The sequence below is a fragment of the Tamandua tetradactyla genome, chromosome 5 (genome assembly GCF_023851605.1).
Source record: "Tamandua tetradactyla isolate mTamTet1 chromosome 5, mTamTet1.pri, whole genome shotgun sequence".
Taxonomy (NCBI): Eukaryota; Metazoa; Chordata; class Mammalia; order Pilosa; family Myrmecophagidae; genus Tamandua; species Tamandua tetradactyla.
Window position 1 is genome coordinate 109,074,103 of NC_135331.1, and position 114,916 is coordinate 109,189,018.

The 114,916-nt window shown below is 38.3% G+C and overlaps 2 protein-coding genes across 5 annotated transcripts; one reads left to right on the plus strand and one right to left on the minus strand.

Annotated features, from left to right (window-relative positions):
- Window positions 1–18,132: 18,132 nt before the first annotated feature.
- On the minus strand, window positions 18,133–25,483 carry LOC143682681 (uncharacterized). 4 transcript variants are annotated; one of them, XR_013175227.1, is made up of 3 exons: window positions 24,737–24,829; window positions 24,449–24,554; window positions 18,133–18,595 (listed from the first exon to the last, which is right to left on the minus strand). XR_013175227.1 is itself a non-coding variant. In XM_077159229.1 (3 exons), exons 1-3 carry the CDS (start codon window positions 25,217–25,219, stop codon window positions 21,428–21,430), a joined length of 405 nt encoding a protein of 134 aa, XP_077015344.1. In that variant the 5' UTR covers window positions 25,220–25,483; the 3' UTR covers window positions 21,299–21,427. The 4 variants fall into 4 exon arrangements, 1 of the variants encoding a protein (XP_077015344.1); XR_013175228.1 differs by having other exon boundaries at window positions 24,684–24,791; XR_013175226.1 differs by having other exon boundaries at window positions 18,137–18,595; window positions 24,824–24,932.
- Window positions 25,484–31,630: 6,147 nt separating this feature from the next.
- TFAP2D (transcription factor AP-2 delta) lies at window positions 31,631–83,488 on the plus strand. The gene is made up of 8 exons (XM_077159230.1): window positions 31,631–31,669; window positions 32,732–33,229; window positions 36,701–36,761; window positions 46,006–46,171; window positions 46,349–46,467; window positions 61,550–61,691; window positions 67,657–67,770; window positions 83,161–83,488. Exons 1-8 carry the CDS (start codon window positions 31,631–31,633, stop codon window positions 83,378–83,380), a joined length of 1,359 nt encoding a protein of 452 aa, XP_077015345.1. The 3' UTR covers window positions 83,381–83,488.
- The last annotated feature ends 31,428 nt before the right edge of the window (window positions 83,489–114,916 follow it).

Sequence of the window (114,916 nt, forward strand, 5' to 3'; positions counted from 1 at the left end):
CAAATGGAAATTTTACAGAATTCAATAATTATTCAACTTTGCTACAGATAAGTTAGAATTCACTCTTTGTCTAAGAAGACATAGGTAAAGAATAAGCCCTACAAATTTAATTTTAATGTGATCTTCACTACCTAAAGAACAGAAAATTTGAACACACCAAAACGTACAGCAACTATTTACTGCATTCACAGTAAGGACCTAGTAAATGGACATTCCATTCTAGTATAATGTAATGATAATTTTGCAAAGTCTTTTTATAATTTACTATTTAAGCCACTTGTCATTTAATTCTTCTAAGCAAATTAAAATTCCCAACTATATAGCTTTCTGCCTGGAAAGTCAAATACAATTTAAGATTTTTTGAACTTGTTTTCCTGTTTTTCAAAGATTTGTTACCTTAACATTGCCTTCATGAATTATCTTATGTAATTACTATTGCACATGTTTAACATTTAAAATAGAGGGGACTGAAAAATAAATGTCATTAACAAAATAATAGTGAGTTCAAATTGCAAACTGTACCCTGGATATTAAGGCATAAGAGAGATCAGTTGTTTCTCATCATATATTGTAAGCAAATGTTCAATAAAAGGAAATGCAACTATTATTTTTTGAAGGAAGATGTTTGGCCATCTTCTGATGATTTCTTAGCCTGGAGGGAAGCTTCTGAATATAAGCTGCTGGAATGACAGTGGAGAACTGAAGTTCAGCAAAGTCTGGAGAGGTTTAGGAAAAAAAGAAGAGGGTTAAAAAAAAAAAAAAAAAACCAAGTGTGTAATTAGTTCCTAATCCAGAGGGCCAAGCTCTCCTGGTTTCAAGTGAGTCCTTGAACTACAGTCAAGCTGTTCAAAATAGAGGTTGCTGATTGAAATTTTGGGGAAGCAGAAAGTGGCTTGCTAGTCTGTTTATTTTAGTGATTTACTCTTCTTCCTGACATTATATTACTTTTATTCAAAGATGCTGCTGAATCTATTGTTTTGTAGACCAATTTCATCCACCCATCAAAGCATCTTCCCTCCTTTTCAGGGTATTGTCCAGGGGTGCAGACAGGAAGATAAAAGGAAAGGTATGAAGTCAATGGTCACAGGCAGAAATTAGCTACAGTTAAAATAAAAATTAGTAGATATCCAGTGATTTTGACTTTCTACTCTTTGAAAATCTCCCTGGAGAGAAGGGAAAGGAAGAAGAATGTCCCTCTAGTTCCTTCAGAGTTTTCCTCTTTGGTTATTCATAAACTTGACTGACAGAAAAAAGGTGATTCAAGACCACTACTGCCCCTGGTAAAAGAGATCAGTATAAGAGTTCTTACATCACCTTACACAAAAAGTGTATATAAACTCTAGGTCCACCCAAAACCCTCAGCTAAAGTGACAAGAGTACTGTACTAAAAATCATACTAGCCATCATTTCTCTAGGCTCTGCTGTCCTCCCCTTTCAGGAAAGAAAGAATATAACTCCCCCCCCTCCAACTTCTTTCTTTAAGATATATCCCTGTACATTTTTATTGGTGTATGTGGAAAAAGCTTTGAACTGGTGTATAGCCATCCATGATAAGCTACCATTTAATGCCTGTCGCATCTCCTGTATTTTCATATAAGGTTATGAGTCTGCTAAGAATATAAATATATTGGCCATTAAGTTACATGACTACTTGCATTTCTGGCCTAATAAGTGTGAAAAACCAAGAAAAGGATGAAAATAAGATCTCTCTAGAGTAATGATATTATAACTTCACTGACCTGAAGCCTTGAGGCCCCAAATCATTGCACTGTGAAAGCGCGGCCCAAAGGAATATACATCTACAGGAATAGTTCAGTTGACAGAGGACATTGCAAGTGTACATATGTGTGTGGGTGTGAATGTGTCTATACCTGCCTTGCTACTTTCTTCTCATACACTTTGTAAGGCCTACTTCATCGCTGAGTAAACTATCCAGGACATTACACTAAGGCAATGGGAAATAAGGCAAATCATAACTAAACGTTCTTATCCTGAACCAATCTCGATCCCAACCAATTTATTTGCTAGAATTTTTCTATCTCAGATTATATATAGTTGGTTTTTATTGGACTGAATAAACATTAATCACACCTGGCTCTTTCCATTGAGACTATTTGTCCTCTTTTATTTATGTCTTGGTTAAAAGAAGATTGTAGTTAAGGCAGAAACACAAAATGCATCCCATTTCATTCTGCCAATCATATGCTCTGGCAAGGATATGCTTACGATCCCCTTATTGGTGACATTGTTAGCAGAGTTTAAAAAAGTGCTATAATATATATGAATGATTCTTCAATATTTGCATCATCAACCAGCTCAATCTTATTGCAGTCCAGGCATCCTTATCAGAAAGACAAACTCAAAACTGACTGTATAAAATCTGATATAAAACTCATTTCAGGAAAATCAAGCCATCATTGGTGAAAAGTGACCTAAGTGCTGGAGTCTATTTTACCAAGCGATCTGAAGTTCCTACAGATGTATCTACCATGAAATGGTAAGTCAATGATTTCATAATCTGCATGATCAATTATTGTTACAATAAGGTTGCATAGCAAATAACCCCATTATCTTACATCAACAAATAGTTACTTTTCTTACTCATGGAGATTGGTTCGTATTTGGTTGATCTCAGCAAGACTCTAGGCTGAGTCTTGGCTCTAGTTCACAAGATGGGTTTCATCTGTTCCATGGGTCTCAGGGGTCTCATTCTGGGGATCAGGATAAAGGGACAGTAGCAACTACAGACATATACCCATGGTAATGGCAGAAGTGCAAAAGCAAAGCAAAACTATGAAAACATATACAGGCTTCTAGTACATTCCATGAGCCAAAGCAAGTCAATATACTTCTAGTAAAGTATACTCCACCCTTAGTACAGGTATGGGGGAAAGAATATTTGTTAAATAATAATCCTAACCCATCACACCATCTGATAACAGAAGTGAGAAAAAATTTTTTATAAAAGAAGTATGGACAAGGACTGTCATTGTAAAAAAGAAAGCCAGAAATCATGCCTAGTTTTCACTTTAAAATGAAAAATATAGAGTTAAAATATAATGGGAACATCAGGCTATTGTCAAAGATAGCTAAAGACCCAGCATCTAGAGCTTCCAGAAAGAGAGTGGCATGATCTCAAAAGTGAACACTGCATTGAAAATGCAAAAATACCAACATGGTTATTCCCTCAAAGCACATACCGCACCCAACAATGTGCTTATTTCCTTAAGTTTAAAATGATTAAAGCAAAAATCTATGCTGTTTGAATAAATGTAACAGACCCCGTAGAACCAAGACGTGGCCTGATTTGTTTCAGCAATAAAATACAATTCTAGAGTTTGCATGTTTTGCAACACAAAACAACAAACTCTCTTTAATCCCCTCTCATGGAATGTAATTGTAAAGAAGCAAAATCATAAAGGGGATTCAAAGATACAGGGATTGTATGTCCAGAATCAAATGTATCATCAGCGCCTGGTCAATGACATCAGTTAATTTGTGAACTGGAATTCCCAATTCTCTTTAGCTTAAAAATCTGATTATCCTACAGCTTGTAAGAAACAAGCTTTAATCCTCTTTTAAATGCCATTCAACAGGTTTTTTGCTCTACATGGAATGCAAATGAATTTTCCTTATCAAATCCTTTCTAATTCATTTTTCTTCCACAGGACTTTCTTAGAAATAATTTATGACTGGACTTTGAAAATTGTTCTAATCTTCAATAACATGTGTTTAAAGCATATTGTCTCCCTAATCAGAAAATCACTTATGAATCACTATTCAAAAGCAGGGATCCTTGTTATTCCACATAAAAATTAAACCTGGACTTATTCTGACATATATATTATGACCACATCTTAGATGTTCTGTATATATTTCATTGTCGGCTCAAAATGATTTTTTTAAAATCTCAACCTGTCCACTCTATTCAAGAAAAGCCAGATTTTCTTATTACTATGTGACCATGGCCAAGGTTGCAAAGGGTCAAGGGATATAACTTAAGTTTCCCCTTCTTCAGAAAGAAGAGAGTACTTAGATTCACTCCTCAAGCAACTCAAAAGGAAAATGAATGTTGAAATGGAGACCAAATCCTGGTTTCAGACTTAAACTTGTTAGACTATATGGGAAAAGCTACATCTTCATAAATTATTTTGAATTGAAAAACAAATACAATTTTTTATGTATTCATACTTAAATCCTTTTAAGAAGCATAGTTTTTTAAATGTGCCATTAACAGTGTGAAATATATAATGTGAATTATTTAGAACTGAACATATACAGAGGGTTGAATCAATGCTCTGGACATTTAAGATGATATTTATGAAACTTTATTAACCATGTGCAAATTTTCCAAGAAAAGTCTCAGGATGCCAGGATTTCTGTTTCTCTCTTCTTTGGTGTAGACTTTCATATAAGTGTTAAACGACTTCCACTTACTCTACACCAATATTGCTTTGTTGGTCTTTTGAAGAAGTTATTTTTCAATATTTCATTGACAGATTAATATGTTTAGAACTAGAAGAACATCAGTCAGTAACTATTATTTGTTCCCCATAACATACAGTTCTTTATATCATCTGGACACATTAAATTTATAAATATATCTAGGATATAGATGCAAAATAGGATACTGTTTTAGTTTTCTTGGTTGGTAAGCAAAAACAGGAAATTGGGTGACTAAACAATGAGAAATTAATGGCTCATGGTTTTGAGGCCAGGAGAAGTCCAAATCTGTTCTTTATCAGAGTGATGCTTTCTTCCCTAAAACTGGGGTTCTGGGGCTGAATGCCAATGATCCTCGGTCTTGGCCTCCTCTGTCACATAACAATGCTCATGGCAGCCGTGGGAACCCCCCTGGCCTCTCCCTTCTCTACTGGGTTCTGTTGACCCTCAGCTTCTTGCCTCCTATGGTTTTCTCTCAGTGTCCAAGTTTCATATGCTTACAAAGGACTCCAGGAATAGGGTTAAGCTCATCCTGATCGAGTTGGGCCATACCTTTACTGACGTAACCTCATCATTGTACCAGCAATGGGTTTACATTCACAGGAATGGATCAAGTTTGAGAACATGCTTTTAGAGGCACATAACTCCAAACCACCACAGGTACCCATGTGCAATTTTAATCCTAATATTTTAATTTTAAAAAATTTAAAATTTTAAAATAAAAATTCCTCACTTTGTGAGTCTTGGTGGGAGACAAAAAATGAAAAAAGGATAGTTCTGTGGTAGAATTCTTGCCTGCCATGCAAAGAGATCCAAGTTTGATTCTCGGCTCATGCACTTCCCAAAAAACAACCCAACAAAAACAAACAAGCAAAAAATTCAACAAATGGTGCAAATGCAATAACAGGATACTCACACGGAAAAAGAAGAAATGTGACCCCCGTCATACAGCATACACAAAAAAAGCTAAAAATGCCAGATACTTGCATTGTTGGCCTTCTACACAGCTAAGCATGGCCATAATCTAGGCTTGACCAACAAGATACAGCTGTCCAGGTTTGATTTCCAGAACTAGTAGAAAAAAAAAATGGGAGTGATGCAGGGTCCATGTTGGAGGCAGTGGCAGTATTTCTGGGTAGCGCCCAATGTTCAACAAGCAGTGGCAGTCTTGCCCTGACTACAGGGTTCTGAGATACAATTTATGTCTGAGTTTCACACTGATTGGTTCTTTACCTTGCTTTTCTAAACCAAATTCTTCAGCCTCCTGGCAGTCCAGTGATCCACTCAAAATCATTTTAATTTCTCTTGCCGTGTAATCAACCAAAACCAATTTCAGTTGCTTTTAACAAGTACTCTTGACTAATATACCATGCTGTGGATTGATTGAAACCTGGGTCTTTGAAGGAGAGGTACTGAGGTATGAAATATGCTAGTTGTGGTGAGGGAACCATGGCATACAATCTACTAGTCAGGATTACCTTAAGAAATTAGTAATGATATAAACAAGTTTTTACATGTAGGAGCATATATGAATGTCAACATTGTAAGATGTTAAAAATGAGATTGTAGATGGAAAAAATACAATCAATGAAAACGAGGGTCTATAGTTAACAATAACATTGTAATATGCTCCCATTAATAGTAATAAAGGCAAATATCAAAGCTAAATGTCAATAAGAGGGTGATATAAGGGAGAGTGGCATGGGATTCTTGGTGTTCTTGTAGTTGTTTCTCCTTTTAATTTTGCTTATCCTTCTTTTTTTTCCTCTTCTTTTTCCAGAAAAATGGAAATATTCTCGTACAGATTGTGGTAGAAAACACATAAATATGTGATTATAACAAGAGCCATCTATCATTTACTTAGGATGGATTGTATGGTGTGTGAATAAAACTGTTTAAAAAATGAACAGAAAGAGAAAATGTTGAGAGAAAGACATACCTATTCACTGTTGGTAAGGAAGTAGAATGGTGCAGCCCCTCTGGAAGGCAGTGTGGTTTTCCACAGGAGGCTAAATATAGGGTTGCCATATGGTCCTGCAACCCTGTTATTAGTTGTACACTTGGAATAAGCAAAGCAAGGACAAGAATGGACATTTGCACACTGGTTTATGGCGGCAGTATTCAAGATTTGCAATGGATGGAGGTAGTCTAAAGGTACTTCAACTGATAATGGAAGGACAAACTGTAGTGTATACATACAATGGACTAGTGAGTGGCTGCAAGAAGGAATGAAGTTATGAGGGATGTAATAGGTGAATAAACCTTGAGGACTTTATGCTGAGTGAAATAAACCAGAAATGAAAAGACAAAAATTGTAAGCCTTCACTAATAGAAACTAATGATAATAAGCGAACCCTGAGAATTGAAGTCAGGTGCATAGGTTTTTGGGGGATAGAATCTAGGAAGAGATTGGGCAATTGACAATTAAGGAGATCAAAATGTTAAACAAGGCTTATTGTAAAGATTCCTAAATTGTAAGCTTTTACAGCAGTCACATCTATTCTTGAGCTATAACTGTTATTTCTAAATTCTGAGCTCTTTGTGTATAATCTGATCATTCCTTGGAATTGTGGGTATCTGTGTGAACCCTGAAACTCGGAGTTAGAGTTGTACAGCTATGAAAGGCAGCATTACCCCATACAGCAACTATTAAAGAAGCTGAAAAAGAGATCAGACTTCAACTAGACATATGAATGAAGCTGATCTGGTTAAGATTAAGATAAACCAGAATATAGTAACAGGACGATATTGACTTTATTTTACAACTTCACCTTCTGTGGGAGATCAAAGGAAGAGGTGTTTATTAGGTACAATATTTATATTTTCTGTAGCACACTATCTAATTTAACCTGTATAGTCAGATTATTCAAACATAATTACACGGAACCTTGGTTAGGGAATGAGATCTTGTTATTTTGTACAGGTTAATGTAAAACCCCCAATACATTCCAGAGTAATTTGGGCAGAAAATTAAAAAGCTATTTGCAAATTCCCCCTAATGGACAGAGGGAAAATGTGGAAATATTAAATTTACCCACCTGGGGAATTCCTGATATTCTCACAAGCACTAGGGACTAACAATTTAATAAGCCAAGTCCTCCATTTGGGTCTTGCCCTTATGAAACTTATTCTTGCAAAAGAGATATAAGCCTAAATTTCTGCCTAAGTGTCACCCCCAGAGAACCTCTTTTGCTGCTCAGATGTGGCCCCTCTCATAAGTGAACTCTACAAATAAACTTATTGTCCTCCCCCATATATGAGACATTACTCCCAGGGGTGTGACACTCCCCTGCAACATGGGACATGACTCCCAGGGATGAGCCTGGCCCTGGCATCATGGAATTGAGAAAGCCTTCTTGTCCAAAAGGAGGAAGAGAAATGAAACAAAATAAAGTTTCAGTGGCTGAGACATTTCAAATAGAGTCGAGCAATCATTCTGGAGGTTACTCTTATACATTAAATAGATATTTCTTCATAGTCTCTAGTGTATTAGAATAGCTAGGAGGAAATATCTGAATCTGTTGAACTGTAATCCAGTAGCCTGATTCTTGAAGATGATTGTACAACTATATAGCTTTTGTGGTGTGACCATGTGATTGACAAAACCTTGTGACTGACATTCCCTTTATCCTTTATATGGGTGGATGAGTAAGAAAATAAAGACAAAAAAAATAAAATAATAGGGGGCAAAGAAGTGTGGGATATTCTGGGTGTTCTTTTTTTATTTTTTATTTTTTGAGTATTGAAAATGTTCAAGAATTGATTGTGGTGATGAATGATCAACTATATGATGATACTGTGAGCCACTGATGAGTATATTGGTATATTTCAAATTGCTTAAAAAAAGAAATTAGTAATAGCTTGTCTCTCTAAAATGGAAGTAAGAATTAAGTAGGATATTGAGAATTAGGTAGGAAAAGGAACAGCTTGACTTTGATACTCTCATGCTTCTACCACAATGGACTCAAAATTCTATAAGCAACCTGAATCTGGCTTACTTCTTGCCTTCAGTAATGACTATATTTTCTATGCAAAGTAAACAGACTTAAAATACAGTCCTTAAGTTGTATTTTGTCTACCCTCACACATGGTCTCCACCCCACCCCTACCTGTCAAATAAGTTATAAGTATCTTGTTCTAGTTATTCTCAATTAGCTATCTCTGGGGTAGGAAACCATTCTCCACCCACCTGTGCCCCAGGAGACTGACCCTGTCGAATACTTCATTTGGACTCCCTGGTCATTTATCTTTCCTTCTGGATTGATCAATGGGTGGCAACAACTTGAGAGAGAGGCCTCCTCCTTGCTTTGCACCATGTCTTTGGCAGTGGTTGTGTCTTGCTTTGCCCATAGCTCCTAGTAAAAGACCCCTTCTCCCTGGCTTGCCCAGCTCTCATCAAGTTCTAATAACACTGTTTCCTTGATTTGCCCCTTCTGTCCTAGCAATGATAAAGGCCTCCTTAGTGTTGCTAGTCTCTGGGTAACTCAACATCCTTGGCTCCCTTAAAACTTCCTACACCCTGTAAATGGTCCCTTTACAAAATCTCATCGTTTTAATCATCTTAGCTGAATTCTGCTTCCTGCCATAACCGTCTAATATGGAAACCCAGAGACAGAAACTGGATCTTACTCATTTTATAATCCTTGATATTTGCAAAATGCCTAGCACTCAGAAAGTTCTCAATAAATGTTGATTGGTCTTAACTGAGTATAAAAGGAAATGTCCCATAAAGCTTTAAAACTTGTATCATAGATGTGCGCTTTTCAATGAAGTCCCCAAATCAATTTCACTGCAGCTCCTAGGAGCCTCCCCCATAGTCTGTGAAACAAGTGTGATGCAGTGGAATAAGTATGAGATTTGAAGACTTGCAGACCTATGTAATCTTGGGCCAACCATTTAACCTCTTTGAGTTTTTTTTTCTCAGTTATAAAACTGACCTCGAAGATCTGACCTTTATTTAACCTTCAAGGCTAAACTTTGGTACCAAAGAAATTTAAAACTGCAATGGCTCAATGAGAGAATAGTTTATTTCTCTTAAACATAATAATCCAGACATAAGTGGCTCAGACTAGGGGGCAAGTCTATTCAATATGGTCATTCTGAACCCCAGTTTCCTGCCATCTTACTGCTCTCCCATTCTCTAGGTGCCATCTTCATCTTCTTGGTTGAAGCTAGGAAATGACCACCACAAGAGCAAGGAATCAAATACATGGAAAGCAAGTAATTTCTTTTTAAATGAATAACCTGAAAGTTAAACACATCAATTCTGTTCACATCCAATCAGAAAAAACTCAATCTTATGGCCTCACCTAGTTCCCAGGGAGGCTGGATAATAAAGTGGCCAGCTCTATAGTTCTCTGTCTCATAACTATGAGAATATATAGGCTGGAACAACATCCACCTGCTCTAAAAGTTGTCATGATGATTTTATAACACATGAAGAGTGCCGATCCTTAATGAACATCACATCAAAGTGGGTTTTCCTGCTTCTCCTCATCTTTCTATCTAACAGACTAGAGAGCATTTCCTGCCATGGAAAATTATCACTAAGAGTGCTCTCTATTTTGAACAAAATCCCTGTTATCAGTGCTTAATTGAGTTTATATGTGTCACTAAACTGATTAAAAAAAAATCTGATCTATTACCACGTCTCACATCTGCCCTTTTTTCATATGTTAGTAACAAGAAAGTGGGGCGAGTTTATTTCTTATCTTTATTATGTTTGGAACTAATTTTCATAAACTTAGTAGAAAAATAGAAGAAGAGTGTTGTTTTAGTTTGCCTGGCTCCTGTGACAAATATACACAATGTGGTGGCTTAAACAAAAAGCATTTAGTAGTGCATGATTTCAGAGACTGGAAGTCCAAAAATGGTAAGAACATTCTTTCTTTCTGAAATCTGCAGTGTTCTTGTATTCACTTGTCACAATCCATGGGATTCCTTAGCTTGCATCTCTGCTTCCCATCACATGGCAATCTTTCTCTCCTTCTGTCTGCTCTTCCGATTTCCACTGACTTCCAGCATATACCTGTGTTCTTCTCTGATTCATTGTGTCCACATTTCTTCTGCTCATAAATAACTACAGTAAAACTGTTTAAGACCCACACCAATTCAGTTGGACCACATCTTAACTAAAAACGTCTTCAGAAGGTCCTATTTATAAAATGAACAAATGTTCTTCAAGATAGCCATAATAAACTACTCTGTTTCCTAAAAAGCACCGTTTTCCATCTCCTCTGAGCCTTTTCCCATGTTCTCTTTTTTAGCCTAGAATTCATCCTTTTTAAATTTCACATCTCCCTTTGTAATCCTTAAATGCTTAATTCAATTGTCACCTCATTTAATTTCAATTAGTGTACAAATCCTTGTTCTGCTCCAATTTTCAGTCTGGATGTCTGGCAACCACTAAACAAAGATCAACCATGGCCAAGACTGCTAGGTATCCCTCCAGCATCCACTCTCCCCTTCCCTAGAAAATAGAAATTTAGCTGGCTCTATGGCCTTCCAGAAAAGACTACATTTTCCAACCTACCTTGAAGCTACGTGTAACCAAGTGACCATGTTCTGGCCAATGGAATATAGACAGGAATCCTGGTGAAGTTTTCAGATAGTGCTCTTAAAAGGAGGAATATTCTCATGTCTTATTCTTTTCTTTCTCCATCAGCTGAAATTCAGGTGCATTCTGAGGATGGAAGACCAACAAGATATTAAGAATTGAACTCCCAATACTCAATACTGGACAGTTGACTAGAATTACCAGCTAAGAGAGAAACAAACCCTGATCTTTTTAAAGACATTGTAAAAATTGCCTTTGTTAGACCAGCTAAACCATTTCCCTAACTAATACTCCATTTTTAGCATTATTCATACTTATAAAATTAAGTGATCTTTTCTGTGAAAATACCATGCCTTACATTCAAAATGAAATATATATCTGATTTTGAGGAAATGCTACACAGAGCATATCTTACATTTTACATCAAGTTGGTTTCATTTTGATTATGACGGTGTATGACTTCCTTGCAAGGCTAGGTCCAAGTAAAAAGTCACCCAATTCTAGAGGCATCACAAGTTGCTTTTTCAATCCTCTCAAAAATACAATTCACGCTTGTTACTCAGTAATCATTTGAAATTCCTAATCACTGCCACCTATGACCAAAGTAATGAGAGGTTCCTATGAAATTGAAACTATTTTGAGGGGTCTTTGTGTGAGAAAAAGGGTTCCTAGATGACCATGTTCCTTAACAAAACTCTGAGGGAACAAAACAGAAAATCTCTAACTCTACAGTTAGGTAGAGTTGAGTTTGAATCCTTGTTCCTGCCCTTACTTTAGAAGTTACCTTGGGTAGCTGACTTAGCCTCCCTAAGCCTATTTCCTCGTCTATAAATCATGGAAAACAATACTGAGTACCTCGTAGACTTTTTGGAATAAATATATAAGCAGTAAGTTAGCACAGTGCCTTGCACATATATTTGTCAAGTCAACAATTGTTAATAAATATGTTTTTGTGAGGATTGAGTAAAGCAAAGCTAGTGCTACTGATTTCTAATAAAGGCAAGTTACCATGGGACACCATGGTAGGTGCCACAGTGGTCAGCTATTTGACGAAGCAGAAAAAATAATTTAAACCTTGTGAATATATTTAAATAAGTAGATTGCCATATTAATTTGTTCATCATCATCTAAACTGAGGATGAAATAAGGATCTTACTATTTCTAGTGGAAGGCATCAAAAGAAACACAGAGACACAAACTTATATAAGTAAGACATACAAAATATAAGAATATAAGAATAAACATACAAAAATAAGAATGAACAGAAGAGAAAGACCCATATTGAATGACATTAAATTTTTGCCTGGTGAATATTACTGAACTCTAGCAATCACTCATTGTTTCTTCCAATGTAACATGTTTTGGAATACTACAGGAAGTTTTGGGTTGAACAAAAAAAAAATTGTCAAGTATCTTGGTATCTAAACAGAGATCTAATAGTTGAGTTTAGATGAGAAGTAAACATGAACATAGGTAAGGAGTCTTAATATATGTACACCCTTTGACACAGCAATTACACGTCTACAAGTCCATCCTAAGGACACAAATCGGCTAGTGTCCAAAGATGTAGCTACAGGAATCTTCATCACACTGAGGTATAAACATTAGAAGCAAACTAATATCCATCAATAGGGGATTGGTTAAATAAATTGTGCCAGATGTAGAATTTGAAGCAACTAAAATGACTTTTATTTATTGACATGTAAAGACATTTATTACATAGTATAGAGAAAGAAAAGAATGCTTCAGTATGTAAAAAGAATGCATGCGTGAGTAAAAATTGACACAAATTAATATGTTAATAATGGTAATCTCTACAATGAAAATTACTGAAAGACTTTACTTTCTCTTTTATGTATAATTTATATTTTTAGAGAGAGCATATGTTAAACCAAATCTTTACTATTTTAACCTGTGCATTATTTCCAAGCATACCTTAACACTGAAAGACATGGTCTGTTTATTTTCTGTGTATGTGGAAAATGTATCTTGTAACTACAAGAAATAAAATTCCTTGACTGTTGCTTTCCAATTAGTACCCCAAATGTATTGACATAAAGCAACACTCATTTCATTTTGCTTGTGAATTCTATTGAACAAGAATTTGGAAAGGGCATAGTGGTGATAGCTTCTTACTGCTCCTTGATGTCTGTTTTGGTTTGTTAAAGCTGCCAGAATGCAATATACCAGAAATGGAATGGCTTTAAAAAAGGAAATTTATTAAGTTACAAGTTTACAGTTCTAAGGCTGTGAAAACATCCAAACTAAGGCATCAAGGAAAGATATCTTAACTCAAGAAAGGTTGATGGGTCCAGAAAACTTCTGTCAGCTGGGAAGTCATGTGGCTGGCATCTGCTGGTCCTTTGGTTTCTGGCTTCAAACATCTTTCATGGGGACGTATTCCTTCTGCATCTTCAAACATTTCTTGTAGGCTCTGTGGTTTCTGTTCTCCAACATCTGAGCTTCCACCAAAACGTTTCCTCTTTTAAAGGACTCCAGTAAGCTAATCAAGACCCACCTTGAAGGGGCAGTCTCATATCTAATCAAAAGGTGACGCCCTTAAGTAGGTGTTTCTCATCTCCATGGAAGTGATCCAAAGTTTCCACCCCACAATATTGAATCAGGATTAAAAGAAACGTGACTGCCCCCACTGGACCATTCAAGAGAAAGAACGTGGCTTTTTCCTGATCATAACTGCTTCAAACTGGCTTCAAACAGGCACCATGTTTCAGACCTCAGCTGGGAAGACTTCAATTCTGGGGATTACTCAATGTCTGAGGGCTGGAATCATCTGAAGGGTCTGAGAGGCCAAGAGGACATGAAGTTTGGACTGGTTAGTTGATGCACCTACACAGGGCCTCTCCATGTGACCCGGACCTCAGCAAAATGGAAGCCTCAGTGTAGTCTAACCACTTACCGCCAAACAGTCCATGGCCTCCAAAAGCAAGTGTCCCAGCCCACAAGGTGGAAACCTTCAAAGCTTCAGAAGTCACACAGCATCACTTCTACTGCACTCTATTTATTAAAAGCTCAGACAGATTCAAGGCTGGGGAACACAGCGGCCCCACCACCACTACCACATCTCCCCACCTCCCAATACACACACTTCTTGAGGGAATGAGTGTAAAAGATTTTGAGGATACATTTTAAAACCACCACATGATATGTTATTACATTTTTGGAGTCAGAGTATAAATTTTTGTATGGATATACTGGGTCTGGAATTCTGAACATACCGTATATTTTTAAATCTAAGACTATAGTTCAAATATTATTTAAATAAAAGCTATTGCATAGCCTGGTATATATATTTTAATTATAACAGCATTCTTTGCCCTAAATTCTGTTTTCAGAGTTTGCAAATATGTTTCAAATGTAACAGACAGAATATATTAGCAAAATAGTGTTTGTCATAGCAGGAACTTTCTCAAAATAATTGTTAAAAATACAAATTAGATGTAAATGCATGTATTTTTGTAGACAACAGATGATATTAAAGAGTCTGGTAGATAAGTTTCCCCAAAACTTTCCTCTCCACAATTACCAGTGCATTAGAAATGATGCATTTGTTTAAAAACAACATCCCTAGTCTAAAAGTTTCTATAATCAACACTATGGCTTGCATAGTTAAATTGTTATTTTAAATGAGGAGTTATTCAACCCATTTTATTCCAGATCAAGTCTAAATTTTGAGCCTGCAGAACTCTGCTTGTAGCTGACTGTTTTAAGAGAAACTCAATTTACTGTTCAGTGAAAGCAAAATTATCCTTAATTGAAATAGTCTTTAAATTGTGGGGCTAGCCTGAAAATTATTATATACAAACAAAATTCACCAAACTTGACTCTTGACTTATGCTTTTCATTTGATATTGCAATGACTAGCATTTCTGCCCTAATGTAGCTCTCTTATACTTTCATCATCCAAGCAGTCCCATGGGAAGTTCAGATTAATGCTTTGAAGTTGAGTATCATTTCCTTCCTTAAAGCAAAGAAGGCATGAGAGCTTCCTGGGAGGAAAAGAGCTTTAAATAAAGGGCAAGGTGATAGCCATGTTCCAATATAAAAGTAAGAGAAAAACTTATTCTGTATAAGAAAAGTTTGGTGTTGAAAGGGTGAATAAATTGCTGTAATTCTATAGCTTCGTTTTTTCATACCACATGTCAAGATCTAGGCTATGCCCATGTTGTTTTAAAATGTCCCCTCCATGTCCCATGAAATGTCCCCTCCATGTCCCATGTCCCAGAAAACTCGGACCTACACCACAGTCTCCTCCACTTCTTGGCAACAGATTTTGTTACCACATTCTTGCCACCCATTAGGATTGGTTTTGTATCCTTCACTAACTTTTTTTCTTATATGCAATTGCTTTTCCTCCGGTAGATTCTAAGTTCCCTGAATACCTAAAATGTTTTGTATACTTTTATAATGCTTTCCTCACTGTTTAATAGAATACTGATATAAAGAAAGTGTCTGTTAATTACTTGTTTTTATTTGAATGTATTAAATTTACATCTAAAGAAGGGTAAACAAGAGTCATCATTGTGTATTGGTAACAGTTTAATTTTGTATAATTAGTCTTTTCAAATTAAAACAAATCTTTGATGATAAACAAATCAAGTCATGACCCAGACTGTCTATTGAGAAAGTAATAATAATCACTTATGTTTAGACAAGTAATTATTCATTCAGCAATAGTATAAGATAAATGAATTTGATAGGAGAAAAAATAAATGAACTCTAAATTGTCAGAGAAAATGAGTAAAAGCTGAAATGATTGTGATTTCAGATTCACTTGACAAAAAGTCCTACGTTATTTATTCTATATAGACACAAACTCAAAATGACTTAATGAAGTCAACTTTTAACTTATATAAGAATGGCATAGTAAGGACTTGGAATGAAAAATCCAGGAGTTGAAAATTTTGTTAGAATCATAGAAGGTCAGAGTACGAAGAAATCTTGAAGATACATCTGATTAATGTGAGAGATGTAGCATCTGAAACCAAAAGAGCTTTTGAGATTTGCCATGGTTATGAAAATTGGTGGCTAAACTAGGGAAAAAATCTCTTTGTCAGCACCCTTTTTACCATCATAAACAGACTTAATCCACACTCCTCTTACATGAATAATCATGCATACTGGCTCATTTGTAAATGATATTATTTTGAATCCAAAGAGAATCTTCTCTTCCAAGAAATGCTCAAAATATCTACTTACAATCTTTGTTTACTACCTTCACAATGTATCAATGGATATTACTTGTTAACTGCCCAGGTGGGAGAGGAAATCTAACCAGTTATGCCACACAATACATCTTGGGCAAAGGAATAACGTGGATTGGCATGAACTCTTTACCAGCCCAAGACTACTTTTCAACAATAGATAATGTTTGGGCAATCAGGTTTTGATTTCATGCTCAAATACCTCATTGGATTCTTTTTTTTATTATTAATTAACAGAAAAAAAAGAAATTAACCCAACATTTAGAAATCATACCATTCTACATATGCAATCAGTAATTCTTAACATCATCACATAGATGCATGATCATCGTTTCTTAGTACATTTGCATCAGTTTAGAGAAACTAGCAACACAACAGAAAAAGATATAGAATATTAATATAGAGAAAAGAAATAAAAGTAATAATAATAGTAAAAAAAACCCATAGCTCAGATGCAGCTTCATTCAGTGTTTTAACATGATTACTTAACACTTAGGTATTATTGTGCTGTCCATTTTTGAGTTTTTGTATCTAGTCCTGTTGCACAGTCTGTATCCTTTCAGCTCCAATTACCCATTATCTTACCCTGTTTCTAACTCCTGCTGGACTCTGTTACCAATGACATATTCCAAGTTTATTCTAGAATGTCCGTTCACATCAGTGGAACCATACAGTATTTGTCCTTTAGTTTTTGGCTGGACTCACTCAGCATAATGTTCTCTAGGTCCATCCATGTTATTACATGCTTCATAAATTTATCTTGTCTTAAAGCTGCATAATATTCCATCGTATGTATATACCACAGTTTGTTTAGCCATTCTGCCAATTGCACTAAGTTTAATGCAAATATTGAATTTTTAAAAACAGTGCCCTTTGTAAATAGATTGGCTTGTATTCCATAAGAGTTCTGACAAAGGAAGGTTAGCTAGAAGAAATCAAAATAGAGGGCTTATTTCATTAATTTAAGATGTAGACAAAAATATGTATTCAACAGTTTCCGAAAATACACTCTGAGTAAAAGTCAGCGGATTTCCCAGACACTGAGGGCAGTTGGCCAGTTGGCCAGTTGGCCAAGGATGAGGGGTAGTTCCTTAAGATTGTAATGCCCTTCCTTTATTGATGTTAAGTTTTGCATCATGATTTCTATGTTGTCCCCGAGTGTTAGAATTTTAATATATTCATTTTTGCGTGTGTCTGTGCCAGGAAACCCAGGTGCTGGGCCTGCCCTGTCACCTCTCCTCTTGTGTTCTTGCCCAGGAGGTCTTATCAGCCTGTGTGTTTGTGGAAACACCTTGTATCTGAGCTTACAGGTAGCAGAAAAGGGGCTCTATTTTTAAAAAAAAAAAAAATCAGCAGACTATTCACAGGTAGAAAATCAATAAATATGTATTTAATGGATAAAATCATTTTTCTCTAGATAGTGTCTGGGTTTTGATCTCTATTTTCCTGTGGACTTCCCATCCAGTAAATTATATAAGCTGCACACATGTACACAGATATGAAGGAGAACCTATAATTGCAGGACCAGGTACAGAAGTATAAATACAGATCATAAATGTTCCAGTAGTTTTTAAGAAGGAGAAATACTAGAGGATATGGGGATGTGAGGGGTTGTGGCTCATATGACTGGATTGGATGCTCTTGTTGCAAAAGAAAATAGGAATTACTCTGCATTCAAACTGTTTGAAAGCTTGTTTCACTGTTTTCATATAGCCAGCTTTTGAATGAGGTAATGTAGGGCAGTAGTGATGTTCACTTCCAAGTGAAGTGTAAAAATCATTTTCAAAAAAAGCATTATCTTATTACCTTAGGATCAAATAATAAATAATAATAGTCAATGCAGGTTGAGGAGGAAAAACCACGCTCCAATTTATTCTTTTTTTTGTTTTTAACTTAAAAGACATTTTGATATTTTTACACATCAGTCAGCATCCCGCTCATTTCTGTGCTGGTGTGTTAACCTCCTCCCTCTGGACACTTGGGATATTAATATTATCCTCTGTAACAATCAGCAGAAGAAATAAAGCATTTACGCAAATACTGCAAATTAGATTAAACTGCAGTTCTGATGTAACCCTATGACATACAGTTTCTTGCGAATTAAGCCAAATGTACAAGCATTCAATGACTAATCCTTTTAGGTATTTTAATGCCCACATGAAGATTTATTGAGGAGAAAGGGAAAGCATATGCAGTTTTCCGTTAGAGCCTGCCTGCGGGCGGAGGATTGAGCAGATTGGCTTTTTTTAATTAATATTTCAGTTCTTTGTGTTTTGGCGAGCAGGTTGCACGTGGCTCTGGTACTGAACGGACAGCTCCTTTCTCTTAGGTTGATGCGCTGGGGGCTAGCAGTTTATAAGGGCAGCTGCAAACCCTGGAGAGAGGGAAGGAAAGAAGGAGGGGGTGAGAGAGTGAGATCAAGTGCTCCCTTCTTTCTTCTACCCCACACAGCCATGGGCTTAGCTCCTCCAGAAATTAACCTACTGATCTATATTGGTAGAATTAGTAATACTAGAAGCCTTCTCAGTTCAGCCACAAAAGGGGAGGAGAAAGCTTGTCAGACCCTCCTCCTTCCCAAGGGCTTACTACAAACAACTTTTCTAATGCTAGAAGGAGACCTTTGAAGATGAGAAAGGCAAGTTTGCTTGCATTTTAGGAATCCTTCCTGCAAATGGGTGGGTTCTACACTAATGAAATCTCTAGGACCACACTTAGCTTTTAATGTAACAAAACCTCATTGAATAAAGTATTACATGCATGTATGTGTGTCTATTTTGCATAAATGTGTGCATAATGTAAGTGCATGTGTATATAGAGAAATAGATTTGGAGATGGAGATGGAGATATAGACCTAGATATATAGATATAGATACAGATATAATGCCTTATCAACCAACTTAAAAAATCAATGATTTTGAAATGTTTCTTTTCTTCTTAATCCAATTACATACAGCTCTCCAAGATTTAGAGTTTTGTTTTAAAATTCATGGTGGTATGAGAAAAAGATGTAAAGAATCATGAGTCTGGTACCTATGCACTGCATCTAAGTGGCTGGAAACCTGAGAATGCTATCATGGAAATGTTAACTAGAAAATGTAAGCATATTCTTTATTGTAGCTTCAGCAACAATACTGATGTCCCCTGATCCCAGGTCTTCTAACAAAATACCTTAGGCATATATAAAAAGTGTCACACATTTTGTTAAACTAGAGGACTAGAATATGTTTCTATCTGCATTTTTCTCCTTATGGTAGCTATTATTATTTTTCCCAATTTTCAGTTCTTCCTTTCCTTTGGACATAAGAGAAGATTACACTCTCCCACCTTCCAATAGTTAAGGAAGGCCACAAAATTAGATTTGGCCAATGAATTTCTCTATAAGTACCTGTGTAAGACCCTCCAGCACTGGCACCCCCCTGCCTCACTCCACCAAGCCCTGCCTTATGATAATTTAGGATAAAAGCCTCACTAGATCTCTGAGCCACCAAAAAGATGGAGAGTTGTCTGGTGAGGTGTCCAAATCCACAATGGATTGTGTGTTTAACGGAAATAAACTTTTGTTTAGTTAAGCTACAGATAATTAGGAGTTATTTGTTATCACAGTACAGCTGCTGCTAATTTAACAAACTTCTTTAAAAGAAAAAAAATAGTAAGTTGTACATCGTCAGAATTGTCAATAATTGACCTTTCCAAGATACTGCAAATCAATCATCTTCAATAGAAAAATAATGAAAGCAATATATATAATTTTAAATTTTACAGTGGCCACATTTTAAAAATGAAAATTAAACAGGTAAGTTTAACGCTAAAGATATATCTTATTTATCCCAATATATTCTAAATATCATCACTATAATCAATATAAAATTATGACATGTTTTACTTGCTTTTTCCATACTAAGTATTGGAAAATCAAGTATGATTTTTACACTTAACAACGCATCTCAGTTTGCACTAGCTTCAAGTTTTCAATGTCTTCCAATGAAATACTACCAAAATACAGCTACAGTTGAATGAGTTGGTTTTATAACTTGTTGCAATAAGGGAGAATACAATCATGGGGAAACACTGAACAGCTCAATAACAGGGTGTTAGAAAGGACATGTTTTAGGATTTCATCTTTGCTAGGTTGTTCCAGGGATGATCCAAAGAAGTGGATTTTCACACTAGATTGAGTGATATCAGAAAGCAGGGAGAATTCTATGATTACGTATCTTAACAAACATATTTCTAGGGAGAGAAGACTAGACAGAGACTAAGGTTGTTATTGACAAAGAAACAGCAATCACTCATTGTTATGTTTTGAGTTGCATCCTCTAAAAGTTATATTCAAGTCCTAATTCCCAATCCCATGAATATGACCTTATTTGGAAGGGTTTTTGAAAATGTAATTATTTAAGATGAAATCAAACTGGGTTAGGCTGGGCCTTGACCAACTGTGACTGGTGTCCTTACAAGAAGAAGGAAATTTGGACACAAAGACAGGCAGGCATAGGAGAGAAGGTGACCATGTGGTGACAGAGGCAGAGATTGAAGTGCTGGAGCTACAAACAAAGAATACCAAGGATTGCCTGCAAACCACCAGAAGGGGCAAGGAAAGATTCTTTCCTAGAGCCATAGGAGAAAGCATGGCCCTGGTGACACACTTATTTTGAAATTCTAGCCCCCAGAACTGTTCCTATTGTTTGAAGTGGCCCAGTTTGTGATAATTTACAATAGCAGCCCTAGGAACTAAGACATTCATATCAGGGGCATATTTGGTACTTTGTGGCTTGGACAATGTCCATGTTTTGTGTCTGTTTGGTCATGATTACAGCATCATCTTGTTTTTGTCTAGATCCATTATGGTCACTGAGTGACATTGTCTGATGTTGATGTTCTGGGAGATGGTTTGCATTCAACAGGAGAGTATTAAAACCTAGCTATGAGTACCAGCTCAGTTTGTAGCAACACCAAGGCCTGACTGATATAGTACCAGACCAACTCCTGAATGTCAGGGGCTGGTTTATTGTTGTTTTGCTGTGTTTTTACAAAAGTGCTCAATGTCACTTGTGGCAAGTACTTACTGTATAGGGTAGTACAGTTATAGAAAATCTGAAATTGTGTCTATTCCTAGAGATTCATAGTGGTTGGAGAAATTCCTTAGTGGAATCACTACTGATGATGGAGCTCTGGTTTTACTGATGATGTTTGCGCTCTCTTTTCATTATCTTCTTTTCCTGTAACACAATGCACTGACCTCATGGTGAAGAGTTCTGTGAATAGATATTAAGATGGCCCAATTTGCTACATCAGGATGGAATGGCATGATCAGTTAAATGAAGAGGTTAAAACATCTCCTTACCCTTTAATATTTCCTAATGTCTAGTCAATGAACTAGTTCTTAAGAGTAGACTTTATGGTATCATAAAAACCATAACTCCAAGGACTCTGTTGACATTCTTCCCCACCTCATGAAAGTCATAGCACAGCCTCTGTCTCGACGTTAGATACACCATCTTGGGAAGGGACAAGATGATTTTCTATACTTCTTGGATAGTAGGCCAATAGCTTTATTTATCTATGGAAGTAGGAGTGGACTCATGTTCTCTGGAAAAACAAAGACTTTCAAATTATCTATCCTTTGCTGACAGTGAAAAGGAAGAAAAAAATTCTTAGAGTAAACAATATGAAATCCCAGTCCGCCTTAAATCTTGAATGATTTTGGCCACCTTAAATCTGTATTATGATAGCAAAAAACTATATTGTAAAGATAGACGATTTCCACCTCTCAAGGATGTAGAATTTGCTGTCAAATATAGCTGACACACTTGACCTTGTCAATGAAAAGCACATTAAATAACAACTCTCCAACATTCTACATTACTCCCTCCTCTCCACAGCCAGAATCCAGATAATTAATGGAAGAGCTTCCCCTTCTAAGTCAAAATTGGATGTACCAAGAAAGAGCACCTACATATGCTTAGTTTTTTCACCATCTAAATCTTAGCATTCAGATTGAAACTCTCCTAAAAGACATATGCTGGTTCAATGTATTTAACTAAGGAAAGAAACTTGTTCTCTTTAAATGCTGGCATATAAATATATGAAAAGTAGATAGTGTTCAATCATACAAAGAAGCTTACTCTGTATTATTTATAAGAATGTCTGCATTTATTAAAGATATTTCTAATATAGAGTACATATTTAATACATCACAGTCTACACATGTTTCTAGCTTCTGATACCAGAGGAAAGTCTCAGTGCTAGATTTGGTCTCATATTGCTCCAAAAGGGAAGGCTGGAAAAGTGAGATTTGTACATCTGAAGTTAGCAAACCACTTCACTAAATTTTAAGTGACCTGTGACATGATCTATGCTCAGCCAGATTGTCAAGATGCCCCTAAGAAGAAGAGACTCCAAAAATCACTACAGTGGGTTGTCTTCTAGATTAAAATAATTTTTTCCTCCAAAAAACTCTCTGTTTAAATAGACAAAGAGAGAGAAAGAATGGTAGGAGAAATTTATCAAGAGAGGATTAACAAAGGGCAGTAGTCAGGATAGATCTGTTTCTGGGATTGCCACCAGCCCCTCCCCACACACTGAGAGACAGGGAAGCTTAAGAAAGGAGGCTTTTCATGACACCAAAATGGAGAAAGTCCTGAGCAAGAGGTATCCCCTTCTGATTCCAGAATTTTGGAACACTGTCATCTGGCATGAAAATCAAGAGAAAGTCCATGATGAAGAGAACAGACTAGAAAAAAGTATTGGAAAATCTAGGATATGCAACAGAGGCAATACTCTTCATCTCTGTTATAGTCAATAGTAACCCAATGAGAAGGCTTGGTCTACCAGAAGGAAGGCGAATTGCAGAAAGAAATAATTCCTAAGAATTTTAAAACAAGTTATAAATTACATGCTTTTCATAAATTAAGTTTTTTTCATCTGTTTTATCCCTAGTTAATAAACCTGGCTGTGAGAACAGAGGGGTAAGTTACTGTCTAAAGTCACAGACCAATCAGTGTATCCTTCACCATCCTCCACTTGCTCAAAAGGAAATAAAAGCAAAATAATTGATCCTAGCAAGAATCTAGTGCTCATATGATGCCTGCAACCAGAACTGACTTGGGAAGAAGGGGCATATCACAGGCTATCAAAAATGGCAAAGCCAAAGTAGGGAAACATTTTTTAAGCGGTATATCCTGTTAGGTAAGCTGTGTATTAAAGTAGAACTGATATGAATTTCTTAGCATTATCCATGGGCATTCTGAGCAGCAGAAAGAGTCATAGATAACAAAGGAATAAGGTAAATATGGACCAAAAAGTTTCAAAACAAAACTATTCAAGGGTAAGTAAAAGACAGATGTGAGGTCTAAACAGCACGCACAGAGCGTGGAGATTCGGCAAGATTACATAATGAAGTCAAGAAAGTGTAAAGGCAAACACTAGCACAGCCAACTTGAAGAATAAAAGGGCGATTGCACCAGAGATTAAGATAAATAAAATAATAAGGCATTGTTCCAGTACACAAGGAAGAAAAGGTCAATGGAAAATAAGCAGGCCTCTGAGAGGCTGCCGGGGTAATTGACAGAAGAGGCAGGCAAAGCTTTTAGGAAAAAGAAAAAAAAAAAGTAACTGGAGGCCTTGTTGCTTCAGAACTCCCCAAGGCTACTAGGAGGGAAAGAAGCCATGGGTTTGGGGGCCAACATCCAGACATATCCATGGGGGTTAGTTAGAAGATAGGACACACTATGTGTACTAGGGTGACCAGAACTTGAAGTATTGCAAATGGAGAAGTACCCCCTCCCCTTGCCGCTGAGAAGATTCTCAGGATATTGAGGCAGAGTGGAAACAGAAATAGTTTGGAGATTAGGAAGGCATAACTGAGTAAGAGCAGAATTGCCGAAAAGCACAGTGGAACCCTGGAGTACATTAACTGGGAATGTAAACGAAGGACAAGCTGAGGGCAAACGTGGATGGACGTAAGGAAGGGGGAAGGGAGAAAGGGGGAAGAGAGAAGAAAGAAGAAAAGAGAATATATCATTTTTTTAAAACTTAAAAGACAAAATGTTAACTAAACCATTTAACATGTCGATTAACCCTCAAAGAAAAAGAAGGGAATGAAGAGACAGGGAGAAGGGAGTGGTACTGAGCTGTCCATTCCCTGTAATCTGACTTTGAACTGTGTGGGTGCTAGCATCTGAGTTCTAGCCCAGGCCCTGTTTGGCGTGACCATGTGACCTTTTACCTCTGAGTGCTTCTGTGTTCCAGCAGAGGGTAGAATCTGAAGTCCCCTGACATCTCCTTCAGCTGGGTTTTCTTTGGTGCTGTGTCCAAAGGTTGTGAAACTGACCCTAGGGAACCAAAGATGTCCAACTATTAGTATTTCCCTTCAGTTGCCTCCTTACCAAGTCTCCTTCTCACAAATAATATGTATTAATAATGCATATAACTTATTGACAATGATCATTATAATTAATTACTAAGAACATAAATGCCTCCAACGATTCAGGAAGAGATACATATTCACTTAAACCTGACAATAGTGGGATGAAATTAGTGTTTGTATTATCCTCATTTTACAAGTGAAAGACTGATGCTAAGCAAAGGTTAAGTAACTCGCCTAAAGTGACCACTCAAAAAGAGAATCTGCATTAGAACTAAAGCCCTGTAACTCCAGAACTCTCGTGTCTCTTGCGGCTCTATTGGCAAAACTCGGTTTCCAGGGCATCGTCAAGGCCAGCGCCGCATCCACAAAGCCGCAGTTACCTAGGGAATCGCCAGCGCGTGCGGGAGACTGGCCGGTGGCCGGACCTCGCTCTGCGGCCTGGCTCCCAGTAAGCGCCTCAGCCTCAGATGCTTGTAGAGCCGGAGCCCAGCCACAAACTCCTGGGGACAGAGCCGGGAGGCGACCGGCCAAGAGAGGGAACAGGTCCTGGTAGTCCCACGCGACAGGGAAAGAGGAGGGCAAGATCCCGGAGGCTGGATTAGAAGCCGCGTGAATCCAGGTGACTTCCATTCAAATATCTCCAGATGACACACCACTTGCTGCAAAAGAAACCTGGACTATGCCCCGGTGTGGGGGGTTTCTTTTATTGGTCTGTAAAGGAATGGAGAAGGAGGACCATAGGGAGAGAGTAAAAATACATTGAGGAGTTTAGATGCAGCAGAGATTCAAAGATGTAATAGGAAAAAAATGGTTTTGGGAGACAAAATCACTGAGTTCAAAGCCCCACGTGACCTTGGCAATAACTCACACCTCTGAGCAAAACCTCCCTACCTGCTAAGGTGGTGAGGTGTGAGCTCTAAGCAACCTCACAGTGCTGCAGGCAGGCTTACCTCACAGGGTTGTTAAAGGGCCTTGCAATGGGGCCGGACTCATATAGTAAGTGCTCAATAAACGTTAGCTACTCACATTATTTTGTTGTTGTTCTTTCCTCTGTTAAAATGAGGACGATATTATACACACCGTGCCTACCTTAGTTGTGGAGAAGGTGAGTATTCCAGTCACCAAATGAGTCAATACTTGTAAAAGCACTTGGTAAAATAAGGGTCTATATACAACCCAAAGTTATATGGAGAGCGGACGGACTTTCAAAATTCCCTGGAGCATCAGGTCAAACAAACAACTGTAAGAGGAGAGTGGACAGCCTCTTTCCCAACTCAAGCATTTCTTGGCTGAAAGGGGGGCAAATTTCCTTTGGGAGAACAAAAGCTGTAGCCGGTGAGCTGGCTTCCAGCCGAAGAGTGCAGCCCCAAGGCGGCGCGGTCTTCCCAACCCCCACCCCGAGGTCTCCCGCTCTGCTGCCGGGTGTGGAGCTCCCTGCGACCGGCCCGGGCTGGCGAGGTAGGTCTGCGCCCCTGACTGCGCGGAGAGCTTGGGCCAGGCGGCGCCCTGCCTAGGCCCAACTTAGTAGCTGTGGCAGAATGGCAGGAGTCTGCTGTCTTAAATGAGGGCTTCAGCTCCAAGTTTCACTGTTATCAAAGAGAAGACTTCAGTCGAGAGAGTTCTTCCATTTAATTTTCGACTAATACGTTCCTAAGGCGTTTTAATTGCTTGCAAATACATTTTCTCTGTACGATTATGGAATCCGTGTTGCCTGTCGGCTGCAAGTCTAAGGCAGAATACAGATCTGATTTAGACTTTGGGCAGGCAGCCGAGAAGGCGGGGAAGGGTCGAGCAGGAGGAGGTTAAAAAAAGAGAGAGAGAAAGAAAAAGGAATTTTAAAAATCAATGGTAATCCTTAAACTGTAATGACTAGAGAGTCTGTCAGAAATGTTAATTTCCCTTAAATATCTCAAAGCTCTTTTTAGGGAAAAAAAAAAAAAGTCTGTCTTTTCTCGTTTGCAATTAGGTAACGCTTTACGCAAGGTGGCCCTATTGCTGTTGAAGGTGGAATGGGGGTCAGGGGGGTGTTATAAAATTCTACTCGAAAGAGAATGGGGGAGACCTTTTGAAGGGGACCCACAGTCAGCATCAGTTCAGGTTAATAAGAGAGTCAAGCAATTCATTCTTGGCGAGGGATCGGATCTCGTTCGCCGGCGCTTGAATGAGCACATGCCATGCCCTTTCTCTCCAAATTATCTTGGTCCATGAAATCGGGTCAAGTTTTAGATTCCTGATTCCAGCTCAAATTAGCCCCGGTGTTTGAAGCCTATCCTTGCCTGATGAGAAAAGACTAATGGACCAGGGCTTGGAATAGTGCGCCGTGAGCCCGAAGTTTGCCTTCCCACCACGGGAAGAATTGTCCGCCCCACCCCCACCGCATCAGTAACTGGGAGTGGTTAATAGAATCACCACAATGCGTCCTTGGGCCAAAAGACCTTATAAGTGACTTTGAAATTGGGAGAGCCCTGAAAGCTTCCTCTGGAGTTGGCTCTTGGAGACCAGGCTGAGCGACTCTTGGAAGCCTACCCTAAGGTGGAAGCGCTTGGAAGACAAGGTGTTCACAAAGTGATGGAAGGATACTGAAAGAAAATGTAGGCCTCAGGACATGTGGTCCAAAAACGGCTGAGGAGGGCACAGGAGAAGCCATTGGCTTGTTCTGATTCTTTAAAGGCACTTCATTTATCTTCTCTTTATATGCATCCAGAGAAAAGGGAAGAGGCTGGAAGCAGTAAGAGGAGGTGGGAATATTCACATCTACATATTTTGTTTTGCCTTGTGGAAGGAAGATTTCTCTCTCTACTATACTGGATTTTCAGCAGTCATTGTCCTCCGGAATAAGGTCTCTTCCAGAGCCCAGGTCTTTGTGGCCATGGAAATTGTCTTCTATTGTTCAAACTCATGTCTGGGTTATGGAGGAAACTCCCCTCTTCCCCTCCCCCCCAAAAAGAAGCAGAACACACTAAATTTCACTCAAACAATGTAACACATGCTCCGTTCAGGGATAGTTTAATGGATTCAATCCTTTTTCTACTTTCCTCAAAAAAATGAAAGAAAGAAGAATGGAATGTAGGCAGGAAGAGTAGATGGGAAAAATTAAGGTAAGAGCATATTCTGGTTGACTCATGTGTCCAAGATAATATTTTGGGTAGAATTTGTTCAAATAATTACAATAATTAGCTATTCCACTTCACTTAACATATATAAGAGGATTTTGTGGGAGAAGCCTATTCAAGCAAAAGAAAACAAATGAAATCAATTTGGAGACAGGAAGGAAACCCCAATTACCCGGAAGAACAGAAGAAATACATGTTTAATAAAGCTAGGGGGATCACGCATTCATTTAATCGTCTACCAGTCTCACACATGCAGAGGATGGGGCATGCTTTCAGAGGACGTTTGAGATGGGATGAAAGTTGAGGTAATTTGGATGAGACTGGCCTAGAAGGTCAGGAAGAGACCTGTAACCCAAAAAACTCCCTTCCAGCACAAGATCCTAACTCAAAGGATAATGATATATATAAAGATTATCCTTCAGATTCCTAAAGCGAATGCTGTAAAACAGTCCCTTCTAGACTGTGGGATGTGGACCCATCAGGAGATGCGCTCAGTGATAGGAGAGACACACCCACCCTCTAGGGTATGGGGCTGGCAGTGTTTCTCTTGCGCTTTTGGCGTTGCTATCTTGATGAGCAGGCGTCTGCTTGGCCTCGGGCTCAAACTGGTATGCACACCACCAGTTCCCAGGGTGGGAGTTGGGGGAGGATGCCCCAAGCTATTGTCACCCTGTCTCTAAAGTGCTTTGGCCAGTTAATTTAATTATGCTTTCCCCCTGGATAATGTGTGGCCAATCGCTCTCGGGAAAGGGGGCAAAAGGGAGAAAGAAGAATTAACTTTGCTGAAAAGCCCAGCCCTTGAGTCAAGCAGGATGGTACTTATTAATTGCTCAAGACTATTAATTGGATGGTGAGGCGGAGGGGGTTGGGGTGATTTCCGACAAAAACAAATCCCTCGCACGTGCACATCTCACACACTCACACACACACACACAGACACCAAACACCCCACACACCTGCCTTGATGTGTTTCTTTAGAAAAGGGGCGCATTGAACAACCCGACAGCAGATGGAAGGGAGCGCTGACCGGTATGTACATATGGCATGGATGATTTCCTCAACTTTTATTTCAGGGAGAGGCAGCTTTTTTCCTTTCTTTTCTTTTTTTTTTTTTTAATATAAGTTGGGATGAGGCAGGAAGGAGCAGTTGGGCAAATGGAGTTTCCCTACAGTTCAGATGCTGGTTTGGGAAGCTGGTACATGGGGGTGAGAACTGGGTTTTCCAAAGGAATTGCACCTCTTGAGTCAGATTCCCTCAGCTAAGAAAGATGCACTTTATCTTCGGGCTTTGTCTCCCTAAAATACGAAGACAAGTTTTTCTCATTTTCGGTTATCTTTAGTTTCCTCTAACTCAATGGGTGTTCAAGATGCACTGTAAATGAAGCCCTAGATGCCCTTTGTCTAGGTACCTAAAATTCACCAGGGAAAGGGGGGTAAGAATAGGGGATGGAATGAGGAGGTTTGGTTCCCATTTCTTGAGAGATGTCTTGAAGTATCTAGATGGGAGAGGCAACTGGAAGTCATTCCATAGGATGGTTGGACTCAACTAGAGGCCAGAGTTCATTATTGAAAGTGTCACAAGGCTACATCTTCCCAGTAAGGGAACTGAAAGTGGCCCTTCTTCTAGACGGGCCACACACATGTGTCAAACGCCCTGAGACAGCAAGCAAAGCAAGCAAGCAGCCGCTCTGAGCCTCCTGGCTGTTCCCAGGGAAAGAGGCTTTTGCACCTGCTGCTTGGACCTAAGCCTCTGAGAGAAGGTCTATTCATCTTCAGAGAAGATGTGTCTGATATTATGACGGCGGGGGAGGGAGGCTTGGGAGGGTGGGAGGGTAATGTTTCTGAGGAGAGGTCATCTTTTCCAACTGGGCTCAGACTAACCAGAGACCCAATATCACCCACTAGAAGTAGGGCATCTGACCATTCCCAAGATAACTTGCTGGCCCTACGCACTCTTCTAGAAGGTGGTTTGAAATTAGATGGAGGCAATGTTCCTAGGGTAAGGTGTCATGACAGCCCCAGCTCCCTCGGATTTATTTATTTCTTCCCTGGAAAGTTGTAGAGACACTGCTCAGGCGTGGCAAACAAAGACTCCATTGTAGACATTTTGGGATCCAGCCAACAGTACCCCTTCTATTTAAAGATCAGGTTGGAAATTCTTCCTTTTCATCTTCATGGGGCTCTCAGTCTCCTGACTTCATTGGACCAAAATATGGAATTTCAAGAAGTGGGGTGAGGAGAGGGGGATAGCGCACCTTGAAAAGGGGAGTAAGTATTGGTTGCTGGCCCCTACATAGGGCTGGAGCATCATGCATCTCCATTTCAGACAATGCATTTCAATTCTGGTCGTGTGCCTTTGTCCATTTGTTTAAAGCAAAGAGCGCTGAGTGACAGCACCAGTTAGCCTGCTGGAGCAGATCCTATTAAACCCTCCCAAACCCCAACCTAAAGAAGAAGAAGAAAAAAAAAGCCACATGCCTGTTTGCCTGGGGCTTATTATTAAGACACCTTCTCAGCTTAAACACTTAAAAGCTAACCAAATGAAATGGCAATTAAGACTGAATTACCCCTTCCATCTCTGAGATGAGTCTGTGGGGCTAGCCAATTCTTACAAGATAGACAAGGTTGGAAAGCCGACCTTACACTGCCTCAGTACTGCGGACAGGAAGCTACCGCCACCCCCTCAGGCGCTAGACGGCTTGGTGGGGGAAGCCGAATTTCCAACGAAGTAAAGCTCAAAAACTGTTTGAAAGTCAAGAAATCTAACGAAGAGACAGAGATGGGCATGCCCTCTCTTTGTAAAATGCAACATCCAAGCACCTAAGGGTTATTTGGGGGGTAATAGTCTTCAAATACCTGGTGTTACTGCTAAATGGTCTACACAAACACCCCTCTCCATCCAGTACTGTTTTTGAAAGGAAAGGGGGAAAACACAAAAGAGGGGGGAAATGGGTTGGGTCAGGGAGTGGAAGACAACGTTTTACCTAAATGTAGAATCTAGTCATACATCTTTATTTTCTTGTATTTTTTAAAAATATATATATATATGTGTATGTATTTATATATACTGCCAGCTGCACTATACCTTTATGATGGAAACTTGGGAGTATCCATCACGGTTTTGTTTCTTTTTAAAGCTGCGGAGAAGTGTAAACCGCCCGTTGTTGCTTTTCCAAAAGGGAAAAAGAACTCAAATTCGATGTAAATATGGAAAGAGCAGCATTGTTTCCACTTGGGTGAAAGCAGACACCCCAATCTGGGTGAAATTGATTTGGGTGCTTGTTGGAAAAAATAGCTTTCAGCATCCAAGGAGTGGAACCAATAGGAATGAACACTTACCCATGTAAAAGGAAGCTTTAATTAATGTATATTTCTTTCTCTAATATACACATATCAGAGCTAGATCTCTATCATCACCAGAAAATGTGTGCAAATTCTCTCTGCAGAGATGAGTCCCCACCTCAGTCGGTATAGAAAAACATGGTAAAGGTTGGAAAAAATGGATAAAAATGTTGAAAGAACCTCCAGTTCCTTATTAGGCGAAGATACAATATTTATTCCTTGTCTCCTGGGATAAATCTCTTCTGCCTATTGTCCTCCCAGTTCTCAGTGCTGATGCTTAATTTTCAAAACTTCTATATTACCAAGGGACCTACGACATCAGCCAAAGAAATACTCAGCAAGTACAAAATCTGTTCCAGGGAGCTGCTTTTGTGCAGAGGGAAAATTTTGTTCCTACAGGTTTTTAAGTGGGTACGAGGCAAGGAGCTATCTGATTCAGGCAAAGCCATTACAATTTAGATCTCTATCTATAGAACATTTTTTTCCTTGAAAAAAATTGGAAAATACAAGAAGTTTGGATTTTTTTTTTTTCCGATTCTTTTTTTGGAGGGGGAAATTGCATCGTAAGCTTTCGGAGCAACCCAACATGTCAACTACCTTTCCGGGACTAGTCCACGATGCCGAGGTATTATTACTTTTTTTTTTTTTTTTTTTTTTTTTTTGAGCGCGCGTGTGTGTGGCGGCGGCGGCGGTGGCAGCTTCCCCTGTCTCTTATCTATATTGGACCGTTACGTTTAATTATAATCTGGCTTTCGGGGGGAAGTTAAGAAGGGAAAGGGGAGAAAGTTCGTTATCACATCTGTCGCCAGGAAGGGCAACTCTCTGCCACGTTAAGAAACATTTGCCATAATGAGGGAAAAACATAATCCTAATAATAAAGAAAGGGAGGAGGGGGTGAGGAGAAAGATAGAAATGGAAAAATGATACTGAGAAAGGCAAAGTAAAGGGATTTATGGGGGGGAGCGGTAGGTGGACAAGGGGGGTGGGGAACAAAGCACCCCTTTTGGAACGGGCTTATTCAAGGAAGGGGAAGCAGAAAGGGGCGACTGCTTTCCCTCCCTCAAATCGCTAAATAAATGAGCAAGTTGCGAGATTTGCATAGACTAGAATATATATGTACATATACACACACACACACACACACACACATATATATATGGATGATTTTGAACAGCTTTGGATCAACACCTCGCATAGGCAGGCACGGAATCTAGGTGTGGGCTCTGGGAGAAGTGGCGAAGCGGCGGCCGGCGCTGGGTGCGTGTGGACGCTCTGGTTCTGCTCCCCGCGGCCCCGGAGTCAGTTTGCAAACCTGGCTCCCTGCGCGTGTTGGGCAGGGGCTCTATGTCTGTATGTGTGCATGCGTGTGTGTGTGTGTGTGTGTGCGCGTGTGTGTGTGTGTGTGTGTGTGTGTGCGGTGTCACCCGCACCTATATAAGAGGGGGGGGGATTTTTTTTTTTTTTCGCTCTCTCGACTGTGAGGACGAGGCCGCCCACCCCTAGTTCGCCTGCTCGCAAGGGCTCTCTGGCAGAGGCGCTGCGCCCGGGCTGCGGCTCGGCCGGAGCCCTGGCTCGGTCCTCCTTGGAGAGCTAGAGAAAGCTCCTAGCTTGGGGAGAGCGGCGCCTTGGTTGCAAAATGACAAACCTCAAGTTTTTCTGCTCTCCCTTTTCCCCCTCTTCCTTCCAGATACGTCACGACGGATCAAACAGCTACCGTTTGATGCAGCTTGGCTGTCTGGAGTCCGTAGCCAATTCCACTGTCGCCTATTCCTCCTCCTCTCCTTTAACTTACTCCACCACCGGCACCGAGTTTGCGTCCCCCTACTTCTCCACTAACCACCAGTACACCCCGCTCCACCATCAGTCCTTTCATTATGAGTTTCAGCACAGCCACCCGGCCGTCACCCCCGACGCCTACTCTCTGAACTCGCTACACCACTCGCAGCAGTACTACCAGCAGATCCACCACGGGGAACCCACCGACTTTATTAACCTGCACAATGCGCGGGCGCTCAAGTCGTCCTGCTTGGACGAGCAGAGGCGAGAGCTGGGCTGCCTCGATGCCTACCGCCGCCACGACCTGTCCCTCATGAGCCATGGCTCTCAGTATGGAATGCACCCAGATCAAAGACTCCTGCCAGGGCCCAGCCTGGGGCTGGCCGCCGCGGGAGCAGACGACTTGCAGGTAAATAAGCATGCAGCGAATTTGTGTGAGCCCTCCCCTCTTCTCTCTCCCCCTCCCTCTCCGTTAATGCTCTGACTATAAACCGTCTCTCCCTCTGTCCCTCTGTCTCTCTCTCTCTCATACATACACACACACACACTCAAACACACACACACTCCTCACTTATAGTTCGCGAAAAAAAAATTAGAGAAGGTGTGAGCCCATTCTATCTCTCTCATTGGATCGAGGTATTTCACCTGGATGAGCCGGGATGCGGCTATCTGCGGCCTCCCACCTTCAGTCTGTCTGCCCAGAAGTCTTTTGTGAATCCACATTTCTGTCCCTGAGGGGGTGGGATGGGAGAGATCAGAGGCTGGGTTTGAGCCAACTGGACCCAGAGTTAGACCCGATAAGTTGATGACCAATCGCGCGTCGCTTTACTGGTACTATTGGTGCGTTCCAAGCATTTGCACCAAACTGAGCTTATAGGGGTCTTACTATTAATTGGGGGAACTGTTTTATTCTCAGAAAAGCATGGGTCAGAAAATTGAGACCCTGAGCTCAAGCTCACCAAATGTACTAAATTGTACAAACTAAAGGATCGCAAATGAAAACCTCAAAAATTAACCCCAGAGAAAGGATCTGTGCAATGACTTCGCCAGGGTGTGAGATTGAGCCTAATTTTATCTCTGGGGTTTGACGTGCTGAAACCTATCTAATTCGATGGTTCACAACTTAGTTTTCCTCAAGCCATTGCGTTTTACATGAGTTGAAACTCCTTAAAAGGAAGAACACGAAGAAAGAAAGGAAGAGAGTGGGCTGGAGAGGAAGGAAAGAGTAAATGAGGAAAGGAAAGAAATAAAAAAAGGGGAAGGGGAAGGAAGGCAAAGGAAAGAAGGAAGGAAGGAAGGAAGGAAGGAAGGAAGGAAGGAAGGAAGGAAGGAAGGAAGGAAGGAAGGAAGGAACTCAGAGTTATGGAGGCCATCACTCACTCATATGATCTCTCCTACTCTCTTCCTTAACGCATTTTTGTACATTCGTTGTCAACGATAGAATTCACAAGTATGCAACTATATTATTGTAGTCATATTTCAAACAAATAAGCCCATACATGTCCATAAAAGTCCTGAAGTCAAACTTCTTTGGGCTCAAAATGCAGCTGTTGTGTGAGTCCCTACTTTTTCAGTTAGTACAAAGCTGAGCACCTTCTCCACTTTCTCTCAAGGAAAGGGGAGCTATTCCAAGAGCCTAAGTTGGAGACATTGAGATCCCTTGTTGCGCACAGAAAATCTTTTCCCCTCATTTACCTCCGAGCAAGAGATTATTTTAAAATTAAAGTGAAAGCCCTTACAGTCCCAACAAAGAGCTATAGCCACAAGATCGGCACAGAAGAAAAAAAATTTGGCTCCATAAACCTTGACTTTCTACATTTATATTCACGAAATAATTTTATACGCTCTGGACATTTTTACATTTTTCACAAGGATCTCCTTATGTCTCAAAGGGAAAAAAATCTGCCATTCAATGCTTAGCTCAACTAAAACCTATTTACTTCTTTTTATAGCCACGTCTGCTGCTGATTTTTTTGTATCTGTACAAATTTTTTTTCTGTGCTAGGCACAAAGCCGGGCATTTTTCAAAAGAGGGGATTAGAACATTTGCAAGCACCAGACAAAGAACAAATCCTGTGCAAAAGGACACCGTAGTTTATCCAATTTTCGACTTAGTGCCATTCAACTGATCATTTATGCAATGTCATCCGACCAAACAACATGTTTTACTTATGAGAGGGAAAACTTTGTTAAGTGAAGAGAACCAAATTCGTTTCTCTTAAGAAATAAATATCTTAACGGTGCGCCAGAGAGTGGGAGGGGCAGCAGTTCTCTTCCTTGGAGAGCTCCGCGGCCTTTTACATTGTAAATTTCAGTTATTTTAAACCTTTCCTACAGTTTATATATATATCTTTAACTCTATTTCCCCATTTATTACTCATGCTGACAGAAATACCCCAAGATATTAGATGAAATAATACAGTGTACGATTTTATATAGATAGATAAAGATAGATATCTATCTGTGGATAGATAGAGAAATTCATCTCCATCTCTATCTATCTATATATCAAATTTGTGAATTTGGAAAGTTATTTTCTTCCACTCTTCCTGGAATTAGCTGGCAGAGTGAAAAAGAAAGAGAGAAAGAGTCATAGCTACTTTTAAAGAGAGAAATGGGGAGGGGTGTGTGGGAGAAACCCGTCTCTCTCCTTTTATTTCTTCCTTTTTAAAACATTCATCAGCATATGCCTCATTTCAAATGCAACAAATGTAAATATACTTTTCCCTGCACAGAATTTTAAGTGAAAGTCCAATGGTTTGGAGGGCGGTCTAAGTCTGCCTAACAGATGCAAACAGTCTTGTGGCTTCAGTTCCATCTTTGAGTCCCCTAAAAAGATTTGCTATGGCCAACAAAGAAAACTGTCACACCTTTTCCCATCACCGCTTTAATTTATGCTCAGTCTCCAAGTTTTTTTTTTTTCATATTGATTTGATAATCACTTTAAGGCAGAACATTTAAAATAAGAAAGAGCTCGTGAGTAGGTTGAAAAGGGGGGTCTTGCAGGCCTGCCTCAATATGGTGAAAATGGGGAGGGGAAAAGGGAGCCAGGGCTGTAAAGGTTGTTTTGTAAAGTGGGTTTTTATTATGCACCGACTCTCTCCGCATTTACTTAACTCTTCACGGGCTGTTGGGTAGGTTAACACCCTTCAAGGCCTCTTTCATGTCCAATACCTCGTTTGTTTGTAAAGGAAAATGAGCCTTTAACACATTTCCATTCAGCAAAAGAGAGAAAGAGAGAGAGAGAAATTTTTATTTTTCTAAATAAAAAAATCAGCAAACCCCTTTTTTCTTCCCAATTCAAATTATTCTTCAATCCATTAGAAGCATGAAGATCCACAGAAAGTGAACCTAAGTATGTTACCTCCATAAGATCCATTTGGGTAGCATTATAGGGTAATCCTACATCTGGGGTGAAATAAGACCCCTATAAGATATCTTGAATCCTACACATGAAATGGCTCTTCTGAACCCCCAAGGAGCCCACAGTCCCAGAACCTGGCATTCCAGCTATAATGTGCTCCACACAGAAAGAACCAAGTAAATGCTGTCTATGTATATGCTATGGGTCTTGATGGAGACTCAAAGGGTTTCTCCTTCTGTGTGCCAAGATGAAAGGCACTCAGGCACTTTGAAGTGTAATATTGTATGGTCCTGTAAAATGCACGCCTTAGGATTTATACAACTTTTAGATTGTGGTTTTTCTTACAGGTTTTTTTTCCTCTTGAAATCTCATGTTTGCTACCGACCTTTCTCCTGCTCAATGATTGCTTTTAAATGCCCACTGAGAAGGGCCTTGGGGATGGGGCAGTTTGAAAGACCTTACCTAAGTGCCAAACCTATTCATTTGCATTTCATTTATTTTATTTCTTTTTTTAAGGGCTCCGTGGAAGCCCAATGTGGGCTAGTTCTCAATGGCCAAGGTGGTGTGATAAGAAGAGGTAAGTAACAATGTGTTAACTGTAAACATTCTTCTCTCATCTGTTGCTTTGTTTTGAAGATCCATTGGTAAACATCAGATATCATGTCTGATGATTAAGAAAATAATTGCTCTTGGTCTGGGACATTTTTATCCTACACAGAAATACCACATTAAAAAGCCTCCCTTCCTCTGATGAGATTCAAACAGAGCCCATGCCAAAAAGGCCTGTGAGAAGAAAGATTTGCTGCCCTGCACAGCACAGCGACAAACCCAAAGTTAGAGATGAAAAACAACAGCAACAACAAAACTTCTAACTCTTTTCACTCTCCCTTCCCCCATTACCACATCCTGGAGCAGAACTTGGGGTCTCATTTAGCCCTAAATGTGCCAGCCACAGCCTGGGTGTTTGAGGTGATGGTGTCAGCTTGAGGCTTTGAGGGATGCTGTGAAAGGCTGGATCTATTGAAGCTTCAGGGGAAGTTAATGAAACACCGATATTGTAGCTGCCCTTATTTTTCTAAGTGTCCAGAACATTTCTTTCTTTAAGAGAGGGTGGGAGGAGGAGGTGGTGTTAACTGTACCGGATAAAGCTTTCTTGTTCCCATCTGTTGAGGAAAACATCTGAATCCAGAGTTACCCATGGAATTGGATGGTTGGGGGAGGCAAGAAGAGAGAAGAGAGCTGTCGATTTTAGCTGGCTCTCGGACACTGAAAGTGGCTGCATTTTCAGATTTCCATTTGACAAAGGTTCTGAACTACAACATTTCCAGGGCCTCAAAGCAATAATATTTCACTGGTTTCCCCACCTAAGTGTACCCAGAGCCTCTGAAGCTTATTTTCCTAGCAAGCTGAGTAACCAGAGGAGCATACAAGCCAAGGGGACCAGCTGTTATCCCAACTTCATACGAATTAATAAGACATGACCTATTCACCAAGACTAATTCCAGCTCCAGGGTCACAGTTGTCTTTAGTGACCAAACCACTGGAAACTGAGTCACTTCTGATGACACCAAATAAATGTTCTTCTGTCTCTCTCCAGTACTTTCAAAGGGTCTTGAAAGATTCCAGTGCTTAAGTATTGGTAGGAAGTAGTGGAGTTTGTCATATTTAAACTGCATATTGACCTGATGTCCAATGTCAAACTCCATTTCAGTTGAAGGGAAAGGAAAACAAGGAATGCTTTCCTTTTTTAATTTGGCAATTGTCATTGTGGATACCTGTACCTTCTGCTTGATTTAAAATAGCTCTTCAGTTCCGTTGTTTTGCCTCTAGGAAATCTGAAAACTATTGGGAAAATAAAACTACTAGTATTGTTCCATAACGATAGAAATTGAGCAATTTTAATCTTGTCACTCAGGCCGATACTCAGCCATATTTAAATTACACAAAACAAGCCTAAGGCTGATGAAAATAGAAATAAAGTACGTACAGTTTCCACGGGGGGGGGGTAAAAACAATAAAAGAAGGTAACACTAAAGGTAAGACCTAGCACTCAGCGTGCACAGAGCAGACGCCGGTGGTGCTGAAGGACAGCGCCACTGATTAGCGTCGGACGCAGGAGCTGCACCGAACACTGCTCACGCTACTGCGGTTTTTCTGCTCACTTCTTCACTTGATCCAGGACCACATTCTCAAAATGCTTGGAAATAGCATCATATCTCACAATCGCTAAGAGTGGGTGGCGATTATTCGGGGTCAAGGGAAAGCAGTTGTGGAATCCATTGAATATCCGGAGAGAGGTTTGGGGGCAACCCCTGTCCCTCAATAACCCCTCAGAGATAGGCTAGCGCTCTTGAGTATCCACAAGGTGGAGGCTGCAGACCTACCCCATCAGAGCCACAGAAATGGTCTTAGTTGATATTTTGTTTATTTTTATAATTCGTTACCTCTTCGTTTCACCTAAAAAGCAGTGCTGAATCTGCTATTTTCAACCAAATAGTGATCTTTTAGGAGAACAGAGTGGCTTCAAAGAGAAAGGAGTGCAACTTGGGGTATATGTCTACTTTGTTTGGCTAGACACTAAACCTCACATTGAGAAAGAATTCGGACTTTAGCTACTCAGAATTCATTTTCATGTGTCTTAGAGATAGGCCAATTAACCTGTTTGAACCCCGGAGACCAGGGAGCACGGCTGTGCTTGTATTTCCTCTAAAGACTTTCAATGTTGGTAATAATTTACAAAAGAATAGCAAAGATTGCAAGGAAATAGCGCATTAATACAGGGCGTATGTCCTCCCAGAGCTTGCCCGGCCCTCTCGTCTCTGCACTGGTGTTTCTTGAAGAAACACTAACGAAGCCCCTTCTTTCTGTGATCACGGTAAGATGAAGAACCCGTAATATCAATAACTCATGTCACCTTTAGTCATCAAAAAATCGGATGAGAACATTCAGACACTCTGCCATGCCGCTATCCCTCACAAACTCAATATTGTGTAATAGCTTAGATGGGAATATCTGTTTCTGTTAAAATCCTTGCTTTACAGGTGACTGCAGATGAAATACGATTTCTTAAAAAGCGCAACTTTTTATTCAATTTCTCTCACCTTTCAACCTCCCGGATAAACTTACATTTCTAATAATTTCCGGAAATTACCGTGGAGGGTGATTGTGGTATTAAATTTCACTTCCCAAGACCCTTGAATGTCTTTTCTGAAGAAACACAAAGCACTGAGTGGTTACATGAGTTCGCCAAGGCTGTTCTTGATTTACAGTGTATGGGGGTAAGGGGGAGGCATTCTTTAAATTTGGCCACTTCTACTTTCAAAGAACAAAACATTATTTTCCGGATTCACTTTGGTAAGTGACAATTACATTGTTTTTGCCTCTAATGAAGGTGGGTTAGCCAAAGAATGCGCGACGCAGGCGGCAGCGGCGGGGTAATTACCATCTAGATAAAATATTTGCCACAGCCTCGGTGGCGCAGCTCCCGGCGCGCTCACTCTCGGTTAATGGTGTGCGCGATTTCGCCAGCAGCTCCGCCACTCCAACCATCAGAACCAATAATCTTTACTTTACCCAGTGCTCGCGTATCGATAGCTTCTCTTGCCTAGGGCGTCGGCTTTGATATGTTAATATTTCTGAGTAGCAAATTCTGCAGAGATCATATTAATGTTGTACGTACAGAGTGGAGCTTTGCTTTCGTTGAATATTCAGATCTCGGGTTTCAAAAGGCCTCTCTTGAAGAAATGAGACTTCTATTTACAGGAGTCGTCTGTGTTTTTAATCATTAAAAAAAAAAAAAGAGAAAGGAAAACCCACTCTTCTTTTCCCCATGAATCTTCTGAAGCTCCCTCCTGGCCCCCTCCCATTTGTCAGACGCTAATCCCTTTCATTTCTCGCTCTGAGTATTTAATATTAGGAAAACGATGATGATGGTGGTGGCGGTGGTGGTGGTGGTGGTGATGAAGCTAATAATGAATGGAGGGGTAGAAGATCAATTGTGTAGAGAGCTGTGGCCTTCACAGGAAGACGGCGATGAGATGACAAGACCCAGCGTTTCTACATTTGGGTGAAAAGTGATGTTTTGGCCCGGGTCTTTTTTGTGAAATCGAGATAGCAAACTCAAAAAAAAAAAAAAAAAAAAAAAAAAAAAAGGAATAAAACGAAGAAAGAAAAAAATGAAAAAAATTAATAGGGGGAAGTGCCCTTGTTTCTCTTTGTGATCACTATCCCTTGCAGCCCCAGGCAAATTTCAGAAGCTTAAATACCTCCATAGCCTCTGGGCCAAGCGAAGAGGGAACGGACCCGGCCACCGGCAGGCAGAAGCTCTTTCTCGATTGCCCGTGGCTACACAAAATACAAACTACTTTGAATCAAAACATTTTGGGGGAATTAATATGATTTGAACTCTGCACGTTTTAAGAGAACAGGAGTTTGTCAGAATGCTTAGAGGCACGCCAAGGAGGAGGCTGAAACGCTGCGGTACAAACACTGTCAGATCTGATTTAATTTTTTTTTAAAGTGCTTTCAGTTTAGCATCAGTCGCCCCAAATCTGCCAATAACAGGGTGGATGGCCTGGTTGCTTTACCTTTCTGGGGCCCTGATGATGACCAGCGGGCTGCTAGGTTCAGGGGTTGCGCCTCCCTCACCTTCGCGTTTCCTGAGATCCTTTGAAGCGGTGGAATCCGGGTTAGAGAGAGCCTTTTGCTCTTTCAGCCGCTCTTGGAAGGAGTGAGATTAGGGAAGGATGAAAAGCCTCCTTCTTCCTTTGTCGGGGCTCGGAATGAAAGACAGACTACCCAGAACCTCTAACTCTAACTTTCCAAAATTCATTTCTATGGCACATCCATTGTGGGTGAAACAGAACCAGATATTACACCTGGAGGCTTCAGGTGCCGATTACTGTAGATTAGAAATTCAATCTCCTTTATATGAAGCCTAAAACTCATATGCCAAGGGATCTAGAATCATGGTTTGTTGGAAATATTTTTTGAGGGGGTGAGGCGCTTTTCCATGGCCTACTGCCTTGTCTCTTTCTTTACTAATTTAAAATATCACCAAGGCCGAAGTGTTCTCTGCAATGGGCTGGGGGGATTTATTCCCGCCCCCGCCCCCGCCCCCCCATTATACATCCACCCCCTCATTAAACCAGCCCGTCTCCCATTGTTGACCTCCCTTTCTTTTGTTCTGCCCGAAATCTGTGCCGGGAGGAGAGCTTTCAGTTCTGGTAAGCCAGTCATACCTGTAATGGTATATCCTTCTCCAAACAGCGCAATTCACTGCTGACACATCGTCAGAGGCCTACTTAATTTCAATTAAGCCCGTACGTTCTTTGCTGTTTCATTACAATTAATATCTGCTGCCTACGTGATGGGAGTGTGGGGGAGGGGAGAAGAGAACGAGGCTAGAGGGAAACCAGCCAAGTATGATACTACCCCTCCCAACTCACACACGCACCTCGAAGAAATGCAACCGCAGAACAAACAGGGACAGGAAGCTCTCGTAATAGCTTACACATTTTAAATGTGTCAGAAAAAAAAACGAGCGATCACTGGAGATGAAGAAGGGGAGAAAAAATCCCTGCCGTTTGTATTTCTTTCATTTGAATTGTAAACATCTGTTTGGCTGTAAGGCGAACAGAACATTTATTTTGCTCTCAAGATTTGGTCTAATTATGTCAACACCGACGCTGCGGCGAGGGGGGCGGTGCCGCGGCTTTGGAGAGGATGCGCGCAGTGGGCCCGCGCCGGGAAGGCCGCCAGAAAGTATTGATCGCGCCTGGAGAGAAAGCCCAGAGCCTCCTGCTAGGTCTCAGCCTGTTCTTAAAGGGGGGTGGAGGGAGGGAGGTGTGGAGAGGGGCGGGTGGCTCTAAGGTAGCTTTAGGGGCGCTGGGTGAGCAGTCGCTCCTCCGAGACAGCCACGGTTGTTTCCTCTGCCCTAATTGCTGGGGAAGAGGAGTGAACACGCGCGCAGACGTCCGCGCTGGGCTTTACCATCCTGTTGCCGCGCAAACTGTGGAAGGAAGTCTTGTTGCGCCCCACAACTCGTATCCCTTGTTGTGGTGGTTGCTCTCATAGTGGCGGGGTCGGGTGGCCTTTTCCAGATTGTAGAGCCCACGGGCGTCCATTTTCCCGTGGCGCTCCCCTTAATGTGAGGAGATAAGGTTTGAGCATCACCATTTTTCAGATGGACAAACTGAGACCCAGAGAAATGAAATGAGTCACCCAAGGTTGCATGGGTCTCTAGTTGGTCAGGTCCTTACTTGTGGCCCAGTGCCCTTTCCACTATCCCACACGGTGCGGGCAGACACAAGGCCAGACATTTCCAGCTGGGGGAAGAAGAGCAGAGCCCCAATTCCTGCTTCTAATGGCTACGTGTGACCTAACAAGGTCTGGCAGCTGGAGAATGTGATTTATGCATTGTGTGCCTAATTGTGTCACACTCACCCTAAATAGTTGGCTGACTTCTTCCTGCAGCCATGGCAAAGTTAACTCTTTTATGATAGCCCTCTCCTAGAGAAGTGACCTTGAGTAGATAGTCCCTAATTTTTTTTTCTTTTACCATAGCTACACATCTGAGTTTGCAGTATCACTGGAAATAGGGGGTCCATCTCCACGTTTCAATTTTAAAAATAGTGACCTCCATGAAAGCATTGCTTCTGCACCCTAAGAGTGGGAAACATGAACTTCTGGAGCAGTTCTCCGTAAGGATTCCAATTGTGCCACCAGAGACACTCCTTGCTGGGTCTAGAATTCATTATCATACCATTTAAATAAGAGCTGACAGGCAGCGTGAGCACCATGAGGAACTTCAACAGGCGACACTGGGGATGAATATTATAAATGTCTTGGCCTCTCTGCTATTTCATAACTTCCTTTCTTTGAGATTTCATTGTTGTCACCTGTAGTCCAGATCCCCTTAAAGAAGTCTTACTCCATCAGGACCTTCATTCCAAATGCAAAACTTTGGTTAAGTTGACCTGTTACTCTTCCCTATCTCCCTAAAATCTGTGGGAAAAAAGATATCAGGTTCCCATGTTGCTGCAAACTCTACAAGTTGCCAAATCTTTAGCCAGGACGAGAGAGTTTCCCAAGGCTGCAGCAATGCCAACTATCAAAGCAACAGAAATTCCCTTTAAAGATGCTGTGACATAAAAAATAAAAGACTCTAGAGTTGATAGCTGAATGCAAAATAAATCCTCCAGGCACTTTGTGCGTGCATAAAGCATACTCTTAATATGCAGCCTGTGTAACTTACCTAATAAATGCTTATTTGAGAATAAGCCAGAAGCCCAGTCTGGATACATGAGAGAAAGGCCGAGGACACAGTGTCTTAGGACATGGCTAAGTAGCAGACCCGGTGGCTTTCCTGGAAACATCTGGCTTTCAGCATATAGGGTTCACTTTGCCAAAACCAGGGCTGTTTTTCAATGGGACAAAGCCTACTTTAACTCCTCATTTTGCAATAATGATTGTTTTCTGCTTTTCCCTAATTATATTTTTTAGCCCATTAAAGGTTAGTAAAGGTAGAAAAGGTCTAAGCTTGAGTCCTTCCCTCCCCTTAGAAGCCAGGAAAACAATACATATACATACTCAAACACTCTCTTCTTTCACTCATAATAAACATGAGCTATGTTGGGTGAGATTCCTTGTGCCCTCAGTTGTGTAGCTGCAAGGTAAGAATGTTTTATGCAAGAATATGAATTTGCTTATGACTCATAGTAATTGTAGATGGGCGATGGGGTTCTATGGTTTTCGGATTTAAAAATCATGACTTTCTTGTTTAATATTCTTGCTTCGAATGGACCTCACAATGACCTAAATTCCAGAATAGTTAAGATCATGATACTCACGTTATCACTCTAAAACTTAGATTTGTTGATACCCAACTTACCTTGCTTTCCTGTTCACCTCAACTTTTGAGAAGTTACAGGAGTTATCTATTTTGCATTTATAGGTACAAAGAGAGCACATTTGTGTTTTTTTTTGGGGGGGGGAGACTGGAGGTATTTTAGAACTCTTTCTGGGAGTGTGAGATGGGGAAACGCTGGTGACTTTTGGTCTCCAGCTCCAGAGGCAGGTGTTTGCATGGATTTCTGTGGTGTTTGGAACAAGTTTGATGCCAAGAAAGGGATTTTCATTTGACAACTTGAAATTATGATCTCTCAGATATCACCTGAGGGCGGATTTCCAGGCACTGCCATTTGAAATTCAGTTGAGTGTACAGGACCAGTTCCCAGTTTGGAGAGAGCTGGCTGCCCTGATGTTTCACTATTGCCTCTCCTATTTGTTGAGGCATTAGGGGGCAATCATGGGCCTCAATACTTAGGGAAAGAGGCCTTAGAACCCAGCACTTTCAGGGGATATGTAAATGATCATAAGACAGCCAGGAGGGATTCTAGAAAGTACAATGGAAGAACCACTTTTAGAATGGGACAAGGTTAGTCTGTTCTCTTCACCTAGGTTCCTAGGACTGCTTTGCCGTTTTAAACATCCCCCATCCTCCCATATTCTTCAGGCTCTGTGCAAAAGAACACACCTAAATCCAAATGCCAGAGACTCCACCAACACACCATTCCCTCTGAATTGTTAGTAAAAGAGAGGAGGAGCTACCTGGGAGGTTAGTGGTGAGCCTTAGACTAAGGCTTCTCAAGCTTTAATGTACATATTTACCAGCTGGGAAGTCTTGTTAAAATGTAGATTTGGACTCTGAAGGTCTGAGTATGGGTTCAGCATTCTTCATTTCTAGCAAGCTCCCAATTGAGGATGCTGCCAGTTGAGGAACACATATTGAACAACAAAAAAATGTTTTAGACAATATTCCCCTGCCCATTTTTCTTCTACCACCTTTATATTTTCTGTTTTCCCTCATACAACTTCACCTTTTAATGGAAGAGGGTCTCAAGTTTGTCCATCAATGATGATTTGTTTTTCCAATTTGCCACTGAACCAAAAAACCCTGCCCTCAGATTGCTCAACGCTTGTAATGAGGCAGTCTTGGACCCCAGGGCTTTATAGTCGTTATGCTAGCAGTATGGACACTGGCATAGGGTTTTGCAGTGGGGAAGGAACTGGGCAGCTAAAAACCCTCTCTGGCCATGATTACCCTTGGATTCTTGAGTCTACTTTGGTCATCAGCTGCTTGAACGTAGGGACGGCACTCTGTTCTTCCTGGAGGAGAGAGTAGCTCAAGGGACTTTCTGGACCTCAGAGACAGAAGGGTTTTTCTCTAGCAGTCTCAGCATGTCACTGTTTGTCTGCACTTCCAGAGGCTTCTGGTAATGGACAAATGATTTTTAGTGGTGCCTGGGTATGACATGACTATAGTATCTTTAGTCAGTATACAGATAAAGGAAAGGAAATGGCAGTTCTCAAACATTTTGGAAACATTTTGGACTTTTATCTATATAGTAAGTCATGGATAAAAAGTTTATATCCATTGCGCATACACATCCACTCTCACACACACAGAGCCATAGATAACTAATAACTACCCTTTGTGGGCTTTATTGGTGGGTATCAGAGTTTTTAATTAATTGAAGTGTTTCTTGGTGTGGATGCTGTCAAAATTAACACAGCTGGTGGGGTTGACAATTTGAGATGAAAATAAGGATGCCAATTTTTTCTGAAATTGCAATTGTACCCTTAACACACATTTTCTGTGTGATATTTGAAAGACAAAACCATGGCTGTTATTTGAAAGTACATCTTCAGAGCAGCTTTCTAGCTGTATTCCCGAAACCAGAGTGGCACCTTAATTTTAACTACCTCTCATGCTTTTATCCTCTCTCGTCACTAATATGTATGTACTTTTCCTTCTCAAGGTGGCACCTGTGTGGTCAATCCTACAGACTTGTTTTGTTCTGTCCCGGGCCGTTTGTCCCTTCTCAGTTCTACTTCCAAATACAAGGTGACCATTGCTGAAGTCAAGAGGCGTCTCTCACCTCCTGAATGCCTCAATGCTTCACTCTTGGGAGGCATTTTAAGACGGTAAGACAAAGTTGTTTTCTGGCACAGGGGATCTCCTGACCATCACTACCACACTCCTTGACAGCCAGCCCTTATATCTTCCCTCTGATGTTGAGTTCCACAGATGGGAAAGTCTTCTCAAATTTTTTCTTCAGAATAGAAACTTTCATAACTCAGTTTTTATTCATTCTTGAATAGAGCAAAATCCAAGAATGGGGGCCGCTGCCTGAGAGAGAAACTGGATAGGCTTGGCTTGAATTTACCAGCAGGAAGACGGAAAGCAGCCAATGTTACTCTCCTCACTTCCTTAGTTGAAGGTAGGACTTTCAGCTCTGCAAAGTAATGGAGAAGGGTTGGCATATCTTCAAAATTCAGGTTTGTTAGATGGTACTGTTTATTTTTGCCTATACTATTAATCAAGACAGTTAACAATCATAGGTGTTTTTCTAGACTAATAATGATTAAATTAGACTTAGTATAGGGCTTAGATAACTCATAAAAAAATCCTTTAATTTACTGACCTTGTAGTGAATAGCAAAAACAAGACAATGAAAGATTTAAGTACTGCAAAGTATTCTCCAAAAAACAACAAAAAGCTAGCTGTTTTATTTTCATTTTTATGATTGTTTAGTTTAGAGTTCAGATAAATCTGGTTTAACTCATTGTAATTCAGTGCAACATGATCTACAGGATAAATAATAAACTTTTATGAAATGTTCACAGGAGTCTAGGCATAGTACCAAGCCTGAAAGCGCATTGTCTTAATCCTAGTAAACATCTCTTAAAATATGGGGAAGTTCAATGGCTTTATAGGTGAATATGCTGAGTCACAGGGAGGTTAAGATTAGGCAGTGGTATAGAGACAGAGGTGGAAATATATTCACAGAAGATAGTTTATTTCGATTTACCTTTTTCCCTTTATTTATTCTATAAGGACTAATTTTACATATTCTCATCCAGCCTTCTTTTAAGAAGTAGTATTATTGGTGCCTTATTTTTTATTTTAACTTTGTTGAGGACTTTTGAATGTCAAAGGAATGTTCTTCAATAATCCAGAATGCTATTGTTTTAAATGTGAAAAGTAGGAGTCTTTTTGCAAAGCCTCACCTGAACACACCTGTGGCATTTTTCTTGCATAGGTGACCTATCTGTCTTGCATGATAGAAGATTATATGTGATGAAATGCATAAACAATTATCTTGCCTTTTCAGATTAATAATCCATAGTACTTACTATGCAACTTGACATGGCCTTGATTAGATTGCTTTGGTGATTTTTGCTTTGTTCCCTAATATTAATGATAATAACAACCATACCAATAAGACCATTAGTTACTAACATTTAATAAGTGTTAGTGTGTTCTATATTGTGTGCTGAGTTTGCCTATGTAGTAGAGGTATTTGATATCATCTCCTATATGGGATGGAGGTACCGGGGGAAGGGCAGAGTAGAAAATATGACTAAGGAATTGGCTCTAAGGAAAATAGATTCCTGCTTAATTTAAGTAAGAATTTTGAAATTACAGCTGTTAAAAACAGAATGAAACACTTGTTTAGTATATAATGGAGGGGATTACTCATATGGGTGATAGGACTTGAGTACTTCTCAAACCCTATTTCATGGAAGAATCCACTAAGGAGAATTAAAAGAAAAAATGCCTGAGGTCCATCCCCAAACCAATTGAAACTCAAGCTCTGAGGGTATGACCCAAGCATTTACATTTTTTTTCAAACTTTCCTCATGATTTTAATCTATTCTGAGGTTTAAGGATCATGAAAATAAATGACCCTTGGGATCATTTCCATTAACCAGGATTGATTGGCTACAAATGCCCATGAAAGTTGTAACTGATGTAAAAATTAAGAGCCCTGAGAAAGACCTTTCTCTACTCTGTCTGTAAATGTACTGGCTGGTACAAACTGAAATATGGAGAGTAATAAAAGAGGACATTTAAAATTCTTACTAGGTTCTACAGTTGTCAAAAAACACTAGAGTATTCTGTATAGAAATCACCAATCTGTGTTACCAGGAAGGGTGCAGGTTAAATATGTGAAATCCTAGCACGATCTCTGTGGCTTTACCATCTTCTCTGTTAGCACACCTCTCCTATCAAACAAGTACCCAACTTCTTTCTCATTCATTTAACTTCTGTTCACAGAGAACTCTCAGTGATGGCTGATGAAACTTAAGAAGTGTCCTTCCCAGGTGGACCTTACTTTAGTTGGGTAATCTCTCAATTCTCCACATATTATGACCCTCAAACACATACACACGCATGTTCGATCTTTGAACATTGCATTACCATGTGCAATGTTCTCTGATATTTTAATATTCTATTCCAAAAATTTTTGTTCTTTTTAAGTGCTGATTATAAACCCACTAAATTTATTTCACGATTTACTATTGAGTCATAACCCTCAGTTTAAAAAATTGTAAGTGATCAAAGGACATGAGGAGCCTAGTATTTGAAGAATAAAAGCATTTCATCCAAATTAAAATAGGCTTTATTTTAGCCTTGGGTTAGGTAGAAGGGCAGCCTCATTGTTGAGAACTCTCTTAAATAATTTTATTTCAACATTTCAGTTGAATTGGTGGTGACAGCTGATGACTCCTTTCGCATTAGGTTCATGGTCTACGGAAGCTTGCAGATGATGCTGGATATCTATGGAAAAATAGTGACTCATATCTGATTTATCAACCTCCTGGGAGATTGAAATAGTGGATATTTCTCTTTGGAACTTTTGAGACCTTGATCCTTTTTAAGCTGACATGGATCTGATTCAGGTCTTTCAAGTTTAGTCTGCTTGCACAATTTTAGGCTGTACAAACGTCACTATATTTACCAGTTGAGGTTCATAAGCCCTTAAATTGACCTTGTCTTTAGGTGATGCTTTACTTCACAATAAACAACTTTGCAACAACCAGTAACTTTTTAGTTTATTATTATAGTTATTATTTTAGAATTCTAAAACTAGATTCCTAGTAATCCAGTGGTACTCATCAGCTTTCTTATAAACCTGTCAGCTCATAGGAAATAATTAATTTCAGCGTTTTTAAGCCAACATGTCCCCTCTACCATGTGGATTTTCTTCGTTAACCTATATGTGCATTTTAAAGGCTAATATATAGTATTTTAGCTTCTCTTAAGTGTCTTTTAAAACTGTTGCTTGAATAGGCTAGATGTTTCTCAAAGATCTTTATGGCTCAATATATTGCTGGGGTTCTGTCACATAACCCCGCACACCCTCACTTTGGTACCATACTTGAGTACAGGAGAGATAACATCTGATTGAATTTTACCCATAGACCATACCTTGTATTAAATCTCATGAAGATCAACCTTCTGTGACTTTACTGTACTCATCTCTGACCCTTTCTAAGTAAGATTTGAATACAGCCTTGCCATTGTTGCTATTTTGGTAGAAATTCCAATGAAGGAGTAGTGCTTGGGGACCATGTCAGGCTCTCTGTGCAAAGATGTTATAAATTAACCTTTGTCAAGATTTAACCAATGAACCAACTATAAGGCACCTCATGATGGGGATTCAAATTAATGAATGAACATTTGTTTTTTCAAAACTATCCTTGACACTTATACAACCACAGTCTTCATTTTTATATGCCTAGAATTCCATCCTGGTCTTGAATTTTCAAACATTTTTTAATCATTTTATAATAATTTTTCTTTTTAAGTGGAGTCATTCTACTAATAGCTTCCTCATAACATTAGTTGAATCATTAATTTTTTTAACTTATGATCATTCCGTTCTTGTTATATAATCAGTAACTCACAATATCATCCCATAGTTGCATATTCATCACCATGATCATTTCTTAGAACATTTGCATCAATTCAGAAAAAGAAATAAAAAGAAAACAGAAAAAAATTCATATGTACCATACCCCTTACCCATCCCTTTCATTGATCACTAGCATTTCAATCTACTAAATTTATTTTAACATTTGTTTCCCTATTATTTATTTTTATGCTGTATGTTTTACTCATCTGTTGATAAGGTAGATAAAAAGAGCATCAGACACAAGGTTTACCCAATCACACAGTCACATTGTGAAGGCTATATCATTATATAATCATCTTCAAGAAACATGGCTACTGGAACACAGCTCTACATTTTCAGGTAGTTCCTTCCAGCCTCTGCATTACATCTTGACTAATAAGGTGATATGTATTTAATGCGTAAGAATAACCTCCAGGATAACCTCTCGACTCTGTTTGGAATCTCTCAGCCATTGATACTTTATTTTGTCTCATTTCACTCCTCCACCTTTTGGTTGAGAAGTTTTCCTCAATCCCTTGATGCTGAGTTCCAGCTCATTCTAGGATTTCTGTCCCACATTGCCAGGAAGGTCCACACCCCTGGGAGTCATGTCCCACATAGAAGAGGGAGGGCAGTGAGTTTGCTTGTTGTGTTGGCTGGAGAGAGAGGCCACATCTGAGTAACAAAAGAGGTTCTCTTGGGGGTGACTCTTAGGCCTAATTTTAAGTAGCCTTGACCTATCCTTTGTGGGGTTAAGTTTCATATGAACAAACCCCAAGATTGGGGTTCAAACTATTGCTTTGGTTGTCCCCACTGCTGGTGAGAGTATTAGGAATCGAATTGTTATTGTAAAGGATTATTTTTAGAATTTATAAGAAAGAGTTTCGTTAATGCAATTTAATAACATATTTCAATAATTGATGGCATCTCTGTTACAGATATCGTATCTGGTAACTGATGGGGTGAAAAACTGGGAAACTGAGTTGCTCTTTTCACTTGATAAAATTGCTTAAAAAGTGAACATTCTAGTCAAGAAGATATTTAGAGTGAGGGCTTCTCTTTCCACATAACATAGATATATTTGACCTAGGGTGATATAAGAATATTTGAATCCAGAGTCCTCAAAATGTAATACCAGGGCAGGTCACGGTGGCTCAGCAGGCAGAGTTCTTGCCTGCCATGTCCAAGACCTGGGTTCGGTTCCCAGTGCCTGCCCATGCAAAAAAAAAAAAAAAAAAATATATATATATATATATATATATATATATATATATATATATAATACCAGATCTTATCCCTCTTTCATCCATATGTCTTCATCTAGTGGATTTTGAATATATAACTAGTGGTTATTTATAATACCCCACTTTATGATAAGCCTGAAGTTCTTTTTATTTTCCCTTGTTAATCATATCCTTATGATTTCTCCTGGAAGATACATTTGCTGGAATTCCTTAACCCAATGCACTGATCTTCAGGAGATTTTGGAATAAGCCCAGGCTCTTAATAATTCTATATATGGAATATATAGAATTACCATATTTCTTATGGTAAAGGGACCCTCAGTAAAGATCAGAACCTGTCCTCTAGCTTTCTTCTACCTAAATAACAATTTGCTTAATAACAAAATCCAAAGAACATGGCCAATATTATTATTATTATCCAGTTCTAATACCCTTGCTACATGTTGATTACTTTTGTTACTACTTTCCCTGTATTTTATTCCAGAACAACCTTTGCAGAGTTAGTGATTGTTAGGACACGTATGAGGAGTCAGTGATCTGGTCAATGCTCTCATCATTCCTGCTCGTCACTCCCTCCTCCCCTGGTTTTCCGAGATGGCTGACATTGCAGAGTGTTGCTAGAGGGAAGTTCTGTTAGCCTGAGTGGGATGTTTTCCTGGGAGAGTTTGACTGTATTTGTGAAAGCTCGTGTAACATTCTCAGGCAACTCCCAGGGTTCCAAAAGCATGGTTTATTTAAGACCTTAAACATAAATGTCGTGGGCTGCAGTTTCTCAGATAGAAGGTCGAATTCTATATATGTATTTTTAAAACAAAAGAATGTAAGGTGGTGAAGAATATAAGTTAGCAAAAGAAAGGGGACTTTTTACAAATATTGCCTATGATCTCCATTCACCCTTTTTAAATTTAAACGCTTTATCATTTTTGCTCCCTTCTTTAGCTTCAAAACATGTAAATACCCAGGCCCTTACACTGCACTTCTTACTTCATGTGAACTGGTTGCACCACTTACTAAATCTATTATCCCTTAGCCAAGTACTAAGCCATTTCTCAAATACTGCCTGACCTTGGTTTGGTTACTTAAGAGCTTGGGTAATGCTAACTAGTTTAATAGTTAATTCCCACACAATCCAATATGGGTGTTCTTTATTGGGGGACTTCCTTCCTGCCTTGGTCTCATTCAGGCAGAGTGAATCTACAGCTCTATCTAAAGCTCTGCCCTCCTCTTAGTTCCTAAGAGTCTTATTCATTCAATCCGTAGATAAGGAAAGACAGTATGGGAAAAGTAGGGAACTTTCCATCCGGTCAGGAAGTGACTCATGTTTCTGCTGTTCACATTCCATAAGAACTAGCCACATGGCCCCACCTTGTTGCGGATGTAGGAGTGGCAGATGCTAGAAAATGTAGTCTCTAGCTGTACAGAGTCTTCTCAGATATAACTGTAGTATGTAAAGAAAGAAAATGTCTTTGACTGCTAACACTCATCTTTGCTGCAACATGTGCCTGTGTCTTTGGTAGGATTAAATACATTTACATAGATTAGACATTCGACAACTTATGGTAAAGGGACCCTCAATAAAGATCAGAACCTGTCCTCTAGCTTCCTTCTACCTAGATAACAATTTGCTTAATAACAAAATTTATTCAGAATCACAGAACTTTAGCCCTGGAGGAAAACAGAAGATTGAGTAGTCTAAGGCACTAGAGCACTGCAGTTAAGACTGTGGCTTCTGGAATATGTAACCTGTATTGAATTCATTTCTAGCTCTTGCTAGCTATGTGCAGTAGGGGAAGGTACATAGCCACTCTGAGCATCAGTGTCCTTATCCATAAGATAATATCAACAATAGTATCCTCTTTAAAAGGTTGTTGTGAGGATTAAACCGGATATTTGTAAAGCCTTTAACATGGACCCAGCAAAATGTCAGTGATGAATGAATATTGGTTATCATTATTCTCAAATGAGAAAATTAAGGCTCAGTGAGGTTAATTATTGTGCACAGGAATGTAAAACTGGGTGCAGCAAGGGTGAGAACCCAGATCTTCTAGTTTGCAACACCACAGTATATTTTCCACTCATATTTGCATTTATGGCATGGAACAATTGCTTTGCTGTGCTATTCTGAATTTGGTCAAGGTAAAACTGGAGAGTAGAAAGAAGTGATCAATCCTTGAGCCTGTTTTTCACTTTGGATTGGACCTCTTCCACTGCTAAGAATCCTGGACAGGTTTCAGGAACTTTCTTGCGTCTACTAGTATAAGGTTTTCAAATCCCAATGAACCCACCTCTGCCCTCACTTAATCCCTTAAAGTTAGGGTGACATTAAATCATGGACTACTCCTCTTGCTCAGGATAATTATTAGTGTCTCCTTGCACTTACAAAAGGGTCCAAGTTTGGGTATATTAGTTATAAGACTACCTTATGCAAACTCTACTTTTCTCTCTAGACAAACCACCAAAAGGAGGATGGGCTATTTGGACCATTTAATTTACAATGAACCACCCAAAGAACACCTACCTCTTTGTATTTTTTAGCCTGTGTTTTAACCTTGAGCCTGTATGATTGCACTTCTAGTGGGACAATGAAAAAGAACTGCACAGCAATGAACTCTTTCCCATAGATAAGAAGAACAAGTTTTCTTGATGCAATTAGTCCATGGCTTTTTGCTGTAGCAAAAAAAGTATTATTTGGCTTGAGGCTTCAAACACCAGAATCATTTTTCAAAGCCTTAGTAATAAATCTGCATAGGCAGGCTCAACATTAGTCACTCTTCTTAAGAAGTTTAGGATAGCTGATAATTTCCTCTGCCCTTACACAAAACTCAGACTAAGCTTTTTTTTTTATGTAGGGAGTTTAAGATTATTCTTGAGTACCTCATAGAATGACTTTAGGTCTGAAAGAACATGCTCTCAAAATAACTCTTCTACTGGCCTTCTCCAAACATCACATTCCTACATTAGTCAGTCACTTATTGGGTTAAACGTTTGCAGCCTCCTTCTAAAAATGTATGTGTTATGGGAAGCGTAATGCATTAAGCCTTTACCACAGTAGCTCTATTTCATGTGACTTTGGTCAGACAATCACCCGGAAAGGGCCCAATCACTATGGGACTGTGGAGTTCCTCTGCACATAAACATTCTGAAAAAGTCTTTTCGGGCACAATTTTACATTTTAGAGCTGCCAATATAATTGGGTTCAGTGGATGAAATGCTAGCAGAACCTATGTTAGTCATTCATTTCAGGGTATTGTTTGCAAAAATAGTCTTTTGTTAGTAGGCATCATTTTTTTCTTATTCTAGGCACAGAATTATTTTTATCTGGGAGAATCTGCTTTAGTAAGCTAATTGCGAGATAATATTTTTAAGAACCAGTGTTTACCGGGATTTTCAATAATTGGTCTCAGTGAAGCAGTGAGATTGTACCACAGAATATTGCAAATGAATAGCTACCCTCTTAGAGGATATCTTCTTAAATCACCTGCTCACTTCCTAATACCACTCCCCTGAATTGGATTTATTATTTCATTCATTTTTAATAATAAAAGATGTTAGTATGAAGCAGCAGGGGAACTAGGATACTGCACATATGCTTTGTGCCTGACTAAGTGCTTTGGTTGTCCTTAAACTCCTGTGCCTGCATATGGTGACTGCAGCACAAAAAGGCTAATATATCCAAGCATGTTTGACTCTGTCCTGACCCTGACCCATTTCTTCTCGTTTATCACATGCTTTTGCAAATAGTCATACTCTCTTAGAAGAACTTCCCTGCATCCCTTTCCTAATGACTATTTTTCTTTTTTCTATTATTCTCCCTTTTAAAGTTTATGCCTCATCTTATGTGATCTTCAACCCCTGAGTTTCTGCTTTCTCTATTTTTACATTTATCAAGCTTCATAGGTTTTCCACTGTTTTTTACATTTAAATCTTTAAGCCGCCTGGAATTTGCTTTGTTAGACTTTAAGTATCTGGACACCCAAGTGTCCCAACATCTGTTTTTGATAATCCATTTTTCCCTAATGATTTGAAAAGCTATCTTCATCTGAATCTAAAATCCCCATTCAGATAGAATTTTCCGATAGACTGATATCTGTTTCCCCAACAGGGCCATCTCTACTTCTACCACCACATTTACTTTATTGTTTCTAGAGTTCACTCTGTGTCAGTCTAATGAGGGAGAATTCGTCATGCAAGAACCAAGCTAGACCAGGCTCCTACAGTTTAATATTAATTCTATAGTGGCCTCCTCTCTTTGTGTAAGTCACAGAATCCTTGTATTTGGGAAAGATTCCTAGTCAATCCCTGTACCCTCAAAGAAGAGCAGTTCTCAATGCTGGCTTGAAATAATTGTGTCAGGAGCTTTCAAAAAATGTAGATGTCCAGGGTAAGGAGATTCAATTTTAATTGATGTAGGTTGGAGTCCGGACAATGCTCATTTAAAAAATGAAATTCTCAGATTATTCTAATGTGTAGCAATGGCAAAGAAACTGATTTCAAGCATAGTAAATGGCTCTACTGAGACAGTAGTTTATTTTAATTGGCTCCCTATATGTTTCATTCTTTCCAACAATTCTATTTTGTTCTAGTTTTTCCTCTATATTCTTTGAAGGAAGGGTGTCATAAGAATAGTGGTACTGATGTTTGGGCATGCACAGGTGGTTCCGTGGTAGAATGCTCACCTTCCATGTGGAAGACCTGGGTTCAATTCCCAGACCACACACCACCACCCCCCCAAAAGTGTCATGGTTAACCAATAAAGTGTTTGAAAGCTTTCTCATTTAACACATATTTACCGAGTACCTCTTATTAATAAGGTTCCATGTTAAATGCAGGATCTGAAATGGGGAACAAAATTACTGCTTTGAAAAATCAAGCATTGATATTTGAACAAAATCATTATTGCACTCGGGTAACCACCACATTACAAGGCACCTATCTATATCATGGACATATGCTATCTAGTGTTGTCAAGTGCATTTCTTAAAGAATCATTTGGGGATCCTGTAACAGAGACATTAACTTTATTTTTAAGCTCTGGAGTTTACTATAGCTTTATGTAATGAGACAATGTATTTCATATAGTATCTTACCCAGATTGGAAAATATTCTCAAATTTGGTTTCTAATAGGTATTTCTTAGAGTAATCCCATAGATAGATTTGAATGTGATATTTTCCCACACCACAAATTGAAATCATAGATATGCAGCTGGCCTTCAACACATATGAATTTGTTGCCTTTATTTTATAACAATGGGTGTTTTAACACTAAGCTAGGCCCAAGCATTCTTAATGGAAATATTGCTATAATGATAGATTGTGAGACTTATTCAGTGAATAAAAATAATATATAAGAACTTTTAATACAAATTCGTTGTAGATGTTGATTTTTAGTCATCTAATGTCCATTTTCCCCTTAAATGCAATAATTTTAATGGGAGAGAAAAAGCCTTAATGCCTGTCTAAAAGTTTGAAAATCAGGTGCTTTTATTTATATTTAAAAGTACATTTAACTCTGCACCTTGTAAAATAATCTGAGTGCAATGAGCTTTTCCTCAGAAAACACTTTTCCATTAATTTCCCACTTCTGGGATACAACAGTGATTACCATTTACATTTTTCCTAATACTCTGCCCTAGTCTTTCACTTTTTACTTTGGAGCATAAAAAATTAGCCCTCTGTAAGCAAGGAGTGAATGCTCTTTTTACATCCTTTCCGTATTTTGTAACTGTCTGTTTCTTGAGAGAGTTAAGCAATTGAGTCAGCAACTTTTGCTACTGCTATTACTTTTGAAAAACTGAATATTCCACAATGGGTTCCATTTTGGGGGAAGGGGGAGTATTCTTAGCTGGCATGTAGAGCCTAAAGCCTTGCGCTTGGGGGAATACATTTCTTCCAGTTTTGAGACCATTCCCCAAAGACCCATTCATCCTACGTCTAAAAGATGTAATTCTTAAAATGCTATGAAATAAAATGGAGGTACTTGTCCAGTTTAGTTGGTTGCTTCAGTTGTGAAAAGAAAAAGAGGTAGTTTGCCAAGTGACACAATACACTGAAATAAAGGGGTAGTTTAAACCCACTCTGAAAACAAACAAACAAAAAACTAGGGCATCCTATTTCAACTCACAGAAATAAGGCAACAGCAGCTATATTTATGGTAATAGGAAGGAAAGTATTCTTGGCTCTTCCTGGAGCCCTCTTTCCACCATGGGCTGCTGCTCCTGCTCATTGTAAGTCCATTTTTTTCCTATCATAGAAACAGGGAAGCTCAGAGTTCTGCATTATCTCAAATCAGCCAAATTCCCTACAGCCTTATTCATCTGCTTTCCTGAACCTAAAATTTCTACTTTTCTTAAACCTGTTGACTCTAAGACATCTGCTGTAAAGGATTTAGCTATAGATTTGTCATCATCTCTGAAAATCATGTATATTTTAGTTCATGGATTCATTCATTCATTCTTGAGTCCTCACAAAGCTTTTATGGCATGATATATACATCTTAACTACATATCAGAGTTTCTACACTTGCCACTTTTTTTGATGTAGCATCGCTATATATCCTATAACAATGTTACATTGCAAGAGGAGAAAGCAGTAAACAGAACTAAAGGAAAGAAGGATCTGGTTGTCAGTGTAAATGTAAATAGCAGCTGTTCCTTTCAAACTGTTTTTAAAACTACCACATGGTGAGAGCTTTGCATAAAACAGGCCAGATCTTCAAGAATCAGGTTTTAGCCCAAAATTCAAAAGGTGCACTGCCATCTTCATGTTTGCACTGTTTCACTTCTCCCACTATTGTGCAAACTACTATATATAGTAGTCTCTTTTAAAACGTTATTTAAATATCTATTTCTGCATAAATGATGCAATACACAGATAAACCAGTATGTATAATTTGACTTGCTATACAAAGATGACACTGCAGATGGTGATACTATGTTAGTTGCAAGATAAATGTAAGTCCCAAAATCTACATTAGTTGAAGATAGTTTAGCTCCAGGTGAAGTGCCTTAGCCACTGTTTGATGGGTCAAGCTTAAAACTTTATACTTCCAAACAAGAAATTTCTTAAATAATACAGCTTCTGCATTTTCTAGTGACAGTGGCCAACCTATATGGTTTTATAAAGTTCCTTTTAAAAATCCTTTGTGATATCTTAAATATGCCTGTTTTCTTCCCTAATTGTTTATGGTGATAAATTGTTGGTAATAAGTACTTTTAAAATATTGCTGGTGCATTACACCTTTACCCAAAACTGTGACACTCCAGGAATGAGCATTACTCAGACTAGCCAATATAGAGAGGTTCTATTTGGTTATATCATCTTTCTATTTAAAATAGGGGGAGAGGAGACAATGTTTTCCACTACATGACTATTAAAATCTCAACTAAAGACCTGCCACTGCTCATTTGAAACAAGGGCAGGAAGGGGAGAAAAACATAATCAGATAGTTCACAAAACATTATTGTCACTAACGTGCTTCATTGCAACGTGTTTAATATTAAACCAGACTCTCCGCAGAGGCTTAGAATAAGATCTCTCTCATTGTGGGATTGAAATAAATGATTACAGATAGATTGAATGAATGAAGAAATAAATGACAATGTAATATCTGTAGGAAACCTAGATGCAAGCTTCTAATTTTGCTGCTTGGTTAATGTTTGTATACATTGAAACTTCAAATCAAGATATTAACTACTAGCTACATATTTGTCACAGTAGACTTTCCACTGTTCAAATGTGCTTTCTGTCAAACAACACCAGTTTCTATTAGTCATTAGGTATAAATCATACAACTAACCATCAATAAAGCCCTGCTGCTTTTGTTCTTTCTTCTTAATAGGTGTCAGGAAAAATCTTTTAAGCTAAAAACCTTTCGGAAGGAAAAAAGAACTATAAACAAATATTCAACCCTAGTAAATGACATGCATGCTTAAGATTTTAGGAGGATGTGTACTGAGGTTTGTAATTTACTCTGAAATGCATCAAAATAATATCTTTGGAGAGAGATATAAAAAGATAGATGGGTATATGATAAAGCAAGTTTAATAAAATATTAAGGGTGAGAATATGAGTGTTCACTGTAAAATTCTTTTAACTTTGCTATATGTTTGAATTTTCTTCATGATAAAATATTTGGGAAAAAACTTAGGAATTGATTCACATTTTTAAAAAATGGTGATAAGAAAGGCAAAGTATTCACAGATAATTTAAAGGGAAATTACTCTCAGAATTGTATTTTCTCAGTTCCCTTGTCAAAATATTACAAAGATGTCATTTTTTTATAAATATGAGTATTACTTATCCCAATCTAAAAGAGCAATATTTCTTCTCTTGAGAAAAAAAAATTACTGTCTTTAACAGAGGATACTCTCATTGGTGGTAACTAACCTATTTCATATACTTATTGTATATATCTATTAACTTTTTCCTCCTCTTTTATACTTTATTTTTTTCATATTTTTTATTTGTGAAACATAACCACATACAAACCCAAACATTCTTACCATATGATCATTCCGTTCTTGTTATATAATCAGTAACTCACAGTATCATCACATAGTTGTATATTCATCATCATGATCATTTCTTAGAACATTTACATCAATTCAAAAAAAGAAAACAGAAAAAAATCTATGCATACCATACCCCTTACCCCCCCTTTCATTGATCACTAGCATTTCAATCTGCTAGATTTATTTTAACATTTGTTTCCCTATTATTTATTTTTATACTGTATGTTTTACTCGTCTTTTGATAAGGTAGATAAAAGGAGCATCAGACACAAGGTTTTCCCAATCACACAGTCACATTGTGAAAGCTGTATCATTATACAATCATCTTCAAGAAACATGGCTACTGGAACACAGCTCTACATTTTCAGGCAGTTCCCTCCAGCCTCTCCATTACACCTTAGCTAAACAGGTGATATCGATATTAACCATTTTAATTTATTCCTGGTAGTAACTTATTGAATATTCTGTTATTCTGTGAATATAAAGCAGGATCAAATCCATTGCTTCTTAGACTGTTACTTGGAGCCATCATCAAATAAGCTTCACAGGATTTGGTCAACAAGGCCACCTCTTCTTTATTTCTTCATGGTAAAGTTTGTTTAACTGTGGCTATTAGATCATCTCTCCTCGATTACCGCCCTCTCCTTTGAACTTCTGTAAGACATTTTGTCTCTAACACTCATTTGATACTTCTACACCATAGATATAGTGTAAAGAGCTACCAAGATTTTTTTTTTAACACCATCTGTTCTTGGCATGACTCTTATCTTCTGAGGGACAGAGACAATCTTTGGTGCCCCTTTTTCGCCTCCATTACCCCAAACCATCACTGAACCTTGAACAAAATAGGTACTCAGTATAAATGCACTGAAAGCTTGATTTTTCAAGTTTAAAGAGTCAGGCAATATTTGACTTGATTAAGCTTTAAAAATACTAACCTTTTTTCTTCCAGAATGTTTTCCATTGCCAAGTCTTACTATGCTGATAAATCACATTTACCTCATTAAAAAAAAAAAATGCTCGGGTTTAAGATCACTGATATCTGTGAAAGAACAAAGGTTATCTGTGATTTTATTATAATCAAGAAGTATTGTACATAGTTCTCTAATGTACTGAAACCTTCCAGAAGGTCTGATAATGCTACTCTAGAATTATGTAATATACTGTCTTCAGCTATACAATGTTATGACATTGATACAATTCACTTATTTTGTGCTCCAATTTATTTGAACCCTTACCCAGATATGGGGTAAGGAATAAGGAGTATGGTATGCATGGAGTTTTTTCTGTTTTCTTTTTATTTCTTTTTCTGAATTGATGTAAATGTTCTAAGAAATGATCATGATGATGAATATACAACTATGTGATGATATTGTGAGTTATTGATTATATAACAAGAACGGAATGATCATATGTTAAGAATGTTTGGGTTTGTATGTGGTTATGTTTCACAAATAAAAAATATGAAAAAAATAAAGTATAGGATAATACTCATGGAAACCACATCAGAATAGTTCAGATATACTGAGAATAGATTGCAGATTGAACAGCAACAAAACAACACGGCCACAGAACTTTTCTCTTTACGGTGTTAATGTGTAGAACCGTGGAAGTTTCTGTGATCTAATGACCAGGGTGTCAAAACTCCCGGGTTCTGTTTCTTTTTTACCTCCGGATGCCCTTACCACATAAATAATTTCTCTGTTCTTCAGTTTCTCCTCTTCCAAAAAACTATCTTTTCCCTTGGATTGTTTAGTAGACTAGGAAAAATTACCCATCAGGAATGAACTAGAGGAAAATGTCAGCTATTGCTTTTACTGAGGTTGGACATTCCTGAGAAACTGACTTGTATTATCTGCCAACAGGGGAGGCTCTACACTTGGCTCGGGATTTTGGCTACACTTGTGAAACAGAGTTTCCAGCCAAAGCAGTAGGAGAACATCTTGCCAGACAACATATGGAACAGAAAGAACAGACAGCAAGAAAAAAGATGATCCTAGCGACCAAGTAAGCAGAACGGGGAAGCCTCTGTGTGCCTCACGCCTCAGTTTTCCCATTTTCTTTAAATGAGAGCAACAGTCTGTTAAGCATTTGTTCTCTAAAACAAGAGGTGGGAAGGTGGGGTGGGGAGAAGGGATCTCACACAATAGCAGCTAGATATACCAAACGGGAACCATGTCCCTCCGTCCACAGCAGGCTGTAGGAACTGCTCTTGATTAGTGATGGCATTACCGTTGACACTGATGAAAGGTTTTAGAGGACTCTCGGGGATATGTGGAGATTCCACAGGAGAGTAACATGTTTAGGAGATGTAGATTCTGGCAAGTGCCATTGACAGCTGTATAATTTGATCTAAACCACTGTGCCCTTAAAGAAGAGGATAACAATCTCAAAACCCTGTAAGTAGGGGATGTGACAAAAGGTGAGGACCCTGATAGTGAGAGTTAAAAGGGGACAGGCCTTTGGGGCTAGCAAACACCATCAAAAACCCATCTTCTCTTCCGTATAATGAAGCAGATAATCCATGTACGGCTCCTTCACCACCACCACCACCACGGGGATATTGTGGGTAAGAAAAAGTGTCATGTATGTGAAAGATTCTGAAAATTGTGAAAAGTTCAATTAAGAGACAAATTACAGTAATGGGGGATAGAGTGGGCAAACGGACCAATACAACAGAAAAGGGGCAGCTTGTTTTAAGTTGACTTTTTAATTCCTTTAAATGATCATTAATGGGAGAAGTGCCATTTACTGTGTGAAATCTTTACAAAAGTGTCAAGTACTGCTACAAGTCATGTTCAAAAGCTTAAAAGCAAAATCCTTCAGGTTGTAGCTAATTCTTGCAATCTTTTTATTAAAGTAAGCTATTACTGCATATAGGCCATTAATAATCTTTTCTAATTTTCTAACTATATTCAGATTTTAGAACTGATAGCTCCTGGTGGTTAAATCATCATTTGTAAATAAAGTTCTTATTTGGGGAAAACTTTTGAAGAGAAAGTATAAGATAGATGGTGTTGAAACACTGTTTCTTAGAAACCCGTGAAAAAAATCATTATCTAATGACTTTATAAAACCGTTGAAAAAATAATTATCTAATGACTTAATAACATGCTTGCCAAGATTTAAACTTGTCCCAAATGACAAAACAAAATATTTCTTCTTCCACCAGCTGCTAATGTGACATAGGTCTTTTTACAGATGTACAGAGTTCTATGGAACACCTTGCTCAGGGCACAGAGTCCTCTCGTAACTGGGGTTTATGCAGTTTGCGGCTGTTATTGCTTGGCCTCCTGTTTTATTTATTTACTGCCCTTCAGAGAGTACCGAATGATTCCCTCATCTTTCCCCCAAAGAGGAGAAAAATGAAAGGTGGCAGCAAAAGGAAAAGAGGGAGGGCAAATCAAGAAGATAAAAGGGGAGAGGTATAGCAGAAAGAGAATGAAGACCAAGAAATAGAAAAAAAATATGATGAAGGTATAAAATTTGGCATTACAATTTTGTTATAAACTTTGTGCTGTGAAAACTTGCTTTTGGGAAAACCTAACCCTGGACCTCGTGAGTGGTTTATCTCCTGGGGATCTTTGCTTCTACTCTGCCTAAACTCTTTTCCTCTTCCAAATAGTTTCTTGACCCAGAGGGGACGTCTTCGTCAGTCACCTGTTAGTCCCTCCAGAGAAACTGAAAGTGCATGTAGTTAGTTTGAATCCTTAATATAATAGTGTTCTAGTTTGCTAGCTGCCAGAATGCAACACACCAGAGATGGATTGGCTTTTAATAAAAGGGGGTTATTTGGTTAAAAAATTATAGTTCTTCAGAGGAAAGGCAGCTAACTTTCAACTGAGGTTTTTTCTTGCACGGGAAGGCACAGGGCAATCTCTGCTGGCCTTATTTCCAGGCCTCTGGGTTCCACCACCTTTCCTGGGGTGCTTTCTTTCTGTATCTCCAAAGGCCTGGGCTGAGATGCGAGTGCTGAAATGAGGTATGCTGAGCTGCTTGGGCTGTGCTATATATTGAGCTCTCTTGTTAAAGTTTCCGGCCGGTTAAATCAAGCATCATTCATTGCAGCAGGCACGCCTCCTAGCTGACTGTGGATGTAATCAGCAATAGATGAGGTTCACATGCCATTGGCTCATGTCCATACCAACAGAACTAGGCACCTTCAGCTGGCCAAGTTGACACCTGAACCTAACTACCACAGATACAGAAGAAATAAAGACTTGTTATACATCAAGAGAAATATACAGTACTAGAATTTAGGTAGTATTCTTGAGATAGTCCCAAAAGCATAATATCATTCTAGCTGGTGGATCATGCCGATTTCTCATCATGCAAACCCATGTGCTACCCCTGCATGGCACTATTATACCAAAATACAAATTATGTAATGGAAAGTGCCTTCATATTTTCTACCTCAAAATTACTTGCTTATGCAGTGCTGAATTATATGCACGAATGTGGATGAATATGTTACTAGAAGGAAAGCTGATAAAACATTGAACTGTATAACACAGTAAGCCCCATTGTGGAAAATGGCTATGGTTAACAGCATTAATAAAAGAATATGTTTCATGAACTATAACAAATATATGTTACTATTACAAGGTGTCAGCAATAGGGTGGTATCTGGAAAAAATACACCTAATCAACTATGAGAAAAAATTACTTAGTTATGACTTTATCATGCATATTCTATGATTTTCACTTCCTAATTCAGATAAATCTTTCTCTTTCCCCCAGTCCCTAGACTGATTATGTCACGATTCAATGCTATCAACCACAGCAATGACAAGATCAGCACTGCAGTCACAAGTGCCCATTTTCTTGGGGGTTCTGAGTTCTTTGGTTTTTTTAATGGAGCCTATTGAAGAGTTCAGGAGTCTCTGAGTGCATTCAGATTGATGTTGAGATTTAGTTTTCACAGAAGTAAATATTAGAAAAGCTTGTGGAAAGTAACAGGATTGGAAGTAGTTTGGAAAAACTATGCTGAGATCTGATTTATAATAGTGGATTCTGCCAGCAAATAATACTTTTCTTTACCCAGGTCTAAGTCATGTATATTATTTTAGGTGATATTTCAAACTTAGATTTTTATAAAACATTGCAAGAACATATTACTCTCTTTGATCCCTCCATCCATAGCTTGACATTTGCAGATCATTAAATGTCAAGAATTGAGTTCACTTGTTCCAATTACCTTATTTTGCAGATGAGAAAATAGGCCTGAAAAAAAAATCTCCATGGGTATCTTCTTCATACACTTTTTTTTTGTTTGTCTTTTTGTTTTGTCACACTTAGACAATGTGAAGTAGAAAATAGAGAATTAGAGACAATGCAGTCATAGGAAACGTGCACAGTACAACAGAAATCAATTTAAGTAGAAAAATTAAGGGCTGGATAAGAATAGCATGCCTTTTTTTGCAACATCTGAATGGACCCAGCATGGGTTCTGAGCAGTTTCCAACTTTTTCCCTATGGTAAAAGCATTAAGGACTAAATACACTTAACATTTGATCTGCATTAAAGCAAAATAGTTAATAACTTGTAATTGATTTTTGATATGGTACCATAATATTGACCATCAGAAGGAGAAACAGATGTTTAAATTCAGCCATCGACTAAAAAATTATGTCCTTGAGGACAATGACTTAAGTAATAAAGTTAGAATTTTAGGATTCATCAAAGATCATCTTGAGTTATATAATTCATAATGTGACATTTTATTTTGAGAAATATGTTTCTTCTTGTAGTTTCATAAATGAAAATTTAAATAAGAACAAAACTTGTCATAAAATCCTAATTGTCATAATGAGATGATGATGATGATAATTGCTTTTAAAGAGAATCCACAGAATTGTCTTCTGTTTTTAAGTCTAGAAATTGTCCAGATCAGTGAGTCAAGCAACACAATTAAACACCAAAGGTTGAGAACTCTAATTCATGTTTTAATGCTGTGTGGTGTAATCAAATTGCTTAGCATCAGTTAACTATTTCCACATGTTGCCTTTTCCGCATTTGTTCACTGACCTAACTGTAACCCACTCTATTTTGTATACAAGAGGGAAGCAGATTTGTCAATTCACAAACTAATTTATTCAATTATCAAATAACTTCTCATAATGTACTGTAGGAACCAAAGCAATGTTTCAATCCTTATTTCTTTTTTGATTTATTTTAATCTGATAAGAACATTTTTTAAACGGTTCTTATAATAACTCCAATCTTCCCTTCTCACTCTGTAACATAATGGTGGTCTGTGAAGTGGTCTTTTATATTGGTAGTCTGAAGAATAATAGTATGAGGATATATTTAAAATTTTAGTTAGGCTTTTTTTTCTAATCAAAGCTAATATATCTAATTATTAGAAATATCACAGAGCACCCACAACAGATGATAATACCCCATGAAAGGCATCAAATACTCAGTGTAAGTGTCACCTGTTAAATGCCATCTGTTAAAATATAAGCAGTACACTTGAAATTTGCCCTACTGACATTGCTCAGACAATGGGAAGTTCAGAGCAAATATTCTCATGACAGTACACATGTAGTTCTTAACAACATGCTTTATTTTTGAGACTCAACCAGAGTTTTAGGCAGTGAAGACAGAAGATCCTGTTTTACTTACAGCAGATAAAAACTTGTCTCTGTTCCTAGTTTGTTTGCTTGCTCACTTTCCTTCTCCCTATCACCTTACTTTCACATGGGTTTTATATAAACGAATAAGACAAATTCTGTTAAATGACACAAATTTGAGCTCTGGCAATGAACCAAAGAAAGATCACAAATGATCTTTGGCAGAATTTGATAAACTTTAAACACTTACTAATAAGCAAGTCTCCACAGATTTTAAGTTAGTAACGAATTATTCGTGTTCAACATACTTTGTCACTTTTTTAGTTGCTTGTTAATGATTCAAATACTTTGGAGCCCAGCAATGACTTGTGTCCATGCAGTGACGTTTACTCAGGATAATTTGGCCCTTCGTACTTGTGTTTGGCTACACGGATCCTCATAGTCAGGACTATATGATCCCATTTGGGAACTAGACATTGCAAAATCAGACAAAAAACCTAATCCCTATCATATCCCTTGAATATTGTGTGGCCTCATTTTAGATGACTGATGTTTTGGAGCAGTTCTTTGGAAGTCCTTTACTGTACTCTTCAGCTATGGCATTAATCTACTGCTGTTTGTTGTTTAAAGAATTATATATTTTGCTACTTTCAAATTATGTCATTTTGGACTTTAACAATTGATAATCATCACATATCACAAGGGCTTTACTGTTATCCAACATTTACAGTGATCTGTAATTAAAACTGAAACCAAAGCCCAGAAATCATAATCATTTAAAACAAGAAAGGCAACAGAAATGTCCTTTTGAGGGTACGTTTTTGCAAGTAATCAGCTTACGATAGGATATAACATGATGTTTTTGTGAGGCTAGTGGGCCAAATTGTGAATATGACCATCAGCTCCAAATATTAAGATACAACTTTAGTCCATAAGAGTCTGAATTATAATAAAACATTGGGGGGAAAGGTTTTTCAAAACTTATTTGAATCATGGCTTTGAAGAATGTCTATAACTTCTTTAAGCTTGTTTACAGATATGATACCCCCAAAATCACATTTCAATATATTTAAAAGCAAATATTAATTATGATCTTTTAATATGGATTTTTGCTTATCCTGAGGTTAATCTATGAACATTCATCGTAACAGTGGACACTAACGTTATCAATGCCCACGGATTATTACTATTTGCTTGAAGAGCTTTCCATTACTTGGGAGCAAAGTTACCATCATGAACCTCATCTGTATGTTGAGGATGGAACTTTGGAAATTTGGCTTATGAAATTCTATCTAGCGCTCTTTCAAAGAGACAACAAACCTTGGATAACATATCATGGAATGAAATTAAAGCCTCATTTCCAGTGTTCAATTACAGTTTTGAATCTTTTTTTTTAGACAAATTTGTAAAGAATTCCAAGACCTCTTGAGCCAAGACAGGTCACCGCTGGGATCCTCCAGACCCACTCCAATTCTCGATCTGGACATCCAGAGACACTTAACGCATTTCAGGTAAGACTGGTTTTCCAATGTGCTTGAGCTGTCTTTTAAATTGCTAAACCATCCTACTAACCCAGAAGTTTTAGTACTCTTTTCACAATTCCATTTAGAGATATCATTTAAATATTCATATGACGACTGAATTTTTTTTTAATTCTAAGTATCCAAGATCGAATTAAGAAAATAATCAATGTATGAAGCATCTGAATTGGAAGAGTAAATATATTTGTATGATTATGAGGAAATTGTGACTTTATGAAAAGAACACTGTTATTTCAAATAATATTTGGCACTTTCGTATCAGGATTCTGAAATCCTTCAATTAATCAGTTCTGTATACTGGTGAGGTAAATTGTTGAAAGGATAGCTGATATGAGAGAAATTAAAAGCATATCATAGACTGATTTCCTAAGCATGTGTTAATAATGCCGGGCAGGCCACGGTGGCTCAGCAGGCAAGAATACTCGCCTGCCATGCCAGAGGACCCGGGTTCGATTCCCAGTGCTTGCCCATGTAAAAAAATAAATAAAATAAAAATAATGACTACCCAATTGGAAACTGCAAATGGGCTTGTCTTACAAAGTTCCCTAAGATAGGCCACAAAAAAACAGCATATATTGAAGAGCCTGGAGTATATTATTGAAAGCAGAGTTTAAATTTCACTTTCTGAGGTTCTTTGGAATAGAACCAGAATTTTTTCTGGTTAATTGATGCCTTAGATGCAATATGGGAAAGAACAAGATGATTTCTCAGGTGACTTCTAGTTTTATAACTTTAGAATTCTAATACCTACATGATATTTCTCATTAGTATAAAACTGTTATCCTCTTTTAATCATTATCATTTGGCTAATAAAACAATGCTAAGGAAAGATTAATCTACATTGAATTTTAAAATACTTTCAATTCTTCTCGATGAACATAGAGGAGGAGGGCACTCATATAAAATAGTGGATGTTTGAATAAGGTGGGATATGGTCTGCAGTATCAGAGACTTTTACATAGAATATTTTATTTTCTAGTATGTTACAAAGCCCCTCAAGATGTAACAGACATATCTCTAAAAACTAAATTTAGTATTTATCTCCTCAAAATGCACCATTCATAGTATTTCACAGGACTTTTCTCCTATCATTCAATTAGGTTAGCGAAGATGAGTATAATAAAACTTGGAAAAAGTATATATTGCCCATAAGTTAAGAGCAAAAGGCCTAGGAGTTAGAACTATTTTCCAAACCAGGGCCTTACATATGTAAGCTGGATTGTTTGGGGCAGATTATGCAATCTCTATAAGTTTTTATTTCTCTAACAGAGAAATAGAATCCCTCCATTAAATGGTGGAGGTGAGCTAAAATGAAATAAAGAGTATAAAGCTAAAACATTCAATAAATGATGCATCATTTACCTCCCTCCCTAATCCAAGTTTAAAAGGTATGGATGGCTCCACTGTTACCTCTGTACAAATATTTTCCATATTTTTGTTTTGTACACACTAGAGAGATTTGTAATTTTTACAGATGTCCAATCAGAAGTTAATAATTTTATACAAGTTAAATGCTGAATTTAAGGAAATTTAAGTTACAAATTTACTCTAAGGAGGAGCAGCTTACCATTAAAATTACAAAGAGCCAGTGCCCTATGTCATGCCTATTAGGTTATTTTCAAGTCCGATACTACATACAGCCTACGTACAGGACTGTGAGCTCTCCTTTTTCAGTCTCAAAATAAAATAGAGCAGCAATTTGTAAACTGATTATCAGCAACTGTGTGAAATAAATAGGAAAATCATTTGTTTGCTCTTCATAGGCACAACCTGCTCATTTATTGATACATTAGTTGTCAAAGTAATATCCCAGAACTCTTTAGAGAAGACTCTCACTTCCAAAATTGGAGTGAAAGTTTCCTAACTGGGCTTTCTATGCTCTTATTTACCTCCTGGTGTAGAATATGGCAATAAGCTAATCTGGTGTTGTCAAGAGTAGAGCTGAATATAGGGTAAATCATTCCCCCTGACACTCGGTAAAAAAGAGAAGGGGATTATATTTTAGGCCTAAAAATCAAGATTTTATATGAACGCTGGTTATCAAACACAACAGTTCAAAACATATAACAATACCTTAAAAGTTTCTAACATTATATGTTATGTTTATTTACAATAATATCATCTATAAACATTTTAACCTTGCCATATATATATTGAATATTTTGAATATCAGAAAGTTATGATTTCCCATTTATTATCCTTTTTTAATATTTTCCAATTTTCAGTTATTTTGTTTTAACTATATCCCATGTTATTTATTTAGATGAAATTTTGATTTCATAATGGAAGGCAGAATATGATAGAGATCACTTAATCAAAATTTAATCTATAGGAAATTTCTTAAGCTATATTATTTTTACAAAAGATACGTGGCTGATATTTCCAATCAAAAGCCCAAACTGAAGCGTTCTGATATAGACTGAATTTAGAAGTGTGTATATTTTTAAATATGCATTTATTTAAAAAGGCATCAGTAGGGATTCCTAGCAATAGAACGATAGAAGTCAGCATATTGACAACCTTGAAATGGACTCTACACTTATAAATGTAGCCCTTAAACCTGACCACTTTAGAATTACATTAGAGCTGTTTAAAATCTCAAGAAAGGTAGCACAATTTAAAAGTTCTGATTCCTTAGATCTAGGGACTTGGGCATCTATGTTTAATTTTCTAAGCTCTGAGGTTGAGTCCAAGAGTCAGGCAGGTTTAAGAACCACAGTCCAAGGATATTCCTAGACCCATTAGATTTTATTTTTTTTGGAAGGAAAGCAATTCTAATTCATTTAAAAAGTGGCACTGAGAATTATGTAAAGTTCTGTCTTGTGTACTCTAACGTATTAAAGAAATTCTGCTCCTATTATTGTGCTAATTATCTGGGTAAAAATATGTTAGCATAGAGTGTGTCTCTTTCAGACTTTCCTACTGACAGCAGTAAATTTAATTTTGGTAATCCCATAAGCCCAAGAGAAACACAAGTTAGAAAGAAAGCATCTCACATCTGACTTTGAAAGCAGCAGGTAGAGTCAGATTTTCCAGCTGTTTTTAGTGAGTGCTGGCTGGGAGTGACGTGAGGAGAGAGTGATTGGATAGGCATAGAGGACACTCTAATTAGTAATGTCAAATTGTGCTACTATTTTATTTAGTCAAAAATTCCTTCCCAAAGCAGACCAGTTGCATAATAGCCTATATGGGCTTGAGGTGGTACCTTGAGATCTGCAGCTTACTTTCAGCAGATCAAATTTGTCTGAGTAAAGCTAAGGAATGATCCAGCCTTGCAAAGCCAGATCGATGCTGTGGGTTTTTTTGTGGCAGCTGCTCAACAGGGGGCTCTCAGAAACCTACCTGGTGTGACCGTCCTCACGAGTCACAGCCTGGAAAACTACTTGTTTCCATCAAAATGACAGAAGGCAAATTTATTCATTACTGATAAAAACTGAGTACCATCAAAAGTGTGTATTGCTTGTACAGAACACAGCAGCTAGCACAACACCTACCTGATAGGAAAAGAGATTTGAATGAAATCTGCAGAGGCCCCTGCAGACCCAAATTACTGGGAATGTCTGTGAGAATTAAACTGGGATGGCAGGAAGCGTCAGACAGACTCAACTCAGATAGAAACCAAAACCCTAATTTTCTGAAATGTTGGGAATTTCCCTCTTTGCAATTTTGGGAAATGGAAACAACTTTTCCCTTCTTTGTCTCTTATGTTCTTATAATTGCCTTGAATTTGAAGTCAAACAAAAACAGGTCTGACAATATAAGTCAGGGGTGAAGCTAGACTATTTTTAATGCAGATCATCAGAAAAATATATAAGTTTTCTTTCTCAGCATCACCTTGGGAGACTGAAATTCTATTGTATCTCTTATTTAACTGTGCTAATGGCAGGAAGTACAAGATGACTAAGATATTGCCCCATTCTTTAATAACTTCTAAAGTGGAAGGCAATTACAAAGAATTATAACAAATAAGAGAGATCCTACAATCTAGAATTAAGCAGAGTATAGCCAAATACTAGGGCAATCAGCAAAGGCTTTCATCTCTCTATCCATAGGACCAGGCACATGTTACTTGTCCAATAAATATATGTTAATAAATGCAAATGAAGGCGGGCCACGGTGGCTCAGTGGCAGAGTTCTCGCCTGCCATGCCGGTGACCCAGGTTTGATTCCCAGTGCCTGCCCATTAAAAACAAAATAAAATAAAATAATAAAAATAAATGCAGATGATGATAATATCTCAATTGGGTCTTGGGCATATTTTCTACTTGTTTATTACCAGGCCATGTGCCAGGAAGAGAAATGATCACTGTGTATAATTCACCCGCTTAAGTAAAAAGAGATATCACACCTTCTTAGAAATAGGCCCACCACCAATCCCATACTCTTTTGGAAGTAAGAAATGTATAAACAATTCCATATATCTGTTTGCTGGTGATTATATTTTTTCCTTGATTCTCATTGTTGGAAGTTCCCTTACATTTCCTCTTCTCCTTCAACATTCAGACTTTCCAACATCCCTTTCAAAGTTGTCACACAGCCTGAGCTCGAAAATTTTCAATGATAGATTGCTCTCCTCTTACCTAAACTTCCCTTCTTTCTTCTGACAACTCTTCCATTGAGGCAACTCCTGTCTCCCTAATGTCCCACTCCTTGGGGAACTTACAGTTGGTTTAATCTTCTCCCCACCCCCCAAATTCTAAAAGCAGCACTCATGTCCCCTTTGAGCTTTATCTTTTTCTGGATATTTATCCTCATTTCCTCTTTGTTCCACATATGACATTAATTCAAATTAACTCACCTAGTATCTTCTGAATGCTATGTGCTTACAACATACTCAAGACAGGATGCATGTTTCTACATAAATGTGAGCATATTTGGTCTTCAAGAAGCCTACAGTGTGTGTTTTCTGTTTGGTTGTTTGTTTTTTCATTTTCTTGGGATGGGAAAGTGTCTGGGAAAGGTAACTGGCTGTGGGTGATTGTCTTAATCTTTTGAAAGCATTATTTAGTTTCAGAAGAGAAATGAAGAGATTTCAATTAATCCCTAGTCCCCAAAGAAAACATTATGAAAGAAATTACACAATCAGGCTTAGCATTTAAGAAATAAAATTATTAGGCCTCCTTCAGGGTGTTCTGCTAGTTCGATGGGCATTTGAAGATCATTTTATTTAAGGCTATCATAAATAGTCTCCTGAATTGTGAAGAAAACAAATCCTATCAGTGTTTCCCAAATGTAAGCTCCTTTATTAAGCTTGAAATAAAATTTTAAAACTTAAACTCCAAAACTTGCGTGCCACATCCAGGTGCAAAGAAAAATATAACTGTAAGTGGTCAGGTATTATTCACTAGTTAAATAAGCAAGGAGAGTCTATATTTTAATAAGAGAAAGTGAAATCTTCACTATCAAAAATGCAGACTGAAAATAAAAAAGACAACAGTTCTCACTAACCACTCTTCTTGTGTGAATCCACGTTAAATTTCTTACATTCATTTAACATTAAGAAGGACATTTAAAAGGTAAATCAGTTCCCAATATTTATTGTACTTCACAAGGTACAAGGCACCAAACTAAATACTGCAGGAGAGACATACAAAGTAGAAGCATCTATAGCAGGTCATTTGATGACATTTTTGTGGATTTTTAAGTTGAGCACATCCAAGAATACTATTTCAAACAACAAGACACCCAGGGCAACCATTTCTTACTAGCTGGTTGCAAACCTGGTCCTGGCATTACTACATGTGTGAATAATTGACTTTGGAAAATGAATACATTGGGGGAAGAAATTTGTTAAAAATTTTTTTTTTTAGAATTTCCATCTTTGTTGAACTATCGATGGAGGAAGAGTCCATGGGGAGACAACATTAGATGGTGTGAAACATCAGAATAGAAGTCAGAAAGGCGAACTTAGTCTTCTCTTTGCTGCCAGCTGAATATGTGGAGTCAGAGCAACACTTTGACCTCTCTAGTCTCTACATCTTCCTCTGTAATGTGCAGTTGGGCTGGATGAGCCCAAAGTTCCTTCTAAACTGATGATATTTTACCCTAGTCTTGATTTACTGATCCTTTTAAAATCACTATCGATGCTGTATTTCCAACTGATTTCATTTCTTCTCTTTATATTCTCTGTTATTTTAAAAAGTCAAGGATTTGGTAAAATTGATTTAAAAAGCACAAGGGCCCTAGGCTTAGCGTTTCCATTCCCTTATCCTAAAATAGAAAATATGAAGTATCTGATAGTGATCTGAGAGATGATTATTTTATCCCTGAAATTCCATTCCCATATGTTAAAAAAGAAATAGAGTAGAGATGTTAAAAAAAAAAAAAATCTTTCCCTGCACACGTTAACTCAGATACAGTTAACTGTGGTTTCTCCTTGCATGTGTGTGAAGATGGTATCCTTAGCCGGCTTTGCTAATGAGCTGGACTGATGTAAAACAGAATCACAAGGACCCATCCCCCCCTGGACATCAGAATAAGTGGCTGAGAAGACCAGAAGGAATGTGATCTTAAGGCGGTGGATGGGCACCTGTCTCCCAATCTGGCAGAGATTCAGGGAGGTCATAGACACACACTTCCCCAGAGTGAATTCCAGAGAAACCAGCCCTATGAGATGTTTCTTGAAAATGTCTTATGGTCAAAGTATTTTTTTTGGCTATAGAAACCCTGACAAACCCTGACAATTATACCCCTCTTGAAGTATGACAATGCATATTAGCATATCAAAGCTCCCAGAACCCTTTTTGAATGAAAGGAATGCTTAGTCCAGTGTTTCCAAAATTTAATCACGGAAACTTTTTTTTTCTCAAAATACCTGTTAATATCCCATGGAACTAATATTTTGTAGTAGTCCTTGGGATAAATTCCGAAGAAGCTCTTTAACCTCTTTTTCCCAGGGAGGAAAGCAGATAGTGTGGTTAGAGGTCATTTCTTGCCCCTGAGGGAGCACATCCAGCTCCCTTGGCTGCATTTAAACTGTATGTGGACTGTGTAAAAAATACTTTGGACCCCTCCTAAACCAATTAAATCAGAACCTCAAGGGTGGAAGTTTTAAAAGAAGCTCCCCAGGTGATTCTTATATGCATGGAGGGTTGAGAGCCACCAGTTGAAGCAGCCATGGGACATTTGCGAGTATTCTCAAGGCATGACCGATGAGTAAAATTCAGATAGCCTACTACCAAAGAACTATAGACCATAATTAAATCCCATTTTAAAAGCACTTAGGGCATGAGATAATACTATCCACAAACTAAGCACGATCAGCCTGTTCTTCCTGTCCTCTGTTCTTTCAACCAGTTAGGCTGCAGAGAATAGGTGCCATAAAGTTCTAGAAGGATAAGCCCCCAGCTGTTTTCCCCAGGGTGAGGGCCTCTTTCCAGGAGTTGTACTGCTTCCGAGGTTTGAAGTCTTTATTTATCCTCATAACATCGAAAGGAAAGGAAGTGTTTACAGAGAAGTCCGGTAATTCTTTGCTCTTGTTCTGCAGAGTCTGTTCCACAGCCTCCTGCCCTCACTGTGGTCCTCATTAGTCAGGGTAGGCATTACTCCAGCGGCCACCTAAAACTACATGCGGACCTACCTGGCAGTAGCTAAATAACCTAGGAGGGAAGGGCAGGGAGGCTTATTTTGCCTTTAAATCTTGCTACCTGTGTGCCTCCCAGAGGCCAAAAAGCAAAGCTGGGATTGGTGACAATGACACCTGTATGCAATTCTGGGAAATCGAAAGATGCATGGTAGTAAGCACCATTGGAATGATGCAAAATAACAAAATAATAAGAATAAGGCATAATAACCCCACGTCTATTTCAACCATCACACATACAGAAGTGGAGGAAAACTGAAGTTTGTCAAATACCTTCTAGACAGAAAGTTGATATTTTACAAAATGAAATTGCCTTTTACTCTAACTGAAAGATGATGCAGACTATTTTCTCTTGATTTCCAGTCTTCTAGTTTGCAGTGTAAATACCATCTATTACTACTAGCTTCTTACACTCTAAGAAAGCTAGGAAAATCTAGCCATAACTGGCAGATACAACCGGGTGACCCACTACTTACTGGCAAATACTAAAGAGATGCTCGTTTTCTTTTCAGTGCATACTAAGTCAATATTTGTTTAGTAGGTGGAAAGGGTGTGCTATATCCCAAGCTCAACTCTTTAGCCATGATAGGAAGAATTCAGGGGAAGATTCCATAAGGGTTTGCTTTAGCTTGTTTAGGAAGTTATTTTAGTGGTATAATTTAAATTAGTTTGGACAAGTTAATTAAAATAGTGATAAAGTATTTCTGAAGGACAATTAGAGCAATATGGAAGCAGCTTTAGAACATATCTTTAACATCTAATAAAGCTGGTGAAATGTAAAACATATTTTACTGAAAATAAAGAAAGTCAAGCTCTTGTTCCTCTAAAATATGTCCATTTAGAATCCTTTTTTAAAAACTTATATTCCAAATGAACACTGAAGCTTCGGGAGCCTTTAAAGGTAAACACGAATAAGATCCCGACTACAAGTAAAAAAATTACTTTAAGTATAAAAAGAAGCCCGTCAGGGCGGGCCGCAGTGGCTCAGCGGGCAAAGTGCTTGCCTGCTATGCCGGAGGACCTCGGTTCGATTCCCGGCCCCAGCCCATGTAACAAAAAACGGAAAAACAAAATACAATAAAACAAGAAAATGTTTAAAAATGTTTCCCTTTCTTCCTTCTATCCTTCCTTCCTTCTCTCTGTCTTTCCTTAAAAAAAAAAAAAAAAAAAAAAAAGAAGCCCGTCAAAATGTCTATTATATGGAAATGTACTGATTGGAGCTCATCATTAATGTCAAGTATTTTATATATATATAGATGCCATTTGAGTTAAAAATGGATTGTTTCTAACATCCATTTTAAAATTAACAAAAAAAACCCAAAGGGAAATGGAGGAAAGGACCATAATTTAGCTCTTCAAACAGCAATCTCTTCTCTTCTATCCTCTAATACCTGTTACATTTCTGAGTTCATTTCTTCATTTTTAAACACCCAGTGACAGAGAATACTGTTTGTGCTTCAGCTAAACATTTCCCTTTAAAACATCAAAGGCTTTATCAATAGAATTTATCAAGTCAAGCCCACTGGTCAAAAAAAGCTAGGATGACACTTTTTAAAAGGGGAAAAACTGTACAAGTCCACAGGCACACTCATGCACACACAGCATACACACAACCTCCGTAGAAAGGGTTGCTCTCCCTTTGTGCATCCTTCCAGTCCAATCACTGAAAAGTGAACATACCCTGCCACTTAAGGGCAAAGTCAAAAAGTAGAGCTTCACCTCTGGGTCCAGAAAACAGTCACCGTCTTCTTGAACTGAGCCAGTTTGAAGAAATGGTTTATGTTGCAGAAAGATGCTTTAGAGAATGTTAATTGGGAGGTCTAGCAAAATAGGAGTTTTTAAAACTATGAATAAAATTAAGAAGATGACTGTTAAATATAAGTTACATTTTCTCTAACGTTCGGTGCCATAAACTACAGCAGTCTGGATTTGCTCAGCAGGTGATTGTATTGCTCACAGTCAGTTGTCAGAACCTTCCTGCTCCTTAGTGTGAAATTAGTAATAGGAAAGTGAAATTAATGAGCTGGAATCTAGCTAGAGAGAGAGAGAGAAACAGTCCAGGGTGAAAGTAGCTTCTAAACCTGACTAGCTTTGATCCAAACTCCCAAGTCTGGCTTTCGTTTTTCTGGTTTAGACCCGCTGATTTTGTAAGCCTTTTTCCTATGAATCGCTTGAAAGTCAGACATCTCCCTCAGAATACTTAAAACCAATTTGCTTTTTATCCAAGTGGACATGTTTTCCTTAATCCCCCTTAAATTTTGTATCATTGATTTTGGCCCACCAGTTAAGCTGCCTACCACATTAAGGTATTTCAGAACCTTGCTTCTGTTATCCAATGCAGGAATTTCCCTCTCCATTTTAATGCCGGCCATTCAGTTAAAAATCCATATCTTTCATTACATTGTTAATATTTCGAGCAGAGCGGGATTAATGAAAGAATCTTGCAGCACTCCACTAGAGCCGTCCGTCACCATTGACAATTACCCTTGCATCCACACTTTAGGTATTGTACAACCAGAAATGAATTTACCTTACTCTGCCATCATTTTTCTTATTTTTTCACAAATTTATCACATGATATTATGGGTGATCTTGTCAGATGCATTGCTAAAGTCCTATATTAAGTTGCATTGCTGCTGCTCTACTATCTTTCATAAAAAGAAATAGTGTTGCTTTATTGGGACTGCTTACTGAACCCATGAAGCCTTTCAATGATGTTCCTAGTTTTCAATACTAACTTCAGATTTTAAATAACCCATTACATGAACAAATGGTGATAAATCCATATAATGGAATACTTCTCAGCAATGAAAAGTAACTATCTATTGATAAGTACAGCAACATGGATGAATCACACAGCACAATTTTGTTAACATGGAATTCTGGGAAAAGGAAACACTATAGAGACAGAAATTAGATCAGTGGTTGCCAGGAGCTGGAGGTGGGGAGAATGAATGAAATAAATAGGGACACAAGGAAACTTTTGGGGGTAGAATGAAATAAATAGGGGTACAAGGAAACTTTTGGGGGGAATGGTGGTTACACGTTACAATTCTAATTACACATTACAATTGTGTAACCACCATTTGTTTGTCAGAAGTCAAAAAATTGTACACCTAAAAAGGGTGAATTTTATCATATGTAAATTAAAATGCTTAAATTTGACTTAAAAAAAATAACGCTACAGAAACACATTCACTATCTAGCTAAATGTGATTTAGGAACCTAGAGTTTCTAAAATCCATCTCCCTCCCTGTGCTGCTTTAAATATTAGGACATTTTCTCATATTTCATTTCACTACTTCCACTCTCATCTGATTTCTCAAAAATTACCTAACAACTCCAGCATCTCAGTACTACATGTGCAACGTGTTTTCTCTAACTTAAAATAGGAGTTTATTGGTCTTAAAAAATACGTAACTCCATTAATTATGCCATTGCCAATTTTAAATATTAAACTCCTTGAAAGTGAAGCAAGGTATCTTAATCACGATTTAATCTTTCCTATGCTAACAGGGCACCATCTCCCCAAGCCCAAGGACATTTCTGCATAATCCCCCTTTCATGGAGCATATCTTTAAAACTAAATTGAGTTTTGACCATTTAACCTTTTATGAACTCAATTATTCCATACACTGAACTCCCCACCTTTTCCTCCCTGAGCTACTGCTTCCAGGAGGTGATTTATATCCAAACACTGGTCATTTCCAAGAAGAATGTAACACCAGCTAGTGTGTTTGGGGTCGGGGGATGGGGAGGGTTAATGATAGTTCCCTATCTCAGCCCTGGTTATTGCTGCTGTAATTGCTGTTTGTTTGTGATTTGTACTGGTTTTGTTTTAATGCTTTGTGGTTGTTGTTTGTTTTTTAAAATCAGACTATAAACTTTTATTTCCCATTTACAGTAGAGAACCCAAACCACAAACTGTTGTAGATATGTGTAACATCTTATTTGTCACTTGTAATGCATTCTTTGATTCTCACTTAGGCCTTAAGGCTGCCTGTATGGATATAACCTCACCCATCTGTTTTCTTTTTGTTGTCCTGTTTGGATTCCAGTCTTATATTCTTTTTTGTGCAATGTCACTCCTTTATTCCCATGAGTTAACTAGTCTTAAAATTCTGGTTAAGTCCTCTCATCAATTTGGCAAGTGTCTATCCTTTGATATGACTACTTTTTCAACATACTTAATTAAAGAAACTATTTTTCTTCAATATCATCAAAGGAGCTTTGAAAGGTGAGTGGACTTAAGACTGGCTGGGAAGAAGGGAGGAGACAAATAAAGGTGCACAAATAGAAATGTCTATGAGAGGTATGGGGATAGGGAGGAGACAAACTGGACTAAGTCATACAAAAATAAGAAATAGAAAACATCATTACATTAGGTGAATAAAGGAGACTGGGAAATGCAGTTGCATTAAGAAATCTGGTACAACATTTGTATCTTCTGCCAATGTTTGCAAAAGTTTTTTAAAATGTTGCATGGAGTTTGCATAACTAGCACAATACCAAATGTCTGACTGGAAATAAAGTTTTAGATGAATTTGAATTAAGAAAAACTTCTACATTTGGCTACCTACTTCAAACCACCATGGCTACTATTTAACTTAAATAGTAGTGATAGGTGATTTTATGCAATAAGGTAATATTTACTTATGAAATACCCTCTGATGTAATTATGAGGAAAATAAATGCAAATAACAAATATAATTTAACTCTGTAATCTGTGGCATTTTCTAAATAAGACAAATATAAATGATCTCCATTATCAAAGGTTTTGGTGATTTTATTGCAGCTTGTTACCTTGCAGATGACTTTATTTTCTGTCTTGGACAGAAATGCAACCTGGCTACTTCTGTTTTTCATCTTTTTTTCGGTAGACTGTATTTTTCCACCTCTCCTTTTGGCATATCACCGTGAATGAGACATACGTGTATTTTTCTAGAATGGTTGGGACTAATGCGATAGCATGAGGTTCCCAGAAATTCCTTTTAATCATCCTGTAATTTCACACATCTTTCTGTGTTATTGTTATACAATATTAGATCACTTCAGTTATTTGGCTCTCACTGAGAACTGCTAAAGTTTGTATTTAGTATGACTCTATGCAGTGTGCCACATGTGTTTTTTGATGTGCAGGTAGAATTAAGGAAACTAAAGTTGACAAAACTTACAGAGACATTGTCTTTCATGTAAAAGATGACACTTCAAATAGTTATTTTTTATACTGCATATTCCATAATGAACTTTTAGACTTCTTGGTGGCTGATTGGTTTTTCAACTTCTATATCCTTCTGCCTATGTCCTTGGTTTTAAGAGGAAGACCATAAACCTTAATCCCAGGAAATGGAAGACTAGAGTTGGCAAGAAATTTTGCCTTGTTGTAAAATGAAATGCTTTGACTAGATCATCTCCAAATTTCTTGCCATAAGCCAAAAGAGGGGCACCAGATTCAGAAGAATCTTCCATTATGATGACAACGCTCTTCTCAACATGGAGATTGAAAGTATTTAGTATTTACAACTCAATTTTTTAAAACTCTGGTCTTAGACAAGGAAGTGCAGTCATGCTCCAAGCCTACAATGCCACCCACAGACTCAGAGAAACTGATCTAAAACTACTAATAGAATTGTGACTCCCCAGAGAAAAGGAATAAAATACACCCTCATCTGTAAAATGGAGATAATAACCAGACCTACTTCTCAGGGTTGTTGGAAAGATTATACGAGATAATATAAAAGCACTTAAATAGGCCTGACATATAGTCATAACTCATTAAATATTGCTATTAATGTTAACCCCCAAAGAAACTAAACTCTATTATACTCTGCTATAGGTTAAAAGGGAATCACAACCAAGAGGACATGACAATATGAAGGGAAATCAAATTCCTCTAATGGTACAAGAAGCTCTAAAGAATAATAAAGCATGTGAAAAGGGGCAGTGTGGGCCCAAGGCAAAGCATCTGGACATTCATGGATGGCTTCATCATTGTGGATGCCGCCATGATTCACTCATCCCCATTTCAAACCATTCCATTTGTTGTCCAGGCTCCCAGATAGATCCCAAATCACATGGATTCCCTTCTAGTCATCTTGTTGCAAAAATGGAACTGAAATCAGTGCTCCTGCTCAGCAGTGAAAGACACTGTGACAGAGATACGGATATGTTTGAACTATAATGATAACTTATTTCACATAGTTTGGTGGATCTAGTTGCCCAGATATTAACTATTCTTGTTTTCTAAATAATTGGAGACTAAAGTCAGGTGTTTTTTATTTTTATTATTATTTTTTTCCATATATATTGTGACCTAGACATAGGACAAGCTTTATAAAAAGGAAAGATGGTAACATTCTATAGAGTATAATGAGGGACCTGCAAAAAAATTTACTCTAATCATTAATATCCCAAAGCCAATGATGTCTACTATTTATTGAGCACTTACTGTACATCTGGCCTCATCCTGAGTTCTCCATGTGGATTAACTCATTAAAATAAAAACAGACATTTGGTAAATATTATTATTATCTCCATTGAGGCATATCAATAGGCTGACTTGGACCCAAAACCCTTTTCTATGTTATTTTAATTCTCATTATTTTTTCTCCCAAAGATTCCATACCCTAAAAAAGGTTAACTAGCTAGTTAATATTTTATGGAGGACGATGATACTCACCGACTTAAAAATGGTTCATTTGATAACAACCATAACAATCTAGAACTTGTAAGCAGTTGCCAGCTATCATTTATTGAATGTATAATTTGTATCAAGCCTGTTTTATATATTATTTTTTATAATACACGAGTTATGAAGTACAAACTGGCAGAAGGTCACCTCAAAACAGTTGACACAAATGAGCATTCCTCAGGATTCCATTCACAAGAAGAATGCAGCTACACTTAAGTATTTGTTCCACCAGAGATGATACTTATCAGGGCTGGAAAGGCTACCTCTGTTTAAGTTGCCCCAATAGTCTCCTCATTTGCTTATTAGTTATGATTATTAGTTTATTAGTTACCTGACCCAACTGCAGCGTGGCATAGATAAAATAGAATTTCATTTTTCTCATTAAAAGTCTGAAGGTAAATAGATTCCTTCTATCTTGTTGTGCCCCTATCACCAAGGTGATTATCTTCATCATCATAGCTGAAGTTATGTCAGTACTATGTTGAGAGGAAATAGCGGGCAATCAATTTCTTTTTAAGAAAATAATGTGGGACTTGTATGCATCCCTTACCCTGATGTTCTATTGTAGTAGAACACAGCTGCAACAGGGTTGGATGTCCACGTGCCCAGATAAAGCCCCTTTACTACTATGAAAAGAAGAAGAGAGAAGGAAATTAGAGGAACATCTAGCCATCTAGCACACCAAGCCTACTATGATTTGTTCTCATCTGATTTATGCCCATACAAGCATATATGCCATTCTTGGAAACAAGATGATTTCACACAAGAAAAAAGATTGCATTTTCTAGCTACTTCCTAATAGAGGGGTATCAAGTCATGTGCTAAATACTTAGCCTTTCTGACATTTAGTGCATATCAAGTCTCTTATTGATAACTTATCTTCTAAGTAGGTCATAAATTTCTTATGGCCAACGGTAAAACATTGAATTGTATTTTATCTTTCATTCAAATGCTCAGCGCCATTTAGAAGCACAATAAATGTCTGTTTAACTGAATGTTCGGTATTAAATGAGGGGGGCAGGGCTTGTTGTCCTGCATCACTCTGAAAATTCTTCATCTATTTTTCTCTTCTACTTCCTGTTTCCAGTTTGATCACTCATGGCTTTGGGACTCCAGCAATATGTGCAGCCCTGAGCACTTTCCAAACAGTCCTTAGTGAAATGCTGAACTACTTGGAAAAACACACTGCTCATAAAAATGGTGGAGCAGCAGATTCTGGCCAAGGACATGCCAACTCAGAGAAAACCCCCCTGCGGAAAACTTCAGAGGCTGCCGTGAAAGAGGGCAAAACAGAAAAGACAGACTAGCTACATCAAACAGAATCTATTTCCAGAGAGTCTTGCTGCTGATATTTTTTCTAATATATATATCATTGAGGGTGATTAATCTTCGGTGGACCAAATCTCTTCCTTTCCCAACCCTCCATAAAAAATAAAAATGAAAAATGATACAAAAAAGGGCAAAACCAAAAAAAGAAAAAAAAAAAGGAAAACAGCAGTGTAACCGTGTGATGAAATTGTCACTTTTTAATTTTACGTTATGATAAACTCCTTTTGTGCACGTAATTTATTGTTCTTAATTATATACATCACAGTTTTTAAGCACTTCTGGACTTTGGAGAGGCAGCACGTGCTTTTTTCACAGCTAACTGATGCACTTTCTTATCCAACTATGTAGTTAGGGATCAGAAAGCATGACCAGATGGAATCCACCACCAGTGCTTACGGCGGAATTCTTTCTTGACATAACTCCCTGTAACAAGAGTGCCTCTTTCCGCTAAATAGAACCAATCCAGCAAGCAGCCAAACCATCAATAAATGTTTTGGGAACTGGAAAGGACAGTCATGAAGCTTTGATCTGCAAATTAACAATATAGTTTCTGAAATTTGGTTACCCCCAGCCCACATAACCACCAGTGCCTTGGTGGTATTTCCAAATTTCAGAAAATGCTCTCCTCTCTATAACTGTTCCCACCCCACCCCCAATTTTTTTTTTTTCAGTAGCTAAGAAGAGACTCAGAAAGCACAATAGTGAAGGGAAAGGAGATGAATTATTCTATCCACACTCCTCACACCATCAAAAAAACGGGGCTGTGTTTAGTGGGTCAGGGCTGACCGGATACAGAAAAAGCTACTTTGCCACTGTTGGGCTCCAGGTAGAAAACAGGGATAAATGGTTTGCCCAGAAAAATTAGAACCGGAACAAGTGATGTGTCCAGGAAATCCTGCCCCTCGGGGACAGTAGAAGAGACCAGGAAACTAATCCTAACCCTAACTGCTGGAAGCCCAGTGGCCAATGATAATATGAATAAATCGAGATCCATCCTTCTCCTTCCATCCCTGTGCTGCCTCTGCCCCCTCCTCACCTCCTTCGATAGCAACGTTCTAAAACTTTAGAGGCACAAAAGTATTCAGGTCTGTGTTCAATAAAGAAAACAAAACCAGAATGTTCAGAGAAATCTTTGCTTTTAAGATGCTTCCTTTTTTTCATAGCTTGTTCTTATAGCTTCCTTTAGTGAAGACGCTAAAATTAGGAGGTCCCTTGCTATAGCAAAGGACAGGGGCTAATTGAATGAGCATTTGGTCCCTATAAACCTAAAGGTGTCAAGGAATCTTATGGGTATCACATTGTGCTAACTTTTCTAATGTTAACACTTTTCAGACATCTAGGCAAAAATGCCTATGTAAAAAATATCATTTTAATAATGTGTGGACTCCCAACACTTAGTTTAGCATGAATATATTCTTCTCTCAACTTATTTCAATTAATTTCAAAATATCTCTGCTATATTGTAACCACATGAGGAATGTAAGTATTATTTTTAATTGGGAGGAAATAGCTCAAGAGTTTTCATGTAGAGATCATAAGAACTATTTTTACCTAACAAAATTTCTTAAAATCACTTTGACCTTTATTTTCAATCTTGTACAAAGAAAGAGAAACCATAACCAATGAAAATCTAAATTTTCTACTCTAAATTCAATAAACAGAAGACACTACTAAGAAAATCCATAATAAAAGTGTTTTATAGTTACACAGTAGAATAGTTTAAAATAAAGGAATGTAAAAGTAATGAATTTGTGATTTCATATGTTTATCTAGTTCCATGAAAGAATTTACCATTATTTCTGGCTTTACGAATTTTCAAATAAAATAAAGCCAAGATTCTACTGCAGTTCCAAATTCATCACAAAAACAAATCATTCCATTTTAAGTGAAATTTCCCACAGTGTAAAATGGGAAACAAAATGAAGCAAAAAGTGATAAATGTTTCAGTTCAATAAGTAACAAGAAAACTACAGGTAGTGTGAGCTGCTAATATTTTCTTAACAAAATTTCCATATCAACTTTCTTTCATTCCTAATATTACTAGCAATACATATGTATATTTAATATGGAATTTTGATATGCATATCTTCCAGGTACTTAATATTATTATATACCATTTCAAATGTTCACAAGTAATCAACCAAAAAATTAGATATGGCTTATATTAACAGTTTACTTTCTCCACCGATAGTTGTGACTAGTTGGGGTTCTTCATGCTTCAATTAGATGTTAATATTTGTTAACTTTGGGTACAAAAATATAACTAAAGTGCATATTATTTACCAGGATTTAGGGTGTCTTAGAGCCTTAAAGGGACTGCACCCTGAATTTAACTAAACCAGCCATTAGGATATAAATGAATTAATGGACTGGTCATGTTTAGAGTCATTATTTATTATCATATTCTAATAGACATTGTTAACATACCAACTTTTGTCTTGTATATAATAGGTATTCAACACTTTTTAAATAAATGAATAAATGAATGTGCGTGTGTTCTTAGTCCAAAATGGGCCAAAGGACTTTTACATTTTGATTTTGTTTGGATACCCAGTGCTTTAATGTGGGTCATTTCTTCTATAATAATTTATGGATAATTATTTTATTTGGATAAAAGAAAATCTCAACTATAGCACTTAAGTTGCAAGTATGTATATTTTAATATCAATACAGAACAGTAAAGATTTTAACAAAAGTGAAGTTATAATCATTATCATTATTATCTCATTCTAAAGGAAGATAGCTCACAAAACTCTGTTTGGTTTTCAGGGTTAGAAAATAATTTAAAAGCAAAGAAAGATAACTATTACTTGCCCAGAAAAACTGTGCCAACCTCATCTCTCATACTACCTACCCAAAATTAATAAGTGATATAATTTTTTAATATTTTAACTTGAAGAGTTTAAGTTAAATTCACATATAGAGAAATGTTTATGTTGAGACTGTTTTGATAAGTAATTGAAATGCCAATACAATGGCTATTTCACTTGAGTTACCATTTGACTTAAGTTTGGTGGCTCTAGAAAAATAAATGAAAACTCTGAATTACTCTGTATTTTTCTTCTCTGGCAAGACTTGAGCTCTGGGAAGATGTCAAGTCTATTCCTTTCCTCCTTTCTTATAAAATGCCTTAAAAATAGGAATGATTCTTCCTGGCATTGCAACTTTTTCCTTTGACTGCTTCAGGGTATTTTGTCTTCAGCATCCAGGATGGAGAACTTGCTTGTTGATCAAATGTGAGCTTCCCAACCAGAATGCGGCACAGGGCTAAGAATCCGACCTCTGTCACCTGGCTCTTTTAAGGTAAAGGTGTCAGTAAATTATCCTTCATAATAGTGAGTAAAACAATACAATCCCATTTTCCTAAAGTTTTTTCCTCTTTGGAAGTATTTTAAAGAGTGCAATTAAAAATAATTCTCAGAAGCGGTATAACAGTAACTGTGGTGGAATACTCGCCGGCCATGCCGGAGACCCGGGTTCAATTCCTGGAGCCTACCCATGCCAAAAAAAAAAAAAAAAGAAAAAAAATTCTCAGAATCTTTTGCACGGGGAGTGCACCATCTCTTTCACCAAGGCCAAGTCAGCATGTGAGATGCCACGTGAACAAGTGACTAAGAGCAGGGACTCTAAAGACAGACATCCTGGGTGCAAAGCATGGCTTTTTCACTTACTGCTGCATGCCTTGGGCAAGTTGCTTAATTATCTGTGCCTCAGTTTCCCCATCTATGAAATGAGGTTAATAAGAGGTATGTATGTACAGAGTTATCATCAGAATCAAAGAGTTCATCTATCTAAGCTGCTTAGAGCAGAATAGGAATAAATACCATTAATGCTGTATTAACAGTCAATACTGCTGTAATTAACTACTAATTACATGTAGTTAACAACACATGAATGTTAGCTATTGTCTTTAATACTTAAGAGTTTAGTAAAACCATGTTTTCTGTAGAGATCAATTTCTCCTTCTATGTGCCAGACTCTGTCCTAGCAACTGAAGATAAGGAGTGAATAGTTCATTTTTCCTTGCTGACAAGTTTCTCATAATCTCCTCTGAAGAAAATTGAATAAACAGTCACAAACATTAGAACAGGGTAAGTGCCATGATGAAAACTCACACATGATGCCACAGCATAAACTAGTTCAGGGCCTAGGGAAGGAGGGAGTGGAAAATCAAGGCAGTGGAGTGCAACAGGGGAAGGGAAAGGTGGAAATCAGGATAAAAGGAAATTTATGGTTCTGGGTAAATTAAAAACATTTGAGACAAGACCCTCTTTCAAACATAAACGCATGTTCCCTGCATTTCTGGTTATTCCTACCTTCTTCCCCAGGCTTGGCCAACCAACATTTTGCCTATACCACCTCAGGTAAGGGAGAAACAACCCACAGAATTTGGGCAACAAAAGATGTCAAATTTTATATTTTGAGATTCAAAATTCTAGGCCTTAAGGGGAACTTGAGCATTAAAAGCATATCAATTAGGTTGGGTGGTAGAATGCTCGTCTTATATGGAGGTGACAGGGGTTTCATTCCCAGACAATGCACGAAAAAAAAAAAGCGTATCATTTAGAACCTCTTCTCTTCCCCACCGACACATACACAAATATATGCAACCAATCTTTATTATTTGTGGATTCTGTATTTGAGAATTTGTCTACTTATTAAAATTTATTTGTAATCACCAAATCAATACTTTTGGTGCTTTCACGGTTATTACATGGAGTGGAGCGAAAAGTTTGAGTTCCCAGACACATACATTCACAGCTGAGGTCAAACAGAGCAATGCCCGCCTTCTTGTTTTAACTCTCCTACTGTAAACAAGGGTCCTTTTTGTGGGATATTTAGTGCCACATTTTTGCACTATCTTTTTGTGCTTTTTGTTGGTGATTTCACTGTTTAAATGGCTCCCAAGCATAGTTCTGAAGTGGTCTAGGGTTTGTAAGCACAAGAAGGCTCTGATATGCCTTCCTGAGAAAAAGCTTTATTCAGTCATGAGTTGCAGTGCAATTGGCCAGGAGTCCAATGTTAATGAAGTCAGCAACATATATTAAATAAGGTGCCTTAACAGCAGCACACATAAAACCAGGTTTTGTATTGATTGATTGATGAAAACTTTGTGACCAGAGGCTCATGGGAAACTAATCTTGTATTTTCCCTATGAGCATTCATTAATTCACTGTTTGTGGCAACTTTACAAAACATAGCTACCACGAATCATGAAAATTTACTGTGTTTTCTAGACTCTGAAGTCTAGAAAATAGTCCCCAGCTTGTGGAAAGAAGATAAAAGAAGATTGAATAAAGCTTATCTATCATCACGTCTCTGAGAAGGGACCATTCCTGGGGCTGATGTTGGGTGGAAATTTCATGACAGGAATGTGTCTCCACTGCAGAGAAAAGTCCAGGAAGGAAAAGACAACAAACAGTATGCTGCAGAAGCAGGTAAATCATCTACGTGGTGTGTCTAGGCAGGTAGTTCTCTCAACATGGCATGGACCAAACTCATGATATGGGTGCAAGTAAGATCAAAGAAGCAGAAATTCCTGCACCCCAGAGGGCTGCAGCAGCAATAGAATATTTCAGGTGCACCAAGAACAAGCCAGGTAATTGGTAAGCATGCAGAGTCCCCTCAGGTTGGACACAAAGAGCACAGAGGTGTCAGCTGGGCTGGGTCTTACCTGGAGGCTCTGCAATGAGTAAAACTCAGTTCCTTGTTGAAGGCTTCATTCCCATTTTGGTTATCAGCAAGGATTGTTCTCGGCTAATAGGGGCCACTCCCAGATCCTTGACACATGACCCCCTTTATGTTCAAAGTAAGCAAGAGTGCAACAGGTTCTTCTTATGCTTCCAATATCTCTGACTTTCCCTTCTGTTATGATCTGGAGAAAATATTTTGCTTTTAAAGGTTCATATGATTAGATTCGGCCTACCCAGATGATGTCCTTTTACATGAACTCAAGGTCAATCATTAGTCACCTTCATTACATCTGCAAAATTCCTTTTGTCCTGTAAGGTAACACAATCACAGGTGGGATAGCACAAGATATTTTAGAGTTCCAGAGATCAGAGTAGGGATTGGGGGTCCATCTTTAGAATTCTGCTACCACAGAGACCATCTTTGATTCCCTAAACCAGGCTGCTCTCCTCTCCTTTATGCCCCCATACCACCCTCCATCCCTGTCATATCACTTAAAAGACTTTTTTAAAAATAATCATTTGTCTAATAATGTTTCCTATTAGACAGAAGATCCTCAGAGCTCACAAGTGTAAGATAAGGATAATAATAGCATTTACCTCATTGAATTAAATGAGCTACTCCATGTAAAACCATAATAACAGTGCCTGACACATAGTGGAGGTCTGAACGAAGTTAGTGGTTAATATTATTGCAAATATTGGTGCTTTTGGTATCAAATATCAAAAGATTTTGAAGAAGAAATCCACGTGTCTCACCTATAGTTGTGTCCCCAGAAACTAGGCCAGAGCCTACCTGGCTCAAAGTTGGCAGGACATAAAGCATGGGCAAAAAAGTGAATATGTAATTCAAAGACTAATCCAAGATTTATAGAGAAACTATGTAAGGTTCTCAGGACAAATTGGGAACAACCGTAAATTTTTGGAAGCCATTAAAATGTTATCAGATTCAGTGTCAGAGAAGTGATAAGTTAAAAGTATTTCATGCATTAATACATAAAGTTATCAAACTCAATTACCAATATAGGTAGTCCTTTAAGCAAATTGTTAAAACCAAGATTGTACATACAAAAATAATAGAAAATAAAACTGACAGCTTATTGTCCCATCTACAGAAAAGCACTCTTTGTAAAAATTATTATATTCTCAAACAACACTGAAATGGTTATAAATATACTTATTGTTCCTAATTCTGTATTTGCTGGCACAGTTTGAGATTTTTTATCTGGCAGTAGGGTAGTGGGTACAGAAAAGCTGTATTTCCTTTCTGCCTTTATAAATGCTTTCCTTAATTAGTTAGTCTCCATTTTATAGCAAATATGTTTTTGCTTAATGAGTGATGGAATTCCACTGGAAATTATAGGTTTTTTTATCCTAGAGATTATAAAACTGTTATAATGACTTTATTTGAGACAGAAGACTGTTGTAATGGTTTTATTGAAAGGGTTTTGGAGAAGATTGTACGTGACTTCCTTAGAGCATGAGGAAAAAAGCAGTACAGTGCTAACAGCAAACTGCTTATAAGTTTCCTCTTATTGTCTGGCTAAATTTATTCAGTATAAAAGTATGTATTTAATTGTCTTAGGTACATAAAACTCCTGGAACATATAATGGTATCTTTGAAAATTCTTCATAAATGAAATTCTAATAATTGGCAACAAACCACCCTTAGTCAAGACTTTATTAAACCCAGAAAATTAAAACATAAAAAAATCCTCCCACCTTAGTATTTGAATGGAGGCAGATTAAATTCATTCACTTATTCATTGAATATTTATTAAGCACTTAATATGTACCAGTCACTTTGCTAGACATATAGTAGAATATACTAAATAAGTTCAGTATTTAGTATAGAACTTTAAATCTTATTCAATCCTTTGCTTGCATTGGTCTTGTTTCTTTAACATTCAAGTTACTTTCTAGTCCGAAATTTAAATGCTTATATTCATTTCCAGTGACTAAAAATAGAAATTTTCCTTATGTATTCAAATGTGAGCAAGCCCTTGATCATAGTATTTTTTGTTATGCATTTATTCATTTATGTCCCTAAATTCTTCAAAAAATAAGATTTAACACAGATTTCAGGAACTATAAAATAACAAAATGTTACAAATTAGAAATAACTGAGAAAGAAAAAGGCAAATTAATGGTATGCTATAAAATGGAGCCATACATTAGGCTAATAAAAATAGAGTTGTTTGGGTTTTGTTTTGTTTTATTTTGCTACAGGTGGGAAACACATTTGACGGCTTTCTAACAGTCATTGCAAAATGGAAAAGTTGATCATTTACTCTATTCACAGTGCTTGTTTCTAAGACTAAACCAAACCAATTACTCAGTGAAAGCACAACTGTATCTGACACTTAGTTTAGGAAAGAAGTGTTTTTCACAAAAGTCCCTAAGAAAAAGAATTATCAATAACATCCATTCAACAGATTAGAGTTTCTCAACCTTAGCACCCTTGACATTTTGATCCAGATGATTTTTTTATTGTGGAGGACTGTCCAATTTATTGCATGATGTTTAATTTAACAACATCCTTGCTTCCTACCTACTAGCTGCAGTAGCATTTCTCTCTCCCCATGCTGTGTCAACCACAATGTCTCTACACATTGCCAAATTTCCCCTGAATGGCAACTGCCCTCACTCCCACCCCACCCCCCACCGCCATTAAGAATCACTGCAGTAGATGCAACAAGGAGAGAGAGTGTTTCTTAGACAAATGGCATTGTGTCAAAACACAATTCAGAGAAAAAAAGATCCTTTCTGATCAGAATAATAGTCCAGTTATTCAGCTCTTTACTGGACTGGTTAATCCAGGATTATATTAGAGTAATAACTGACATCCCTCAGTCAGGACTTTAAGAAGACTGTTCTCCTCAGCTGAACCTGTGATAGTTACTGATCCTTCTAGGCAACGCCTGGAATGTAACTGCTCCATGTTGTGGTTTTAGAGTACATTGATAGCCCAAATTTCCCCACCTCCCTGTACCCACACTCTTCAGTAGTGCCCTCCAACACCAAATCTGGGCTTGACCACGTGGCTTACTTTAACCAGTGGGAAAGTAACAAACTTGACACAAGAAGAAGCTTAAATGAGGACATGCCCTGTTGACACTCTCTCCCCTGAACTCCTTCCTCTGCTAAAAGGGCAAATCCAGGCTAGCCTTTTGGAGGAGGAGGTACTTCCTAGAGGAAAGTTGAGTCCCCAACTAACCTGCCAGATGACACAGATGGGCAAGGAAGACCAGACAAGCACAGCAGGACTGAGTGAGGCATAACCAAATAAGCTGAACTGCCCAACCAACACTTAACCCCAGAAGAAATAGTAAACAGCTTGTTAGGTAACTGACACAGTTGGCAATTAAAACTTCTACACTGATAACATGCTGACTTTTTTTTTTTTTTTTTAAACTGAGAGACACAGTAAGCTGCTCACCTTTGCTGTGGGATGAGCTAAGGATGTAACTGCTGGAAATGCTATATATAATACTCATAACATCCTACCAGTGATTAAAGGAGAAAAACTGTCCAATGCTTGATATAAAACATATATTCTGTAAGATTTGGAGAATAATTTCTGATGATAAGATATGTTGATTTGCGCATACAAATTCTTCAGCCATGATTAAAAAAACCAACACTGTCTTTTCAGTCATTCAACAAATATATATTGAGTACCTCCTCTGAGCCCACCATTGTGCCGAGTGCTGAATATGTGTGCTAAACAAAAGCAATAGAATCCCTGCAGCCATGGAACCAGGGGGGCGGGGGAGGGGGAAGAGACCAGCCCTGGGTGCCGTGCATAGGACTGGTTAAGAGGAGAACTGGGGTCAAGTTGCCTGGATAGCAAACTTGGTTTGACCACTTTCTTGTTAGGTCCCTTGGCTGAGCAAATATATGCTTCCAAATTGTGTGTAGCCTTAGACGTGTTACTCTCCACGCCTTGATTATTTCATCTATAAAATGAGGTGGTAATAATAGTAATAATAAGAATAATAATACTTTCCAGGACTGTTGTGGGGCATAACCCAATGAGTTCAAATGAATGTGTGTAAATTGCTTGCCAGAGAGCCCAGTATGGAGTAGGCCATTACAGAGGAAACTTAGAAGAGTTAGATGTGAGAAGGGTTATGGAATCAGATTGCTTCAGTTGGAATCCTGGCTCAAACACTTTTTGTGTGCCCTGCGTAAGTTTCATAACCTCTCAAAATCATGTGTGAAATGGGATAAATAACACAGTGAGGATTAAAAGAGATAATCATGTAAAGTACTTAGCTATGCCTGTCTCACAGTAAATGCCCACTCATTTAGCTGTTACTTTTATTCATTTAAAAACACAAAATATGTAGTTAAAAATTGTGTTGTGTTATTTATCTGAAGGGCAGGGTGCCCTGAATAGCTAAAAGTATCCTGAGAAAAAAAATGAAGTTGGAGGTCTCACGCTACCTAACTTTAAGGCGTATTATGACGCTACAGTGGTCAAAATAACGTGGTACTGGCATAAAGACAGATATACTGACCAATGGAATATAATAGAGTGTTCAGATATAGACCCTCTCATCTATGGACAATTGATCTTTGATAAGGCAATCAAGCCAACTCAACTGGGACAGAACAGTCTGTTCAATAAATGGTGCTTAGAGAACTGGATATCCATATGCAAAAGAATGAAAGAGGATCCATATCTCACAGCCTATACAAAAATTAATTCAAAATGGATGAAAGACCTAAAGTCAAAATTAAACACTTTTGTGCATCAAAGAACTTCATCAAGAAAGTAAAAAGACAGCTTACACAATGGGAGACTATATTTTGAAACAATATAACAGATAAAGGTCTAGCATCCAGAATATATAAAGAGATTGTTCAACTCAACAACAAAAAGACAGACAACCCAATTACAAAATGGGCAAAAGACTTGAACAGACATTTCCCAGAAGAGGAAATACAAATAGCTAAAAGGCACATGAAAAGATGCTCAACTTTCCTGGCTATTAGGGAAATGCAAATCAAAACTACAATGAGATATCAACTCACACCCACCAGAATGGCCATTATCAATAAAACAGAAAATGACAAGTGCTGGAGAGGATGTAGAGAAAGAGGCACACTTATCTACTGTTGGTGGGAATGTCAAATGATACAACTGCTGTGGAAGGCAGTTTGGTGGTTCCTCAGGAAGCTAAAAATAGAATTGCCATATGACCTGGCAATACCATTGTTAGGTATCTACTCAGAGGACATGAGGGCAAGGACACAAACAGGCATTTGCACACCAATGTTTATAGCGGCATTATTTACAATTGTGAAGAGATGGAAACAGCCAAAATGTCCATCAACAAATGAGTGGCTAAACAAACTGTGGTATATACATATGATGGAATATTATGCAGTTGTAAGACAGAATAAAGTTATGAAGTATGTATCAACATGGATGGACCTTAAGGACATTATGCGGAGTGAGATTAGCCAGAAACAAAAGGACAAATACTGTATGGTCTCACTAATATGAACTGACATTAGTGAATAAACTTGGAGAATTTCATTGGTAACAGAGACCATCAGTAGATAGAAATAGGGTAAGATATTGGGTAACTGGAACTGAAGGGATACAGACTGTGCAACAGGACTGATTGTAAAAACTCAGAAATGGATAGCGCAATACCACCTAACTATGATACAATTATGTTAAAACATTGAGTGAAGCTGAATGTGAGAATGATAGAGGGAGGAGGGCTGGGGGCACAAATGAAATCAGAAAGAAAGATAGACGATAAAGACTGAGATGTTATAATCTAGGAATGCCTGTAGTGTATAATGATAGTGACTAAATGTACAAATTTAAAAAATGTTTTTGCATGAGGAAGAACAGAGGAATGTCATTACTGCAGGGTGTTGCAAATAGATGGTAATTAATATTTCAAAATTTTAACTTATGTGTGAGACTAAAGCAAAAAATGTTTGTTTGGTCCAAAATTTACATTTTTACTAGTGCATTTCCTAATATAATATAATATGTAGACAGCTAAATTGAACACCATAAGTACATGGAACCTTGAATAGGGCATGAGATTTTGTTGGTTTGTCCAGAGTGATGCCCCAATAAATCCCAGAGTGATTTGAGCAGTGAATAAAAAAATATTTTCAAAGTTCCCTTTGGGGAATGGTGAGAAAGGGGAAAATTTAACTTCCCCAAGTAGAATTATTGATATTCTCACAAGCAGTGGGGACAACAAAAGCAATAGACTGAGCCCCAATCTTGGGGGTTGTTCATATGAAACTTAATCCCACAAAGGATAGGTCAAGGCTACTTAAAACTAGACTTAAGAGTCACCCCCAAGAGAACCTCTTTTGTTGCTCAGATGTGGCCTCTCTCTCTAGCCAACACAACAAGCAAACTCACCGCCCTCCCTCTTCTATGTGGGCCATGAATCCCAGGGGCGTGGACCTTCCTGGCAATGTGGGACAGAAATTCTAGAATGAGCTGGAACTCAGCATCAAGGGACTGAGGAAAACTTCTCCACCATAAGGGGGAGGAGTGAAATGAGACAAAATAAAGTATTAATGGCTGAGAGATTCCAAACAGAGTCAAGAGGTTATCCTGGAGGTTATTCTTACACATTAAATAGATGTCACCTTGTTTATCAAGATATAATGGAGAGGTTGAAGGGAACTGCCTGAAAATGTACAGCTATATTCCAGTAGCCATGTTTCTTGAAGATGATTGTATAATGATATGGCTTTCACAGTGTGACTGTGTGTTTGTGAAAACCTTGTGCCTAATGCTTCTTTTATCTACCTTATCAACAGACTAGTAAAACATATGGAATAAAAATAAATAACAGGGGGAACAAATGTTGAAATAAATTTAGACTGAAATGCTAGTGATCAATGAAAGGGAGGGGTAAGGGGAATGGTATGTATGAATTTTTTTCTGTTATCTTTTTATTTCTTTTTCTGAATGATGCAAATATTCTAAGAAATGATCATGATGATGAATATGCAACTATGTGATAATATTGTGAATTATTGATTATATATGTAGAACAGAATGATCATAAGTTAAGAATGTTTGTGTTTGTTGTTATAGTTTTTTTAAAAAATTAAAAATTAATAATAAAAAAGCTCATGAGAATGATAAAAGCTGGAGATTTGAGGTCAGGGAATGACAGGGAGTATGTAATCTCAATGCACTGTGTTATACTGCTGCACTGCTCAATTGAGAGGTATTTACATCAAAATGTAAAATAAGTGGTAGATAATACCAATGTTTTTCTAGTAAAAGCTTAGACAAATAAGTTTATTCTAAAGTTACTTCAACACACAGAACAATAAAATTAAACGACATGGAAATTAGTTCATATTTTATACATTTAGCCACTTAGCAATTGTTCTAGTTTGCTAGCTGCCGGAATGCAATGTACCAGAAACGGAATGACTTTTAAAAAGGGGAATTTAATAAGTTGCTAGTTTACAGTTCTAAGGCCGAGAAAATGTCCAATTAAAACAAGTCTATAGAAATGTCCAGTCAAAGGCATCCATCCAGGGAAAAATACCTTGGTTCTAGAAGGCCAATGAAGTTCAGGGTTTCTCTCTCTCTCTTGGTTTCCTGTTTCATGAAGCTACCCGGGAGGCATTTTCCTTCTTCATCTCCAAAGGCTGCTGGCTGGTGGACTCTCTGCTTCATAGTGTTGCTCTCTCTGAATCTCTCGTTCTCCAAAATATTTCCTCTCTTACAGGACTCCTATAAACCAATCAAGACCCACCCAAATAGGTGGAGACATGTCGTCCCCTAATCCAGTTTAACAACCACTCTTGACTAAATCACATCATCCAGGGAGATGGTCTGATTACAGTTTCAAACATACAGTATTGAATAGAGATTATTCTACCTTTATGAAATGATATTTTGATTAAAATATGGCTTTTCTAGGGGGCATACTTCCTTTCAAACCAGCATAACAACATTTTAAAAAATGCTAGAAAACTACATGCCATTTATAAATTTAATAAAACAAGCTGCAAAAAACAAAATTGTGTTGTGTTATTATATAAAGAAAAATGACAAGTAGGTGTAGGGTAAACTGCTCCAAAGGAAAGAACAATGACTTGAAGGATGTGTAGGAATTAGTCAGTCCTAGTGAGAAGGGAAGAGCATTTCTAGTAGGGGAACACCATGTGCTAAGCTCCTGAAATGAGAAATAGCTTGGTCCTTGTAGGAACTGTGAGAGGTCAGTGAGGCTACCACAGTGAGCTTGAGCTGGGGAGCTTTGGGTGGGGTAGAGATGAGGCTGGAGAAGTGTTCAGAGCTATGTGGCCCCACTGAAAAGCCTGCAGTTCATTTTAAGTGCCACAGGGAGCCAGCAAGGGTTTCAATCCAAAAAATTCTATTTTCTTTTGAAGCCTCTCAATACCTGCCCTTTTCTTCTAGCTCCTACTTAGAAAACAATCAAGAGAATGATTTGGGGAGTTGGGAAATACATGTTTTAAAATCTTATTAGGAGGGTGGGTGCGAGGGTAGTTCAGTGGTAGAACTACCTGCCATGGGGGAGACCTGGGTTCAATCCCCAGCCCATGTACTTCCCAAACAAACAAATGAAAAACCAAACAAAAATTCAATAAATGGTGCTGCAATAAGGGAATACTCACATGGGAAAGAGAATGAACTGTGACCCCATTTAGCACACAAAGAAAACAACCTTATTCAGAAAGCATGTGTGTGTTGGTAAAGGAGCATTGGTGAAATCCTGAGGAGAGGCCCAGCCCCCAGCCACTCTCATCCCCAGAGAGGGAAAAAATTAGGCAACTGGTTGATATCAGTGAAGACTCCAAGCCTCTCTCCTATTAAAGAAGAAAATAGAGGCAGTGGGTTGGAATTACTAAAGGTTTCAAGCTCCTCCCCTATTGAAGAAATAAACCCAATGTACTGGTATCATTGAAAATAACAAGCCCCTCCCCTATCACCAAAAAAAAAAAAGAGAAGACACTCTGACTCTTGGCTGGTGTTCCCTCCAGGGCAGATGCTCGCTGGCAGTTAATGAGGCCCTTAGTTACTTAAAAGATTGAGAAAATGCAATAGGCATGATGTTTCTTTGAGCATTCAAAACAAAAGAAAGCTGGAGTTCATCTCCAACCCTGAGGGGGATTCCCTAGACACTGAGTCATGGAAAATTTTCTTGCAGGGGGCTCCTTTTCCCAAAAGTTCTGGGTAGCCTTGCTCAGCCTTAGTGGCAGGGCTCATACTATGCAGAACCCATGGAGTGGGTGGAGCTATTGACAGGCATTGAAGGGGAATCACATAGGAGTCACAGATCCCAGCTCGTCAGGCCCAGGCAGCCACCCTACAGGCGACCACCACCTCCTCCTCTATGTGAAAGGCTGGGGTCCCTGCCCTCCTAGGAGTTGTGAAGATTATTGTAACAATTCTTATTAAACAGCTACCCCCGTAGCGGCACTCTTTGTTCTTACTTTTCCTCACCATAGGTATCTATGCTTCTACATGTCACCTGGAATAAGATCAAATCTTTGTCTCCTATGGCAGGCCATGCCAGATGGATCTCCATGGACTGTCCTTGCCAAACAAGGTGATAAACACTGCAATATAGCCTAAAATGTGCCTACAGTCCAAAAAAGGGAGTCACTATACCTACCATCTCCCCAGTTCTTAAAGCCTCCACCAATGAAGGGCAATTAACCATCAATTATACAAGCCTTAATACACAAGACCTGCCAGTCAAAGCTCCTATTCTTAACCTCATCTAATTAATCAAAGACACAGGAGCATGGGCAATCACATTTTGCTAGACTGATTGGCCAATATGTTTTACTCAGCCTAGTACTTACAGGAAAAACAAAGAGAGAGAGAGAGAGAAAGAAAATATTCCAGCTGCTACTGAAGGACTTTAAAAAACCACTTAGTCCTGGCACTATTCAGCCAACACTCTGTTAAGAAGTGACTCTAGGAAGGCCTTTGAGAGAACCAAGCCATACTCACATCCTTTATAAAAAATGAGGCAGGGCAATAGCATCACTTTAAATACAAGGGCCATCAAACTCTGTTAAATTCCTGGACATCACTTGATCCTCTTAGAGCAGCCAGATTCCCACCACCATGAAACCAAGCCCACCTCAGGTGCTAAGACATGCACAAACCTATGAGGCTTATTCATGTTCTGGAGATTAAAAAAAATCCACATCTCTCGCTTTTATTGCATTCCCTGTACAAAATCATAAGTACATCTGCTGTTTTCCACTGGGGAGAGCTCCAACAATGTGCCTAAGATTGGGCACAAAAGGTCATTTACCAAGCCATATGGTTTTTCCCACTGGGAACAGATTTTCGATTACATGCCTTGGCTACTTCCAACTATCCTCTTAGAGTCTTAGACTAAGTATGGAAAACAATGGCTCCTATGGGTTTTTGGACTAAAGGATCCCCTTATCTGTTACACAATACAACCCATTAAAATGACAAATTGTGGCTATTTATTGGGTTTATTTAAAGTGGAGTTACTCACAAGGTCCCAACACAATCTGCATGTGCAGATTCCCATAAAGCCATGGGTGAAAGGTAATTCCCAGTTGGAGCTCAGCATGGCCTCTGAAGCCTCAATGGTAGAATAGAAATGGTATGTACAGGAGAGAGCAAAACCTAACAAACAGGCCTTTCCAAATTACAGAAGGATGTGGCAAAGGGCTGAGCCCAGGGATCTTAAGACATTGGCAATGGTGCCCCCATTGCCCCCACCTCTAACCAAGCAGAGAACCACCTGGGATCAACTCTCTGACATAGGAAGAAGTCAGTATATCTTACCAATGGCAATGCTAGCATTATACACAACTCGGCTCACTGAAGGGCTACAGCATATCACCTGGCCTCAAACACCTGCTTACCTAAAATGGCTCTTAGGGGTCTGCAAAATTTGGCAAAGCTGGAAGTGGTCTTATTAGCCCTCCAGGAAACTCTAAGCCACCAGTTTCCCAATCTCTAAATCATCACTAATTCTTGGGTGGTGGCCAAAGGGCTGGTAGGAAGGTCAGGCCAAGGAAAAAAAATAATTTCCTCATTAAAAAAAGTTCTTATGGGGGGCTGACATTTGAAAACAGCTCTTAACCCCACCCATTTCCACACACACTCCACTCACCACACCAGAGTCACTGTTCAATGACGCTACTGATAAACTACCTAAAATTCATTCTTACACAGCCTATCTGGCAAGTCCCTTGGAAACTGCCCACTCGGGACCTGCAAGCTTCCCCTACCAACTAGCCATTTGGGCCAACAGCACCTCAAACCTCCCTGCCTTGGTGGAGTGGGCATATAAAAGGGGTTGCCTTGAGGCCTGCCCATCACTGGCCTCCAGCCCAGGACAACTCCCAGACCAAAGAACACACTAGACAGAAGACTACCCATGAGTTTAGTTAGGGGCTTCCAGACAAGAGGAGATGGTCCCAATGATGGCCCACTGGAAGATGAAAGTCTGTACTCCACCCAAAGCCAAGAGAGGAAAAGAGAGAGAGACTTGCCCAGGAACAGTTTATATAAGTCTCATGAGATTTGGTTACAATGGAATTTCAGCAAACTCTTGTGGGATTTGATTATTAGGGGAGGGGTTTTTTGCATTCATTGACCTTTATGGTATGTTTGGGTCATATAAGCAGTGGGCGACTTGCTCTCAAAATAGAGGAGGGAGGTGGCCTGGGTCCTGGGTCCTTACACTTATACTCCAAAAGCAAACATAGTCATCCCATAGATGGGATCACATTAGGCGGGGTAAGGTTAAAATCCTCTCCTATTGCCATGTTAATTACCTAGGACCACGTCCCATCACTGCCTGAGACACAAGGAAGCAGAGATTAAAGCTCTCAAACCAAGCAGCAGAATGGTCAGGTTCATCTTAAGAAGTGAAGGGAAGCTATGTCTGGTGAATGCCAGTCACATCAAAACATGACCTCCTTTTTCCTAGATATGAGTGCCCATTACCTAGACAAGGCAGAATGCCTAGGCAGGCAAATCCCAGACAGTGAGTAAGGCTTGAGAGATAGCATTATGCAATCTCTCAGCAAGGAAAAAATTATACCAAGTCTGGCTATAAGATGCAAGTAACAGCCCTAGAAGCTGGTCCTTGCTGACTGGTGCAGTGTCAATGTTCAACTCTGGCTCTGGACTTTAGTATTTTTGCTGGCTACGAAGATCATAAGCTTACTTAATGACCCACAAGCCCTCACCGTGCAGGCCAAGGATACTCAAACCATATTCTGCTAATCCTAAAATTGTTCCTAAGGAGGGGACAGAGGAGATTGTTAGCTGTCACTCCTAATCCACCTGTGCTCAGCATGCCACCAAACATGACTGAGGACCCAAAGCAATAAGGGGTCCACTGGCACCAATGCATAAATGATTCTTGACCCAGGCATAACCTAAATAAGAGTTTGATACAGCACCAATGTGTAATCAAGCCTAATCTGCATGGCTAACTGTCCTCTACCACATTCTGCTGGACAAACTATTCTAAAACAAAAGCTTAGATTGCAAAAAAAAAAAGGCCTACAAAAAAATCAACATCAGTTGGCATATAAGTGTAGACAAAACATATTTTTCCTGTGGAGGGACGTACAGGGGGCTGTGTGGGAATACAAAGCCAAAACCTTTGCTAGGTGCATCTTAGACAACCCCATAAAAGTCATGGAGATTTGTGACGACAACCACTTTAGTAAACCTACAGAGATATCATACCTACAACTGCTTAATAGAATTTAAATGCCCATGACAGAATTCCCTTTCCTTTACAGATTGCTACTTGAGAGAGATACCTACCCCCTAGTTGGCTCCCTGGTGATCATATCTTCACAGTACATAGCCCCAGCCCACAACCTCACCACTGGAGATGACCTGGCTTCAGACAACTTGGCCTGTGTTTGCATTTTATCATCCAAAGATATGTAACATCCAAAACAATTCCTACTAAGAATCTCAAAGAAATTCCCATATTCTTTATTCATTGTTTCCCTCATATCCTTTAGTTCTTTTTCCATGTTTCTTTTATGTCCTTGAGCATACTGAAGGTCATTTTTTTTTTTTTCCGTATGGGCAGGCACTGGGAATCGAACCCAGGTCTCTGGCATGGCAGACAAGAGCTCTGCCTGCTAAGCCACCGTGACCCGCCCTGAGGGTCATTTTTTAAAGTCTTTGTCCTGTAAGTCCAAAGTCTGGTCCTCTTCATTGATGGTTTCTGGATTTTAATTTTGTTTCTTCGGATGGGCTATCATTGCCTGTTTCTTTGCTTGTCTCCTAATCTTTTGTTGCATATGGTACATTTTCATACTTTAAAGTGTTAACTTTGGGATTTAGTTCCTGAGCTGTCTGTTCCTTAAATTTGTATCTTGCTAGTGATATGCCAGAGATTTTCTTGAATGACAGGAGCTAGTCAAAACAAACAAACGAAAGCAAAAAGCAGCTTCCACAATCTTTGCAAAGTATTGGCTCTGCTTTGGCTGATGGTCTCCTTCAGAGCTGAGTCCTTCTGTCAAGAAGATCAGCCTGAAGCAAGTTTGAAGTGCAGGGTCCTCTCTTCTTAACTGAGCCTGGACAGAACCATGGTGCCTGCTTCTTTTCCTGGCCTTGTGCTTGCTCGTGGTCTTCATTTGTAGTTTACAGGAGCTCAATACACCCCCTCTGCTTCCTTTGAAATAGACTTGCACCCCTTCTGGGTGCTCTGTTGTGTGACTTAATTCAGGTAGTCCTTTGCCCCGGGCAATGTCTACTTAATTGTTTCTTACACTGTCTGAGCTATCTGCAAGCCATTTCTCTGCCCTCAGGACAAAGTCTGGGAGGGTTAGTCTGAGACAAGATTCCTGGCTAGTTCCTCAGGCTTCCTTTTGGAAGCACTGACATACCTGCACCCCAGTATGTAGACAGGGGTCACTGTTCCCTCTGGAGCAGGGCCAGGGCTCCACAATGGGAGCACAGCTGGCTCCATCCTGCATCGTGGAAGGGGGAGGGGAGAGGCCAGCAAAGGCATGAGGAGCTTCTGTGGGTTTTCAAGTGGCATTTTCTTGATTCAGCACTTGCCCAATACAGCAGAGCCCTTTAACTCTTTCCACCGTTTCGAGGAAGGTCCTTTAGATGCAGTCCTTTGTTTTCCAAAGTTGTCTTTAAGATTCCTCTTCTGCCTTTGTCCAACAGGGCTGTACCAAGGGCCACTGTCAGAGCAGGGACCCAGTGATCTGAAATAGTTTATCAAAAGCAGTAGTCTGTAATCAGATTACAACCCAGTGTTTGGAAGACTAGGTCTTTCTGTTCCACTCTGGCACTGGCAAGCTGTGCCAGGAGCTCGAACTGCAGTCCTCGCTGGAGAGATGGAGGAAGGGGAAGGGTAGCCCCTGCAGGGAGGCTGAAATTTACCAGTATTTATAGATATGTATTGCAATTTCCCAGTTGTCTCTTCCTGCTCCTCCCTGGATGCTCCTCAATGTTCCACTAGACTCCAGAGTTTCAAAGCAGTTGGTTCAGATAGTTCCTGCCAGTTCAATGTCATTTTGGTGGAGGGGCTGATTCCCGGATCTTCCTACTGCGCCATCTTCCCACAGTCCATCTCAGTTATATATTTAGCATTTTGAAAATAATTTTATGCATACAACCAAAACAAATGAATGTTTTTAGGTGTTTTTCAATTTCGTAACTTCCTCTTTTTTCTGTTCTCATAATGATTCTATAGGGAAATAAATAAGTTGTATGAAAATATTACAATATTAAATTTCAAATTAACTCTACCCTTGTATTAAAATACAATAATTATTGTTGAAAGCCACTTAAAGGCACAGATAGGTACCCACTGAAAAAAGCCCACCAAGCTTAAATATCTGTTAAAAGTGTGGCCAGAAAACTCTACATAAGAATTTCTTAAGAGAGATTGCCTTGCAATTTTACAAATTAATTTTTGAGGAGAAATTTATTTCTGAGCATTTTATCATAAATAGTTCTTAGTTTTATATACAAGCATATAAATTCAATGTAAACAGAAAGGACAGTTGTAACAAACTTCAAGGAGTAATAAAAGTGAGTATATAAAGCCCTCAACCTCCCAGCCTCTCTGAGAACATGTCTAGACCAGACTACACAGCACCAATGCAATGAGAATAGCTGATTCACAAAAACCCGTCTATGCAGACCCACCACAGGACATAGCAGAAACAGCTCCTAGTCAAAGAAGCAGATGAACTTTCAGTCCTATTTTGAACACAGTTAGTTTGTGGTCCAGGCTTTAAGTTGACAAAAACAAAGACACACTTGCTGGGAGACAATTCTCCATGGGTCTCTCCTGTTTCTGCACATTTCCTGCAGTGACTACTTTGTTCTGAACTATCTTTAAAAGGATGTTTTTTGTTTGTTTGTTTGTTTTTTACAAGGATGTTTTTATTGTGGACAGCCATGGAAGAGGGAGAGTGGCTCCCTCTAGAGCAGAGGGTAAGTTTGCTTACAGCTTTGGAAAGTAGAGAGGATATTTCCTGCCAGAGCAGGCGATAATCATGCTTGCTACCCTTTGTCAAATAGTCATGTTCCTTAAGTTCAGGTTTCCTCTCCTGTAACACAACCCGTGGCATGTGCAGGTGTCACTTGGCCGTCTTCACCTTGCCCTGTGGGGACTGGGAACCGGCACAAATGCTGGCGTGCACTACTGCTATTACTGTGAATCATAAAGTCCTCTGTCGCTGACCAAGGAGTCTTGCGTCTTCTGCCAGTGCATGTGAAATTGTGGTCCACTAACTTGTGAGATTGCAAATAAGAAAAATCTCAGACCCTCCACAGTTCTTGACAAAGCCATTACCTATGAAATTCTCTGCTAATTTTAACCTTCAAATAAAACCTCCATATGTGAGGATGTTTAATCTATTTTGTTCATTGGTGTATCCCTGCATCCAAAACAGTGCTTGACATGAAGTGTGCACTTAAATATTGATGAATAAATGAATAAAATTAGAAGCATTCTTTGGAAAAGAATTCAGGGTCCTTACAAAAAAGTTACTGTCATCTGCAAAGAAAGAGTTCACAGATTACAATATGCCAAAGCATATTCAGAATTTGAGATTAGGTGAAAACAGAGCACACTCATCTTCCCCCACTCACTCTGTTTAATTTTTTCATGGCACTTACCCCTGTCTGAAATTATCTCATTTATTTGTTTAGTAATTTGCTTCCTGTCTGCATAGGAGTGGAATAAGTGGCACAGAGTAGACCATCAATAAAAATTTTTTAAACAAACGAAGAATAAATGGATGGGTAACTGAAGACATCAACACAAATTATAATTCTTTATTCCATTTCTCTATTTACTTACGAACACACTGGACTGAAAAATCCATGAGGGCAGAGATTTAGGCTGTCTTATTCCTGCAGTGCCTAGGGCAGCAGAAAAATTTGTTCATATAAATAGTGACAATTGTTATATCAAATCACTGGGGCAAAACTCTGGTAAGAGGAGCAATTCAAAGAAATGTAGATGTGGAGTTGGAATGAACCGTAGATGTAATGCAATCTAGTCTCTTGGTCCTATAAAAAAATGAGAATCACACAATATTTATAATGAAATAGCCGCTAAATCTCAACCAGGACAGTTATTAAAAGTTGCTACATACGTGGTTTCACTCAGCAAGCTCTTGCTTTCTCTACTATTGTGGCCTGCTCTTCTTCCCCACTTAGTATTTCCCCCAATTCTGAGCAGGGCTCAAAAACAAGCCAAACTACAAACAGATCATATGTCAGTCTGCAATACTGGGATACCTCAGGGATTCGTGTCTCAAGGAACATTGGATTTTCTTACTTCCCTTTACTTTCCATCTTCCTGGTTGAAAACTGTGTCAGACAATGGAAAAACGAACAAGGGTGGTACGTATGTATGATAGAGATGGGTACGTGTGAGTATGAAACCTGATCAAACAGGTGGTGAGATCAAACGGTGAGATCTGAGACACTTTATGCATATCCTAACACATTTACAGGTGTGGCATGAACAAGCAAGATTTTTGTTCTGGATTTGATCTGGTAGAACTCTGGAAAAGGATCTCTGCTCTAAAATGATGGTTCTTTTAAAACTCATTCAAAAAAATTTTGTTGAATAGGTACTAAATAAACTAATAATTATAGGGCACAGATTTATGGGACTACTAAAAATTGATCTTGTTGAATAAATTAGTTGTCATAATGAAATATTTAAATTTTATATAGCCCATCCCATAAGGAAATACAGTATTGATGAAATATTATTTACATATAGAAAATAATTTTAAAACCTTGGACTATGTGGCAATGAATGCCTTTGAGTCATGTACCAATTATCAATTCTCTGAAGATGAAAAGAGTTAGAATGAGAAATAATTTTGTTCTCTGATTGATAATAGGAATTAATGTAAACCTCCCTTTCCCCTAATTTTTTTTTCACCAAAAATCTCTAACATTGCTCTTTCTTCAAACATTTCCTAATACAGTACTTGCTTTTAAAATAACAATAGTAGCTCCCCAGCCCTTGGTAAGCGACAAGCGTATTCTACTGCCCTCTGCTGGACTGTGGAGCAAGTGAGCTTCTCTAGCAAGTGGAGGAAATGACTGCACTCTACAGAATTCATTCAGCACTAAATTATCACCTGGCAGCCAATGTATGCACAGACAGATAGATAGATAGGTAGATAAATGCTGCATATTATTCAGAGACAAAAGTGGGCATTTTTACTCTGCAACCATATTACAATTATTTACAGCACGAAGCTGAACTTTCATAAACCTGAAAATAAGAACAAGTCAACATTGTTGACATGATGAGCTTTTAAATGAGTAGAAAGTGTAGAATGGGATGATCCTAACCATTGTGCCGACAACTGATAAACTGAAGCTACTCAGTAGAGGGGAGAGATCTAGTCAGCACAAAGGAGTGGTATTCATTTATAGTCCTTCACTTAAGGGAATACACAATAAATAATTTCACTGCTGTGCCTTAATTCACTCATCTATAAAATAAACTTTTTTTTCTTACAGTTTGAGTGCTGCCTTTAATCTCAAAACTTTTTCTGAATCATGTATTTATAAAGGTCGTTGTGAGGGCAGGAAATGGTGGCTCAGCAGGCAGAGTTCTCGCCTGCCATGCTGGAGACCCGGGTTCAATTCCCAGTGCCTGCCCATGCCAAAAAAAAAATAAGTTGTGAAATATAGTGCCTTGAAAACTTAATCGAGGGGTGCAAGAATAGTTCAGTGGTGGAATTCTCACCTGCCCTACAGGAGACCCGGATATGATTCCTGGTCCATGCACTTCCCATAAAATAAACAAACAAGCAAAACAAACAAAAAGCAAGCAAAAATTCAATAAATAGTGCCGTAATAATAGGAAATTCACATGGAAAAATAATGAAGTGTGACCCCACCATACAGTATACAAAAAAAAAAAAGGAAAACCTTAATCAGCCCCATTTGGGGAACATGCTGAATCCTTGCCGGTTACTGTTGACATTCACTTTAAAGTCCACGTGATGTTTGCCGACTCACTGCGGCAGTGTTTGGGCTCAGACACTGGCTCCTCAGTGTTACATCGATCATTGGGCAAGAACTAGCCTGGGCGTCAGAGTCAAACAAAGTTGGGCGCAAATCTCAGCTCTAACAAAGCACTTGATAACTGTTAGAGCAAATACTTTGTATGACATATACCATGCATGAACCCCATGAGGAAGGAAGGTACTAGTATAATCCTCATTTAACAAATACAGAAACTGAGACCCAGTGAGTATTTAGTAACTTTCCTAGGATTACAGTTAGTAAGTGGTGGAGTCCAGATTCAAGTCAAGGACTCAAGGCTCTAGAATCTTTGCTTTTAACCCCTATATTAGGCTGCCTCTCCTCCTGAATCATATTTACCTTACTATAAAATGAAGACAATAAAACCTAGTTTGCTGAACTTGGGGAAGCATTTGGGGGAAATCCTAATATAAAAAGAGGGAAGTACAGATCCTGGTACTTAGTAGGTACTGGATAAAATGGTTACTAGTATTTTATACTTTACAACTTAGTGCTTTTGGACTACCTGATATTTTTTTGGTTTCTAAAAGAAATGAGGCCTCCACAAAGTCTACCTGCCAAATCCAAAACTAGAAAAGAACCAAAAGACCATCTTTCTCAAACCCTTCATTTTAGGGGTAAGAATAACAGTGCCTAGAGAATTTGAGAGATTTGTTTCCACTTGCATCCAGAAATGCCAAGACGGGACCACAGAAATTCTTATGTCACCTTGGTGTTTTGCTTCCATCACACTGTGTTTTCTCCTGATATAGCATGTTGTCTGAAAAGCCCTACTGCCTCAAAATTTTGCAAGAAATTTTAGACTGCTTTTTTTGTTATCTCATATGGTCCTAAACTTTATAAAAATCATACCTATGGTGATTGAAAAAGCAAAATAGAGAAAGTATTACAGTACATCTCCCCTAGTAGGCCTTATGGCAGCTGACAGGTAAAGGAAGTTTCCCACCCCATTTTCCTTTGCAAAATAACCAATCCTGAATTTCCAACAGATTCACATTTATTCAGAAGGAAGTTTAACGTGCACACACACACACACACACACACACACACACACACACACACACCCTGTTCCTTGAAAGGCCAACTGAATCCAAATTTTCTGAGTGTTTTTTGAAGGAAGATCCCTAGGCTCTGCTCTTGATATCAGTGTTTTTGTATTTCAATAATTCCCCCATCTTCCCACTGCTGCCTCCCACACTAATAGTGTCTCACTATCCCTATGCCCTTCTCTTCATTTTGTTACTCCATTGATAAAAACGGGTTCTGTATAAGCTAGGAGATGCTTATGAGTTTAGATGATCATTTATGGAAATGTATAAATGTGTGTGCTAAGGATCATTGGTTTTAATCACTTTTCTTCATTTATTGCCCCATATTTCAATCCTAAATAAAAATTCCTTTCTGGTGTTGGTAAAATCTCCAAGGAAATCATTATGCAGTTTCTCCCTAAAAGTACACCTCATTTAGGATGAATTACTCCCATAGAGTAAGGTCATTTCAGGACTTCATAAGGCCAATGGACTTCAAGGACTCATCTCTGGCCAGATCTGCTAAGCAAAGTATTCCAAGAAGGGTAAGAAACACAGAAAAGCCCATCCATCTCCCTCACATATCTCAAGCACTACTGGAGAATCCAGGCCAGAGGAAGGATAAGAAAAACGAGAAGGTCAATGCAGAGTGTTGTGAAGGCCCATGAGAAATTGACCATGTGGGAGAATATGGGAGAAAATGAAGTTTCCATGAATCGTCGGAAAGGAAGAGGAAAATACCCTTCTCTTCACATGTGCCACGATTTCCACTGTTCTTCTTTCCCCCTGATCCATCCATGACCAGGTTGGTTAAATGGCGTCTTCAGATGGCTTCCCCATTCCCTACCTAACTGAAATTGTGTACAAAATCTGAGTGGCAGTGAAGGTGAAATGTTTCTACTTCCAACACCCATACTTTACTTAATGGGGCAATCCCCTTATCTACCTAGATCTAAACTCAGCCGACTCTGCTAGATTACTTATTTTAAAAGTCTATATCCTACAGGTGTAGAACAGGTAAAAATCAATTTCTTCTTATGCATCACTATTTAGAAGCAATGGAAGACCTGGAAACCACAGTAGAGACCTAGTACAGTTGTAATTCCTGACTCACAGAGGATCCCTGGGCAACACGAGCCTCTCCACTGCATCGTCAGTGGCATTAGGAGAGATGTCTTTTATTTCTTTCCAAACCTATTTCCATCAAATGTCCAATAATGACTTTATTCACATCACTTGGTTACCGCCACCATTTGATGTGGTTCTTCCAAAGAATTAAAATGTTATTCTTCAGATCTTTCTCATGTGTCTGCTGCTCCGACACATGTAAGTAAATGACGCATGGGGAAGTGTCACTACTACACATTGTTTTTGAGCCACATAACCATATGGTTCAGTCATAAGCTCTGTGGTGAAGTAGTCATTTAAGACCCTTGGTTGGAAAATTTGAGGGTGTTTCCAATGAGCTTTGAGTCAATTTCCATGGTACTCATCAGGGAATTCCAACTGCATGTGATATAATCTATTCAAAAATCCATTAGATTCATACCCATACATAGTTCCATTGAAGAGTCCCACCATACAGCAATAATGATGAATTATTAATATATGTGAAAAGTTTGTGGAAAGCTGATAGGTAAAATAATCTACTCTCCATTCTCCCATTATTGGTTTGCTACATTTCAAGCAAAACTGTCATGTTGATATATAAATGTATAAGCAAATAATGCCACACTGCAGAGGGTCCTTCATTTAACAAAATTATTTTATCAGTTTTCTCTTTCTAAAATGATCTCCTTTAGTCTTAGCAATTTTTAAACAGCAATTTTACTAACTTGTTATTGAAGGTTCATTTTATCAGCTAAACAAGAACATAGAAGAGATAGGTGCTTCATATATATATGTATGAACATTTTTCTTTGTTTCCAAATTTTCGTGTTTTTATTTCAATTTCCTAAAATAAACAGAACTAAACTTTTCCTGACTCCCTCTTGAAGAGATGGGGAAATCCATTCATATGTCCATGGTTCTTCTTTAATATAGTCAAATTATTTTCTAGGCTCCAAAGCCCCTATTCAGTTAGTTATTTTGTGAATGCTTATTGAAGACTTAACTTCTTGCCAGGCACTCATAGCCAGGTTAGGGGTTGTATCTGTGATTAAAACAAACTAATGTCCTTGCCGCCATGGAGCTTACATTCTAACTTGTACTCCCTATAGGAAGAAGAAGAAGATCTAGGAAACAAGGTTTGGATTCTAATCGTTATTTTTTCAACTTTTTTCCTACTAATTTTTCCACTTCTCTAGGCCCCACAGATTTCCTTCCTATTCATATCTTTTCTTTTAAAATACTGTCTACCTACCTCACCCAGGTGTCTTGAAATTTACCACAACACCACAGATACAGTGTTAAATTATTACAAATAATTAAGAGACAGCTGCAGAAGATACTGAGAAATAAGCTATGCTGTCTACCTTCAAGTAAGTAGTAAATTTGCCAAAGAGCATGGCTAAGCCATGACACAAATAATAATGATCGGTTACTGACCTGTGCTTAGATGAATTGGAGAAATCAGTGAGCACTCACTAACTGGTGGGAGATTCAAGGAGAAGCTGAAACTCAGATGGATGTCAAGTAAAATTATTAGGCAGAGTAAGAAAAGTCTAGATATATGAATGACATATAATGATGAGAATTGCTTTACAAGGAATGGGAGAAATAGCAGGTCAAATAAAGGACATGGGAAAACATCTTAGAGGCCTTAAAACTCCAGGCAGAGGATTCGATGCAACAGGGAGTCAGCAGAAGTCTTAGGAATGAAGAGAAATCCTGCAGTACTATTTTATGAGGATCTACCCTGTTTGCTGATTTTCTGTTGTAAGTCAGGAAGAAAGAGAGAACCATAGATATCCCTGTCACCAGAAAAAATGTTACCAATATACCTCGGACTCTCCACCTTTACATGTTTGGGACAAACCAAAAGGTGAAACAAAACTTTTGGCTCAATCTTTTTCTCCCAAGCTAAAGAAGAATAGCTTGGTCTTCAGTCATATTCTCATTCCATAAGACATACTGAACTTGAATGACTATGTAAAATATAATTTATATATGCATGATAGCTTAATATAGTAAGAGCCTGGAAAACCCATCTTATTGAAAATCTCCAAGTAATATTGTTAGTCAGTTAGGAATAGGTTTAACAGAAAATCCAAAGTATCAATGGCTTAAATGAGATGTAACCTTATTTCTTTCTAATGTGAAAGAAATCCAGAGGTAGAGAGTAAAAGGTTGGTGTGGCAACACCAGTCTTCAGTGGCCCAGGCTCCTTCAGTTCTTCGGCTCACCATCTGAGTACTGGCTTCCATTCAGTTTTCAATTCATGGTCCAAGATGGCTGCCATCATCCCACATTACAGGCAGTAGGAATGAGGAAGAAAGAAAAGATTAATTGTTCCCTTCCAAGCAGACTCTGCTCCCTTTGAACATGCTTCTTAAAATTTCACACCACATTGCACTGGTCATATGACTCTATGACCTTCAGAAGCTGGGAAATAAACCTTTTTAGAAAATTTATTCTTAGTAAAACTGAATTTACCAAGGCTAAAAAACAACTGAGTCTGAAAATACGACTGTAGTCTTTACAAATCGAAACAGAAGAAGGGGAAAATGGTGAGTGATAGTTGAGGATAGTTAACATGAAAGAACATGTCTGCATGTTTTTCCTGAGATTAAACAAGAAACCAACATAAGGGCCAGGATCCAGAATCAGGTCTTTACTTCTGCCTTATACATTGCTGGAGAGTGTTAATATACATTTTCCCCAGATTCTCAAATGCTATTATTCTACCTCATTTGCTTTATATATCTATTTGGGGAAAAAAATGTAGACATAATTCCCCTTTATCCCAAAATGCTGTAGTATGTGTGTACTAAATGTAAAATCATTCTTTTATGTAGCCATAATACAATGTTCAAAATCAAGAATTTAGTATTGATAGAATACTATTTATAATTTACAAATCTTATTTAGATTTTGCCAATTATCCTAATAACATCTTTTATAGTAAAGAAAATCCTAGATAATGCATTGCATTAGCTGTCATATCTTTTTAGTCTTCTTTAATATGGAACAGTTTCTCAGTCTTTTCTTTCATGATATTGACAGTTATTTTGTAATATAACTCTTAAATTCCATCTGTCCAAGATTTCTTTCCCAGAAGAGGAAAGAGTGACTTGGCAGTGGAGAATCTTGACGGACAACATTTTAACAAAGTGGGTGACATTAATATCACCAGTAATGGTACAAATTGACATCATTTGCCAACTATTATGACGCAAGGAAAAAACATGACTTTTGTGCTATTTCTGCCTGAAATATATAATCTGAATCTAATTTGATCCTTCTATTTCTTGTAATATGTTGAAGCTGTTCAAGCAAAATGACTTCTATTCTATGCTTCCCTTGTTAATCTGTTGTCATTGAATGATGAACCATGTAGGATTATATATCACTGGTACTCAGTTCAACCACCTTATTTAGTTCAAGAGCTAGATAGTTGGCCAGAGAAGGGTGAGTGCTACAAAGACAATGCTAGGTACAGATTACTCACATATTATCACAGCTGTGTTTCTAGTCTTCCATAATTTCTATCAGCCTTTCAATCCAACCAATTATGTCCTCACTATTTCTTTGTATATAAATACATAGACCGAGAATCTGGAAGGTTGAAAAGAAAATTTAGTTGTCATCCAGTGTTTCAGAATTTGAAACAGAGAATGTTGCTCATTGTATTATTTTTAATTAATTTCTAAAGTTCATTTTTGCTTTATTTAGACCAAAAGACAAAACAAAATTATATTTTTCAAGTGAATTTCATGACTTTTTTCCCAAGAATGCCTAAAGTACAGTAATGCTACTATTTGCACAGAGAAGGAAAACTACGTGTTTTTTTGCATTATCTAATAGCAACCTATGCCAAAATCAAATTTCCAGAGCCAAATGAAATTTCATTCCTCATGTAACGCAAGCTATCTGGCAATGAAAAGAAACTTGTTGTCTTTATCAGCTGGTATTATTTATCTTCCTTCACCATATTTCATTTTATTTGTTTTATTTTGTATCAGGTATTAATCTGGAATGTCTGATTTTAGTTACAGATTCCCTCTATAAAGAACTTTTAAAATATGATTTTAATATAATTTATTCTTAATTTTAAATCCTGTGGAAAAAGAATGTCAGCAGCTTCTAATAACTTCTTTTTAAAGATTATATAAGAAATGATTCAGCAAATGGGGCAAATGAGACCATTTGGAAAATCAAAAATGTCAAAGCAGACAAACAGTACGTAAAAAATTGACCCAGACTTCCTTTCAAAAGAGTATGATCTGCTCCCAAATGACAAACTGTAAATCAAGGTGCCCAAATGATACCTCTCCCTCACTACACAGGCTCACAATAGACCCTCAAACCTGCCATTCTTCCCACTTTCCCTGCATAAATTATTCTGGTAAATCTCTAAAATATGTTTTTAACTTATTTATAATGAACTGCATGATGAAATTTCATGCCTAGACTTTAGGATTTTGTTACATTTCCTCTGAAATATTATTTAAGGTATTTAAACAATGTCATTAAAACAAAGGTGGTGTTATTGCTGAACTTTTCATTGCTCCATTCTGTACCTAATATTTGAATGAGTTACACCTCTAAAGAGATTTGACCACATCCATGAGCCAATTAAGCCATCATTCTGTGCACGTTTCTGATCACCAAGGAAATTGAATAATGCTTTTTTTTTGTTTCCTCCCACCAAATGAGGTTGTTGCCTGTCTGAAGAAACAAACTACCAGGTGCGTTTTGGAAGTGTGGACTGACTCCTTAGCATCACCCTGGAAAGAGAAGTAACAATCATTTCCACATCTGGGTCTGGTCGGTTTCCCCTCTAACTTACACACAAAGGCTTCAGGTCCCGTGTTCATGTGTCAAGTTGCATTCCACATTCCTCGAGTCAATTAGTCTCAGAACTCCAGCTTCTAATATAACTATGGGAAACACATCAGTCCATCAAATACCTTTTCCAATATCATCAAACATGATTTCTCCATCACGGTTAGGAGAGATTTTATTTATACTTTTACCCATTCCTGAAATCTGTTACTGCTGTACCTCTCTTTGTGCTTTTTCCTCTCTTCTGCTTCCTTTAGGTGTGAGCTTCTCCTAGAAAGCCTCTCCTAG

Bases quoted from the DNA above. Each gene is read 5' to 3' on its own strand.
- LOC143682681 (XM_077159229.1), bottom strand. From the start codon at position 25,219: ATGGAAGTCACCTGGATTCACGCGGCTTCTAATCCAGCCTCCGGGATC. The intron at 24,555-24,969 runs GTAACTGCGGCT...TTGGTTCCCTAG, and splicing joins ACGCGCTGGCGATTCCCTAG to GGTCAGTTTCACAACCTTTG. The intron at 21,477-24,448 runs GTAAAAGGTCAC...ATCTATTCACAG, and splicing joins GAACACAGAAGCACTCAGAG to AACTCTTCACCATGAGGTCA.
- TFAP2D (XM_077159230.1), top strand. From the start codon at position 31,631: ATGTCAACTACCTTTCCGGGACTAGTCCACGATGCCGAG. The intron at 31,670-32,731 runs GTATTATTACTT...TCTTCCTTCCAG, and splicing joins GACTAGTCCACGATGCCGAG to ATACGTCACGACGGATCAAA. The intron at 33,230-36,700 runs GTAAATAAGCAT...TCTTTTTTTAAG, and splicing joins CGGGAGCAGACGACTTGCAG to GGCTCCGTGGAAGCCCAATG.